This window comes from Fundulus heteroclitus, chromosome 7 (assembly GCF_011125445.2).
Source record: "Fundulus heteroclitus isolate FHET01 chromosome 7, MU-UCD_Fhet_4.1, whole genome shotgun sequence".
Classification (NCBI taxonomy): domain Eukaryota; kingdom Metazoa; phylum Chordata; class Actinopteri; order Cyprinodontiformes; family Fundulidae; genus Fundulus; species Fundulus heteroclitus.
In genome coordinates, this window is record NC_046367.1 from 30,827,422 (window position 1) to 30,951,423 (window position 124,002).

At 38.6% G+C, this 124,002-nt stretch overlaps 3 protein-coding genes across 7 annotated transcripts; all 3 read right to left on the reverse strand.

Moving 5' to 3' along the window:
- Nucleotides 1-28,292: 28,292 nt before the first annotated feature.
- Nucleotides 28,293-41,198, reverse strand: arsh (arylsulfatase H). Of its 3 annotated transcripts, none has more exons than XM_012870744.3 (11): nt 41,106-41,198; nt 40,469-40,638; nt 39,052-39,173; nt 38,806-38,928; nt 35,511-35,713; nt 34,662-34,882; nt 33,169-33,305; nt 32,833-32,970; nt 32,592-32,751; nt 32,211-32,332; nt 28,293-28,779 (listed from the first exon to the last, which is right to left on the reverse strand). In XM_012870744.3, exons 2-11 carry the CDS (start codon nt 40,615-40,617, stop codon nt 28,382-28,384), a joined length of 1,773 nt encoding a protein of 590 aa, XP_012726198.2. In that variant the 5' UTR covers nt 40,618-40,638; nt 41,106-41,198; the 3' UTR covers nt 28,293-28,381. The 3 variants fall into 3 exon arrangements, with proteins under 3 accessions (XP_012726198.2, XP_012726188.2, XP_021176360.2); XM_012870734.3 differs by lacking the exon at nt 41,106-41,198 and adding an exon at nt 40,928-41,087; XM_021320685.2 differs by lacking the exon at nt 41,106-41,198 and adding an exon at nt 40,745-40,898.
- A 6,110-nt stretch (nt 41,199-47,308) lies between these two features.
- On the reverse strand, nt 47,309-74,100 carry si:ch211-39i22.1 (protein TsetseEP). Its single transcript, XM_012870763.3, has 12 exons — nt 73,791-74,100; nt 65,998-66,077; nt 65,219-65,687; nt 63,961-64,061; nt 63,820-63,856; nt 60,899-60,931; nt 58,285-58,317; nt 55,305-55,331; nt 54,547-54,564; nt 53,284-53,400; nt 50,984-51,052; nt 47,309-50,884 (listed from the first exon to the last, which is right to left on the reverse strand). The coding sequence occupies exons 1-12, from the start codon at nt 73,852-73,854 to the stop codon at nt 50,850-50,852; spliced, it is 1,083 nt and encodes a 360-aa protein (XP_012726217.3). The 5' UTR covers nt 73,855-74,100; the 3' UTR covers nt 47,309-50,849.
- A 3,736-nt stretch (nt 74,101-77,836) lies between these two features.
- Nucleotides 77,837-90,869, reverse strand: snx4 (sorting nexin 4). 3 transcript variants are annotated; one of them, XM_036139480.1, is made up of 14 exons: nt 90,729-90,869; nt 90,029-90,153; nt 87,872-88,013; nt 87,586-87,735; nt 86,933-86,980; nt 86,730-86,785; nt 86,320-86,392; nt 85,876-85,937; nt 85,519-85,584; nt 85,273-85,362; nt 83,533-83,632; nt 83,149-83,294; nt 79,503-79,617; nt 77,837-79,335 (listed from the first exon to the last, which is right to left on the reverse strand). In XM_036139480.1, the coding sequence occupies exons 1-14, from the start codon at nt 90,867-90,869 to the stop codon at nt 79,288-79,290; spliced, it is 1,362 nt and encodes a 453-aa protein (XP_035995373.1). In that variant the 3' UTR covers nt 77,837-79,287. The 3 variants fall into 3 exon arrangements, with proteins under 3 accessions (XP_035995373.1, XP_035995374.1, XP_035995375.1); XM_036139481.1 differs by having other exon boundaries at nt 90,792-90,840; XM_036139482.1 differs by lacking the exon at nt 90,729-90,869 and adding an exon at nt 90,332-90,350.
- Between the last annotated feature and the right edge of the window lie 33,133 nt (nt 90,870-124,002).

Sequence of the window (124,002 nt, forward strand, 5' to 3'; positions counted from 1 at the left end):
GATCCTATAAAACTGAGATAGAAACTTCATCACAATTTAAACTGACAGGAATGTCATGGGTAAACTTGAGGACAGATGTATCTATAATGTGTACATTTTCAAAGGTGTACTTTTCTCTTGGACAATGTCTCTTACCCCCATGCATGGTGCTGTTACATACCTGGAGAGCCCCTTTAGCGACAGACTTCTGCATCCTAAGGCAAAATGTAGCATGATCATAGGTCCTTATATGAGACCTCATTACCATCACTGTTCCCAAAAAACAAAAATAAAATAAAAACAAAAAAATAAATCAGTTTATTTTCGTGTTGTGTATTTTTTCTGTTTTCTTACTCAACTTTTGTTTTTTATCAAATCAGCATATTTTCTTAGCATTATAGTTTTTCTTACCATAGATAATTATTATCACTGTAGGGTCTTTATTTTAATCTTAATTTATCATTATTGCTAATTTTAGGTCCATCTGCTTGCTTTCCATTTTCCTGTCACTTTGCTGTTGTTACACTAAATTTCCCAAATGTGAAGATCGTCCTACCTGCTCTTCTGCTCCTCAGGGGGATCGCGTGAAAACAATTTTCCCATATCTGGTCTTATTTCTTGCTACTCAGGCCTTCCTCTTCTTCTCTTAAACTTGTGTGCGGTTTGCATCTTAGGACTCTCAGGCATGTTCAAAGTATACGGTGAGAGCAGCGGAGCTACAATGAACGGCTAACACCAAAGCTAACCGCTGAGCTAACTGGATACATAAACACTAGAAGTGCGCATGCGGAAACTAGCAAGGAGCGAGCACGGACACTGGTGTTACATGAACGCGTCAGAATGATTGGTATGTGGGAAAACCATTAGATAAGAAGATTCCCCCAAAACCTGAGGGACAAAGGGGGGTGAGGGCAGAGCCAATCATATGACCAATCCCTGCCTTTTGCACTGAAGGGCAGGAATTGATCAGAGGTTTTACAAGCCTGCAGCTCTCACAGAGATCTAATTTTCCTAACCTCCTTTTTCTAAATACATAATGTATTGACTACTGTCAGGATGGAGGAAGCATTTCACCCAGTATAACAAAAAGAGTGTCTGAACAGGATTACCAACTAAAGCTTTAGATAAGCTCCATTCGTAAAATCTGGAACTGTCCCAGATTGTGACTCAACCACATTTACAAATATGCAAAAAACATAAAGGTCCTGGGTGTGGGCTGATGAAATACACTCTTTATTATCTATGTTCACAATTGCATGTTTTCTGATTTTGTGTGTGTATGTATGTATGTGTGTGTGTGTGTGTGTGTGTGTGTGTGTGTGTGTGTGTGTGTGTGTGTGTGTGTGTGTGTGTGTGTGTGTGTGAAGCTCAAACACAAATAGCTGAGGGTGAAAGCAGAACTCCCTGTTGGGCGAGGCAGCTTTACTGAAGAATTATTCCCCTCCTATTTTAACTCTAATGTGTTTTCTCCGATTAGTCAAACCTGTTTCCCCACAAAATTATGAATACAATGTGTAAACATGGTGTGAATCAATCAGTACTTTGCTCAATCAGACATAGCAATGCGGATCTGGCAACTCCCAGTTGTATGAAAGACCTCCACAAAATGTCTCTGCAGCAACCAACAAACTGACTGAGGTGGACAGAAAGTACTGGATTTATAGAGGGAGGGGCGCGTGGAAAAGTTGCAGAATGAATTGTTTCTGTTCTCATAATATCTCAGTGATTTACAGTTGAACACATTCAAATCTCTGTGGGGTTGATAAAATCAGAGCTGCGTTGGAACTGAGGTTGATTTAAAACAAGAAGTGTGTCACCGGGACCCCTGGAAGGCCTGCAACAAACTTTTAAAATGATTTAAAACTGGATTTTTATTGCTTTCATCGTCATGTTTTCATCAACATGCACATCGTTACTGTAGAGCAGTTGTGGGAGGACCACATTTTTTGAGATGACAAGAGGAACACGAGGCACTTTGCATCCCAGCGACCAAACAACTACTTGCAAGCTGCTCACCAGTGCTGGCACATGCTCTTCAGGTGACAGTGATAATGGGACTTTCACTCAGCTGTGCAGCAGGTGGGCTTGCCTTAGGCGATAAGGGATGAAAAGGATTAGTGGAGGATAACAGGATTGGAAAAGGGAAATCTAGGAGGCCTTGAATAAAGGGAATTAACAAAGTGGCAAATAGACAGATGACAGTGGATTATACAAAAAGTATACGTGATGGTCTCAAACAAAGACGTTGAGATAAACTGAAGTATAGGAAGGATGATGGACAGGATCAAAAAGTAACAAAGACATTGCACACCAGATGGAAAGTGCAATAAATTAATGTGGAAACAGAATGAAGACATAAAATTTCCTATAAAGCCACTAATTAACAACAACAGACACTGTGAGTGACACATAGACAACACTAATTTATCTGTGGTTGTTAATGTAAGATGTCTCTGACAAAGAGAGTCAAACAATACTTATCCGATGACTTAGTCCTCTGGAAATCATTAGGGTGGGCTTTATAATGCTGAATTGCATAAATGTAGTGTGAGACACACCAAAACGATACACAACCATGACAGAAAACAAAAGGGAGCAGAAAAAAAAGGGGTAGTGAAGGCAAATATATTACTAACAACTGGAGGAGTGGGGAGTGAAGATAAGGCACAAATACGGAGAGGCTGAGGGGCAGGAAGAGATAGAGGGAGTAAAAGGAGGGAATGGAGAAACATCTGTTTTGTGTCAGGGGCAGGTTACAGGCTGATAGCCGGTCTCAAGAAAAGAGAAAAGGAACTAGAGTGGCTGACGGAGACAATTAGAGAGAACGAAAGCGGGACAGGGTGGAAAATGTTACAGGGACAGAAGCATCTAATTGGAAGAAGCAGACATTATCATAAGCTGCAGAACACGGATGGCTCGTCCTCATCCGGCTTCTCTGTCTGGGAACATCTGTGCATCTTTCCTAGGGTGTGTCAGTGCTGTGAGCGTACAGCGTAGTGCCTTGGAAAAATATCCACACCACTTGCCATCTATTGTCAAATTACAAAGACAAACTTCAGTGTATTTTATAGGGAAAAGGACATACATGTTTTTAAAAAGAAGTACAAAAAGTTTGCTTTTCATTTGTAATTAGCCCCTCTGCACTGATTCCCCTCAAATATAATCCTATTGACTAACTGTCTTCAGAAGTTAGCTGTTTAGTGAATTTAGGAAGCAGAAAAAGCAGGCCTACAGCAGTTCTGTGAAGGCCTCAAAGATTTGTTGGAGAACAATGGTAAACAAACAGACCATGCAATAAAGCAGACAAATCAGGGACAAAGTTGTGAAAAACCTTAACGCAAGGTGGGCTAAAACAATATCCCAAGCTTTTTAACCTTTCATGGAGCAAAGTTCAATCCATCATCTGCAAATGGAAACAGGATGAAACAATGACGAACCTACCGAGACATGGGCCGTCTACCTAAACTGACGCGCCACACAAGGAGAGCGTTATTGTGAGAAGCTGCCAAGAGGCCAGGAGGTTGTGTTGCATCTGGAGGAGCTGCAGATGGGGAACTCAAAAGAGCAACTATTAGGTTTGCATTCTAAAATTTTGACCTTTATGAAAGAGCGATGAAAAGAAAGCCATTGCACAAAGAAAATGTAAGAAACCTTGTCTAAAGTTTGTCACAAGTATGGCACAAACAAATAAAGGTGCTCAGTGCTGATGAGACCAAAGCTCAACTTTCTGGTCAACACGCACAACAAGTTGTGTAGCAGAAAAATTCTGAACACACCAACGCCACAAGTGGCAGGATCATGGTGTAAGGATGATGTTCTTGATGATGTTCAGGTCAGAGTTCATAAGATGGACGAAGCTAAATATATGGCAGTCGAGGATTAAATACTTATAGAAGCGGCTAAGGACTTGAGGCTGGAGCAGACAGTTAACGTCTAAGATGAAACTACATTAAACATACGTCTAAAGCTACATTGAAATGGTTTCAAACAAAGCAGATTGATTTGATAGAAAGGAAGAGTTTAAGTTTAGACCGAACTCCAGTTGGGATCTGTTGTAAAACTTGAAAATTGGTGCTTACAGATGCTCTGGGGCCAATGTGACTGAGCTCGAGCTGTTTAGTAAATCAGAAAGGGCAAAAATATGAGGCTGTAGATGTGCAAATTTGAAAGCACATACCCTAAAAAACTCGCAGCTGTAACCGCAGTGAAAAGTTGTTCTATAAAACATTTATAGAAATGGTGAGCTATATACAAATGCATGCACACTATTTATTTCTGCTCTGGCTTGACATCTGTGCATGGTCTTTTACATAAACTACCAATAAAATGCATTGAAAATTCCAGTCACTATGCAACAACAATGTTCAAAAGTTCAAGAGGCATGAATAACTTTGCATGTCACTGAGAGTTTCTGAGAACATGGTTTGTGTGTGAGACAGACAGAAATATTATGTCTCTTTTTACACACATGGCATTTATTACACTCACAATATTTACTGTTTTTTAAGGTTTGTGTGAAGGAAGAAGTAAGCCTGGCAGAATCAAAGATAATAACAGACAAGAAAAACAGAAGCAAACAGTATGTAGAGAATACAACAAAATCTCACAAAGTGAGCTATAAAATACATCATGACGGAGGGAGAACTGGTTAGTATCAGAAAAACTATAAAAACCCAGAGTCTTAGGAGGCTGGAGGGATGCATCAAAGTGATTTTATTACCGTATTTCCCTGATGCCTTGTTGAAAACTTCCATCTCCAGAACTGATTTATTTTGCTCTTTCCATGCATCGAACAGACAAAATAAAAATAAAAACATGGGATTTGCAAAGTTGTCAAACTCCACTTTATATGTCAAGAAATATTTTAAGATTTTAAGCGTTAAAAACATGTAACAAAATGATATGATTCCTGAAAACTTAGCCAAGTGTCTTCATATCGCCATTGAATATGTCAAGATTTTTGTTCCATGATGTCATGTGAAACCTTTACTGTACCGTTTTAATTATTAAGCTCAATTTCATCTGTTCAGCTGTGAAAATTAAGTCTCTTAAAAGACAAAGAGTGCAGAAGAAGTCTGGCAGAGGCCTAGGCGCAGTAATTATGCTCTTCTCCTATGAGAAAAAGGGAAAGGAGGCCTTGCTAATGTAATCTCTTCTTCTGGGATGTGATTCAGGCTGGGAGACAGAATAAAGGGCAGCAATAAGGAAGAGAGAGTGTCAATTGGGAGAAAATGAAGAGACAGGGAGCACCAAGTCACACTCTGAATAAAGACCGGATAATATCAATCCCCAGTCATGGTTATGTCCTTTCATTCCCTGTCACAGCCTACATATACTGTATATTAAGATTCTCCCCAGCATAGTGACTTACAAAAAGAGCTTCAGCTATAACCCGTTATCCTCTGGTGTCTGTTTCAACTTAAATGCGGTGATACATCTACATCTGTGCCGCTGAATTGACCTGCAGGAAAGTAGTTACTTATGTACCTTATGACATATACAGTATCACATTAAAAGGAAGCTTGTAAACATTTCCAGATGAACCTGAAGGATTTGGCCGGTGTGTTAAATAATGCACGAGTACAGCAAGATTTGGGTAACAGGAACCTCATGTAATCGTATCCATTTATCTTTCTTTTGCGTTGACGTTATTTTGTGTGACTTGCCAAGCATGTTGTGTGCATGTGATCCTTTTTTTCTGGTTGATTGCAAAGAAATCTGATGCAAGAAAATAAATTTGATTGAAGAAAGCAAATTCCTTCTAGTTTTACAGGCTATATATACTAAGACCCACATTTGGGACTCTTAAAACGACATGCTTAAAATTAAATATTATTTATTTTCTTTCCCATATATGCCCTCACAATGGCCATTTTTGGGTGGATTATTCAGTTCATGAGAGAGTGATTCGGGCCGAATCCTCTGGCCGTGCATGTGGGTGGGACGCACTGCACGCTCTCGTTCACCTGGTTACTTTGATGAGTCTCCGTAATCGAAGCATTAGTGAGAGAACACTAACTTCAATATTTACAGCTTTCTTAAATCAGAAGACATCACGCCTCTAAACAAATGACCTATTCTGTCGCAGTGTCAGATGCTTTTCCTCTTATCTCATGCATGTGCACTGATGTCATTTCAACTTATCTCCAGAGGGTGCAAACGTCTGCAAAAATCCTGGAACTCATTATGCTATGCTCCTTTAAAAAGCCTTTTTGCCCCTTGGGTTAAATGACAGACTGGTTCACCAACACGGTTTTACAGCTAAGCTTGAGTTTTTGTCCAGAACACAAGGTTGGACCAACAAAGGAGGGATTTATGAGGATGTCAAATGAAGACACATTAAATTTCATACTCACCTATTCACGCATAGTGTCTTCATGTGTCTTTGTCCAGACATAAGGCGCACCGGATTAGAAGGCAAGTGTGTAATATCACTCCGCCCTTCTGCGTAAACAGCTCTGTCCTGATAGAGAGAACTATTCATCTGACAGAGTAGTTGGACTACACTGCCCTGTTTCTAACATAAGGCCAAAATAAACATAACTTTTATATTGAATTAACTTACTAGGTTTATTGTTGCTAGCGTGTATTCAGGGCGGGGGCTGCCTAGAGGCTTCCACATACTCGGGTGTACTGTGCACATACTCTGAGTTTGGCGGACTGTGATGCTGCGCGTCCTTGCGACCGCCTGCTTGGAGCAGCTCTTTGTATCAAGCTCATATAAAACAGTTTGATGTAAAGACTTCTTGCCTCTGAGAAGGCGTACGCAGTTGTAAAAATTGAGCTCAGCACCCTGTATGCAGGGTTACATGAATGCAATTCCAGTTTAGACATTACAGTCAGGCAGTCATGTAGACAGCTCAGGGGTCCAATCAGGTACTGACACAGTGTACCGTAATGCTCCGAATATCCAGTGGAGTGCCTTCATTGCTTACCAAAGTCATACTTACACATTTTAACAGATTTATGAGCACATTGTACTATATAAAATCAGTCAGTAATCATATATAAGGCGCACCAGATAATAAGGCGCACCATCAATTTTGAGAAAATTTAAGGATTTTGAGTGCGCCTTATAGTTTGAAAAATCCGGTAATTCAAAGACATGATGTTGTGCAGGAGCTGTACTTGCTTTCTTAGACTAGATCTATTTTTCAGTGCTCAGTGCTACAGAACTTTCTCTATCTGGACCAAGAGAAAATCAAGTTGATTTTCATCAGTTGATTTCTTTTGGTAATGTTGATGAATCATAGATACATTTTTAAAATGCTAAAATGTCACACGCTATTACTATTTAGTGAATGCCTTTTTTTTTTTTGGTTCAGGACATGTGTCCTGAACCAAAAGGTCCATTCAGGACATTTATGGTTGGAGTGTAATTATAGTTACACCCATCACTTAGCGTAATTTTACACATTTATGTATAAATTAATAATAGTATTTAGGCTTGTGATCATAGTAACTTACCAGTTCACCACCATTACATGGTTTTCAACATTGTAGATGAAAAGAAAATGTAATGTATGATTTTGAAGTAAACATTGCTGTCTTGTATGTTTTTACGTGCATGTTACCGTATTATGTGACCAGGAATGTTATTTGGGTGCCTGTGTGTATTCATGCGCAAGGTAGATGGTACAGAGAGAGCAGGCGATGCCATTGGAGATGTAAGAAGAGAAGTTTCTGAGTCATAAAAACCTGAGGGGGTCTGACTCATCTCACGACTGGTGCGTTTTGTTCAGGCATGTGTGTACAATCAGAGTGATGCATCTGAAAGAGAGCCATGTTTGTGTCTAACATGCAAAAAAAACGTGAAAGAGCACAAGCTGATGCTGATGAGTACAGAATGTGTCAATGTCGTTATTTACCTTTAAAATTCAGTCATGAACTCACGATTCCTGGGCAGTCTGTAAACGTGCTTTGATAAGTGCTTTGATAACGGTATTTTCAAGGCCTGAAATGTAGGCAGAACGAAAGTATCTTGTATTAACAGGTTTTTTTCTTATCCCTTTGTAAAAATGTTGGGTTCTTCTTTCCTTCCTCATCTCCTCATTAATCCTTCATTCCCCCCTTTGTGTTCTTCCTTCATTTGACCTTCTTCTGTCCTTTCTTTACTCCTTGTCCCCATTATTTTCCTTCATGATATTCTTTCTTTCTGTACTAATGTAATTCCTAGTGTTCTTCCTTCTTCTCTAGGGACCTTCCTTCTCTACTTCCTTCTGTCTTTTCTCATTTTATCTTATCTTATTTTTTTTTTTTTTGGGGGGGGGGTCTTGATTCTTGAATTCTTTCTTTATTCCTTTTGTTCCACCTCTCTTCCTCTCATGTGTCCTTTCTTGCTTTCTCGTGTCATTTTGTCAATAGTGTTTTTGTCCTTCCTTACCTGCTTGTATCCTTAATCCTTCATTATTCTTTCCTTGTTGCCTTCCTTCCCTGGATCAGTCCTTCCTTCCTTTCTGTCTTTTTGTGGACTCATATCTAAAGTCTATCCCCGTAAAAACTGCCATAAATATAATTTTTATTTTAAAATTAGCGTAAAGACCTGAGAAGTCTGCAATTTTGAATCTGAAAAGGTTGGAAAGTTTTATATGCACATTGTACGAAACCTATGAATTATAATCAGATATATCGTGATCCTTATGTGATTAGGGATTTTTTCCTGCATAAGAAAGATCACCTCAAGGGCCTTTTGGCGATCATCGTGAGGTCCAAAAAAGGATGCTTTTTCTCAAAGTTGACCGTCTCCAGTGAAACAACATTCACATGGTCCCGGGAGTAATTGAGGATGGATACAAAAGGCAGAAGATAGAGAAACTAAAGGATAAAAAAAGCAGACTTAAGAACAAATTGAGTAAAGAAATAGCAGAAGAGAGAAAATGAGGCTGTCAGTTAAAAAGAGAAACAGAGGTGGGCCACGCAGAAGTGAGACCCGAAATGAGAACGTAAGAGGATTGGAGTGGAGAGAAAATATCCCCTTAAGCGCTCACCTTATATTTAGACCCAAACTCAGGAGTCATCCTGTCAGCTGAACTTAGCCGGACTGACAGAGATTCACTGGCTGCTGCTGCCTTAAATATGCAGCGCACGCCCGGTGTTTCTCAGCATTCAAAGCGGAGAAATTTGAACGGTGCTGTGCTGACTCTGGAGCTGTTTTGATTGTGGCCTTGTCACGTGGATTTTAGGCAAATCCAATTTAATCTTTGACTATTGTTTCTTAAAAGCGGAAATGTTTTTCATTAAGACAGTTATGGGAGTTTGACTGCGTGCCTTAATTTGAAGCAGATTACTGCAACGCATAGATGCTGATGCAAGCCTTACCCCACACAACTTATGTCAGTGAGACGCAGGAGGAGCAGAGTGGCTCATTTCTACAATGTGTTGCACCTCTTGGTTGCAACACAAGAATAAAAAGCTCCATTGTTCAAAATATTCCCGAGGCTATTTCTGCAATCTATTGCTATGACAAAACAATATATAAAAAAATGTTATTGTACTGGTGGGTACTGTATAGGATCAGTGTTATGGGGGTAAAAATGAAAGACATACTAGCTAAAAATAAAGCCATAAGGGGATGCTTGCAGATGTTGGCACCCCTGCTAAAGATGTGTAAAAAGCTTGCAATGGCATAATCTATTTTAGACTGTTCTAGTTAAACTGTTCTACTGAAACATCATTAGCTCAACTTTGTAGTCGAGCTATTTTTAATGTTTGCTTTTAGTTTCTATTCTCCCATGTTCTATTTTGTTTCTACATTTTATTCCTACTGGCTTTTATTCTGTTTTATTTTCTTATATTTTAATCATGTAAAGCACTTTGCATTGTCTTTGTACTGAAATGTGCTATACAAATAAATTTGCCTTGCTTTGCCTAGCCTAGCATGCAGACACAGGCGACTTTCTTCAGAAGAGTCCAGCTGGCTGAGCACAACTGATCGAGGCAGGGCACAGCTCACAAGATGAGAAGACACATTCTGGCCGGGATGAGTTGGCTGAGGCAGGTGTATGTAGACAGGTGAACAGGTGAGCCGAGTTGACTGTAATCAGTAGCAACAGGTGGAGCTGATCTAGAGCATCGTGGTGGCTGGAGGGAGATTGAGTTGATTGGATGATGGCTTAGAGGTGAAGGCTGATTAAGAAAAGTCCAGAACAGTCCAAAGCAAACAAACAAAAACCTAAATCATGACAGGTACACACAATGGATTGATGGCCATGTAGTTTTGGTTTTCATTTACAACTACTCTATGTAGACCCAGTTTAAATCAAAAAATGTGAAAAGAACTTCTTGCCCAATGTTAAGTACTGTCGAAGATCTGTGATTCTGTGGGCCTCTTGTTGAAAGGCCCTGGGAACTCTTTTAGATAGCATTGCATCATAAACTATGAAATACCAAAATACAAAATAAATCTGCTTCTCTCTGCCAATAAACAGTAAATGAGATGTTATATCTTCTAACAGGATAATGACCCAAAACACATGGCAAAACAAACACAGAAATGGTTAAGCAGAAAGAAAATCAATCTTTTTCATGGCCGTCTCAGTCCCCAGACCTAAATCCTATTACCAGTGGAGATAAAAGAAATAGAGAATAAGACTGAACCCACACCTGGAAAATCTAGAGAGCTTGCTCAAAGAGGAATTGTCAAAAAACTCTCTCCTTGGATGCTTCAAACCTTTGAAATGTTAAATGTTTTGAAAACTAAGCACTGTTCATTTTGCCAATGAGTCCGTATAACGTATAAAATGCACGGATGACAAAGATTGAGTCATTTTAATAATAAAAAATAAAAAAACATGCTTTTTTTTGTTGTGGAAAATGTTCTCTACCGAATACATTTTCTCAAATTGCAGGTGGAATCTTTCCGAAAAAGTTCAGCGTGATTTTATGTGACTGCGTTTCATGCCGTCAGATTAAAATTGTTTTCAGAAGGCAGCACGGTTACTCTTCGGTGATGGCAGCTGAACACAGCAGTGACATCAGCTTTAATATGAGAAGCGGTCGCCTGAGGCTCAGCTGGAACCAGTGGAAACATGTCTGTGGAATAATCTCGGAAATTATCAATTATTTTTATTTTATTGTCAGAAAAAGCACTATTGATGAGTTATTAGTAGTTTCTCTACTTATTTTTAATGCTGCCTTTTTTCTCAAGGCATGTAGGACTCATGTCCCCAACATGGCCAAGGGGCTTCATCTTTGCAGAAGCTCAGAAAGTAGTAACCTGCCTCCATCATCCCATCACACTCTGGCTGTCATGGATTGGGCGCTGTATTTCTGTCGGATAAGTTTTTCTCAGGGTGAAGTTGTTCCAACTGTTGACAGCAAAAAAATGATGTCATCGGGCGCGTTTTCATAAATAACAGGATGTCAACAATGTCAGTCAGCAGGTGGAATGAAGTGGGAGTGGATGAATTAGAAGAGGAGAAAAAATAGATTTTTTCTTTTTTTCCCCCCGCAGGTTCTGAAACTCATCACCTCACCAAGTAGAGTCAGCAGCAAGAACTGTACACCCACTGCCATCACTGTCAAGCTCCGGTTCTAAAAAAAGAGATTTATAAATCAGCAGCCACGTGACACTTCAACAAATTATACCCAAAGCAAGGCCTTATCCCTGCTGCTGCTTTCATAACTAGCACTTTCTATTTTCCACCATTCATGCATCTCATCGTCAATGTTTTCGCTCTTTCCTCTTTGTCTTTTCTCCGTTTTACACAGCATTTTTCATATTATCCCACTCGCTGCTTCCTCCTTATAACCATTTTTTCCCCATCAGGCTGACTCAGCTGTTTCCCCGTGTCTCTTCCAGCTCACTCATCGCTTTCTCACACAGGATTCCTGCTTGCATATAAAAAGTAAACTCCCAAAATTTCACAGTTGTATTGGTTTTCTCCAAAGCTGACCAAAGTTAACAATTTAAATCTGTGCTATTTGACCTACTTAACTATATCCTTATGTCGACTGTTATTATTATTTTTTTTTTATCTTGGTAAAATCCAGACAATATAAGGTAATGAGTGAATAATAATTTTGATGTATTGGAACTGTAAAGTGCTCGAGAGACCATACATGATTTTGGGGCACATGAGAATGAGAAAACTAGGGATGATCAAATGTAGTCCAGAAACATAAATAAAGCTGCAGAATAGTCCATTTTATTGTCGAGAGCAGAAAACCGTTAGCCTGTCGTCGTCCGCTCACTATGCTAATAAATCATCTTTATCTTGTCTGTCATTCTGTCATACTTACTTCAACAAACTGCCTGAAATGCTGCCATACAAATGATTTGAAGGCAGTGAAGTCTTCTTCGATGGCTGCACCAATGAAGTCTTTAATAGTCGACTCTGTTAGAATACCGGGGCATTTGGAGCACCTTTCTTAGGGCGCAAAGGCTCATAAGTCTCAAAAATACATTCAGCTGGATGTTGAGCTCAAAGCACACTGATTTGTTCAGAGCTTATATTTGCAATTTAGGTTTATTTCACAGAAGTGAGAACCGTTGCAAACTTTGTTGCCAAATGTAGGGAGTCTTCAGGACCTCCTGGCTATTTTTTTCTTTAAAAAAAAAAGCAACAAGTGATACATCTAGCAACTTATTCTTGTGTTATAGGATACTCACGACAGTATCTATTATTCTTCCTATTCTCAGTGAATCGTGGATTCCGTCGCTGGCTCCTTCAATGTCGTAAAAAACTCGCAGGCGGTCCAGTCCCTTCCAGCTGCCATAAGACAAACCTCTGCATCTAGAATGGTTTTGTGCAAAACCGATGTTGACTGATATATTTAGAATCAGAGCAGACCCTAAATGAGGTGTGTCAAATTCATTGCAATATGAACATTAAACTACTTACATTAAAGTAGCACCCTTCGGCCCAGTTTATACAGTTTGTCTGCAAAAAAAAGTTGATGTTGGGGTGAGTTACACCTTAAGCTCATAATTCTGCATCACTTTCTCTCCTTTTGGACATTTCTGGGTTGTTTTAATGTGTTGTAGGAAAACATTATGATATGATATGCCTTTTTTGGCTCTTGAGGGCCGGATAAATTGCCTTCATGGGCCAGATACGGCCCGCGGACCTTGAGTTTGATACATGTGCCCTAAATGTAAAATATTGGTGGTTTGAAATAAATTGCTGCATTTCTATTGTCCCCTCTTGGTCCGTTTAGATCAGGGGTGTCAAACTCCAGTCCTCGAGGGCCTGTGTGCTGCACCTTTTAGATGTGCCCCTGGTCCCACCCACCTGAGTCAAATAATCAGGTCATTAGCAGGAGTCTGGAGAACTTTACCGCATACTGAAGAGCTAATTCAGTCATTTGTTTCAGATTTGTTGGACCAAGGGACACATCTAAAAGTTGCAGGACATCAGCCCTTGAGGACTGGATAACGACACCACTGATTAAGACAGCTCACGTAACTAAAATATGAAAAAATGATTATGATTTACTGTAACTTTTCCTCTCCTATGTACCAAAAAAAAACATGCTAAATCAGTAGTTTAGAATAATTTAATAAAACAAACAAATTGACAATAAAAGGTTAATTATGCAAATTAGGGGATGGTGTCATTTTGAGACTTTTAGGACTGCCAGTAGGTACTTTCCTTACTTATGTGATGGGAACACTGAGTCCCATGATGACACAAACTGCATAACAAATCACAAGAAATGATGTGCCGTTGAATAGCAGAGAGATCTCGTTAAGCCACTAAGAAATGCCTCTAAAAACAACATAATTTTCTTCAATGACCCAACTAATCCGCTATGATCTAATGTGGTGGACAGAGCTAGATATTTTGATTTCATACCTGGTTGCGCCATCATCAAAACAACACACAATAACTAATGGAGACGTAAACACACAACACGTTTTCTCCCATTCTATTCCATAAAATGTGTTTTTTTGATGCTGAAGGATAATGGAGTTGCCTTTATTTGTTCCTAAATCACAAGACCGAATCACGATTCCCCTGAAAAAAAAAAGGCTGAAGAGAATTATAGTTTATTTCTTTCATTTCCCAAAGGAATTTCAGAAAGGCAGGTTCAGATTTATGTTCAAATGGCTTCATTTTTTTTCAAAGTTTTTTCAAAATAGTGCCCATTTTAGAAATCAAGAATTGGTGAGCCGTCTGCGATGAGGACTGACTGGATTGTTAAGCTGTAAATGTTTCCCTTATCTTGTTTTATCGCAACACATTAGGCTTTAATGGCCAAATAATCACCACACTCTTGTATGCTGTCCTGAGCTGCATTTAAATGTAGTTTAAATTAGGAGAGACTTCTTCTTACAGCTGTTAAAAAAAGTTCCTCAGACATAGTTCTTATTTATTCTAAGACATTTATTCCAGTTCACATATATTTTAAAACTTTACAAATGATAGTCACTGTATATCATGTCTGTGCAGTAAATAAGTGCATTCTGTGTTGAAAGTAATTTGCACTTTCTGATAATTCACAGGTTTATATGTGTGCTAACTAGCCTCTGCTAAGATAAGATGCCTCGTCTGTTTATGGATACCATCTGCTTGTGTCTTGGACTGCAGCCTCTATATTTTTTACCTTTCTCAGATGATCCATATGCTTATTTTTAAATTGTGTGCGTATGTGCATTATTTTAATCTTTTTTCCCCCCCACAACACTTGTTTATTGGCAAACTGTAGCTGACTTGCAACACCCGCTCTGCGCTGGAAAGATCCTTTCCAGCTGCATGTCCCATTTAAGGTCTCTGTTGATTGTAGACACATTTGACTAACAATTTCTGAGTTGCACGCAGAGACACTTCTTGGCCATTCCCTTTTGACTAAAATGATTTTCCCTCAAGGTAAAATAGCAGGAGCGTGATTGTAATGGACAATACGGTGGCCAGTTTGAATCGACAGTACTTAAAAAGGCTTGGCCTCCTGGTCTAAGTTATTCCATTTTGTTTCCAGCTTATTGCCTAAACTGGCTACAACAGCATGAGATACTAAACATACTCCTTAAACCTTTTCACATTTTCTTATCCTACAGCCAAAAACATGAATCTTGTGCATTGAGATTTTGTATAACAGATCAATGCAAAGTGACTATAATTGTAAAGTGGAAAGAAAATATTAGGGTTTTCAAAATCCTTTTTTTGAAGTCTAAAAAGTGTGACATGCTCTTTGTTTTTTCGCCCTACAAAGATAATACTTTGACTGCAATTAAAGCAGCTATTCTTGGAGTATATCTCTACCAGCTACGCACATCTACAGATTAAAATGTTTGCTCATTCTTCCTTGCAAAATAGCTCAACCTCAGTCAGAATGGATAGAGGCATCACTGTTTTTATTTGACTGAACTAAACCGTATTATTATATCTATAGTTGTTTAGGATTGTTGTGCTGCTTGAAGGTCTGAAAGTCTCTAACAGGTCATCTTTCAGGTTTGCCCTTTTTTTTCAACCTCCCTCCAACTTTACAGATGACGTAAGTGTCTCTTTTTCCAAGCTTAAAATGGAATCTTTTCAAACTAACTGTGTTTGATTTTTTTTTTCCCCAGACATGTTTGGCCTCTTAGAATTCCTCATAAATAAATATTTCTCTGGGTCTGGAGCCTTTATGTGTCCGGCTTCTATCTGCAGCAACAAAGAAGTGTTTCTCTGCAGTGGACTTTACATTCTGATTGGATTCGAGCTTCACTTTGCTTGTTTTCTTTTTTTTTTTTTCAATTTTCCCCCCATTTATTTTCAAGTATCCCTCTTTCCCCTGAGATTTCCTTCTCTCCTTTCAGCGTTCATCATTCCTCAGCTTCCTCCGCCCCTTCTCCTTTCAGGGCCAGAAGCCGTCTTTCCATCCTGAGCTGTCTTTCTTCATCTCCTTTTCCCTCCTCATGTCGGTATCTCTCCCTCACCCCGTAAAGAGAGTGACCCTTCAGCCTGCTGTCACCGTCCAGCCTGCAGACTCTCTCAGCCTCCCTCTCCTGTGGGTAAACATGACCCATGCTTCGATCATCCTCTTGTCATTTTGTCATTATTATGCCCTGTGAACCCCACTCCATCTTTTTTTTTTTTTTTTGCATCTGCTCTCCTCACTCCATCTCTCTATATTTTGCTCATCCCTTGGTTCATCTCGCTGCCGTCTTGTCATCTCACGAGCGATGACAAATAGTTGTATCACTCTTCAAACATTGCTCAGGAAAGCTGCCTCTTCTTTTTGTTCTTTTAAAATCTTATGGCATGTGTATTTCTCTTTCAAAAAGAACCCCTTCTTCACGTGTAGCCATGCCCTCTGTCTGCCCTTTCATTTCTCCCAGTCAGGTACTTACACATGTGTACCGTAAAAAGTCAGCCTGGTCCCAAAAGGTTTTGCGCCTATGATATATCTGAGAAGGTTTGACAAAATTCAGAACAAGGTCCTGTGCAGTCTCATCAACAGTAACAATCTTTCTTTTGGACTCGAAACATACGAGCCTGGAAACATACAGTAAGCTTTTTAAAGTGATGGTCCAAACTTAGAAATTATGCCCTGTAATTACATTAAAAGCAGTGTCTTCCACCCTGCCAAATAAATGGCTGCTGATTCTCTTGTTGTCAAAGGAATTCAAAGTTTTATGCCATCTGAAATAAAATAACTGGATAAAAGGAGTACAACCGAAAATCGCAGCTAGGAGTGTGAAGTTGGGTTTGAACGTCTAAGGCATTAATTTCTAGACTGATATTTCAAAAGGTTAACAAAAAGGCATTACGGAGTTTCAACCTTTTTGGATTATTAGTTCTATGCATTAAAACACTATTGCTCCATCGGGTAAAACAGCCACATTGCTATTCCTGAGCGAGACACTTAAAGGGGACAAGTCATGCAAAATCCATGTTTTCGGCTCTTGAATAAATTTTTTGTGTACTTGGAAGCTCTAGGAGTGCAGAAAAGTTTAATTTAGTCTCTCCAGGAGTTGTGTAGATATCTTTAGCTGTTCAGTTTTCTCTGTTTTCTGTTACATTTTTTGAACAATTATGTCACAGTATTTGCTAAAGACCTGGAGGGGACCCGAATGACTTAAATGTGAAAAGGGAAATCAAAGAACACGATCTTCACGGCGCTTCCAGGTGTCTTGAGGTAGGCCAGAGCTCTTTCCGGGAGGGAGATGATGGCATCATCCACCCAGATGCCAGGCTGGTAGACGGACTGCAGAGCCACTGAAGACCTCACCAGGGGTGATGACGGTTGAGGATCAGCCTCTCAAGGGTCTTCATCAGATGCAAGGTCAGTGCTACTGCGGTACCACACAGGAGGTCTTCCATAAGTGAGGTATTTTCCCCAGCTTCAGGCTCATGTTGGACATGTATCCCATGATGCCACACGTCACATTCGTCTGCGCAGCAACTCAGGAGCCTGGAGCTGATGCCATCCGGACTTGTGGCCTTTCCCTGAAGCGTTAAAGGGGACAGGATGATGGTGGGGTGTGGGAGGCTGTTGAGTGGGATATTCTGAAGCAGAAGGTGTGGGTAATGGCTGAGAGCTGAGAGGTGTGAAGTTCTGGGAAATAAAGCAGGCGGTCATTGAGAATAAGTGGGGTTGAGGCAGGGGAGACTGGACTGGGGGCAGGGGTGAGTGTTATTGTCTGCACTGACATTTTTTTTTTTAAAGAAGTGCTTTTCCAAGACAACACATCATTTAACAATCTCTTCTTAGAGATGATATCACATTCCTCACAAGTTTTTTCTTCAGATTAGTGCAGTGCACGTATATTCAGAATCAAAACTATTATGATCTAAAGCTAAATTGCTAGAATTTTAACAACATTGTGACGTTGGATTCTGTCATATATGTTAAATAAATGTATCTGTCCTATCCTGTAGTGCGTGCCTACTTACCAATAAAACACAATAAACAGAAACCTCCAATTAAAGATTTTAGGGAATGAGCTCGGGGGATTTGTCATTACAAAACTGCACGCCTATAAATATTTTTTACAGATTTTAAGCTTTAAAAATGATTGAAAACTACATATAGTGTTTAAATTGTAGAGTACTAAAACCAACCACAATGATTTTTTTTAACAACATGCAAAAAGATATGCAACAGAGCTCTCCCTAATGAGTACAATGCTTGATATTTTTCTTTTTTTTTTACCATTTCCATTTCATGCCTCCTCTTTGTGCTTCTCGTTGAACACTTCTTTTTCAAAGAGCACATCCATACTTATGGAGGAATACAACACATACTTTTCATTTGTACCACATTAATTATTCCAGCTTTTTATCTTTGACCATTGAAGTGAGACCTGCAGGATTTTGTGAAGGTTTTGCAATAATCTTATTTTTCCCATGCCTACTTCAACATCTTTTTATGCAGATTTTCTTTCTGCTAATCACTGTAGTCTGTCCTTTTTCCATTGCATGTTCTATGTCTTTGTCAATCTCTGACTCATATGACAACAGCTGCTGTCATTCTTCATTTTATAGTTCTGTTTCCCTTTTCCTTCCATCTCCATTTGACTATGGTGACAAAGACAACACAGTCTGTCTCGTCTCTTTTTGGTCACACTTCTCTTAGAGCTATTTCCACATTATCTTTAAAACTGTCACACATCCCCCATCCCTCCTTCTCTGACTACCAAGTCATTTTTTCCATTATTCCTTCTCATGCCCCCAGTCACCTCTGTTATTCAGTAGCTAAAACCCTGTCATGATGAGTTATAGCAGGGATATCTGGACAGAGAGGCTATTAACATTTCAATGTCATTTTTGTTTGCATTTTGATGTTGTTTCAAAGCCTTCATATATGCATATTAAAACCTATTTGTCAGTTTGCTTCGAGATGCTATGTTATATACCATAGCTTATCCAAGCAGACTGACAAATTAGTTGATTTTATTATATTTTGATAAAAAGATCTTATCAGATTTACTCTAGGATTTTACCAGTACTGTTATATTTATTTTCCTTTATTCGATTCTGTTGCTACATTAATTTTTTACTGTTGTTTATGAATTGAGTTTGTGTACATTAGCAGGTAAATGAAATGATAATGAAACCTTCCCTGTATATGTAGTATATTTTTATTCTGGAATAACCTAGGGGTGAAGTAAGTGATTGTTGCCATTTTTACATTTTGAAATCAGCTAAATGTAAACGTCTTTGAATGCAGAAAGATCAAGTAAAGTTTGCATGTAGTTGGAATCACACATTTTCAATTAAATTTAATTCAATTCAATTCAATTTTATTTATATAGCGGCAATTCATGAAACACGTCATCTCAAGGCACTTTACAAAGTCAAATTCAATCAGATTATACAGATTGGTCAAAAAATGTCCTATATAAGTGAACATAGTTGATTGCATCAAGTCTTGACAAGCAACATTCACTCCTGAAGAAGCGTAGAGCCACAGGGAGAGTCATCTGCATTGTCCATGGCTTTGCAGGCATGCCACATTTGTTTTGTTATTTCTTTTTGTTAAAGAGGTTATGTTATTGCTTTTTAATGGTTTTACACCAATTTAAAAAATGTTTCCCAAGTGCTTGAAATTTTAAAGTAAATTTGGAATCACAGCTCTCGGGAGCAATAAAACTAATTTACTTACTTTCCTGAACAGTCAGATTATACTGACGCAGGACTCGCTCAACTCGGATCCTCTCTACTGGTTTTATCTTCGTGGGGTTGTGTTTTTTAAACCGGCCTGGAAGAGGGGAAAAATCTCCTGGGGGTGGCTTTTTGCACGCACCCCCCCCCCTCCGGCCAACGCCCTGTTTGCAACATTGACACTTTAAAGAGAAATGGTAAATGATAAAAAAAAATACATCATTATGAATAAAAGGAAAAAATACAAATAATGTTTCTACAATTGTATATGCAACATTGTCTGCATTGTCAACATTATATGCAACAGAGAAATGAGCGTTTGGCCTGCGTGCCTCTTGGGGGGATTTCAGGGGTTTCCCGGGGTCCAAGCTCCCTATAACGTCCAGAGCAGAACAGTCCTTCGCTTGGGTCTACTGTATTCAGTCAAAGTTAAAATGTACAACTTTATATGAGATCGTTTGCCTCAGCTCCCCACATGCCTCAGCCATGTCATGTTAATAGCTTAAAGGATTTTTAACTGCACTGAAATTATTTTTATAGCTTTGATGTCGCGCTGACTCCCAGGCTGTGGTCGGCTGTCAGTGAAGAGAGCGTCTGGCTTTGACCGAGTTCGAGCTGCTTTCAGAGACCACCTCTTCGAAAGCACCCTGCTGCACCCCTCCCTGCCTTCTACCGCATGAAGCGGATGGATGGACACTTCAGAGACAAAACTTAACAACTTTCAGTGGCAAATTATCTGATACAGCACGCCCGGGTATAGAAAGCTGAAGTGTCCTGTTTGTTTTTTTCCTTCAGGAGAAGTTCATGGTTTATAAATAATAAAATTATACTGTATTTCGGTTTGACTCACTCTGTTCATAGTGGTCCTAAATAGTATTGTGGCTGCTCTTCAGTTTTTCCTTAACTTCCAAAACGTTCTCATCTCTCCTCGCCCCTCAGCCAATCACTGAAAAGCAGCGTGTTCAAGTCAAAACTCCTCTCAAGTCCGCTCGGTTTGACCCTGCTCTTCAGCAGACCCGGAGGTACCCGGACTGGCCCTGATAAAGAACTGCTCCTGAAACACTCACAAGCAGGCCTGTGGAACCGGGCCAGATTTAGCCTTAATAACTTACAGCTTACTTGCACAAATTTGCAATGTACTTAAATAATTTAGAGCATACTTACCCTCGGCATCAAGTTTACTTTTAGAGAATGGAAAACACTCCTACTGTACCCTCAACTTACAGGTTACTTTTACAGAACTTGCTGTTTAGGCTTCAGTGATGAACCAGAACTTACTGGCTGTTTTTCAGAAGTAAAAACTTACTTTCCCGGACACAGACGTTACATTTACTGAACATGAGGTACTTTCCCTGAACTTACATATTGCTGACTTTGAGGACAACGGCGTATCACAGTGTGTGACTGTGAGATCCAGTCATCCAAATGTATCGTTAGTTCCAGATGTGTGTCTGTAAACTGTATGGCAGTAACTAAGCTTCGAGGAGAGTAGTCTGTATGTTTAGTGAAAGTAACCTAAAAGTTCTGGCAACGCAACCTGTTGATTAAATAGAATCCACCCGTATGTTAATTTCATGTACTGTATCAATGATTCCTACCGAAACCTTTTTTTTCTTGATCCCCTTAAAAAAAGCAGAAAAAAACTCTGTTTAACCAAAGGTTATTTAAATTTCTTAAAAAAACGGAGCTCAGTGTAGGAATTTGCAGACTCTAAAAACAGTTGCCTTAAACAAATACAGGTCAAATTGTATTATCTGCTACAGCCTTGACTGACATCTCTGTCCTATTTGCATCTCATTCTTAACAACACAGTTTCCACCTGGGTGTAATTTAGCACGAGTTTGCAGTTCGAAGTGTCTTGTGGGAGAAGGTAGCTCCCTGAAAGCCTATAATTGGCTTAAATTATACACGCCACCCTGAGATGTCCGAGAAACTGGAAGTAGTTTAGCTTTTTGCTGCAATTTTCTCTTTCTTTGCCTCAAAGTCAAAATGCGTCTGTGCAACGAGAAGCCTCAGAGCAGTTACTTCTGAGAGCTAAGCAAAAAACATATGAAAGCTTTGGAGCCAATTTTTGGCAGTTTAAGAGGCCTAAGGAGAGGAAGAGGGGTTGTGCTGTGTGTGCATCTTTAAGTGTAGTGGGCTGTTTGTGTGCAGTATTGTCCTTATCTGCTTCCCATCAAACTCCACCTTCTCCAAACCTCCATTGCAAAGGAGAGCAGAAAGATTATCCTTGACCAGGTTTGCGACAGTGACTGACTTTGCAGCTGTATGTTGCAAACAGGACTGGGTTAACCACTGAACGGGTTTGTCAGCGTAATTACAATAGTGAGATAAAACATGTGTTTGTTGGGTGTGTTTGCTTGTAAATTTCCCGCCTGGAGCCTTGAGAGGTAATTTTGACCACGCGGTGCTCAACATGAAACCACAGACATGAAATCGTTACACACAAATAAAAACCTTGCATTGTGTCAGGCAAGTTGTACACCCTCCCTCCCCCCTCCCCCGTCACGTTTTAAAGATCAGCCTTTGATCTACATTTGGACACAGGTCCAAAAAATGAAAAGATGGTTTGAGTTTTTGTACAGTGAAAGTTCCCCTACAAAGAGATCATTTGGACTCCTGGGGCTTATTTCTCACATGGTGACAATTGGGCAATACTGCTTAAAACGCACGTGTCCGCTTAGAGGGAATGTAAGACACAGACTTAAAGTATACCAATCTGCCTGGGTTGCTTTTTAAACTGCCTATTAGTAATTATCACACTCAACTAACTAAACTATGCTCTTTATTGCTGTATTGCATCATGAACCATTAGGTAACAAAATGTGTGTGGATACACAAACATAATGCACACTGCTTTCCAGTGCTGGCCTCTAAATGCCTATGTGGGGAAAAAAACAACTTTTTTTAAAAATGAAAAAATTGTAATCATAGTGTAACATTCACTTCTGGAGAGAAATTACATTTGAAGAAAAAAAGAAGGGCAGACAGCCAACTAACCACAGAAGTAAAGTTTAAATTAAGGATTAATAAACATCTCACTGAACAGCTGCACCAAAAGCTCCCTATGCACCTAATACCCTCCTCTCCTTGGCTCTTTAAGCATCAGAAGACCAGGAAAGCCTTCTCATGCCTAAACAGTGATTATCAACAAGTCTCTGGAGCTGTATGAAGTTCCCTCATGCTTCAAACAGTCCACCATCATCCCCGTCAGGCCAAGAAACAGTCAGTCACAGGATCAAATGACTAATGGTGCGTTCCGGCCGACTGCGGTGACCTAGAAATTTCCACCTGCACCGTGCGGTGTTCGCCCCTGTACATTTCTGCGAGTCATCAAATAGGAGAAGCTTCTATCCGTTTGTCTGTTCAACTCAACATGGCGGAGTGGGATTTTACCAAGTGAGTCACGGTGCTGCATTTAATGGGGAAAACCTACCTACGGCACCAGCGTCCCTGCTACCGAGCTCAGACAGAAGGACAGAGAGAGCAGCGTAAAAAGCAGAGCAAGAGGCCGACAGACAGATCACCCGAGCCGCCCCCAGAGGCGCCGGCTGGTCGGTCCAGTTCTGGAGCTACGAGAAGAGGACGAATGAGGAATGATTTGACAGTCTTCTTCTGGGCTAAATTAAAACAGCTTTTTTCAAAGCCACCCACAAACCTCTAAAGAGCATTCCTTACTTCATAATTTTTCTACCTCCTATTTTAATTGAAAAAAACCTTGTCTCTGCAGTGCACCGTGTGTCACAATCAGTCCCTGAATGATTTAAGCGAAAAGTTCAGATTTTTGAACTCCAGCGAATGTCACTGGAGCGGTGAATCCCCTACGAACCACGGCCACCGCACCGCTCATCCTCCATAGTCTGCACCTCTAGCCGTTTTACCGCTCCTGACCCCACAGTTTGCATAGGGATTATATGTAAATCCACCGTTCACACTACAGAAACTGTGGTCGGTCAGAACGCACCATAATGGCCTGTTGCCTTGAAGTCTGTGGTCATGACATTCTTTGAACGACTGCTATTAAAAGAAATCACAGGCCCAGCGCTTGCTTACCAGGAAAACAGTTTGACAGATGATGCTGCTAACTTGGAACTACACTTAATTATGCACCTCCTTGACCACCCAGGGACATACGCTGGGATCCTGTTTGTGGAATATAGCTTGGCCTTCAAAAGCATAGACCCAGACATCTTCCATCAGAAGCTTACACAGCTCACAGTGCCAGCCTTAGCGTGTCAGCAGATCACGAGCATCCAGACTGATCAGGGAGCCACCGCCGTCCACCAGAGCTGTGTTCTCTGCCCACTCCTCTTCTCTCTGTACACAAATGACTTCCCCTTAGTGGACCTGTCTATGAAACTTCTGAAGTTCACCGATGGCACCACTGGTTGGATCTAAGACAATGACAAGTCTGGACACAGGTTGAAGTTGGACCAGCTGGTCCATTGGTGTGGTGAGAACCACCTGGACCTTAAACCACTTAAGATAGTGGAGATGATGGCGGATTTCCCCAGAACATGCCCCCACACTCCCTCCCCTCACCATCTTGAACGACACTGCATCTACTGTGGACAACTTCCAGCTCCTAAGAACCACTCTTTCTCAGGACCTGAAATGCTTCTCACACATAAACCGCAGTTCCACAGACCAGCTCAGCCCTTCCCTACTCAGTTTAAGTTTGAGTTTCGAGTAACCTACAAATGCCTGGAAGACGGATACACCTCCAGGGGATGGCTCCCCACCTCCACGCCCTATTTGCGACATTGACACTTTAAAGAAATCGGTGGGAAATGGTAAACAATGAAAAATAAATAATTCTAAAGAAAAGAAAAGAAAAATACAAATAATGTTTGCATTACTGTACATGCAAGATTGTCTTGGATATTTTTAAGAAGTAATCCACCGGGATAAATTTCTGGCTCACACAACTAATAATAAAATAAGGCACAGCTTCTCTGAAACTGCTGTTTGCTTTCAAAGTGTGTGTTTGAGAGAGAGCGAGAGACAAAGAAGCGAAGAGGCGGAGACGAGCCGTTTAACCTACAAGCTGCGGGCCTCTAAGTAGAGCGAACTTTCAAGGGTTTGCACATGATAAAACGGTAAATGGCACATACTTGTATAGCGCTTTATCAAGTCCGACGACCACTTGGCCACTGATGCCAAAGCAGACCGCTGCTTCGCCCGGGTGTTTTCAGTCACGAGTTAAAATTTACAGTTATGTATGAGATCTTTTGTCTCAGCCATGGTGGGAGCGAAGAGAACACCTTAATAGCTTAAAAGATTTTTAACCGGATTTAAATTATTTTTACAGGTTAGATTTAGCGCTGCCTCCCCCGGCAGCGTGTCAGAAGACAGACAGTGCCTTTTACCACATGAAGTGGATGGATGGACACTTGAGAGACAGACATTTTCATTCAGTGTGTTTAAAATGAGAGTACACCTCGTACATCTACAGATCTGATACAGCACATCTGCATATAGAAAGCTGACCGTGTCGTTCTCCTTTCTCCTTGCCCCTTGCCCCTCGGCCAATCACTGAAAAGCAATGTGTCCATGTCAAACCTCCTCTCAAGTCAGCTCGGTTTGACCCTGCTGTTGAGCAGGGCAAGAGAAACCAGGGGTGGCCCTGGAAAAACGAAAACTGCTCCTGAAACACTAGCAAGCAGGTCGAGCTGTGCTGTGCACGGCTGATATGAACCCGTGTATCTGGGCCTATAAACACTGTTCAGTGTTTAAAAACAGGACAGGTCAAGACAGCAACGAAAAAGTAAGTCTTTAGAGAGGATTATCCAGGCTTACCTTGCCTCCATATAGGGGTACAAGAACTTATCAGTTAGGCTTCAAAGGTTAAGTTTGAATATATGTAAATGCATTTCAGAAATTCAGAAGGCTTACAAATAATTAATGACTCATAACTTTCAATGTTGATCGTGATCTTGATTGCAAATGCAATGTCTTATTCACTTGTGAGATTGTATTTTGCAACTTTGAATTTGAGGATAAGAAAAGGCTCCCTTACATTTAAAGAAAGTGTTTTAGGAGAAAAAAATTACAATCAAATATCCATTGGATGTAGCTTTTACATTACGCCAATGCAGCCCCTGATTAGTTAAGGAGCCTCTTGTGAGATCTCCTCCCCTGGAAGCATATGCCTTAAGTCGTCTTTTGTGTTTCTCTTGATTAATTAGAGAGCATATATCACTGAGTGGATCTTGCTTTAATTGGAAATAAATTTAGTTTTTTGATTCTATTAGTGATTAGCTGTCATTGATTCTTCAACCTTTAATCAAAGTGTCAATTTTATTACTAATTCTTATAAAATTATCCTGAGAAATGCGTAGAGATCTACTTGTGCTTCTTTATTGTAATTGAGATGACTCCTCGGAAAGGTAAAAATCCATCCTTCAGGCTTTGCTTTTGTATTTCTGATCGAAAATGACACTGGTCAGTTAATGAGCCCTAATTAAAAATGGCTTTATATTGCTACAAAACCTTGTGTTAAGCTACTTAACTGCCTCACATTCTCAGCTGTTTTCACACTGTTCTTTTGATCATAAGACATGAAAGTGCAATCAGTTCAAGCTGTGAGGAATAAATGATCGCTAATTAACACGTGTAGCGTTGTTTCATGAATTATTTTCTCCAATTTGTGCGGATCCCAGATGTTAAAAACACGCAGTAATGAGGCACCATGTGACTATGGCTAAATTTCACAGGAGTATACTTCACAGGTTGAAAGTTGTGATGTTCATTTGTGGAATCTCAAAATACTATATAATCTAATTGTGCATGTGGTTTAGTTGCCACAACAACATAGAGACTGTCTATGTCATTTAATTTTAATGGCAAAGGAATCCAGCTGCAATGAAGGCCTTAATTCCACAACCAAATATATAAAGCGTTTCTGGTCTATAATGGCTTCCTCTTCTCTCATTTTTTTTAAGATGCACATCACAGCCACATGCATATAAAAGGAAAACGATGCAAAACCAGCCTCACAGCCATCTTCATTTGCGGGTTAAGGAAAAAAAAATTCCTGCGTGTTTAGGCGCTCCTGCTTCACTCCTCCATATCCAAGCTGGTGTGCGTTTATGTTTGTCAAACAGTGGGTTCTAAAAATGCTTTATGGCTCCCTATGAAACACTGACCTTTACGGCAAACAACCAAACTGCTCAAAACAAAGTGATATACTGTGCACATGCTGGTTCATGAACGTGCGCTTGTTGGGGCCCCATGCACATGGTCATGCGTTGTATGTGGGTGTGCACACGGCCCTCCTCGTGTGTGACATGATGTACGGCCAGAAACATTCTACCCCACCAGCCATCATTAACTCTGATGTACAGCCAAATGTCGTTATATATGCTTGACTGCATGATTTACCGTTAGGCACATAATGGAGTGGCTACTGTAATGAACTCGCTGAGTGTTTGATGTACGGGACACTGCTGGGGGGGAGGTGGGGAAGGGGGGGGGGGCTAAATATTACGTCTGTCATGGCAGCAATTACAGTGGTGATGATGATGATGATGAAATTTGTCTCCTCACTTACAACATGAGCACTTTCTGCGGGGGGGAGGACAAACATTAAGAAGAAAGGCAGAAAGGGGTTTGAGGGAGAGAAAACAACGGAGGGATGGAAATCATTGGATGCTGCTTTTGCTAACTTTGATGTTGTGACTGCCTGCCACGGCTGGAGGGGAAAGGATGATGGTGATGAGGGTCATAATGAATGGTGATGACACCTATGATGAAGGAGTTCACACAGTATTTCATGGTGTTTTATTATTAAAGCATGTCAAAGTAGGTCAGCACACACACACACACGCGCGTGCGCCACCAACTCGCCTAGCACTGGTTTAATTCAGTAGAGCAGACTTTGTGCACTTGATCTTCATGACGGGGTGCGAGTGAAAAGAAGAGATAAAAGTATTAGCATGTCAGCTGGAAAGAAAAGGAAGATGAAGTCAGAGGTCAGAGGAGACGGTGAAGAAGGAGCATGGGGAAAACGGTGCAGAAGAAACAGGAATGAAGAACGCAGAATATAAAAGTCCAAAACGCTAAATAATATAGCATTGCACTGCAGTGGATGAATGTGAATTTTTTTCCTATAAAAAAGGTGCAAACTAATGCTTTATTATCATATTCATCTTCAGATAATATATAACCCTCACTTTTGCATTTGCTTTTTCTTCCCTGAACATGTAGAGTAGAACCATTCATCCTCTTAACCGTAGTGTGACTTTGCCCCCTAATGGTGCAAAGCCTGAACTACTTTTGTACAGAAAGGCTCAGAAGGACCCATCATGGTAGTGACTGAACCGTATTAATAACAAAACATAAACACTCTAGTAGGTGAATTAATCTCAGAAACAAAACAATTTAAGTGCTCAAGTAACTAGAAAAACATTCAGTACACCGATATGTGGAATACACTATTCAAACTTTGCATTTTTACTGAATATGCTGTATTATCTATTAATATTTGTGCAGCATTACTTTCCATTTGTGCTAAGTTATTTATCTTCTGCTTTACAGCTTAACTTGAAATTTAGCTTTTTTATTCATATAATTTCTTCTAGTGTTTAACTCTGGTGTATCCTGTCGCGTCCAAATTCCCCATTGTGGGACAATAAAGTGTTTCTATTCTATTCTATTCTATTCTATTCTATTCTATGAGGTTTCCATCATGATTTCAAAAATGGTCATACATCCCGAAATCCTCAAATTCCAAAAAAGATTCTTCTTCAAAATAATAATAATAATAAAAAAACCTGTCAAAAATGTATCTTATCCAACCTTTATTAAAGCGTCACAAGTCAAAACTGAGGACTTCTTTGAACAAAAACGCCCTTCACTAAGTGGAAACCATCTCATAAATGTTCGGCGTCCTCCCTGCACCCACAAAAAGGAAATGTCCCACAGCAGGGCTGCAGCCAGGGTCGCCACAAAATCTTCTCCCAGCTCATTTGGTTTTGAACAGTATCGGACTGCGCATAAATGTCATTAGATCGCTCCTTGCTTGGAAAGGTGCTCTTATGTCTCTCTACGGCTCTGGCAGTTTGCTCGAGGATTTCGGTGTATCGAGGCTCGCTCTCAGGGGTCAGCTGTCGGGACTCCGAGGGGTCGTGGAAAAGGTCATACAGCAGTGGCGGGTCATGGTGTGTCACATGCTGACCATGACATAGGCAAACCTTGGTGTCATAGCAACCCCCAGCACCAGGTGGAAAGAAGTTCGGAGTGAAAAAGTGCACCTTGAAGATGGAGTCGCCTGGACAGAAACAAACGACAAAAGCGAGAGAAACTTGGTGACTCCTTCACAATCAGATACACTTTCATCATGTCTTTCCAGGACTGTCAGACTTCATCAGTGCAAGCGGGCGTGCCCTGATGTTTTTTTTTTATGTCATTACTTTTATTTGGAAGTATCGATGACTGAATTATGGCACTAAATCCAGGAAGCAGGAAAAAAAAAAAAAAAAAAAACGATGACAAGTGGGAACTTGTTGGAACAGGCACTTTAGGCGCCGCCAGTGTTGGAAACATATCTGTTCTAAATATTTGGAGTAGTTCCCCAAATGAACCACAGAGGCCCGCCAACTAAACAAAACCTGGTTGGCTGTGGTGAATTTCTGTTGGACAATCACAAAGCGATGCCACACCTAAAACCTCTTTTAACTGAACCAGATTTTCTCACATTGCAACGACAGACTTCCATATCGATTGTTGCCATTATTTGAGATGGACCGACACATATTAGTGCTTAGTTATCAAGTAGAAATTTATATTTTAACAAATATTTGATACATGTGATTTTAATATAGATTCTTCACCCTTTACTTTTATATCCCTTAATAAAATAAACGGCAGCCAACTGCAAATTAGCTGAAAAGACGAACAGCGAAGCGTGTGTGCTGGCAAAACTGAACTAGCTTTCCGTGACATCAAGTCCTTGAAGCTGCGCTTCCTGAGCAGGAAGCATCCGCTGCTCGCCCATGTGTCAATTTCCCACAACGTCTCATGCTTATTATCACCTGGTGTTATGAAAGCACACCAGAAAAGCGTGTTTTACTGATGGAGCACTTCACCAGATGTCTGCAGATAGGGATGTGTCATGCGCAAAAGACGGCGCTCTGAGAGCCGATACTTTGCGGTGAATCAGATGGGCTGCGGTTGAGCCGGCTCCTAGGTTTTTTTTTTCTCCCCTTAGCTGCTTGGCTCTCTGTGCTCAGCTGCGGCTCTGCTCACAGCATTACCTTGTTTGGATTGGCCAGCATGGCAGCCAATCACGTGTGAGGAAAACATTATGTGAAAACAGAGAGTGGGGCTGACGCTCCAGTGAAACAGCACACAGAGGTGTCGTATAAATGCAAGAGAGACCCGAAAGCAAAGCCGCATCTGGCTGTAGTTTAAAGATACTGGGAATAAGATAGTGGAGTGTCTTTAATGCAAAATCAATATAACTTTAAGAGCAGGTTCCACCACAAGCCTGCATAGATATAATATCAGAGCTGCACATCTTACAGCGCAGAAAGAGAAGGGTTTTCTTCTGCTTCCTCTGTGAAATTTTTATTAATTTCTACAATAAAAACAAAAACTTACCAATTAAGTATATTATAAAGGTTGTTTTATTTGATTAACATTATGCCCTTTGATTAAAAAAAAATCTTTAAAAATCCACAATGCAATATACAAGTGCTACTTTGTGCAATGTTTCATGACCATTTCTGCTACAGAGACAACTTTTTCTAGCTGTAGATGCCTCCTTTTCTACAAATAATGAAGTTATTGCTAAAAATATGCTGTTATTTCATTTTAAGCAATAGAAATTTTGATTTTCTTTTTTTAAATAATTTAAATATGTGTTAATTATCATTTTCATGACAGTTTCTAAAAAAAACCCTCAACTGTCAATTATCTTCTTTTTTGTTTCTGTTTTCAGATAGTAAAGCCCTGTTTCAGATTCACATCTATGTTATACACTCGCAACCGGACCTTCAAAGATTCCAAATAAAGAACGCTAAATTGCACGGGCAAAAATTAAAAGTGCATGCGTTATAAGTGAGCATGTTGTGAGTGATATTTAAAGATTGCGATGGATAAGATGATAAGACAAAGGTAATAATGATAATAATTATATTAAAAAAATAATAACATTGATAATAATGATGAATGTTATTTATAGTGCATTTTAAGTAACAAAGTGCTACGAACAAAAGTTTAAACAATTTAAAAGATAAAAATACCAACAGTTTTAAAGGAATAAATGTCAATCATAAACTCTGGAAAAGCTCACTTCATCAGCTCCTCCCCAATCCCCCTCCGGCAGAGTTTATTCTGGGAAGGAGCCGTACGGTCAGATTTACAGTGAGATTAATCGCTAAACTGCTGGATTTACCTCCACTAACGCCTCACAACAGCTACTTGACTGATAACTGTGCTGGAGCCCGTAGAGTAACATTGAGGGAGGGTAAAAAAAACCTTCCTCTTACCACAAGTTATGGATCGCACAACATGGAGGAAGGCTAAAAAAACATTTTAAAGCTCTTGTTCCATTTCACATTACAGTTGCACCAGAAACATTGAAATGAGCTAAAATCTGTAATGATTGGTCAAAACTTTTCAAAGCTGGAGACAGAGGTGTGTAGAATAGCCAGCCATTGTACTTAAGTAAGGGTAGCACTACTTATTTTTACTCAAAGTAAAAAGTTGTCACCCAAGAAATTACTCAAGTAAGAATAAAAAAGTATTTAGTAAAATGGCTAGTCAAGTACTGAGTAACTAATCATAACATCTGATAATAATTATATGTTTATATAGTTAATATTTAAAAATTATGTAATCTGACAGACAAAAAGGTTATGTGCAAATTATGGTATTTTAAAGACAAGATATACTAAAGACACTAAAGAAAAAAGAAACCCTTTTCTAAATCAGTTTTTCTTCAACATAAAACTTGAAATGAATACTTATAGCAGTTAATGTATATACAGTATTTTAGAACAGTGAAAAGTACTTCCAATGACAATATCTACTGTTTACTGTGTGTTAATGTGACCTCCAAATGGCTCAATGAGCTCAGCAGAGAGAAAATATCATTAAAATAACAAAGCTTGTGTGCAAATAACATAAACTCTAGGTTTTTGTCTCTCTGGCGTATTTTTGGTAAAAGTATGTTCTTTATTCATGAAGTTACTTACAATGGGTGGAGTAGCTAGAAATTTTACTCAAGTAAGAATAGCAATACTTGAGTAATAATAAGTAAAAGTAAAAAGTACAGTGCAGTAAAGCTACTCCTAAAAGTATATTTTTCTCAAAAAGTTACTCAAGTAAATGTATCTGAGTAAATGTAACTGAGTAAATGTAACTAGTTACTACCCACCTCTGGCTGGAGATAAGTATTTAGCCACAAAACTCAGACATATTAATCTCTAGCTAGCATTTTTCATTTTTCCATATATCATTACATCATCATATGTATTGTCCTATGTGTGGGATGCTAATATAAAATGTTGAAAGGTTGCAACATTTTTGTACTGTAGTCTTTTGGTGAAAAAAAATCCTTAATATGGCCATGAGAAGTTCTACTTCATTTCAACTATCATTACTTTGTCTCGTGGAAATATTTTGCACCTCAGTCAACCTAAAAATACATCTGCCGAATAGCTGAACACATTTCTGTATCTGTAGGAGTGAACTTACTATCGGGTGGGTGCCACCGTACTGCATTCAGGTACATGCCGCAGTAGTGGAACATGAATTCATGTTCTGATCGTGCAGTCTTCCCTTCCAACACTGGCATAAGGTTGTAGCCATCTAATTGTCTGGGAAAGAGGCAGAGTAAAGGATGAGAGGACAGGGAGAAATGGGCATGCAACAACCCAGATTTGATGTATGTGAATATTCAGTAATGGAGATCTTGATGAACTCTCTGATATGATGTGTGGGGGGGTATTTTACAGTTAGATAATTAAAGTGAGATCAGTTTGCATTGAGTCGTTTTTCTTGTTTTGTTTTTTTTTTAGCTGTGAAAGGGTTTAACAATAACAAAAAATTATCGTATTTTAAAGAAATGCTGTGTACCTGTCTGGTTGGGTGTCCTTGGCCAAGTATTTTAGGGTAGGGTAGAGATCCATGAGGCTCGTAGGCTGATCCACTACTCTTCCTGCTGCAAGTCTGCCAGGCCAGCGGAAAATACCAGGCACCCTGATCCCTCCTTCCCAGCCCCCCATTGCCTTGCCACCTGGAGATGAGACAACAGAAGAAATTACACAAATATTCATGGGCGTGTCAAAGATCAAAAACAGCTTGACACATGACCGACCTTTATAAATACTATTCCATCCTCCTTTCTGGCCAATGAGAGAATCAGCATCTTCTAAATGCCCTCCATGGTCCGATGTGAAATGAATGAGGGTATTGTTGGCTAGGCCAAGAGAATCCACTGTTTCTGTTATTTGACCTAAAAGCAGAGTGGATTGGTGAGATACAAAAAAATAAATAGCAAAGAATTGTTCATTTTTTCACTATTTAAAAATGTCTATTTAATGATGTTTCGTGCTTTTAGTTTTTTTTATAGCTCTTTCAAGAAAAAATAAACTTTCCTGGGCTCTGAGGTCTAACACAGCATACGTAATTTTTTACCAGATTTTTGACTTACCAACAATCCAGTCCACTTCCTCTAGGTTGTCACCATAGCGACCATGGCGGCTCCTCCCAGCGAAGGCAGGCGTTGTGAAAAGAGGCGTGTGGATATGAGCCAAAGAGAAGAAGAGGAGGAAAGGACGATCCGCATTCCTAAAGAAGAGGTATCAGTCTGTTAGGTTCTCTCATTTATAACCGTCCTTTTCGGCATTAGTCATACTGTTGACATGTCACAAATTATATGTTTGGATAATGTGTTATGCTTTTCTAAGCAAACCGTAAACCACAGTGAACCAAAGCCAATATTATGTGATGCTTGTGCAGTTTCATTCCTGTTTTTCAGTGTTCTTTTTTTTTTTCAAAGCATTTGGTTTAATTGATGCAGCAATTAGCAACAAATGTAGAAAGAAATAACACTAAAGACAAAAGCAAATCTACAACTACCCCAAATTCTCAACAGAACAATAAATAATAAATTAATTGGGGTTATAATGTTTTTGTTTTTTTTATAATGCTTCATTCCAGCAATTTGTTTCACAAAAACACACTAAGAAAACAAAAGCTAAACAACAATGCTCAGATTCAGTTTAGAAAGAGGAAATTATCAATTATTTCTAGGCTATGATTTAAGAATTTACTACCATAACAGAAATTATATTTACATGCAAAAGTCACTGCGCCTAAACAGATCACTGCAGAGAACCATGTAGGTGTGACATCACTGAACTCAAATAGGACCCTTTAAGGTTTAACTAATTTAATAAAAATATTCATCAAATGCAAAGTCAACAATTTGGTTCCTAGAATAATTGAAAAGCTTCAAACTAAATATTGTAACACTTAAAAAAGGTAAGAAGAGTTTCAAGACATACACTTTGTTTATGTTATGTTGAGGTAGTTTTAAAGTATAGCTTTTAAAGTGTAGCTTTTGAAAAATATATATGGAATCAGACTACCTTCCACCGCTATTAACTATCCTTAGATATGTAAAGTGCTTGCAATTAATCTTTTATTGGAACAGAAATATATCTCATTCTGAAAATGTTTGAAAAATCCATAATTTAATTCAATGAGTCGGGAAAATAATTCAGCAATATAAAATAGACACCATTTTCTACTATGTCATTTAGGACATATTTTTGCTACATACTTTATGAATAAACAACTATTATGATTTTCGATTGCTGCCATATTTTCCCATTATGAATACTTGTTTATTCTCCTTTTTGAGCTCTATTCTAGATGCTTGCATCAGCATTTCTGTTTATTGTTGCTTTTTAAGTTGCTTTAAAAGCACATCTATTTTGCAGTGTCAAACTTACCAACTCACCACCGACATTAATTGATGTAGGAGGTTTACATTTAGTATAAGACTAAGCTAACTAAATATTAAATTAGGGACAGATATATATTATTTATGAGAATTTTGAGACTTTCAGTGAGAAAAACAACAATAAAAAAAAGAAAATCACCTCATTGTTATGCTTCAGCAACCTGACCTGACCTTACCTCTTTATAAAGTTTTGTGCTTCTGCCAGCAGTCTCTGGGGCAGCGTCTCCACCACCATGGGCTGCTCTACCACATCTTGGTTCCTCATAATGATGCAGTTCCAGGTCCGAAGGTGCACAAAGGGGACATACCACACTGCAGCTGCTATTATACTGAGGCAGAAGAGCAGCACCAGGAGCCAATGGCTGACTTCAAGGAGTCCACATAGACGGACACACACCTGAAAACACACACAGATGTATCGACTCTTTCAAACATAGTGTCTATGTAACAGCTTGATTTTAGGTATTTTGATATTGTTACAGTTGTGACTTTGAGTTTAATGTCATCAGATAATAGGACAAGCCAAAATATCAATTTACATGTACTGACTAAACCTATATCTTTGTTGCATTATGAACAGACAATTCTCTCCATGGCTGTCATTCTTCGAGGCTTGCTTGCTTATGTGTACTTGTTCTCCATTTCCAACGTCTGTTTCAACCACTTTTCTCTTTGCTCTACCTGTGGCACAGCTGGTTTCTATTAATCCCCCAGGCAACTTTCCTTGCCACATCTTCTCTGAGTTTCAGTTTCAACGTTAGCTTTTTCCCCAAGGCAAGTTTCTGGCTGGTGTGACTGTGGGTTTCACAACTAAAGCTTCTGTTTTCAATCTGCTTCTCAGACCCCTTGGCAATTGTCTGAGCGATTACACATTAGTTGCTATGCTTTTGAGTAAATACCACAACAACTCTTTGTTTTTTTGAACGTGTTCCTTTTTTTCTAGCAACAAAACGTGTTCTTTTGTGCTATGTGAAGAAGAAGAAAAAAAGTAAAGAAAAGAAAGTCAAGACAAAAGTTCCACCCACCATTGTAAAAAGTCCCAGTCCGAGCAACAGGGTTAGCTGCTGCAGTGCGAGTTGAAGATCCACCAGGACGTCGCTGCCCTCCCCAGGAACACAGTCATTAAAAAGGGTGAAGGGCAGGCCATAGAAGTAGCTGAAACCATGTTGGTTTGGGTGGTGACAGTGATCACCTCTGGATTCACAGTTCACACCCAGGTGCCATTTACCTGCAGATACGCACAGATTAAAAACAGAACGCTATTAAATTAGAGACAGGAAAAGAGCATCAGGTTCCCATCTTTAAATAACTCTTCACAACTATGTTGCATTGTTTTTGTCTTGTTTACTTGCAAAACCACGTAGAGCCTAGCTCTACGTGCCTTCGAATTCAAGGTTTTCTTTTATGCGTCATCACACACGAGTGGAAAACCAATTAAATGGAAGAACAGACAGAAAAACGGTTATGGGCCGATTCATGAAGCTGTTTACAGGTGTTTTTCTTAATAACCACAGCTGCTTGCTTTATGGAGATTTCAGGGGGGGGGGGTATACTGAAAGCTGGTGGTAATTTTGATGCATGAGATGAAATAATAGGTAAAAAGCAACATTCTGTCCTGTTTGGTTAAAAAAAATGGGAATGTTCCAGAACGTAGAACTGATCCTCTGTTTAAGTGAGCCTTTGAAATGAGCTCTGCTCACAGTGAATAAGTGTTTACATCCCTGCTGCTATGTTCATCAATCTTTTCATTCTTGTAGTCTGTTGGTGTTTCTTCATGCATACATTTACAAACACGATTTGCACATTTCTTAAAATCACACAGTTAGACATCTGATTATGTGCTGTTTTTAACAACTAATAACTGTAAAGTTTTTTTTAATACGTTGCAATACTTGCCCTTACTGCGCAACCTCTTATGCTTATTTCTTGTTTTATATTTTTATCTTTGTGAGCCTCCTTCTATTTGCGTTTCACTTCGCTGCTGGGACATGTAAATTTTACTCCAATGGGGGACAATGAAGGCCATTTCTGTTCGGCTCTAAAGCCTTTTTTAAATCAGTTCTATTGTACAAATTGTGCTTAACATCATGTGGTTACTTATTTAAATATAGAACTGTTATCGGAACAGTTCAGGTTTGGAACGACGAGGCATGCTCAGCCATACAGGACTGCTCTGAACACACAGACTGGGAGGTGTTTAAAGAGGGTGCTGATCTAGAGGATTATACATAATCTGTGCTGTCCTATATTCACTTTTGCACTGATGCTGTCCTACCCACAAAGACAATAAGAATGTTTCCTAACCAGAAACCATAGGTAGAAAGTACAGTGCAGTCCCTGCTGAAGGCCAGTGATAAAGCATTCAGGTCAGGAGACAGACTGGCCTACGGCAGGGTTAGAAGTGAATTGAAAACAATCATCCAAAAGGCAAAGGTATAAGCAGAGCATTGAGAAACACTTCAGCAACAACAACCCACGCGACATGTGGAGGAGCATCAGGACTATCACGGACTACAAGCACAGCGACCCGGCTCTCCCTGACACCTTAAACAGCTTCTTTGCACGCTTTGACTCTCCAAGCAGCAGGGAGCCTGAACATCTTCCTCAGCCAGAGGTGCCGCATCAGACTGCATCCTGCAGGTGCACCAAGTGACCTCCTCCTTAAAGAAGGTCAACATCAACAAGGCGGCAGGTCCAGACATGGTGTCAGGTCGGAGCTAAAATCATGTGCTGACCAATTAGCAGTGGTCATCCTGGGCATCTTCAACCTCTCCCTGCAGCTCTCCATGGTCCCTGCCTCCTTAAAGTGCCCCCGTCACTCTTAACCCCTGATTGCTCCCCGGGCGCCCCACAGTGGCAGCCCACTGCTCCCCAAGGGGATGGGTTAAATGCAGAAGTGAATTTCTCCATTGTGAGATGAATAAAGTATCTATTATTATTTTTATTATTATTAGTGTTTCCAACAACCTTTTTTGATTTTGAAATACCGCATTAGAAAAGGTTGATGGAAAGGAAAATTTGAATTAACTCCCTAAATTTCGCAAAAAAAAAGTTTTTATGCTCCCTTAAGGTGATTTTGGACTTTTTCGAAAAATGGCAATGTACTAAAGAGGAGATGGAAACACATTTGTCGAATCAGTTCTAACCTACCTCACATGACCGACCAGCTGTTTCTACTGTCGACGTCTTTCCAGATAGTCCAATAACGCTCGAAAACAGGTCTTGAAGAAACAACCGGTACGTGTGGACCGACAAAGAGACGCAAACATTTCTCATCAGTGAAAGAAAAAAAATAAAATGAAAATCGGCTCATTCCTTAAAACCACGCTCCATCACTGCTCTATGGTCCGTGCTAGTTAGCAACTGCTACTTTCTGTTTATTAAAGCCAACATCAAATATGACGACATTACGCTGTGCGTCGCCTGGTTATTTCGCTATAAACCAGTAGATGGAAACGTGTCTGATGCACATTTTCTTTTTTTGCAATATTTTAAAAGTTTGTTTAAAATCTGCAAGACAATTGCATGGAAACACAGCTACTGTGCCTCTTCCCACAAAACCAACCATCCCCCGCCTCAATGACTACTGTTCAGTTGCTCTGACCCCCGTCATGAGGAAGCGCTTCGAGAGGATCCTCCTGAAATACATGAAGGATGCCATCCCTGCAGGCCAGGACAGCCTTCAGTTCGCCTACAGGGAGAATCGTTCTACAGAGGATGCTGTCGTCAGCACTTCCCACGGCTCTGAGTCATCTCCAGCATCCCGACACCTGTGTTAGGATCCTCTTGATGGACTTCAGCTCAACCTTCAACACCCTGCTCCCAGAAATGCTGGCCTTGAAACTCCACAACCTGAGATCATCCACACCCGGATGTGCATCCTGAGCACATCCTCAACCATGTTACACATGGTGACAGTAAAGATTATTGATTCTTGATACAGACTTTAGAGGGATGGAAGACTTCAGATGGAGGTCCATAAAAATAACTCAAATAAATTCTCTAAAGAAAACCTGTAAGGTTCAGGAAATGAATGAGATGGACATTTTCTATTTTGTGGAATAGAATAAAATGTTGCCTGTGCTGAAGAAGACAACTTTGATCGTGTGCAAAGAAAGGTCCAATATGCTCTCATTTGCTAGACTAGAGGGTGTGTTTGCATCTCTTTGACTTTGCAGTCTTTGTCCAGCGGAAGAGACAAAGGTGGGAGCAAAAGAGTTGCAAAGAAGGGAGGGAATGATACAGAGGTCTCTCTGTTCAATCTTTTTGTAAAAGGTAACGATGATGTTGGAAGAGTCGGCAAACCTGATCCAAGCTTACCTACTAGGCCTGTGGTGTATCCCTGTTGCTGCAGCCTCTTAGCAAAGGTCGTCTCATTAGGCGGAAGTCCCCCAGAACCTCCAAGAAACAGCAGCACCTGGACACGGCCTGTACTGGCCATCCCTGGTCAGCACACGCAGACACAAACGCCACCAAATAAAATCAGCAAAAACTGGTGTAGATTTAAATACACATCACCATGTAAACGATTGGCCCTGAGTGAATAAGCATTAGGGCATCATTTACCTGAGCGGAGTGGGTAACGGCCTGTCATGAAAGCAGCCCGGCTGGGAGTGCAGAGCGGAGCTGCTGCAATGTACTGGGTCAGCTTCACTCCCTCTGAAGCAAGTCTGTCTATGTTTGGTGTTCTACAAGAGCAGTAAGAACAAAAAAACTAAATAAAATAGGAAAAGCAAACACAACGAAGTGACTCCGATTGCAACAGCCTGATGGAAATTACATCATACTATCAGTTTGTATACAGTCATTACAATGTGTAAAAGAAAAAAAAAAGGCTCTACTGCTTTTTGCATGTAACAGGACAAACACATTAATTGTTTTTCTGAAGTTGTCTACTCTTTCGCAGATAAATCCTCTGGTAAAAATGTGTTTTGGATTTATCATCTTGCATATTTTACCATCCTTACTGTGCGTGATGACAATATAAACCTGCCTCTTTGTCCGTCATTTGTCACAGTTGCAGTCTTTTTCACATCTTTTCATTAGTGCTATGACTGTGGATATGGGGAAGTTTAGGTAAGCAGCTATTTTCTTTAAGTCATTTTCTGATATATGAAGCGAAGCACACAGCTTTCTTAATTAAATGCTATGTTGTCCTGTCTTTCCCATATTGCGCAGAAGCTTTGTTTGTCACAGTTCCAGTTGTTTTAAACTTTTTCATTATTGCTCTGACTTACGGCTGGACAATACTGGAAAAAAGCATATCGATAAAATAGAAATCATATTGATCGAAGACAGAAACACTGAATTCAAACTAAACTCTTTATTCAACCAACTTTTTACCAAAACTGCAAGTTTTTTTAAAACAAAAAACAAAAGAATGTGTGCTCTGAACTCTCTCTGAAGGGGGCAGAGCTTGGTGAAGGAGCGTTCCTGTGTCTGAGTTTGTGATTGGTTGGGAGGATGTAATGACTGTAATATTAACCTACATAGCTAAAATCCAAAAGGAAGGAAAAATATTATTCTATTTAACTTTTTATTGACCTTTTTTCCTATCATCGATATACTTCTATCGACCGATATATATTGTTATTGAATTATCGTCCAGCCTTACTCTGACTGCAGATATTGCTAAGTTCACATGAGAAACTATCTTATAGTCTTACCATGTTCAACCCAGATTAGTTTACTTGAATGACATGTTTTCTTGTCTTTACAGTTTTGAAGAGCTGCTACATCAAAGACACTCTGATCAAGTAAAGTTTTAAGTCAAAACTGCTTCTTTCTCGCTTATTTTATAGAAACAGTTATGGATGTCACTATGTACAGCATTTTGGATTTGGTTAGAAACGTTTCTTTCTAAAAGATTTGTCCAGAGAAAAAAAAAACATGATAATATTCAGAAACAAATAACTTTATTTTAAACCTTTTCACATATCTTTAACAGGGGTGCCGAATATGTGGTGGACTATGCATTATTTACCTGATGGTATCATTGCCATAGCAGCCGATATCCCCTATCCCGAGGTCGTCCACCATGATAAGGACAAAGTTGGGATTCTTGTCCAACACCTTTGCTTTGACATCACTTCCTGCACACAGGAGCAGGGAGAGAAGAAGAGCTGCCAGCATGTCAGCCACTCTTTTCTTTACCTAAGAACATAAAAAGTTAGGCCTTATTAATTTGATTGATGTGAGCTTCAAAACAATTTTTTTTAAATATTGCATTATTCCTATTATGTTATTCAAAACACGCAACATTTAGATATAGATTAACTGCATGACCACTCTGCGAGTGATTGTTATGCATCTGACGTGCAGATTTTTACGGGCATGTTGATGTCTTAAAGGCCGCATGTTATTATGTCATCGCTCCGAAGTGAAGCTGAGCGCTTGTTATGTAAACCAGAACCTGAACCCCCACCCTGGGGTTATTAAACACCATTTCAAGTGTGAACTCGATCTTGCAGAGAGCCAATGAGCCAAGTCCGCGCGGAGCAAAGCTGCCACGTGGACGCAGCTCGTGTTGTGAGTGAAGTGAACGTCCTCTGATAACCGGTAGCGTTAAAATGGGTCAACACTCGCTGCTTTCATGGAAAAATCCGGCAACGTCAACTCACCTCAATACATCTACACCACGGCCAAGACTTTTCCTGCTTCGCTCAGGTTCCGCCCCCAGGACTTTACTGTAATAACTTGTTTCGCGTTTATGGACGCAACTCTTTAGACTACCTTAAAACATGTATTAAAGACGCAACAAACAGTGAACATAAAGTCATTACGGCACGATGTCGTGAATTTTAAGCGTTTAATTTGAACCTGATTTTCATGGCTGTGTTACTTAAAGGCTATAAGAACACTTTAATCATCAGCTTAAAGTATCCTGGTTCGGTTTATGTGTAGCCTGTTGAAATGTGGAAAAGAAAAGACAAAAATCTATAAATGTTCATTTAGACAGCAGTTTTCATATATAACAAACGTAACATGAAGTGATTTACATGAATAAATAAATAAGTAAAAACAATACAGAATGACAAGGCTGTGTCAAACAAGTTAAGTACATAAATGAGCCGTTTCAGAGGTAAGGTCGATGAAGAGACACTTGAAGTAGACATAAAAATAATAATAAAAAAATACGTGTAGCATATTTTCTAAAAATACCGGCAGGTCTTTCAAAATCACAAATGATTAAAGGAGAAAAGATAATAAAAAGAAAAAGTACAGAGGGAAAATAAAATTCACATTAATTTGAGCATAGTAGTGCAGGACAAATATTGATTTATGACCAGGTTAAATGACAAACAAATAATCTTGATTTCTAACATGTAGGTACAAACCCAAAGCAAATGTCTTAAATTTGCTTTTAAAAGACCCAACGTATTTGAATGACAATAAAGGAAATCAGATAAATATCTGGGGAATGCACTACTTAAAGCCATTAATAGCACCTCATGTAGCAAATAAAGAAGCTACATCCCTTCAAAAAGGACCAGTTAGAAGAGGATTTCAGTAATCTATTCTGCACTTTATAAAAGCTTGTATTGGAGTATGTGCAAAGTATGTGCATTGACTTAAGAGAGAAACAGTTGAGCTCTGGCAAAGTTGTTGAGCTCAACAAATGCTTTCTTGGTAGACTTTTTGTATGTAAGGTAAAATAATTACAACATATAACTGTGACATTTTGAATTTTGTCCCGAAAAGTTTGGAGCTTTACTTTAAGTTTCTTTCCCTGAAGGTAATTTCTCATGGTTAAAACTTCAGTGTAGTGCATTCTAACTCAGATCCAGTCTATAAATAAAAGATAAGTAAAAAGGAAGGTTCCGAAATCAGATTCAAGAAGAAACATGATAAATACAAGATAAATAAATACATTTTACATCCTAGTTTGAAGAACACCGTGATTAGAAAAAAAGGGCATAAATGCAAGCAACGGTGTGTTATGCTTGTGGTCATGGGGAGAAGTTGCACAGTATTTTCAGTCAACAAAGAGGTTTATAGAAAACAAAAAGTTGCTAAGAATGGAGTCAGACATGTTTAAAAAATAATAAAGCAACATACAAGCACTATAGATATTGAAAAATTTTAGTTGATCTGTTTTTATTGAGATTTTATCAAATTAAAATGCAAAATTGAAAATTTTATTCCCCTCTCAATAACGATTTGTAAAATCTTATTTTTATTTAACAATAATCAGGGTCTTGTTATTATTGGTTTTGCATGTATCTACTGGTATTCTGACAATTTGTCTTAGGTAATGACTTCAAAGTTTATTATTTTTTTAAACTATAAAGGCCTACTTCCCATCACCCTAATCTTTAGCTCCATTCAAAGATTCTCTATGAGATTCAGGTTAGGTCTCTGTTTGGATCACTCTCAAAACATTTAAATTACATTCAGTCAGAAAAAAACAACATATCAGTTAAAAGATTATTTAAACCTAAGCCTATGAATAATTTTGGCCTTATCTTTAGATTTTATCCAACCTTCACCGTGTGAGCATCTGTGATTGGCCTTCACTTTGCTCAGAAGGTGTAGAAGATGCTTAACTTTGGACCATTATCGGAGGGTCTAGCCTCACGCACAACAATCCTACACAACAATTGTTTCCCCACAATTCTTAGGAATTGTGGGGAAACAATGAATGACCTCAGCCACCTCAGAAAACAGAGGTTGCTCTAATCCTCCTCAGTTTTACAGTATTTTTTAGTTAAACCCAGCTTTTTTATATATATATAGTCATCATCTTAATCCATAGGCTCCATGGATAGAAAAAAAGTCACCCTAGAAGTTCTGTTTGTTGCCACATTGCGCCGCTGATGGTTCTGAATGCAGGATATGACAAAGCGGTCCAATAAAGCCATGTAGCTCTCCTCACCACTGCCTCTCTTTGCAGTGGATAATCATGTTGTGGGATAAAAGTGTTTGGGATTTGGATTTAAATGAGGGATAGTGACATACAGGTGCGTGCCAATAATTGGAATATTATTAAAACATTTGTCGCAAGCATTTTCTTAAACATAGTGATTTTTATTTTTTAGCATTTGTTTCTTTTCATTTTGATCGTCATGACTCATAGCTAATATTAGCCCAGAATTCAGTTTCTCTGCAAACTAGGAAATAATAGAAGATCGATAAAAACTGATTTTTAATACAGAAATGTTATGTTCTGGCCTACATGATCAGCAGTGACAGATACCTGATTCTTATTGCTATGACCTCTGACTGTTCACAGAGTACCGTAACCAAGCGTATCAAGAGAAGGTGGAGTGGGAGGAAAGAGGGTGGTCCAAAAGGGAGCACAGGTAGCAGTGGTAACAGCTGGCTTGAAGAGCTTGTGAAGCAAGAGCAAGCATTTTAGATTGAAACAAGTCGCGTACCCACACTGTCAAAAGTAGCTATGCCGGGTTTAATGACCAAAGTCTGTGGTCCTGCCAAGAGGAATATGTGAGACAATGCAGATGAAGGCCACTGTTAAAGCTACCGGATCTTTCTTAACAACTCAGCAGACTCCCCGTTTGATCACTTCCATGTCAAGCTGCTAAACAATTTCAACAGCCTGATCCGCAACCTCTTTGTTTGTTCTCTGAAGATAGATAAGACTTAGTCATGGTCTAGAAAGTCAGAAATGTCTCAACTGCATCAAAGTCATTGGATCCATCTGAAGTCGCCAAGATCAACACAGAAATTCTGATGAAGCAAGATTGCTTTTATTTGACCATTGCAAAAAGAGATTTATCGGTATTTCTATGAGTCAGTTTATTCTAGGCCAACACAGCTGAACCCCTTTTGTTCCCCGTCATATGCGTCATAAGTGTAAGCTCATTCTGCCCAATTAACTTATAATCAAGGCGGATCCATTAGTCATCGGCAGGTTTGTTCTGGCACCCTCAGTGCTTGGATTCAATGGAAGGTTTTGTGTGGGTTTAATTGCTGCAGGTTATGAAATAAATATGTGCACATGTAAAGGCATTGGCCGTGTCTGTGTTTTGCAAGTCGAGCCTCACGCAGGTTCCCACACTTTGTTTCTAAGGCTCTAATCAGGTGTATCTTTATAGGCCTGTCACCATAAATCATTCACAGAGCCTGCACTCGTTATATGCGAGTTCCCAAAAAAATACCTGAAATACCAAGTCTTTAATGCAGGTCTTTTTGTGCTTGACATTTTCTTTTTCCTAACATCTTGTAGGCACCATAAAAGCCTATATAACAAGATGAAGCACACATATTCAAGTGCAAACTTTACCACGATACATTTTGTTTCTTCAAAAGCACGTGTGTTGCAGAGTTACGTATATTGGCATTGTAAAGGCTAGGCCATAAACTGCTTGAATGCGGCAACATTATGACAGGATTCCAAGAACTGTGTAAGCCTATTGTGTAGTCATACGAAGGTCCAAATTGTCAGGCTATAATTTTCGAATAAACATTAAGCAAAGGTGCTGCTGAGAGCTTTGTGAATGACAAAACTATAAAAAGAGAGAACATCCTACAACTGACACACAGTTCAAGGGTTTGTCCTTATCAGGACATGATAAAATTAGCTGGTCCTTAAAATTAATTGACTTAAACCTTAAGTGGAAAGAAATACACAAAGGGTTCTAGAATGCTATCATTGATTAAATAAAAATCAAACTAAAATGAAAAAAAAAAAAGATCTGTAAAAGTCAATGTGCTCTGAAAAAAGTGAACCAAGGCAGTTTTCCACTCAATGTTAACGTTTCATTTCCGGTTTACACATAAAAAAGGTGTTTGTTGGGTTAAATTGATTTTTTTTTAAGTAAACAGTACATAATTGTTTGTCTTTAACCTAACAAACACCTTTTTTATGTGTTAGAAAGAAATGAAACGTTAACATTAGGTGGACAACTGCCCTGCTTCACATTTTTGAGTGTACCTCCCAAGATTTATTAGCTTGTTTAACCACATTTAGCAGCAAGACCTTGAAGAAGAAATTTAAGATTCCACAAATACTTTCCTATGAGCGCGAGGACTCTAGTCTGGGCCATTGTAACACATTGATTCTTCTCTTTTTAGGATATTTTTCCTTTATAACTTTGTCACTGTTTTGGGGGTCAATGTCGTGGAGCAGACTCATTTTCAGCCGAGTTTCAGCTGTCGGATGGATAGCCTCACATTTGAGTCTAAAATGCTTTGGTATACGAAGGAGTTCAGGGACAACTCAGTAAATACATTACAAAGTGCTCAGGTTAAATGGCTACAAAAAAAGAAAAGCATCACCCTTCCGCCACTGTGTCTGACAGCTGGTTTGAGGTGTTTGTGCTGAGCTGCTGTTTAGTTTCCTTCAAACACGCCACTGGTCATTCATGCCAAACCTGTTAATTTTGCTCTCATGATGTGGCTAAAGGAGATTATTCTAGATGTCTTTACGTCCCTCGGATGCCCCTTTTTCAAAGCTGTGCTGTCATTTTCTTTTTAGATAGATGATACAACACTTACAAAGAAGCAATGGTTGGCCATTGTCTTTCTAATTTTATTCAGATTAATGTTTAACATTTAACATGTTAACTGAGCCCTGTTGATTCTGAAATGGAGCCTTTTTATTTCCTGTGCAATTTCTCTGAGCAATGGATACTCTGAGATTCTGTTGAAGTTTGTGCAAAATCATTTGAGGATTAGTGATTTAGAATGATGGGCTTTCAATTGTTTCTAAATAGTCTTACAATCCTTCTCAGATGGGCAATGACTGCTTGAAAGGATCTCCATTGACGTGTTTCCTTCCTGGCATCCTGTTACCACAAACCTCTAATATCAGCAATATCCAGCATTCAAGCTGTTACAGAGAGAGTCAATTAATCATGTTCTTTCCATCTAAAATCTTCCTGAACCAGTAAGGGTGGACTCAGTTTTTCCATTTTGGCTTAATCTTTGTAATAAATGATGACAGTGTGGATTTGGTAATGTTTTTGTACATCTGTGGTTAGATTTAAATAGGTTTTGAAATTGGTAAAGACCATTTATATAATTATCAGGTTTGTACAGTTCTGTGAGCTACAAGCTGGGGTTTTGCAGCAATATTACATGCAAATTAAAACAGAAAAAAACAAAACAATATACATTCTCCCTGATTTCTTGCCTGACATTGCTTTTTTGTCACTTTTTGTTAAACTTAAACGTCTCATATCATCGAAACCTTTTTTTTTTTTATATCAGACAATGATAATCCCAGTGGAGACAACTTTTAGTCTTTAAATGCTGAATTCATTCCTTAAGGAACAGTTATCCAGATTAACCTGGCAAAAAGAGAAGAAACCTGTGAGGGGACAAATTTAATTTACTGGCGCTATAAAATCTTAGAAATGAAAGAGGGTGTACTATTGTTTTTACTAACTCCAGTTATCTCCAGTTAAATCTATTTGAGGTAGTTTTATTATAAATATGGGGGGCAAATGAAAAATTATTTACAACTTTTAACTCCTTAACCCATAACCTTCAGTTTCAGGGACAAATTTTAAATGGAGAGGTCGTCTCAAATAGCATTTTATGGACAGGTACGAATTGCTCTTTTATTATGTCTTTATCAGTGCAACAGGTCAAAAGCCTGGGGGTGAGGCCAATGGCCTCATTCCCATCCTGTAACTGTTGCTTGTGAAACTATGATGTGCAGCGAAGGGAGTTCATTCAAAAGAAACGGACCATCATTGAAATTCTCACAGCGCTAAGATAAAGATCTAAGATTACTTGCCTGTTTTTTTTTTTTTTGTTTTTTTCAAATTTGGTTCTTATCCTTTATCTGTACTGGCAGTCTCCACGGGGGGGGGGGAAACAAACATGGAAAAAAAAAAACATACAAACCAGCCAGAACTTCCCACGGAAAGTGTTTAATCTACTTCTCAAACATTATTTACACAACTCCAGTAGAGCACAAGTGCCGCATGACATTGAAGAAGACGGTTCCTACACGACATATCAACATGGAATATTAAATTAACAGGAAAAGCTTTACACTTATCAATGTGTATACAGGATAGGAAAGTGCTTCTCCAATTGAGAATGTTCTTACAAAACAGGAAAAAAAAAAATCTCTGCTCATCTCTCTGTTGACCTTGACACTGTACTTTGTTTCCCCTCCTCAGGAATATTCAAGATAATATAAATGATAAGGCAGCACTGGCTAGCGTCATGTTTGATGCCCTCTTGCATGATCTGGAAAGTGCACTTCAGGACCCAAAGGTTTACATTCTGGTTTGGATGCTGTAATCCGATATTCTGTGTTTCTTGGGACTTCTTAGGGGAGAAAAGTAAAGTAGATTAGCACGGACGAATTCTCTCTTGTATTAAAGGAGTCTGAATTTGCACTGCAGGACATCAGAGTGCTTTTGCTGAATATTAAAGCACCCAGTGGGATGTGCACAGAAGGAGGGGGGAGTGCTGCACTTAAAGGAAGATTTCTCTTTTTTTTTTTGAAGGCATCAATGGCTATCGCAGAAAGCTTGTAGTGTTATACAACGGGTAATTTGTGCATTTTCACTCTGTGCCAGACATATTATCTGCTTGCTTTAACATTTCGAGATAAATCTGTCTATTGTCTATCACAGGTTACAGGATACAATGGCAGTTAGCAGAGCTTTGACCTCGCGTTCAGCCCACAGTTCATAAAAACAATTCATATGACATCACAGACTATTTCTCAGCTCAAGGCTAGGCTGTTAGCAACAGTCTCTGTCCTGTATTGCAACTATATAGTGTTTTACAGCTAACACACCTCAGGAACTCCGGGACTATACGACCAGTATAACCACATTACTTCGTTTCAAAGAAGTACAGAAAGTACAAAAACTTCAGGCAAAAGAAAGACATTCAGAAGTTAATTTGTGCTACAGTAGCAAAAGACAGAGGAAAAAAAAAAGGCAGTAGAGAGGCTTCTTCTGAGGCATTTCACAATAATCACAAAATACCACAGAAAACTAGTTGACTCAAACAAAATAGTGTCGGCTCAGAGGCACTACTGCTAAAATGGTAGAAATCCATAAAAAGGTCACAGGTGAGTGGTGTCTATATGTGAATCATACAAGAACACTGGCAACAACTGGCTTGTCCGAATGAAAAGACACACACCGAGGAGAGCTTTGCACAGGATATCAGATCAGGCTGGTGAAATTGTTGGTGGAAAAAAAAAAAAAATCAAACATGGTATTCAGCTGCTGCTATGACCACCTCTGTACAGTACTTTAAATGTGAATTTGTTTTGTTGAAAGTTTGAGCAGCATACAAGCGCGTCCCTTTTTTTGTTGTTGTTTCATCTGATTTGCTTGTTTTTTTTTAAATTAAAGTTCCATATGTCTCCTCTGTGTGCCTTTAAATTGACCAAGCCAGGCCTTGACAGTGAAAGGCACTACAACAAAGAAATCACTGCATCAAAACTACACATTCTACAAAACAACAACAAAAAAATTATAAAAATAAAATAAAAAACAATGCAAATTAGTTACATAACATCTTTTTTTTCCTTTCTTTGTCTATTGGATTAAACCTGGAAAATGAAACTTTGGAAAAAAAAAAGTGTCTAGGTAATGAATGCGCATGTCTTCAGTATTTCTGGAACTGGTAATGAGCCTTGAACCATTTCACATTTTGTCACAGTACAACCAACGTTTTATTGGAATTTTATGTAATAGATAAACACCAAGTAAGAAAAAATTATGCATGTTTTTAAACGTGTCATTGAAAAAAAAAAGTTATAAGCTGCACGTTTTGCATGTGTGAAGTCCAGCTGTGTGTAACTTAATGTAGCAGAGAGGTCCGCAATAAACTTGTGGAGAAGCTTGAAGCAAGGTTAGGGTAAAAAAACAACAACATCCAAAACTTTAAAAAAGTACTATGTTCAATCCATCATCCAAAAAAAAAAAAAGTACTGACTCAGGCATTTTTCTTGCTTAAATGTAACGGTTTGCCAAATGTTATATAGAGGAGAGAAGAGATGGCGCTCTGGTCAAATGAGACCACGGGCGACCATTTTGGCCTAAAGGTAAATTTCTATATATGATATTAAAACCACCGCCCTGAACATACCATCCCGAGCTTGAATCATGATGGTGACAACACCGTTCTGTGACATGTTCCTCCCTGGGCAGAGGCATGGAGGCGGGTCAGACTTGATGGGAAGACAGCTTTCGCTGAATTCAGGGCAATGCTGGAGGAAAACCCATTAGATGCTGCGAAAGACTTGAGACTTGAATGGAGGCTCACCTTCTGGCAGGACAACGACCATAAACATCCAACCGGAATTAGAATTGAGTAGCTTAGATCAAAGCGTAATCATGCTATGGGATGGCCCAGATCCAAATCTAATAGAGACTCTAAAATTGATGTTCTCTATCCAACCTCAGGGCTTGCCCTATATTGGAAAAATGCACTTTCACTTCACAATTATGCTACACTTTGTGTGAGTCTATCAAATAAAATCTCAACAAAACACGTTGAAATTTGTGGTTGTTTTGTGACAAAAAAAAAATGTCAAAGGGCCCTTGGCAACCGAGGGGCCTGTATCTGATTGTTTTATCTCAAAGGTCAACAAGAAATTTCCTTGACACATGATTTATCCAGCTGACTGGGGAAGGCTCCACTTAACAGGATTTACGTCTGAGTCCCTTCGCCAGGGTGACACAAAGCAAAACAAAACACAGTAATACAGTGATGTCTTTGTTATTCAAAGCACATAATGATCTAAGTCAGGGCATCCCCTGAAAACTAGGATTAAAATCTTCTAACACTTCTCCTATGTCAAAATCCACAAAGTACCGTGCTAGTTATTCATGCCATTTCTTGTCCTCCTACTCTACACTTGTACAACAGATAACTTATGTTATTAAAAATATTTTTTTTTCTTTGTTTAGGACATTTGTTTACTTTCATATTCATACGTTTGGCTCATTAAATGCAAAAAAAAAAAAAGTACTAGTTCAACACTTACAATATCGCTTCTCCTTTACTGGTTTTGATTTATACTCAATTACTACAACAAGATAGTAGCCAACTCAAATAAAAGAATAACGTTACAGAGTCGGGCCATTTTATCATTACAATTGAAACGAGATTCAATCTGTTTGACTGCAACTTGGCAACAATAAAAAAAAAAAAAAAAAAATTGGATTTTGATTGATCATTTTAATAAATTCCCATGTTGAAACGATCAGAAACCACTAGATCTTTATCTAACTCCTTTGCTCCGCACAAGAACAAAGAAACACGCACACATACGAGCTCAAAAAGACCAACACACACTTACACAGTCAGAAACACACAGGCCTGCTCTGGGGCCTCACAGTAATTTAGCTCTTCGGGGGCTGAGCCTAACAGTGAGATTGCCTCTGCTTGACTGAAGTTGGTCCAGACTAGTCAGATGATCATGGCTGGGAGGAGTTCAGTAGGGTGTTGGATTCTGCACAAAGAGAAACAGTTGAACGTTTAAGGCCTATGAGTATCTGAGTCTTTTCATTTAGTTGTATTTGGTGAGTGTTATTCGCAGTGTTTGCCGTACCCTGGGGATCGGACTTAGCCTCTGCTGCGTCTACTTTCTCTACTTTGACTCCAGCCTCTGGGTCTGCTTCTAATTGAAAAAAAAGAGAGAAAGTCAGTTTAGAGAAAACACAAAGCAACAAGTTTAAAGACAACACCGGCGCATATAATTTCATGTGGCTTATGAATCATTTTCCTGCTTATTGACAAAGATTGTGGTATGTTATAAATGGACTAGATTTATATTTTGCCCTTCTAAAGACATTTCAATGGCTCAAAATGCTTTACATTAGAGTCACAATCACACTCACAACCATGCGCACATTCATGCACCGATACGCAGATTGGTAGACAACTTGCGGTTAAGTGCCTTGCCCAGGGGCACATTGTGGGAGGGGAAAACCGGAATCAATCCCACAAACTTTAAGATTGCAAAACGACTATGGTATTATATTTGTGCCAACAACCCACAGAGGACTACTCTATGCACTGTTCCCTGGTTGCCACAGGACAATAAGACGAGGGAAATAGTGTTTTTATTGTGTAAAAATTAAATCCTAAAACTTAACTGTCTTTGATTTAAACATCTTAAGGCAATCTCTAGAAAGATTTAGTTGAATAATGCAGGATTTCTTAACTGCCAAAAATAAAAAATGTTCTCTATTCATATCTTTAAGAATTAAAAATCAATTGAACAAAGTGTAATAAAGATATGTTTTGTTCTTTCGTACAGACTTAACTTCTTTGGACTTCACTTGTTTTTAAATGTGATTCCTTTACAAAGCACTAAAACATACCAACCCAGCGATTAAACTAAGCATTCAACGGAGACTAAACTTATACTGGGTCTGCCTCTTGGCTCGCGTTGCTAAAGCTGAGCAGTTCTTGTTGACTGTAAATTCAGACTTTGCTGAAGTTGCAGTACCGGGATGCAGGATGTATACGAGCTGGTTCCCAACTGCCAACACTCACTGAGACGTGACGCTGAGTCGGCTGAGTTTGCTGACTACTGACCTTCAAAAGGTCTTCAAAAGACTTTTTTTTGTTTTGTATAAAAGACAAACTCAGATGCACCGCTCTCCACTCGAGCAGAAAAGAGCTTGAAGGAGGTCAATTCAAGACGGTCAGTCAGTTCTGATCTGACTCAAAAATGGACAGGTGTGAGTGGCACGCTGTCACCAACCGGCAGTAAACGCACAATGCCTCGCAAAGAGTCTTTTTCTAACTCGTGAACCTTTTCACACTTTTGTCACATGGCAGCCCCTAACTTCAATGCATTATTTTGCTGGGATTTTAAGATGACTGACAAACACAACATGCTCAAAATTTGTGAAGAGGGAGAAAACATTTTTTGCAATAAAAACCTACAAGGTGCATATGTATATGTATTAATAGTTTGAAAACCACCTTTCTCTGCATTTACAGCTGGGACTTGTTTCCATTCTCTTTAAGCATTTAGAGACAGGTTGCCTTGCCCTTTCTTTGTTAAGAAATACCTCAAACACATTCAAATTTAGACCAGAGCCAAAATTAGCATCAACTTTCAAGTCTTGCCACAGATTGTCATTTGTCCTTTGGTCTGAGATGTTTAAGATGTGTCTCTACTCCAGCAAAGCTGGTTCAAAAGATTTGACTCCTAAGCATGCCTTCAAGTGCTGAAGGCATGCTTTATGTGTGGCAGAAGGGAAACACCTTGAACATACAAGGCAGTGGGTCCTGAGGACCAGGTTTGAGAGCCACTGATCTAATTCATTATATCATAGCTCTGGTTGTATAATTAGGGTCAAAGTCCAGCTGGAAACTGACCCTCCTCCCCAGTCTGCAGCCTGAAAAAAGTTTTTTTCTCTGGAAATTGCTCTGCTCTGAGGTTGTTCTATGTCTCCATCAAGAATGGACAGCGAAGCTGCCCATTCTTGATGAAAACCAGCACATTCACTATTTAGACGGTGTGTTTGAGGTGATGTGCTTTGCTGGTTTTCCACCACGGATAGGGTAGAAAACCAGCCTAGGTATGTAAGCCGAAAAGCTCAATTTTTGGTCTGATTTGACGGGAGCAGCTTCTCCCAGTCAAGCACAATAAAGTCCGTGGTTACAATATGACAAACGGTGGAAGTGTTCAAGGAGTGGATGCTTTTTTCAAGGCTCTATAAGTACAACACAGAACTGAACATCAAAGCAAAACATCTGGGCTGTAGTTCATCCAATATTTGTAGATGTCAGTTTTTTAGGACAATTCTGCCACTTTATTTAGAAACACAGGGCATTATCTGCAGCAATTTCTGTACCTATTATATTAGAAAAAAACATAGCGGTTATTCCTACCTTGAGCTTTTTTGAAGCACAATTTCTTCTTCTGATAGGCGAAGTACCCAGTGACTGCTCCCACCGCAGACACAATGATAGCAGACAGGATCCCTGCTAGGGGTTTAGAGCCTCCCTCTGTACAGAAACAACAGCGAACAAGTTAGCAGAGAAATTGTGATGCCGGATTTAGAAAGCCCTTTAAAGTGGCAGTGACCATGTTTGGATTCTTGCTTGTCGTGTGACTTAACAGCCTTTAGATAATCTTATCACACCAGTGTCTGACTGACATAAACAAAACCAGCCTGGGTAGTTTTTTTGTCCTTAGGAGTGAAACACAATTCCAAATACTATATATTGCTCCAGTGTCTAAACATGATTGTCTGCTGAGTATCACCATACCCAATGATTTACTCAACAACAACCGTGTCTAAATTACCTGTTATCAGTCAGTTATTAACATAACTTACTTTATGTAACAACAATTTGCCACATCGTATGTATGGAATGTACCCGCATTGCTGCTTGGCACAGAACACAGCGTCTCACGCGGATGTAATTCAAATATAAAAACAAGGCCCTTTTTTGTACTGGGGCTAGCTTTTCAGTCAGCACAGAGTAATAACGGCGAAACTCTCCGAGGTGACGTGACACGCGAGACGCGGGCTGAAGGGGGAGGTGATGGATGGCATAGAAAAGTGGAGTCAAGAACGCGTGCACACCTGAACAAACTGCGGCCGCAGGAAAAGGTGAGAAAAAAAAACATGAGGGAGGGGAGCGAGATAAACTTGGAGGAAAAGAGAATGAGTCAACATAATTAAGGGGGGAATGAAACAGGAGACTGTAGTGAGTCAGTAAAAAGGGAGTACATGTCAGACAGGAACGGACTTGCATGTCATCAAGAGCAGAACAACTATGGTAAAGAAAAAAAAAACGGGAAATGATTTTGAAAATAGGAGAGCAGCGAACACTTAAAGTATAAGCCACTGCTAATCTTCCTAATAACAAGAAGAAAGGACGAAAGCACTCCTTGATCATTTTTCCCCCCCACCTTCTGTGACCGTTGCCTCCAGTCATTCTTGCAATCATGCAAAGACACGTAAACTTCAAAGCAGAGTTTAAAGAGAGGGTTTTGAAAATGTCATGCGGGAAGTAGAAACCAGCTAAGGTTAACACACAACACAAAAGAGCAGGGCGCATCCTCTGCTGGAGGTACGTTTGGGGTAAGGCATGGCAGGGTGGGGGAATGTAGCGTGGCCGAGAGACAGGAGAGGGATAACTCACTTTTGTTCTGGCCTTCTTCTGTAGTTGGAAACAGAGAACAAGAAATTAGGACATAATATATCAAATTTTGCACTATTAATATGTGATTTGCAACATGTTGGATGTATATTTGCGCTACAGTCATCATAACGTGACGCAGTGTACAAAGATCCTTTTCATGTCTGTTTATCTTATCTTGCCGCTCTCGCTATTTATTTGCATTACCATGACCAAAAAAAAAATTCTAAAAAAAAAAAAAAGAAAAGAAGGAAGAGGCAACCCAAGGCGTGGATATGTTACGCTTGGAAAGCTAAACTTGGGCATCAGAGCACAAGAGAATGGCCACCCAACACAAAAGTAGTGACGGCAAAATCTCTGGATTAAGTATGAGTTCACAAAGTGCAGATTTATAATATAATGTTTTAAAAAGCCTCCTTATGATTTGAGTTTTGTGTTACATTTTCAGCATTTGTAGATTTAAGTCTTTAAAGTTTGACAGTATTCGTTTTTTTTAACCTTTCATAGAGCTGAGCTATTGTATCCCTGAACAAAGGTTATTTCTAAATGATGCAGCGTAAGACGCAAACTACAGATTTTTCACACTGATTCTTCTCTACCGCTTGTCTTGTCAAAGGTATGCCAGTAATATCCTGTGTTTCACCAAGTCTGTTCGAACTACATAAGCCCTACTTCTTTTTCTACAGATTTCAAAAAAATATGAGCAGGGCATGGTTCAGTCGTGCATATTTTGATGATAAACACACAAAAACAAGACTTACGCTCTCCTGTGGCGCCAACCTCAGGGGCTAAAAAGAAAAAGACAGAAAGGCATATAATTTATACAAGCAGGGAGGAAAAAAAATCCATTAATTACCTTGACAGTACATGTATGAGAGGGAAGAAAAAAATGAGAAGAGGAATTAGATTTTATCTCTTTGTGGAGGATTGCACTTTAAAATAATTGAGCACTTTCTCTTTTCTTCCCTAAATGTTTAGGGAACACACTATCGTTACAGTTGTAAGGCAATTGTTTTGACATTCACTGGCGAGGTAGGGGTAATAGCCGCCGACTCAGACGTTAATCATCAAACATAAACACGGCTCTGGCCCTAAAACTGTAAAAAAAAAAAAATCATACAAACTGAGCAACAGGTATGCTTGAGATGCTCAGAAAGTGTTGCTTGTGAACACTTACAGAGGAGTTAACATTATGGAGATGAAATATCGGAGACAGACTCCCTGTGGCAATCGCTGATCTAAGAACTCGTCCGTATACCAACAAGTCCATCACCACCATCTGCTCTGCTTGTCCGAATATGTCTGGAGACATCATGGCTGCTGCCAGCCTGCTGCAACTTGACAAAGCGGCTGAGGAAGTGCTCTTTCACAACTAAATCAATCATTACACTGATCGGGTAGAGTCAGCTTTCATGTGGCCCAATGGCAAAGTGTTAAAAGTCGTTCAACTTATTCAAATTAGGTCAACTTAAGAGTCGTGTCATGGAGAGCAGAGCAACACTACTGCTGTAAAAAGATGGCAAAACAATTTCTGACTTTAAGAACAGATTTAAGGCTTGGTGCCTTGCGAAGGCATACACACAGTGGTTATTGGTGAGGTGAAAGGTGAAGAACATATTGTTTTCAAAATTTTTACTTATAAAAATATGATGGGGGCGATATGCATTTGTTTCAGCTAATCCGAGTCTATACTTTGTGGCACAGCTTTTGAGCGCAAATAAGGCTGCTCGTCTTTTGGGGGTATGTCTCTTGCAGCTTTGCACATTCAAAGATGAAAACCTGTTGTCCATTTTTCTTTTCAATCTAGCTCAAGCTTAAATTTGATGGTCAGCGTCTGTGGACATCATTTTCATATCTTGCTACAAATGATCAGTTTATTTTTGATGTGGACATGGACTGGGCCATTGTAAAACATTAATATGCTTTGATTCAAAATCATACCGTTGGAGCTTGGCAGTACATTTAGGTTTGTTATCCTGCTGAACGTCTAAATGGCTTTCTTCAAGCATCGACTTGCAGCACCTGTAGCGGTAGCTGCACCTGTAGCTCCCTAAATCTTCCAATGGACTCTGATCATCTTCCATGTTTTGCTAGAGAAAGCATGCCATAGCATGAGACTGCCGCCATCATGTTTCATGTCGGTGTTCATACACTCACAGCATTTGCATGCAAAAAAGATTAGGTTTTTGGTCTCCTCTAAGTAGAATACTACCTTTGGCATAGTACCACATTTGTACTGAGCGTAAATTACACACAGATTGGCCATTTTGAAAAAAATTACTTGGCATTGTAACATAACAAAATATGAAAACCTTCAATGGAGATGACTTCTTTCTCAAACAAAATATGAAAACCTTCAATGGAGATGACCTCTTTCTCAAGGCCTGATGGAAGTCCACAATCATCAAAGTAGAACACATAACATATTTGACTACATTATATTAAACGTTGATTATATTGGAGTGTTCAATGGGATTTAAATCTGACAACATGAATAAATTGCAATGGGGTGATATGGATCTACTGAATGGATTTTGGACTGAATTGTTATTTTATGATATAATATCTCACCTCAGAAATGAGTGGTATATCAATACTGCTAATTGAGTGGAATAAACACAGCTGATTCCACAGTGTTCAAAGAGCGTTTAACCGCAGTTACAGGTTTTATCTTTCAGGTCTTCTGACAAATTAATTAAAGATAAATGATTTCATTTGGACTAGGCTACAACTTAAACATCTCTTGAAGAGCAGGGGGGAAAAAATCCAGTAAAGAGTACAATTTCCCACCATTACATCATACATGATTATAGGTTAGGGGAATAAAACAGTATTAGTGTCGAAGCATCAAGTTAAATCAGAAAACTTCTGTAAGTCTGAGGCAGCAGTGGAAATAGTTTTAATGTATTAATCTTTGTTTTCATGTGGAAAGAACTTAATTCCTGTTAACTCTTCTTCAGCCACGCTTGCTGTGGTAATAAAAATCCTGTGAGTGTAATTCAATGCTGCACATAATCACTCTGTGATGTTGTAGCCAGATATCACTTGCAACAAGTAGCTACATTTTGGCATTAATTTACCATTTCTTTCTATTTTAGTTGAATAAAAAGATTTAAATGCATCTTTAGGGATAGAGCTTCAGTAAATTACACTGGTAAACCGATCAAAATTATGCTCCTTCTGTCAGAAACTGAAGAGGGAAGGAGTGCAAGCTAAATTAAGTATTGCAATGCCATCTCTTCATAAAAAATGTGCAGGAGGCAGAAAGTCACACAACAGAAAGCAACAGCAACACTAACTGGATATTTGGGAGCACATCTAGTACATTTAAATAAAAGAGGAGAAGGACTTTGCAGCTTTACACCCGACAATAAAAGTAAGGTTTTGGCAGTCTTCTATAATAGGAATTAGAGTAAGTGGTGATGAGTAACATAATGATGCAAAAAACAGACCACTTGATATTATAAAGCCTTTGAGATTTATTAAGGTCATGGAAATATAACCCCTTTTTGTGCTGCAGATGCGCCTTAAGATATTTAATTTAGTTGTGGAGGCAGTATTCTGGTAAATTCAATAGAAGCATAAAAACAATTCCTCTTTTTGGGGTTTAAGCATCTCTTGAAAACAAAAGGATGATAACACTTTGACGGTACTTTGCGTACTGTTTACCTCTACCAGTTTATTTCAAAGAAAATTCAGAAAATAAAATAATGTAAATTGAGAGATAAAGTAGAAGTCAACCTGTATTGTCGTTTGGTGCAACGGCCTCCTTAACTGTGGAAAAAGACAAAGAACAGAATTATAAGACTGGTATATAAAACATGTATACACAGCTAGGCATAGCAACAAAAGCAGCTCGAAACCGACACACACAACATAAATATATTAATCAGGACTCTTAATTGGCCTGTGAATGAAATAATGAGCCTAGAAGACAGCTTCTTCTTATGCTGTAACTTTTCCCACACTGATTGCTAAACTCAGATGCAATAAAACAACATACATAAATATGTATTTGGGTTCAGTCAACTCTTTTAGCAATAATCATGTGCTGGCGAAAGAGAAAGCATTTGCCGTCTCTTGTTTTTCTCTGCTCAGACCTAATGAGGCCGATATAATGGAAGGGCAAGCAGAACACCTGTAGAGCTGATCATTTCCCACTCTCAATAAATCATTAGAGGAAAGTATATATTTTAGACAATGTAAAAATAAGGTATGCAAAAACGACATTTACCATTCATCTAGGAAAAACAATACATTTATAACTTGGCCCCCATCATTGTTGATTCAATAGTTTGATCCATCGTACCAACAGACAGCAGTAACATCTGAGGGAGCAGAGGAGCTGTGTCTATACAGCACAAATAATTAACCTCCAATAAGTAGCTACTTAAAACTAAAGAGGTGTCACGCCTTTGTTTCACTTCTACTTTTCCGTGGAATAAAATACGTTAACATTTGGAATCAGACCGAGAGGAGAGAAAGGAGAAACCTCTCAGATTATTGTCATGAAGCAATACCTAGGCGCAGTAAGGCAAACGAGAACCAGGCTTATTATTATGAGCCTGGAAAGGAAGTTGAGCGCTTTAAGTGTGCAGCCCAGTAGGATTAGTGACTGTGCCCCGATTGTCACACCTCTCTAACTGAAATTAAAAATGTCCTTGTCTGAATGAACAAACACAGATAATAAAACTGCATGTCAGATCATGAGCAGAAGAAGAATGACAACGATGCCGCTTAATTTTATGAAATGCAGTGAGCATAGATCTGCTGCTTTCCCAGGGTGGATGATTCATATCTCAAGAAAAAAAAAAACAAGGATACTAGAAACTGCACTGATATTCTTCTGAGAATTCCTTTAATCTATATTTTAACCAGTTTCCTTCTCCTCCTTTCAGTAGACATTACAGTATGACTATGGGAGCTTGCTTGTCCATAAAAACCAAGCGGCGAGCATTCACAGATTCTAGTGCATTCTAGTGCATACAAGAATAATAATCCTTGTGCCTCAACAACATGGAGACCAATAAAAAAATATTGTGCTTATAAGAGTCTATGTAAATAAAAACCAAATTACATACTAAAACCGTCACGGTCACTTTATTCACCTTTGGGCTCACAAAGGTGTTTTTGCCGTGATACAAATCTCACATAAATGGTTTTCCGAACATATAGAACACATATCCAACACATTTTAATTTCCCGTGTTTCCTTGTTAAATCATGCAAAGATAACATCAGTCGGAGCCGCTCCTAAGTTCAGCGGCTTCGAGTCAGAAACTTCACCAGAAAAGGGCGTTAACGGGGATCCTGTCAGCAGGTGTTGATTCTTATTAAAAGATATTATTTGTCATGAACAATGTCTTTTGCAACTCTATGCTAGGGGAAAACCCATGGGTGTTCTTAAACACATGTGTCACCTGGCTGTGACTCAGCCAACATAACAGGTCAGGATGAGCAGGATGAGCTTTGATTGGAGGATCAACCCGCTGTTCATAAAGCCTCTTTATCTCTTAACGTTTTTTGTTTTTTTTCACGACTGATACATGTGACAAGGTGTTTTGACAATTGACATGGATTAGACCACCAAGAATGATCATAAATATCACTAATCCTCATGTGTGTAGTAAATTACCATTCACATGTGAAAGAAAACAGAGAACACCACCATACTGAAATGTTAAGAAAATAGTGTTCCCTCGGCTGTGAAGTCAGTATAAATCATTTGGGAGGTGTCATCGCTGGAACTGCAACAACCAAATTTAGGAGGTAAAAGTGTATGAGCCAGATTCACATCTTATATGTTTTCCCAGAGAGTTGTAGCTTTTAGAGAAATGGCACATCTGTTCCTCATAATTTTTTAGAAAATGGTGAACTGCAATGACTCTGCCCACAATAATTTCTGCAAAGACATGAACTCTTTTAAAACAACATATAAACGAGAACACGGCAAAGATCAAATATATTTTTATCAATATTTATAAGTGATGAACTCAAAAGGGCCTTTTTATTAAACACAAAGTGTGTCCAGATTTGGTACTCCAATTTATTTTAGTTTAGGATCTAAACCTCTTAAACATAAACTAGTTACGCTGTCACAACAAAACACAATCAGTCAAAAACCTATCCTGTTTACTGAGAATATTTAGTTATTTTGCATTCTGATTTCTGCAGCCTGGTGAGACTTTAAAGTGCCAACCTGCACAAATCTGTTTTTAAACAACAACAAGACCAAAGAACCTTTACACTGATTTACCATCAGTTACTGATATTAAATAGACTAATATTTGGTTAGAAGTAGAAAATCAAATAAAACAGGAGTAGAATCCAATAAGCAAAAAAAAAAAAACATTTACCTCTATCAACAATAGTTTCGATGATCCTTCCAGCTGTGGAAAAACAAACATAAGTATGCTTTGCCAAACGAATCATTCAGGTAAATGCAAAATCATAAAAACAAAAAAAAGAATCTTTACAATAAATTTATGAATGACATTACATAAAACCAACATGGCACAACATATTTCAAAGTGGTAAATAAATCAAGCTAAGTCTATGAGGTTAATGCAGTGAGTGAAACCTAACATATCATGGTAGCTAAAACATGTCAACTGAAAATATATTTTAATGATTGGAGGAAATATGTTTAACGGTAAAATAATATTTATTTATATATAAATACTGGATTTTTCTTGTTTTCAATTTTATTCCCAAATTTCACTGACGACAATAATGTAACCACCAATCATATTTCTTTTTCATTTATTCAGATGTCTTATTTGATTCCTGCATCTCTCTCCCTTTTAGATCCCTGTACCATCAAGAAGTATACAGACAGTAATTCGAGAGAAAACTGAACCTCAAAAACCACCACACACTGGAACTTAACCGACTTGTTATGTTTTCTACAGAATCTGTCATTTGGGCATTATGTTTACCAGAGAACTCCTTTGTACAAAGCTTCCCGCCCATTCACAAGAAGAGCTGCCAAAGATCTAACAGCAGGGAACTGGAAAGGTGAGTGTCTTGTAGGACACGGAAAAAACAGTAGGCAGTGGAAAATGCAATATTTTGCCAGAAGGAAGTTGGTTTGGGAAAACAAGCTCGGCAGAACTACCTATGATAATGACTGGTTTTCCACTTAGATACGCTGTAGTTAAATTAGTGATGTATGTGTTAAAGAGGTAAGAATGTGAAAAGCTATATGCTAACCAGCAGGAAATGGCTCAAACAGACATCATCAAGACATTAATCTATAGAGATCAGTTTTGTATGTTGTTTTCCTACGCTTCTACTTTGGTTTTAATGAGGTTTTTACGCTGTTTTTTGCTTTATGTAATAGTTTTTTTCTTTTTCCATAAAAAGAAAAGCCAAAATGTTTTTTTTTTATAACAATAAAAATCTATTTCCACATATAATAATACATGAATATCAGCTTGGGAATGGGTATTGCTCGATTTTGCTGTGTACCTTGGCAAGAAGCGCCAAGAGAAGGGGTTTGTTGTTTGTAGGTTGCTGTGATTAAATGGCACATTTACTGAATAGCTTCTTTTCCAGTTAACTAAAAGGAGGGATGACTGTATTATAAACAAGTCTGGACTGTTTCACGGTGTGAAGAGAACACATACAAAACAGAGTCATTTTGCAAATGTGTTCAGCTCTTTCTACAGCATGTCCTTTAGAAACAGATGCTTTTTGAGTGAGATTTTTTAGATCAATCTCATACAAGAATCAATATGGCCAGGTTGATTAGCCCATTTGTGATGCAAACATTTGGGTTTGGACTCCATTAGCACTCTATGGTGTGCACTCAATAATGGAAGCTACTTTTCACAACATGTTAATTTGTTTCCCCCCCTAGTGACTATATGGTTTAATATATGAAACATGCCAGTGTTTTTGAAGGATTTTGAATTAAATCACCTATGTCTCTTTGTATCTTTCCAAATGAGTGATAAGAAAATGGTAAGACATCTGGCCCATCTGCTCAGGCACTATACTGGTCGCCAAAATATACTGTACCTGCATTATACACTAAGCTTGTTACATAGACTATCATATCCCATTTCCACATTTTTTTTATAATACATGTGTTGTACATTAAGGTTTGTAGTTGTACAACCGTAAACCTTAAAGTGTTTATTTGCATTTTATATGGCAGACCAACGCAAAGAGGCACATAAGTGTCAGCAGGCAGGAAAAAAGATACACTGTTGTCTTTTTCCTTTTATAGTTGGGCATGCATATTCATTTCCCCACTTTTAATTCTAATATTCCCAAATAAATTCCACTATTAGAATCTTTAATGTGGGTTAGGCTATAAAATGATGTGTCAAGCTTTCATTTGCTCAATCCTTTATTTGATCATGAAACGAGTATTGCACAACTGCAAACCATGCCAATGCATGGCATCCCCCTAATCTCACAAGCAGTCAAGATGGTAGTACTGGAGATGTAGAAACCATCTGTGGACAGGACAACTATTATTAGTGGTCTCCACAACCTGCCTTTTATAGAAGTGTAGCTTCAAGAAATGCATTGTTAAAAGACATCCATAAAGTATCTCATTTGTAGGTTGACACACAGGGATTTGGAAAACTGGGCTTTGGTTTGATTATACCAGAATTAATAATTTTTTTCTCACTACCCTGAACACAACATGCCCATGATAAGACATGGTGGTAGAAGCATCATGCTGTGGGGATGCTTTTCTTCTGGAGGGACAGGGAAACCGATCATAGCAAATGAATCAGAGAGATGGTGTATGATGCAGGGCAAGTTCTGGAAGGAACTGCTCCTTTTATGTTATAAAAAAAGACAGTAAAAGTCTTGACCTAAATCAAATTTTGAAATTTGAAATATGATATTAACAGACACTCCCAAGCCAACCTGACTAAGCTCGAGGGATTTCACAAAAAAGCGTGAGCAAAAGTTTTTCTTCCTCCTGTTATTTCACTCTGGTGTAGACCTACTACGGAAGCCTGTAAGCAGCTGTAAATGCAGTGCTGATGCACTAAATACAAATCTACACCAAACATTTCAGATTTTTAACCTATTTTTTTTTTTTTAAACTTTGCATCCTTTTTCATTCACTTAACAATTGTGCAATAATTGGTGTTAGTCTATCACACAAAATCTCCATAAATACATTGGACATTTGTGCACAGAATGGGGTATGAATACTTCTGCAAGAGGTAAAGTGAGCAGCATTTCAGTCTTGTAGTATTTAATATTTTCCCCCTAAATCTGTGCATGGTCAAAGGCTACAAATTCTTACCTTTCCCGAACATCTCTTCTTTCTTCTCTTCTACAGTCTATGAGAAAAAAAACATTCCACACATAAAAGAGCAGGAAAGATATGTGAAAAATCTAATTATAACTAAATGTTTCTTGGAGACTTCCATTAACAAGCACTGACCGTAGTTGCAACAGCTGGGGGTACGGTGCTTGGTTCATTTCCCTCAGGTGCAGCTGTTTTTGTCTGCTCAGGCTCTTTAACATCAGCATCTGGGTCATTAACTGTCAATAAACAAAAGAGCAAGACATGGAAAGGCTTTTATAAGGCTATGTTATCATAATGTTCACAAAAATATTGTCACTACAGACTCCACAAAAGTTCATAATCACTGAGGCTCTGCTTTTAGAAATTAATTAATTTTTTTTTACATTTTACACTAGCAATATGTGAAAAGGGTTAGTTTAAAAACAAGAATGCCACATACACTAGTTTATTGGGCACCCCTCTTCAATTGCTTGTTAAAATAAATAGTGACTCAGTCATTCAAATGGTAGGAGCTCGATGCATTTTGACGTCTAGACAAGGTGAGGCTGGTCATGAAGACTCTGCTGATCTACTGGAATGTTGATGCACAACTATCTCTGTTTTGCTGAGAATGTATGTATCCGTTATTTAACCAAGGAAAAAAAAACTAATTGAAATTAAAATGGCCGAAAAAGAAAAAAAAAAAATCTAGCAAACGTCAGTAGTATGAACAAAAATGCCTTGTTGAAATTAAAGGTCAGACGAGTAGACCGGTCTGAAAGTGAAATGACATCAGCAGCTCAACTAAACTTCTGTTAAAAAGAAAGCGGGCAGAATTCACTTCAAATTTAATTAAAAAAATACTTTAATAATCCCAAAGGGAAAGGGAAATATTTAGATAATAAAGAAGATCCTCTCTGATAGTTGAACCCTAAAGAAGCCACTCCTGACATTTAAGGACAGGATTCATCCTGTCTTGTGTTTACAGTTCAGGTTGGTGGTGGTGGTGAATGGGAACTATTTTCTTCCCCACGGTAGGCCCCTAGGTACCAGCTGAGCATTCTTTGAACACCTCAGCCTGCCTGAGTATTTTTTATGGTTTCCTGAAGATGATATGGAGTTTCCTCTACTCTTCTACTGTGAATCTTAACCCAATAGAGCATTGTGGATGCCCAATCGGTAAATGCGCAGCATCTGATGCTATCATCTCAATGTTGTCTGAAATCTTTCAGACAACTTACTGAATCTTCCCCATAATGAATTGAGGCTGTTGTAAGAAAAAAATGGGTTCCACCCCCGCTACAATCACAGCACGCCTAATAAAGTGGCCTCTGAGAACAGCCGTAAATTTTGAATTTACAGAGTGCATTCAGCTAAAAATAAACACATTCAACATTTTATTTTTGTCTTTTACCTTGTGGTGTGGTCGGTGCCTCTGTTTCTGGCACGGCGGTAGTTACAGGATTCGGATCGACAGCAGGAGCTGGAGTTTCATCAGCAGCAGAAGGAACTGCTCCTGAGTTTTCTTCGGTAGCTACCTCTGGTGTGGGTTCTGCAGTAGTTACCCCGGCTGCGTCTTCCTCCACTGCGTCAGCGGGGAGTTCTGCAGGTGCTGCAGTCGTGACCGCTTCTTCAGGTTCCACTGCTGGGTCGGCGGCGTCCTCTGGCTCAGGTGTAGCCTCTGGCTCAGGCTGAGGGTCAGTCGGTGGCACAGGGTCTGCGGCGGGTTCAGGTTTTGTTGTTGGCACAGGGTCTTCTGCTGGTTGAGGCTCGGCTGTCGGCACAGGGTCGGCCTCCGCCTCAGGTTCTGGTGCTAGGTCAGGTTCAGCCGTAGGTTGAGGGTCATCGGCTGTCTCAGGTTCACTTTCTGTTTCAGGCGCTTCCTATGTTTAAACACACACAAAAAAAAAAAATGTAATTGCAGTTGAAGTTTGAAAAAAAAGATTTGTTGTAATGCAGCTTACATTGCAGAATAAGGATGTGCTACAGTGTGCGGTGAGACACAAAAACGAACGAAAAATCCTTTACCACATCATTAACATAAAACGTAATTAAAATCAGCTTCAACTTATGCCTCCACCACTCACTCTCAACTTTCAAATCTCAAACCCTTTTTCCACGATTTTGCAGGTGACATCTTCTACACATTGGAAACACGCAGAGACTTAAAGAAAGCAGATTTATTCTCCTTACTGTGACTGTTGCGTCATCAGCTTGTGCTTCAACCGGCTCGTCTGTCTCTTGAGCATCTGTCTCCTCTTTTTTTGGATCATCTGGACAGTTATGTGGGGAGAAAAAAGGCAACAGAATAATATTAGAGTGATTAATTATATACTGAAACAGGCTTGACTGAGAGGCTTGGTGCTATGGGAAAAAAAAATAGATAAAAGTAGACCGACCTGGTCACGCAAAATCAGTTTTCAGTTACTTAAAGCTCTATTTGTTCTAAAGTTGTTCAGTGGCCCAGAAAAATAGCTGGTACTATTCAGTATATTGTATTGTTCTAAAATAAGAAAACCTAGTTTCAATCTAAAGCAGAAGTAATGAAAGTTCACGGTGATCAGTGTTGAAACTAGTCGTATTTCTCAAGGTCTGTGAGAAAGCACACAGATCCAGAGCCACACCCAGTCCTGATTGAACCACGATGTTAACACTCAGCCCAGAAGTGGATGACGGGCACTTCCATCACATAATTGTGTGTGTGTTCGAGTCAGAGCTGTGACATTCCCCTGTTTCAGTGGTGAATAAAATGGCGAGTATCTAAAACAGCGCTCTGTCCTTATTGTTCTTCGCTCAGCTGATTCCACTTGTCTTGTTGCTGAATCTTTCAGGCGGTGGTTTTCTTTTTCCGACAAAACATTGTAAATAAATACTGACAAGATTTCACGTTACAATTCCATGCTATTTCTAGTCAAAGTGAACAGTTAGCAGTTGCTGTTAACATGTGATTGCGTCTAGTAAAAAAAAAAAAATCCTTTTTGACAAATATCAGGTTTAGTGTGGATCTGTGGACAGAGCCAAAGACAAACGTTCAATATATGGACAGATTAAACCTGGACATGATTAGTAAACACTGAGTAAAGCTTATCAAAATCCTTAGTTGGTGATTTTTAAAACATTTAGTCCATCTAACCATCCATTTTATAACACGTCTATCCCTTGTGGGGTCGCGACAGGTGCTGGTGCCTATCTCCAGCTGTCAATGGGCGAGAGCTGGGGTACATCCTGGACAGGTCGCCTGTCTATCTCAGGGCAACACGGAGACAAACAGGACAAACAACCATTCTCTCCTAAGGAGAATTTAGAGAGGCCAATTAACCTAACAGTCATGTTTTTGGACTGTGGGAGGAAGCCGGAGTACCCGCAGAGAACCCACGCATGCACAGGGAGAACATGTAAACTCCATGCAGAAAAACCCAGAGCAGGGGCAAGACTTGAACCCAGGACAACCTTTAGTCTATTTGCGAAAACAAAAAAAAGGAATTTTAAGGGGAAAGCACATCGGGATTGCCACATTCCGACATATCAGTTGACGGATGTCCATTGCTGCCTTTAATGCTAATTGGAGACAGATTTGTGGAAGTCAGTTGTGGATAATTGGTAAAAAAAAAATATTTAAGATTTCAAGGAATTCACAAGTTTACGTTGTAAAAGTGCAAAGAATAATCTTTATTGTTTGACGGTCTTTAACATAGTCGCGATCCGATGCTAAGCGTTCATCATTGTTTAAGCTAGGCCCCCTCTCCCAGACTCCACCAATCCATATTGAAGCGCTGTTAGGAAGAGGTGCCTTAAATGAAATTTTCTTTAAGGCTCCATACAATTTGTGCCAGCCTTGGTTTGGCACCTTTAACACACATTGGACATGTCATGCCTGAGTGCATCCAGACAGGACAGACAATTGGACTTCAGCCGTGGATATAGTTTTATCAAAAGCGTCAACACTTCAGAATAGGTCGGAGACAGATTGCTGAGCCCCAGAGCGTTAGCCACCGACCAAACACCGCTGGTGAGGTTGGTTTGATTGAAAATAATTGGACTGCATTTTTTTATGCACATTGTTTAATTTTAAAATAATAATAATAAGAATAATGTTAAAATCTCGTCTCGTCATGATCACAATATCATGTGTTGTCTTGTCTAGTGCGCTGGATGTAGCAATACTCCCTGACGAACGACTGACACTCATTGCACAGCCATGTAATAACGTTGTTCTCCAAGCTAAACTGTACACGAGGAAGTGCACGCGCAGACAAAATATAAAAAGGTACAGCCAAAATCCTGGGAAACAGGAGCTCTATACCCTGAGTCCTTTCTTTAGGCTGACATACAAATCTTCTCTTCAATTATTTACTGTGTTTATTGCTAGGTAAAATTTCAAAAGAGTCCTACGCCTGCCAAGTCAGATTGCATCAGAGTCAGTGAAGCCTTGAGGGAGACCAGCATGAACGAAATCTAAAGTATTTCTATCACACCGTAAAACCTCTGAGGGCGAGATGCAGGAATGACACACTGGTTCTCGTCGTTCTAGCATGAATTTAGTGGGAAAACACTAAACATTTATAGAAATGCAGTTTATTTAAACAAGTGCATAAGAGCCGCAAAAAAGCCTGGGTACATTTGTGTTTTTTTTAAACAAAGCTTTTTCTTTCTGTCGCTTCTTTTTTTTCCTTTGTGGTCTGGATGACACTCCACCACCTGTGCATCCAAGCTAAACATTAATCAGAGCTCCTCATGACTCCCTTTGTATGGACATGTGTGTATGGGTGTGGCGCTGTCGCTGCTTCGGTTTTCTCATTACTTCGTTGGAAATCGCTATCTTAATCAAAGGTGTACTGTGGCACGTATTGATGAAGCCGATGAGACTCCGTGTTCCCGAGATTTCAGATGAAAACAGTGGAATAAAGTCAACCTATGAATCATGCAAAAAAGAATTTCCCAAGCTGCATTTATCAGAGCAGGACTTCTGCTCGACTTGGTCCAGCAGTGACGATGCATGTTTCCAATTTCTCTAACAGCACATGTGGAAGTGAGTCCGGACGCTTTCTCCCAGGCTAGAGCTTGCATGGACATGTGTGGGAGGTTGTACTTGGATTTCACGTAACGTCTCGATCTCTTTGGTGTGTGCGTGTGTGTGTGTGCGTGTGTGTGAGTCTGTACATGAAAAGGGAGGGAAACTACTCCTGCATGTAAACTTTTTCTGTTGCTCCACTGAACATTCTGTTCTCGTTTACCAGTTTGCCACTACCTCATTCGGCCACCCTTACCACCATAACATGCGGAAACACAAGTCATGCATGAAGATTAATTGGTCAGGCTTCTTCTTGTCTGTTCCCCTCCGTGATACAACAAACAATCCTGTTTGCACACAATGGAAGTTCATGTTCACATCCACGCTCACTTCTAACAAGGGATGTCCTGTTTTGTATTAGCCCAGCAGTTAAACCTCCTCTCCCTCCTTTTTTTTCTGTCCATATTAAGAGACTCTCACTCTGCTTTCTTCATCCTCTTTCTTACTCACAAAGTCCCAACTCCTTCTTTTCGTTTGCCACAACTTCCCCCTGGGGCTAGTGAGTCATCTCAGTCTCCAACATGACTGCATGCTATTGTATGTAACTTCTAATGGCAAAAAGGTCCCTGAGGGAATAGCTGCTAACTGGAACCATGTGATCCCTACACGCCGATAGTGTGTTTGACCATGTGATCCTCGCACATGGTCAAACACACTGTGTGTTTTTCATGACCGGCGACTGCTTTGTTCAGATAAGCACATAACCGTCTTTCTTGTACAGTCAGTGAAACGTCTGACAGAGACGACTGCAGCCAGGAAGCTGTAATTGGAAACAACGCGTGGATTTTTTTAGACAGTATGTCCTCTTGCTAAATAACACGTGTGATCTGTTTGGATTTTTTGGTACGAAAAGACAAAAAGAAGACGTTGGGTTAGAATTTGTGTTTTTGGCTTCCTGTGTCTAGACATGCAGGACTTACGGGAAATTAGGGTGAAATTAGGGTAAAAATAAAGTCCAGTTGGTCTGCTGTGGCAACATTTAGTGGGAAGGTTTTATGGAAACTATGAGGAAGGGAAAAATGAAAGACCTGCTCTTGAGCCAGCCAGTGCTTATTTTGTGACACAAATCCTCCCCCCCCCCCAAAAAAAACTTCCTTTCAAATTCTTGTTTGTATTATGAAAACCTCAGATCTTAAACTGACTCGCATAAACAGCAAAACTTTACATTTTGTTTTTTGAGGCAATGTCATCAGGCGCTTTAAAATTAACCTAAAATTAATTATGTGTTTTCTGTGTCTGCCTAAACCTTGCAAGGTTGTGGAGGGACTGGTGTGAATTCTGGGGTGCACCTTGGACATGTCGCCAGCTCAACACAGAGACACACAGGGCAGAAAACTATGCCCTAATTAACCTAATGTAACCAATTAGGAAAATCCTAAACATGCACAGGAGGAACATCCAGCTGGAATTCAAAGCCAGAACCTTTTGGCCACAAGCAAGCTTCTCTGACGACTGCTTAACCATTCAACTTACTGCAAAAAAAAAAAAAAAAATATTTCAACAGCAAGCTCTTTTTCTCTTGTCAGGGTTGCAGATAACCTGACTCTGGCCAGATGGATGTAGTGGTGGAAGTACATCAATCTGGCGAGAGTCAGGTTAGGTTGCAGATGGATTGGCAACTATTGCAAAAATGAGCAGGGGGACGCAATATGTAACCACAGAAAGGTTGCCAATATGTTACAGGTAATCACAAATTGACCTAAAATCGCTGTTTTTGGACTCTGGATGGAAACTAAAGCATCCAGAAAAAACCCTGATATGCCCTGGGAGAATATGTAGAAAGTTACCGACATAAAGCCGGTACCACGATGCTTCAGAGCAGAGGCTTTCTTGCTGTCAGATCACAATGAGACTGTGCTAAACAAGAAAACTAATGTGCTGCTCCTTGACAGTCATTTCAAAGGGAGAATAGTTCTACATACTTAAAATGATTTTTCTTATGATTATTTGTCAAAGCCTGAACAGCACATAGAGATTTATATTGGTGATAGTGCTTGTCAACACCATGACAGAACTGGATTAGCCTATATTATCACATTAAGCCTGTTAGAAGAGAAGAGGACTCAAGCAATATTTCTAGTATTGAGAAGACAACTATACTAACAGACAAAAGACTTTCAGTTTGTGATCTTCATCAAAGTCATACCCTTAATACTGATTTTCTTGTAGACTAAGAGGGTTGCTGTAATCTGCTAACAGCTCAGATTTTCTATATGCAGCTTGGAAGTAGGGGAAGTCATGCCAGAAACGTCTGGACATTAGGGATGTTTGCAGAAAAAATGACCTTGCATGAAATAGTTAATGAAAACCTTAGACACAGCTGATAGCCTCATGGTGTTATTGTAGCAGTTTGTGGGGATGTTTTAAAGATTTCAGACATTTTACGTTTTAGAGTACTGGACTGCTAAAAGCGAGTGTTGTTTGTTCTGTTATCAATCAATTTGTTTCCAGCAGACTTCAATAGGAAGGTGAAGTAAGTTTGGGATTTTTATTTAGGTTGTTGCTCGAGTTGCTTACAAAAGCTTAGACCCATCCAAATTTTAAGAGGTTTTAAACCATTCACTAAATTAGTTTGTATAATGCTATGTATTTAAACAATTTTATGAGAGACAAATGAACAGGATTCCTAGTAATGTGCAGTTATTACAAATTTACATATGCAAAGCAGTCACGTTGTATTTTGATTTCAGAGTTGGTGAGAAACCTCTGGTTCCATCCAAAAATTATAGCACCTAGCTCCTGTTCCTTGAGCTTTCACTTGGTCAACAGTATGAGCTTCGGACCGCGGTTTCGATTTCGAACAGCCTTTAACTCCGATGTCATTACGCAACCGAAACACAAATGGATGAATCTAGTCAAATCTGGGCTTACAGCCCTCCTGAAAATGTACTACAAAGTGTGCGCACTCTTCTCTCCGGACATTTTGGCTAATTTCCGTGAGGTGAGCAGGTCCATGTCCCGTTGTTTGCTTGTTTTGAAGCTAACATAACAAGCTGAAACAGTCCAAGTCCTTGGTGACACTGTTTTGAAACTTCTGTGAAGATGGCGGTATTCTGAAAACCCTTGTATTCACTAAAGTGCTTGATGTAAAGTTTGGATAGCCCAAGCACTTGTACCTTTATCTAGGATATGCACTTACTGCATATCCTAGATAAAGGATCACCTCCTGAGCAGAGGCAGATGATCTCACGCGTTGTGTCGTAACAGCACAACTCTTGATATCAGAGCATCCCCAGATCGCTGTTCTCCCAGGTAAGAGCTTCTATTGTGTGTTTTGTGAGAAACAGCGTTCTGTTTACTCCAATCATGACACTTTAATGCACCCATATGGAAGAGAATGTGTGAGACCACTTAACCAGCGAAGGGATGATTTACGCACTGGCAGTTGAAGGTGTAAACACAGACAAGTTGGCGCACTCACAATACACACACACCTGGCACATCCCACACCCTTTTCATTTGCCTTCTGACACACGTGTTTAATGGCAGGCTTATGCACACACACACACACACACACACAAAGTCATGGAGCTCTCCCATACTCCCACATGCTCTGTACATAAAAGTTGCAGCCCACCCCACCCTCTCGCACACTGTCTTAGTTACACACACAGACGTAGAAACACTGAGGGCCCTGGGGGAATGGAAGGCGCTGAAACTAGTTGTGTGTGTGTGTGTGTGTTGGGTGTTGGATACAGCTGGAGCTGGATCTGGTTACCGAACACTCCCTATTCCTCACTTTTATAACTTAACACGAACCGTAAATGGTGTGCACATGCTCAACTGACCCCGTACCTCATCTTGTGAGCTGATTAACAGATTTTGCGTGCGCAGATGCCTGTCAGCAGAACACGCCCGGCGAGGCTTTCAGGGTCCCAGTTCGCCAAATTCCAACCAAGTTCACACCGTATCAGTGTGGTTTACAGAGATAAAGAGAAATGTATTTGTGTGCATGTGTCAGATCGTGCATGTGAAGGTGCTTCCTCTCTGGCGGTTTGTGAAGTGGCAAAAAAAAAAAAAAAAAATGAACCAGTGGAGTGAGATTACCGGCTCACCTCCAAATACCCAACGTTCAACTGAACATGTTTGCATAATGATAGTGCGGGCCTTGCTTTTCCAACATTGTCCCTCTCTCTGTTTTCCCTCTCAATCAGCTCCAGCATGTAGCCTTCATCTTCTTCCAACACCTCTCCTTGCTTTTCCCCTCAGTTTATGTGTTTTCCCCCAACCGTTCCCCTTCTCTCCATGTGAGTTTTATTGCGCATTTGAGCAATCTGTAATCATTGCATGCACTGCAGGCAAAAAAAAAAGGGGGCCAAAAAAAAAACAAAAAAAAAAAACGGCTTGCAACCCAAAAAAAGAGGAAGTAAGAGGAGAGACAGCACCAAAGACAAATAAAAGACACCTGGAACAAAACGACAAAAAAAAAAAAAAAAAAAAAAAAACATACAGGATATGAGGATGAAGTAGTCAGATAAGCTCAGAGAAATGAGGAGTAGGAAACAGGAAAAGGGGGAGACAGTTACTTGGGTCCACCACACCCCTCAGGTTCCAGACCTCTTGAAAAAAAAAAAGATCCGTCCACATTTAGAGAAGGTGACACATTTATTTTCTTCACTAATGATTGCCAGGATGAACAAGGAGACATCAATTAGATGTCAATTAAAGCAAGCACAATGAAGGAAGTCAATTGAGATTGAACAATATACTAGTAAGGCTTACATATAGACAGATAGATAGATAGATAGATAGATAGATAGATAGATAGATAGATAGATAGATAGATAGATAGATAGATAGATAGATAGATAGATAGATAGATAGATAGATAGATAGATAGATAGATAGATAGATAAGCCACATCCGCATAAAATTAGAGCCTGTGTAGATTTACTAATTGGACATGAATCATTACCTTGCGCTGCGGTGTGTGAGGCCAGCAGGCTCCCTAATAGCAGAATCCACAGGTATGACATCATGGGAACGCGCGGTTGTGCCTTTATTCGGGTAAATCGGGGTTCACTCTCCCTTTCTGCGTCCTTCACCAAGGTCAATTAGCCGGCCCGGAGGTTTTCAGGTGGATCTGGAGGGCGTGCTCGCTCGTCCCGTCGGCGTGTCTGCTGTGCGTTGCTGCGTTTCGGACAAGTCCCGCCGTGCTCCAGATGCTCAGGCTCAGTGCGCGCCGCCGCGGATCTGCAGCCGTCTTTTGTCTGGATTGGAGGAGAGCGAGTCCGGTCTCCCTTCAGGTAGGCGGGTCTCCCAAATATGGGCAAACCGGCGGGCAGGGCTGGTGCTGCGATAACTTGCTGTTGCTGTGGTAACATGAATTGATTCGTAATCAGCAGTGTTTTTTTGTTTTTTTTTTTCATTACTATTTTGTTTCGGCACAGGCACGCCAATGACCGATGAGCAATCATTTCATTAAACCCATCTGAAACCTGTTTCGTGACTCACCTTCTCTCATTTTGACATAACCATGGGAACTAAACTACACAGGCACGTGCAGAGACAATTTTGGGTGCAGGTACTCAAATCTCAAAAAAAAAAAAATAGAAAAAAAAAGAAAAAAAAAGGACACCCATCGCACAAAATTGTTGCTAAAACAAATATAAAACACAGTAGGATATATTTAACGAGTGTAATTATTTTCCTGACACCAACAAGGTGCGTCTGGCACGTCTAATCAAACTGGATGACTCAGTTATGAATTTGAATAAATACATGGATAACAGGCAGCAATGGCAACAAAAGAGGCAAAACAAGGCAAGTTTATTAATATAGCACTTTTCAGTAACAAGAGAATTCAAAGAGGAAAAAAAAATCAAACATTATGTTAGAGAATCATCAACAAATACTGTAACTTAAAACTTACCAAAACTCAGCTCTGAATAAATGAAATACAAATAAAGCATCTCTATATACTTAATAAAATACATCTATTTACAAAGGAGGTGAGGCTCGCCACTCAAGAGAGTAGAGATCCTGTTCTGTTGAGAGCAGTATTGTTCAGGGAGCACTATGCACAATAATATAACATCACCAATATCAACATACCTCACCAGACTGTCAGGGAGCTCAACTTAAAAAACTATTTTTCATTTTGAATCAGAAACCCTCTTTGGATAATTCATGTTAATAATGAGCCTATAATTACACCAACAACATCAAATAGACAGCTAAAAACCATGTTCCTATATAGTCTTCATTGTTGTATGCTTTTCTGTATCATTGAACATTGGTCTTCAGTTAATGCCAGTGCTGCTCAAAGCAGCACTGGCATTTGCCATTCAAATGTGCCATTATCAAACTTTAAACATGCTTTAATTATATCTGACTCAGAACAACAACAGAAAAACAACAAAATTATAGCTTGTATTTTAAAGAAAAAATATATAAAATCTTTAAAAATTTTAAGATCAATTCCGTGAACTGAAAATCTGTGCAATAAGTAAATATATGTATTTTTAATGCCGAGAAAATAGCATAATTCATACTCTGTGCTATTCTCAATAGCTTTAAAACGTTTAAAAAAATGTCAGAAGAGAGTCCAAATGTTTATACAAGAAAACAGATTTGCAAATATGTCCTGGTGGGCTCCCATCACTGAGCTTTAAGCATTTGTCAAACTTCACTCGTGAAGTTCCCATGCAGTTTATTGCTGCCTTTGCATCACCTTTTCAGTAGAAAAAAAAAATACAGAATAGAAAAGGTTTTAGTGCCTTCACATGAAAAACTGTCACATCTGGACCCGTATTTGCAGACTGCTGGATGTATCTCATGTCCCATTGTTATGAAAAGGTAAGCTTTTTAAGCAGGTGAGGCTTACAGTTGCTTAGCTTAACGTGGCTTATTATCTATTCATCTCTCTTCAGATGTGCTTCTTAACTATCCAAGACCTGCATCTTGAAAGCCCAGGCCACTTGCAGACACCTCTATCTCAGACTCCAGCGATGTTGTAACACCTGGTCCTATTCAGGCTTGAGTGATCAGTATGACTGGAAGAGCGCTACATAAGTTCAGACCATTTATTCTTTCCAAAAGGTACCCAAAGAAGAGCTGTTGGAGCAAACCCTGAGCACTGCTCTGCCCCGTGAAGGGACAGCAAGACATTGATGGCAGGGAACCTGCTTAAGAAATGGAAAAAAAAATAAAAAATCCACATTTGCCAAACATGTTATATATGGTGCAACTCTTGATCCTCTTACACTGAAAGCTCACAAAAAATTACCACAATATGTGGGTAACTCTACCAGTTACAGTTGTCGCTGCTGAAAGGACCTTCTTAAAGCTCAGATGAACTAAAACCATGGATTTTCCGTTATGAATCATGTATTTTCCACAACAGCTGTCTCGTGATGTTATGGATGACATTGCTACAAAAAGGCAAGACTTGAGGTTGCCTACCAGGTCAAGTTGAGAGCTTAAAACCTCTCAAAATTTGGACAATGTCCATCCATGTCCATGAATGGCCTCCATCGACAACCATGGACATAATTCTGCCTCCAGTTTATTTTGTTTATAGGGCCCAATGTTTAATGTAATGCATATTATTGCAGTTCTTTTCACTATAGCTATTTATATGTTGTTATATTTACACTTATTTTGAATTCATTTTATTTTGTGTGATAAGTATATCATTTATATTAGGGTTTTGTGTACATTTAGCATGTGTTTTAATTGTGTTGTATATAATATTTATTACGGTGGCCGACTGGGTCACCTGTGCGGCATAAATACTGCACGATGTACAACATAGAGTTTTCCTTAAAATAGTTAGTGGGGGGCAGCATACCATAATTTTGCCTTAGATGCAAAAATGGCTACGGTCGACTCTGGTCAGAGAAGTTAGAGCTGCATGCCGAGTAAGGAGGGTTGCAGCTGTGAAGCCTTTAGATCAAGTCTTGGCAGAACTCTCACAAAAACCCAGATAAATGCCCGACAGTTATCCAAATTCTTTTTGGAGGAACAGATGCCAGAGAGGGCAATTAAAAAAAAAAAAAAGCAGTGAATGGAAATTTTTGGCTGCAGCAGGAAGTGCGCTGTTCTCATGCAGGGTCAAAGGGCAGCTTATTGAGAGCACAATTGAGGGTCTATCGGTGCATATGTCTGAAAGAACATCATGTTTAAACCTACTCATTTCAGGGTTTTCTGGATTCTAAAAAAGACACACCAATACAGCAGATGTAGTTGTATACTTTTATCATATGTAATATCCAATATGCTGAAAGCCGTCAAATGACAATCTGGTTTGGTTTAAATTATTAAGCTCCAGACTCAACTTGTTAAAAGTAGACCTTTAAAGGATAAGATAAGTATCACAACTCATTCTGCTAACATCGCACATTTGAGCCGCTTCCTGGTCTGCCTGATGGAAAGCTTTGTCCATTTTGAGACGGAAGGTGGCGCCATTTAGCCGTTTTCTATTGTTTTCTAACCTGGTAAAAAAATAATAATCCTCTCCAAGGTATTAAAACTCTTATTAAAAACCTACTAGTGCAGAAAACCTATTATAGTTCAGCATATAAAATTAAAACAACCGTTTTATTGAAATCTGATACCAAAATTTGTATTAAAAAAAGATTTCTGTGTTAATGTGGACCAAACTTTGTCAAAGTCAATAAGCCTTCTGTTAGAAACGCCATTTTCTTTTGTAAGCGCCTCAGACGGAAAGTGGAAAAACACCATCATCGCGCCATTCAGACATCCTGGATGAAAACAGACACACCCATCTGATTTCCCTGTGGAGGCAAGCGGCCAACATCAGGTGAAGCCCGTTTGTGGTAATAACCGAATCACATTCAAAAGCCAGGCCATTCTACTTTGTCAAGGCAAAGCAAAATTACAAACACAATAACCTGGAAAAACACAGTCATGCAAAACTAATATTTGTTTTAGATGTTATGCAAAACGAGAATATAACGCAAATGCGGATTCTTGGGGGGGAAAATGGATGAAACAAAATGAATCAAAAGGATGCTTTTAATTAGAGTTTTAGTACAATAATTACATTTGAGTCATTTACCATAAAAAAAAAAAAAAAAATGTCTCAGCGTGAGAACATTTCAGTAAACAGTACATCTTGGAAAAAAAAAAAAGAAAAAAAAAAAACGAGATTTGCTACGGTTCTCAGCACAACATTCAGATGTCAGATCCATTTGGCACCAAATCCCTCTCCCTCTCAACTGTTACAATGAAATGGTTGCTTGGTTAATAAGACATCCAACAGTGAAGATTTGATTTATGAGTTGCTGTGTTTTGGTCACATCAGAAGAAAAAAAAACTAAAAAAAGAAACAGTGGTGAGGCACATAGACGTTTGGTATAAAAAGGCCAACAGGTTTTTCTTGGACATTGTTGCCGAACACCACTTGTTTTGTTTAGGCGGTAAAGGTCGACAGTAAAGAAAAGGCGGCGCTATGAATTCACACACGTGCTGCTTTTCACACAGGTTAAAGCACACAAGGCAGGTAAACACGCCAATGGCGATAAGGGTTGTACCTTTGGCTGATCATATTCTTTGCTTCTTTCTCTTAGAAAAAAAAAACAGTAAGAAGTGAATATCAGTTTTATACTCTCCGCCTGTCGGCTGTACCTTAAAGGCACTTGGTCATCGCAATACTGGTCAGCTCTTAATTAACAGTACCAGAAGTACTACGTTCAGCATGACGTGAAAGTCAACGCTAAAGGAGATCTGGTGATGTAGTGGTTTTCTGAGTCTATTGTTGAGGCAGATTGCTTTAAAAAGAAAAAAAAAAAAAAAAAAAAAAAGATCTTTGGCCAGTCACCAAACTCTTGGATATTATTCAAAACTGTTCTTAACATTTAAAAAAGGAGTTCAGAAACAGCTTTATGTATTTTTTTTTGCAGGTTTTACCTAAACCAAAAAAGCCACATAGTAGTGATGCAAGTGCAAGTACAGGCAGTTTTGTCAACTAATAATTAGGAGCTCCACAGGTGACACGAATTTGAGTTGCATACATGAAGAACCTTCTCATGTGAAATCCTTTCATCCTTTCAGATGAGAAAAAAAAAAAAAAAAAAAAAAAAAAAAAAAAAGAGGAATTTTGCACAGTTTGTGCCAAACTTTCCACTTGGTCATGCTGGTAAATGTGCTACTAAGAATGAGAGCGGAACGTCTGGATCGCCTGCAGTCTGAAGGTTACGTCAGCAGAGGAACGCTTTAGACACCAGCATTCAAAACGGTGATTCGATTAAATACGCATCTTCATCTCAACTGGATGTTTTCAATAATAAAAAACAAAACAATCATCACACAGGAGGATGCGGATAAGTTGACAGAATTATTATCAGTAACATTGAAAGCAAAAAAAAAAAAGAGGCAGTGAAAAAATCCCAGTCTGTATTATTTGAAAGATGCTTTTTCTTTTTGGTGAAATCGGCACATAAGGTGGCTCACATTTTATTGAAGCACTCTTTGGCGTTGGACCACACTTGTATTCCCTGAAACAGCAAAAAAAGAAAAAAGGTGGCAGAAATAAATAAAAAAATGACACGGCTTGAATTATAAGAGCATCATGAAAATTGTTCTGGAGTGAAAATGCTAAAGTAGCCAAACAAGCAGGTACATGAAGAGAATTATTGGGAAAAAGAAGAACTTAAACCTGTACCTTCTTACACATGCTGATCTGCATGATGGCATAGCTGATCAGTGCTTCGCGCAAGTCCTTGTCCTTCTGCTCCTTGAACCGCTCAATGTCCGTCCACGCTTTTTCCACAAACTCTCTGATGACACAAACAAAATCTACTGTCAGTCTGTCTGTGTGAAAGGAAAGTAGAAGAAAAAAAAAGAGGAATAAGCTAGAGGAAGACAAAACAATGGATTATTTTCTTTGTGTCCATTTATTCACATGCTCCTTCCTGTTGTTTGTACTGAGGCAGGTGGCTTTTGTGTATGAAACCACTGACTAGACAGGCAGCTGTGCAACATCATCACAGAGACGCATTATCCACTACGAGCTGCACTCGGCTGACTTTGTTTGGCCGAGAAAAGCTTCTAAGGAGACACGGCACGGCAGGTAGCTGTGTCAAAAATAAAAAGCTATGAGTCGTGGATCCTCAGTCCTGCTAAAGATTTAGTCCAGAGGTGCCCAAAGTGCGGCCCAGGGGCCATTTGTGGCCCCTGTACAGATTCTGGGTGGCCCCTCAACTACATTTCAAGAAGGATTTGGTCCATTGTGGCTGATGCAGATGGAAGCTTTTAGTGTTTTTATTACAGGAAAGTTAAAATCCTACAATTAAAAATGTTAAGTACAACAAAAAGTATTCATCTTTTAATAAACATACTTTTGACATTCGCTTTAATTTCATATCTGTCCAATTATATCTGTCATATCCGTCCAATTATATCTGTCCAATTATATTTCGTTACTCAAATGCAGATTTTGGTGCAATAAAATCTGCTTTGAATTAGTAAAACTGGCTAATAACAGCAAGTGTTTTCAAGGAACAACCGACCTAAATACTATTCTTATGTTGTTAGACCAAAAAGAGTTTATTATTGTTAGAGTCAAATTTAATTGTTCAAAATAATTTACAAAATGGATGACCATCTTTTAAATACGACAAATGAGCAAAACCGTTTTTTTTTGGATTGTGGATCGACAATAATTTACACATTCATTTCCTACAGAAAATCTGACTAATTTATTTATTTATTTAAAATGATCATATTTTGTAGAGCAGGTAAAACATAAGTTTTTTTTGGTTAAAAAAAAAATTGTGTTAATTTTTTGGCCCTTGAGTTCCTTTGGCCCATGAACTGAAAAGTTTGGACACCCCTGATTTAGAAGAATAGGAGTCTGAAAAGGCAGTAAAGTCCTTTACTCAAGCTGTCTCAAGTTGACCCCTTGTCGTTAAAACATAAATACATATCATCAGGGATTTCCTATTCAACACCTGCCACTTCACTGACATGACTGAAAAGTACAACAAAAAAAAAAAACTCTTAATAAGCACCAAAACACAAATTTAAGGCTGCACGGCATCTGGGTAACCTGCAGAAGCCTACAGGTGTTAAATGTCATGATGCCAATTTGCCCTGCGATAAACTTGGGTATGGGATGTTAGTCTTTCTGCTTTGGATTCACAGCAAACCACGAACCTGGATAGCGTGTTTTCTATGCAGATACGGAAACAAATTAAGCAGATTAATGCGATTCAAATAAGATGGCTTCATTGAAAACCCCGAATGTGCTACATATGTGGCATACAGAACATGAATGCATGTCACTTATAGAGCTAACCAATACACACGGCCACCCAAGCAGGTGATGCCAATCTGATCTTGTGCATTTCTACCATGACTGAAAGCAGTAGAGTGGGATTTTCATCTTATTTTATAATTTAGTCATGTAATCAAAACTGTTAGAGCTAAAAGTCTAATCAGAGCACTACTGAAAGTGGGAATAAAACACTTGGCTTGTGTCATGTTGAAAACCTTTTTTTTTTTTATACAAAACTTGTCAAACTAGAGTTACAAGCTACTTAAATAGTGAATGACAGAGTAAAATGCCAAAATAAAGTAAAAAAAACTCTCTCTCTCTTTCTTGTGTAAAAACTGAAATTGTGTCTTGTATTACCAATATTTAATTACTGACATAATAGTAAAGATAATTACAGTCTAGTGAAGGTCAGATGTGATTTTATCTTTCAGATGCATATTCATTCAGTAAAAAAAAAACAAAAAACAATGTAATGTTATTTATGTCTTTTCAAACAGCATCTAATTTTAACTTTGAATAGCCATTTTATTGACTTCAGGTCCCAAATATATCTAGTGCCATGATATAGTATTTTCTCCCTATCAGATTTAGTCCCCATACTGGAATCCTAACCTTTTGTTTTATTGCTTTTATTTTGAAATAACAACTTCTCAGACTGTATTAACTGGATCACTTTTTACCCGGGTCTGCCCCATTCCTATTCTCGCTCCTATTTTGGAATGAAAATGCTCCTATTTTCATTTTCCGAGGCAAATGGAATGCAACGTCTGTCCAGAGTTTGACCAGGGAACTCCAAAACCTTCATTTCGGGTTTTTTTGGCCAGTCTGAGGTGGGCTTGCTAGAATGCTTTGGATAATTTCCCCGCTGCATGACCCTAGTGTGCTTTTACTTTACGTTGTAAACAGATGGCTGGATATTCTCCCTCTGGACTCTGTGCTAAAGCGCAGAAGTCGAAGTTTAATTAATGACATCAGGTCGGCCAGATCCGACTGTCTGTATGGGTTTTTTTTTTATTTATTTATTTATTTATTTTAAAATGGTGTTAGTAGTACAGAGTCTCCAGAAAAATTTATGTTTGTTTCACTAGACAACAGAATATTTTTAGAAATGTGTTGGGAATGATCAAGATAGTTCTTGGCAAAGGTGAGACGGGCTTTTGTGTTCTTTTTGCTCAGCATGGCTTCCAGTTTTGGCACTCTTATTGTTGCCTTTACTGTCTAGTTTCACATTATTGAATCATAAACACTGACCTTTACTTAACCAAGTGAGTGCTTTAAAAGAAGCAGTAAGGGACTTTTCACCACTAGGTAGGGCTGGACAATTAATTGCATTTGCAAAATAATCACAATTAAAAAAGTAAAGAAAAAAACAAACAAAAAAACCCCGCAATTTCCAAATCGCTAAGGTCATAATCTAAAAAGGCAATAAAACTCCCCTAATTCAACCTCTTCAAAAGTGTTGAGACAGAATTTTAAGATGCAAATTAAAAAAAAAAATTTTTTTGTTCAAGGATTGCATTTATTCATTTTTATTTAAAAATATAGTTTTACATATTTCTTATGTTCCATGTTCAAGATAAAGTCTCCAAAAGAGTTTTAAGTTGCTGTTTTTTTTAACAAGTTTATTTGTTTAAGGATTGCATTAAGTGCTGCATTTATTTATTTTTATTTAAAAATAATCCCGCTATTTTAAATAGGTATTTATTGTGTCCTTGTTTAAGATACTGTTTAAAAATAAACTGTTCAACAAAACATCTTTTTTTCCTTTTCTTTTGTAATTTAGACATTTTGAAATAAAATTTTGTGTTGTAATCATAATACCGTGATATTTTTTTATACGGTTATCATACCGTCACAATTTCACTCCGACACATGCCTATACACACACAATACTGCATTACTATCCTAAGTACAACTCAATTACTCACCATAATTAACTTGAAAGAACAATTCTTCCATATTGTGCATCGAAGCTTTAGAAAAATTAACTGGGAGGGAAGGAAATCTAAAGGACACTCAGAAAAAGCCTTACTGGCTCTCGGCGTTCTTCTCTTTGAGAGCATCTTCTCCCTCCTGGATACTTTGCTCCAGGGCTGCCACCTTGCTCTCCCTCTGCTCCTGAGTCTCTTGGCCAAATAATTTACTAGTCATTCCTTTCAGAGAAAAGATTCGCACCGTCTGCACACACACACAGAGAAAGAAAGAATTGTATAAATTGAAAACAGGTGCTATAAAACACTAATTGCATAACTGTTCCAAAACACGTTTACAACTAAAAAAAAAAAGTACCATTAAATGCCTTTAAGCAGTGCACCTGACAAAAGCTTTAATGCGGTACCCGTATTATGAGTCGGACTCTTGTTTTTATTTGGTACAAAAGTGAATGAGCAAGTGAGAGATAAAAATGTGTCGTTACGCCAGTTGCCAGCTCTTCTTTCTGTTGCTTCTTGTAGGTTAGGTCCTGTGCTGCCATCTCCAGCTCGTACTGGACCAACTCGTGTTTTTTGCAGACTGACCTATAACATAGCAGAAATGATAGAAAATGTTAAATTAATCAAACTCTTTAATAGATGATCCTAAAAAAAGTACCCAAGTGGAACTTTATATGAAAATAAAGATCATAATGAGCATAATGTATTATCAATACAACAACAGTTTCTTTATATTTTATTTGGATCTTCATTAGCAGCAGTTGTGTGCAGCTACTATTTCTGGGGCCCCACATAAACAACACAAAGGCACAACTAACACAAATAGAGAAAAAAAACAAAAAACAAATCAACAGCAAAATAAAATGTGCCGTTATGAAGGCATGTTTTTCTTAATGAAAAAAAAACACAAACGTTAAGATTATGCCTGCTTTATAGATTAAATACACGTATATACCATAATAATAACATTTATATATACACATTTATGCAATACATATACAATATATTGTATATAAAAAAAGAAAGATTGAATAAATCACATTATAGGATGGTTAAAAAAAGTTAGTTCTTCAAAAACCGATTGAAATTCCTTATTCTGATACATCTATTTAGATAAGATGTTCCATGTGAACATGGCTCTATAAGAGGCCCACCTCCTCAAAGAACCTGTATGAACTATTGGTAAAGTAATATACCTTGGATTTACCCTCCACTCCCCCCCCCCCCATCATTTAGTCAAATTTATAACTATATTATTTGTCAGAAATCTCAAACACCTTTTTCTCACTGCCAAGCTTCTGTCCATTTCTTTTACAGATGGATGGTCTGACAAAATCACAGAGTTGCAATCAGGGACACGGTAAAGAGAGGCTCTTAGAGCTCATCCATTATTGCTCATGATGTGTAGCTGGCGGCTTGGCCACTGTACAAGAGCACCAGCTGCTCAACTGTGCCATAAGCTGCTACTCACATCTTCTCAACTCATCCTTAAAAGCAAACGAACGCAAACCAAAATCTGCCGAAGACAAGATGGGACAGAACTTAAGATTTAGATAAAACAAAGAGTGAACTGGTAGATGAAGATCAACCTTCAGGACAGCTAAAAAGCAGGAATGTTCATCTGTTTTGGGGTTTTCATGGGAGTATGGTTTGAGCTTTGCGAGTGTTTACAGAAATGTGATTTTCAACGATGTCTCACATGATCACTACAACTTTGATGCATACCTGATGTGCTTGATTTGTCCAAGCGTAACTGCAGCATTCTGGACTAATGCTTCATTTTTAAAGGCTAGTTTGAGGCTTGTGGCTTCACAAAAATGTTGAATATCAGTAATTTTAGAGACTGAACTGTTTGTTTATTCGATTAAATACATTTTCGGAATAGGAAGCAGATACTAAAAACCAAAAAGTGACAATTTTGTTTAACATTAACAATTGGAACTGAAACTATCCAAGGAAAATGGCAATTTATATTTAATCTGATGTTTTAATCAGTCATTGTTTCCTGCAATATTCTATGGTTTGCAGATTACATGTAGTTTTGGGTGAAAAAAAAACAACAAATATTTAAAGAGAAAGCAAAGCTACTTATTAACGTGGATTTGTGAGGCAATAAATACTTTTCATAAGACCAAACAGGGTTGGAGACTCTGGCAACATGGAAGGTCCCGCCAACATTATATGGCCGTCATTTATAGGATTTTGTATCTTTTACACCAATTTACCTGACAGCGTCAGTGTAGAAGAGGTACTCCTTCAGTTGGTCTGCATAGTGCTCCTCCTCTTCAAGAATGTCGTCTATTGATGCAGCATACCTGGACACAAAGACACCAAGCTCTTCATTTGGAGATGAGCCAAACACGAAACATGTAGTTTCAGTGCGTGTGAACACAGTGCTTATCAGTAACTAAGATAAAACGATCAAGTGTTAGCAGAAGGGTGAAAGATAGGAGGCCCAGCCTGCTACTTACGTGTCCATGTGGTGGCCAGCACTCTGCAATCCATCCCCCATTTCTTTTTCTATTGCACTCCACTCACTGGAAAACACAATTTGGCCACGTTTACTCCAGTATTTGGCTTCAAACAACCAGAGGAGTTTTAAATAATTCAGAGTACTCTTTTTTTCCTTCTTCATTATACATTTATTTGGATACATTCTTCTACAGCTAAATGTTTTAATCAGACGTCGCCTTCAAAATGATTAAAATGGCCCTTTAAGCATAACATTTCAGACTAAAAGTCTTCTTTCAATAAGGATGGGAAAGATTTCATTGTTAAATCATCAAAACCGTATCAATGTAGAAAAATTATCCTAAACAATGGTTTACCTGAAAACTCTGCCGTAGTTGGCATGGACTTTATAAACTCCATACAGTCTGTCCGCCACTCGCTGAAACAAAAAAAACAGCAACATTTGGATTTGTTTTATTTTACTTTAAGCGCTCTACTTGTTTAAGGTTTTCAGATTACATTCCAATTACTGTCAGAAGCTTCACTAAAATGTTAACGTATGCTTAATTAAATGTGAATATTGCTTGTGACCATGAAAAAAATAAAAAATAAAACATAAAAAATAGAGTGACTGATGACAGAAGCATCCAAAATCTAGGAGCAGATTATCCACAGAAGTTGAAACAATGAAAGTCAGTTTTTTAAGAAAAATTTATATCACATCATGAAGCTGCAAACATAAACCAAGAAAATATAAATAACTACATAAATGATTTAATTGAAAGCTAAATGTGTGCTGGATCCATTATGTCCGAACTCACCGCTCTGATCCTGAGTAACTGAGAGATGACCGTGCTCAAATCATCACTGTAGTGTTTCAGAGCCGTGAATCTCCTGAAAAACAGAACATTTTTCTCTTTCAGTTTATACTGAACTTCAGCTTTAGCCATTTTTAAACACTCTTTGTCTCACAGCCAACGTAATTGCAGTTCTCATGGATATTTAATGAAGTCTGCTAATTAACAGTTTATATAAAAAATTTAAAAAGGTGCTTCACTTTCAGAAAACTCAAGTGTCTTCAGACCGATGGGTATAATTTACTTTCTTTATTTGTTCTTAGATTACTTTTGATAGGGGTATGACGTGTTCCTTTAAGAGCTCTTTTAGCTCTCACAGTTGTAATACAGGTTCTATTTAAGGTAATTTAAAAAAGAAATTGTCTTTCACCTACTTGTCAGGATTCTTGACTCTGAACATGGCACTTAATGACTTTAATCTGGAGTCCACCTTTTGGAAAAGAAGATTTTTTTTTTATTTACATATGAAGTGCGGAAAATCTCAAATGTGATCCAATGCAATATCACACGGCAATACCAAGATTAGCAGGACTAAAACTATATATAAATACATTCAGCAACAGAAACTTGATCCAACCTTGTCTTGGAAACCTGTCTCGAGAACTGCTTCCCTCCATCCCTTTTCCTGAGGGCACAGGCCAGACAGGGATACAACAATATGTAAAATAAGTAAAGATAGAGTCAAAGGTCAACAGTATCAAATACAAAACTAAAAAACTAATTCCAAAACAGTATTGAGCCATGGATTTGCAGTTTTTGGTCTCAAATTGCAATATTGTTTAACTCAAAAAAATTTAACCCTAAACTGTATCATTATTATTATTATTATTACAGTGAGGTCAATATGACCATTTAACCCACCATTTGGCTTGGTATCCTAACCTGCCTGCAAGGACATTGGTTCAGTCCAGCTACAACTGAACCGGTACAGACTGAAAATTTAGACTGAGTATGCTGGCTGCTGTATGAGTGCATCAATTATCCTTTTAAAATTGCACAGCAAAAAAGTAGCAGAAGAGCTAAATGCAAACTGCTCACTGGAACCCTTATAATGAGACAAAACCCAAAAACAATGTATTTTTTTGTACCATTTATCTGAGTCGCAAAGCCATGTTTGCAACAGCTTTGAAGCTCGGGGTTTAGATCAAAGCTATACTGGAAACATTCAAGTTGTCAAATAGCAGTGGACAACAAAAAGGGCCATTAGGAAATCTATATCTGGTTACAAACCTCTGTGAGGAAGAGGAAGAAAATGTTGTCATTAGACAGAACAGGATGCGATGCAACACGCAGCAGGAAGTTTTCCAGACCAACTCTCCGCCGCTCTACAAAATCTGGGTCGAGGTTATCCGCTGAAAGCTTGTGCCACACAAACTCTGCCTGCAGGAAATGCAATCAGGTCAACGAACCGAAGCTGGTAACGGCAAAAAACACAGGCCTCTGAAGCGATCCATGCGACTGGTCCCCAGGTTTAATAACTGGTCCACAGTCGTACCGCAGCTTAAGTTTCACTCACCCTTTTCTCTGGCAGCGGAGGGATGATGACGTAGGGGTACGTGACCAGGAGGTACGTTCTGAGAAGCTCAAACTCACTGTAGCGTCTCCACAAAGTGTCCGGTGCAGGTGGCACCCCTCCTTCTGAGACCGTTTCAGCCGGCCTTCGGGCAGAGAGAGAGATGGGATGAAACGGCATTTTATCATTAAAGATACTAGGAAAAGTGAGATTCTGTTCTTACTTGATACCAGATGGAGCCGAGGGAAGAAGACACAAAAAACAATTTCACTCTTATGTTTGTGGTGCATTTTTTTTTTTTTTTTTTTACATTTGTCTTACAAAAGAATAAATCATTTTGTAATAAAATATTGCCAAGCACCCCTGCTGTTGAAGTACCTGAACTGCAACTTCCAGTTCAGTAGGGAAGGGTTACTTTACTCCTTAAGCAATTTGGGTACAAAGCATTTGTAATGATATGTTGGCATCTGACTCAGCCTAGATGAAGACGAGTCATCCTTACAGCTGCTCTCACTGATTGTAATAATGCTTTGTGAGTTTCTAAGCTGCTCAATCCATTGGGGATCCTTATTAAAGGTTACTCAGCAAGGCTCTCTGTTTGGTTCAGTTCAATTTTATTGCCCATCAACTGACATTTATCCTGTCCTGACCCGACACATTAAAAAATGCTGTCATGACATACTGTATGAATCACATTTAAAATTCACACAGAGCAACAGACATAGCAGAAGAGCAACTGAAACGGATTAAAAAGCAATTAAAGATAATGAAAGAGTGCGCACACTAAAAAAATACATAATTACCTGGACAGTCATTTTTTTTTGGTAAGTGTTTGCACGGCTGGCAGAATGAAAGATTTATTGTATAAATGCAAACTCACAGCCAGATGGAAGCAATTGAGATGGAGTTACGGGGCTGAAAGGCATCTGTTGACAGTAGCATTAAAAATTCATATATCATGAGAAGTTTTCGGGACTTGCTTGTTCGCATTCCAGGCTAGTCCAACACATTTAGAGGATATGTTTGGGTCTCTTTCGCACAGGTGACCCTAGCAGGGATTTCTATGTAACTATAATATGCTTTCAGCCAGAAGATAAATGCACTTATGAGATGTGGAAGGCCACATGCATGACAAAGGATACCAGAACAGATGAGTAACAATGTCATCCATTATTCTCAAAAGGGTTTCAAAGTAATTTTCTGACACCTTTGAACTCCAGCAAACGGTGAGAGTCATTATCCATGAAATATGGACCAGTGCTGTACCTTCCTTAACAGTGGCTGAACCGCCAAAATTACTCCAAGAGCACATTTCGCTCTCAACCAGGAGGCCATAAAGGAAGCCAGAACATCATCTAAAGAACTGCAGATCTCATTTACATCACTGAACAGCTGGAAAGAGACTGGGCATAAAAAAGGCATCTGTAGCGTAATTAAAGGGGAAAAAAAAGTCTGACTTCTTTGGATGTTTATGTCCTGTTTAATCTGGACAATTGGGGAAATGAACTGAATGAGTGTTCTCTACCAAAAAGTCCTGAATGTGTCCATCCATCAGTTTGTGACCTTCAGCTCTGGGACACTTGTTTTTTGCGGCAGGACAATGATCCAAACCACACAGACGAGTTGACCTCTGACTAAATTGTTTTTCAAAAAGGTTTTGGAGTGGCCTAGTCAAAGCCTACACTTAAAATCTGACAGAGATGCTGTGGTGTGATGATGAACAGGACACCAACGCTGGAAAAAAAACACCAATGTGGCTGAATGAAAACTATTCTGGAAAGCCGATTGGGCCAAAAATCCTCCACACCAATATAAGACTGACAGAAAATCTGATGACAACAATCAATTATTAAGCCTTTTCTTCTTCCCCCACAAATACATGAGACCATTGTTTGAAAAACACGGTTTATTCAGGTCATCCGTGTCCAATATCAAAATTTAATTAGGATGATCTGAATTATTGAAGTGACAAAACTGCAAAAAACAGAAGAAATCTGTAGCTAGTTCACTGTAAGTTTATTGTGCATGAATGTGGCTTTAAAGAAAAAAGTTCCCCTTTTTGGAACCATTTTTTTGCACCAGGTGCTCCTGTTTTATTAGCTAGAAGGCATACAGGCAACAAGCAAACGTGACCAGCCTGTGAATGAGAGCACAGCCTACCGTGTCTCTATGAGGTAGACGGTGTAGGTTTCTTGCATATTGACCGTGTTCTTCCCCGTCCTCTTATCCGCCTCTGCCACGCTTATCTCCATTTTCTTCAGCAGAGCCGTGCCTCTCTCCACCATCTGAGAACCAGAGAGGTGAGGTGGGGAATAATGAGCAAAGGAGAGCAGCACAGGTACAAGGCAGCTTTAAGGCGAGCATTTTAGGTCTGCGCAAATCGCAATACAGACACACAGCAGTCAGCTGGGCTGGAAAAGCTACGGAACTTGTCATTTATTGGTGCAGGACATGCAAACTAGCCTGCACACAGACGATGAATAGGGCTCATTCAGAGTGAACAAAACTTTCCGCTCCGACTGGCTAACTGGCAAGCTAACAGCGAAAACAGCGTTTAGATAAAGTTTCCAAATCACGCGAGAACACCCATTTAAAGCTCGCCTCCCAACGTTTAAACAACCAAAAAGCAAGGGTTGAAATAGCCGCTCAAGTTAAGAAACCTTCCACAAAACCGCAACTTGCTTCTTTTGAAAACCCCTGTAGAAAAAAAAAAAAAAAAAAAAAACACACCCACTGCCAAGCGTCACCATAACTCGGCTAACTTTAGGCCACACCGGCAGCGTTTTATCTCGGGATACTTTGACGTAGATTGTTTTACAAACATCAGTCGTGTTGGCTTTAAAAGATATCAAAGTACAACCGTGTTTATTATGTTGTTCTCCGACTCCGTTGACGTGATGTCGGTGTTGCAAATCACAGCTACCTCTTCGCTACTTCCAGAGTCTGCCATGATCATCTGACTCCTGCTGCTGCTGCTGTCAGCTGAGCTGGCACGGCGCATGCGCACTTCACTAACAGCCCTGGTAGTTTTAAATTGTGTTAAAAACAATTAACATAAATATCAGGATATATATAATATATGACAACATAAATTATTTACAGTTTGGAATGATACAAAAGTGGTTCACTTGTCATGCATTCATTTACAAGCTCAATATATTTCTTCTTTAATCAAAACAAAATAGCTAATTATGTAAATCTTAGTAATCATTACGACCACATATACCACGACGATATAAAAAATAATAAGGAAAACAAATAAGAAAAATCATTTTATATCTTATTTTCAGATGACAGTTAAACACCAGAAAACGGTGAATAACCACATATGAATGTCTGTACCTCTATAGCAAGAATTGTTACCAGTATAATAAAACCATTCTAAAATGTTATTATAATGATTTTAACAAAAGTTTACGTGATCGTCTTAATGGATTTATTGCTCCACATGTGCTGTTTTCATCCTGAAGACTTTCCTTGGGCAAGACTGACATCTTCTGGTGTTACAGTAATTAAAGCCGTAATTCTTTCTGCCCTTGGTCCAGAGATTTTTTTTCTTTTTCTTTTTGTCCAATTTGCAAAACAGAGACTTTTTAAAATGTGAAACATGCAAACAGTAGAAGAAGCACAAGATTGCCCATTTAACTTTTTTTTATCATTTTGTCAAGTCAAAACCACACACTTGGATGCATTTTCTTTGAAGATTTATGAGACCTCTGAATTGAAGTGGAATTAAATTGATACACAATTTCCAGGCTTTTCTTCTTTTTATTTTTTTTTTTTACTAATAAAAAAACCGTGGCACACATTCAGCCTCCTAAGTCTATAATGAATTTCATTGCAATTAAACTGCAAGACCTTTGAAGGCCGCTTTGGTGTATGTCTCTACCAGCTTTACATATCTAGACAAATTTACTCAAACTTTTTCCATTCTTTGGCAATAAAGAACATGCTCAATCTGATCAGATGGGGTATGTCTTCAATCAAATCTCTTTAATCTTCACAGGTTTCCACCTTGCATTAGTGGAAATTAGTGACTGGGCCATTCTAACACATGAATAAGTCTTGTCTAAGCCACCCCATTGTATATCTGGTTGTATGTTTAGATTTGTTACCATGCTGGAAGATAATATATAATAGAGTTTCTTTCTCAATAACCCTACACTCTTCACATCTGACCAACTCCCGGATCCCTTGCTTAAGAAAAGCCTCCCCTCAGCATTATGCTTCCACTGCCACGTTTCACTATGTGGACTTGCTTTAAGCTTTAGAATGACTTACCCTCCTAACTTGTTTTGTGTGTTCTTTGGTCTTGCTGATGCTGCTCGCTTCACTAATTAACAAACTAATAATAACTAATCAAACAAACAGAGGTCTTCATACAACATCTGTATTTATACTGAGATTAAACTATTTACCAACTATTTACCGACTTCTATAGGCAATTGTACTGATTTTATATGGGGACTGATTTATTCATATACGAAATATAGTTTGTCTATTTGTTTTTATAGAGTTTGCCTTTGATTTTAGATTGTTAAAAGAAAAACTCCATATAACTTCCCTTTGGCTCAAGAAAAAAAGGTGATTAAGGCGCATAAAAGGTACATAAAGCACCTTGGCTTGGGTTTAGTTACCTTTAGTGCAACATCTTATGGTCCTCGGCGATATAAAATATATATATATATATATATATATAAAAAAAACACATTTTCAGTTTTTTTTGTGATTTTTTTTATAGACCCACATCTTTTTTAGTGGAATATGGGCTAACTCAGACTAGCAAACAGAAACGGGATACGACACTTGAGTTCCTGTGGTCACAAAGTTGTGCAGTGTTTAATGTTTAAAGAGAAGGGTGGGGCAGCATTTAGTGAGGAAACATTTTGTATAATTCCACTGAAAGAAGCTGAGAGTTGGCATGACACGGATGAAAAGAAGGACGGGGCGAAGTTAAACTTCACAAGAAGGGGAGAAACAGTACCACACTGAAATACTGTAAAAGGATCAGTAGTGCACACTCACCAGGTATGGAGGGGTTGAGGGGGTAATGGTGGGATGTGGTTTGGGGCTGCAGCGTGTCCGGAAACCCAGAGCTTGTGCTGTGACCAGCCGTTGTCTCAGCAGCAGCATAGTTCCCATTCTTTCCTACCACTGACCTCAAACCAGTCACCACAACTTCCTGTCCGGACACATGGGCATTCACACATATTGACACAGACACATCAAGTTCAATTTGACTTACTATAACTGGCTACTTGACAACATTTTACAACTGTCTGACCAAAAGTGGCTATAATAGCAATTTATATAATGTGTGTGTGTGTGTGTGTGTGTGTGTGTGTGCGTGTGTGAGAGTGAGAGTGTGAGTGTGAGTGTGAGTGAGAGAGAGAGAGAGAGAGAGAGAGAGAGAGAGAGAGAGAGAGAGTGAGTGAGTTCACATGCACATAATATTTTGTGTTTTTCCTTGTTTTTCCAGTATATACTTAAAAGCAGGCTGCTCTTTCACTGTAATTGAAACATGTGCCACAACACTGAAGTATAGTAGGTACTATAAAAACATAGTTTCAGGAAATTGAATATTATTTTGATTAATTAATCAGATAAAAACTATTAATCGCTTAATGTTAACTTACCTTTATGTATATTTGTAACTGTTTTTGTATCTTTAAACTTTTTTTTTTTACAGCTTGATTGTCAAATATGCATAAAAAATTAACACATGATATCTGCGTGACTATCTGTCAGTTGGTTCGACCAGTTCAACAGCAGAGGGAAGCAAAAACCACATGAAGCCACCTGTTGCACACCAGAGTAAAGCGTGAGGGTAGAGTAAAATTAGTAAGAATGACCTGGTCTCATTTATTGATTCTCCATATATGCCTATTCAGTTTGGACGGGCTAGCTTTATTAATTAATTCAGTTCAATTGTATTTATATAGTGCCAATTCACAACACATGTCATCTCAAGGCTCTTTACAAAGTAAAATTCGATCAAATCATACAGATTGGTCAAAAAGTTTCCTTGCAACCCCCCAAAATACTTGCACTCTTACAACACAACAACAACAAATTGAAAAAGAAAAAGGTGAGGATAAGTCAGTGTTTAGTCTTCTGGTCTCTGTTATGCTGCATAGGCTCCTTTTAAGATATTTATGTGTTGAAAAGCAAAAAATAAAAATACAGCACATGTGTTGTTTTATGTGTTTTTAGTTCAAACATTTATAACAGTAGAAATCGCGTTGAGTCTCAGAGATAGTAACTGAGGAGAGAATTCAAGCGTCAGCAGTATAGCTGATAGTGTCTATGTGCGTTCTTTTTATTCCCTGATACAACACCAAGACAAGACAAAAAAATGCACCAAATGTTTAATTGCAACACTCGGGATCAGAAACGATCAGTATGCAAGGGATTATTTTCATTAGAATATCTGGATCTGTCCAAAACTTAAAAAGCTTTGATCATAGCATCTCTGAAGCCATTGATGTCACAGCTTCCGTCTATCATTTTCCTTATCTTCATCCTTCTGTACCTGCCTTTACTGCTGGTATGTAATTTATGTCATGTCCAGTGAGCCCATTGTTGTGTGGGACTTACAAAGTAAGAAATCTTACGACGCAAATTGCATAAAATGTGTCATATAGAACTGGTCTTTGGGATTTGTTATATTATTTCCTTTGTATAACCTTGATGAATTGATATATTTTTTTGCCCTTGATATTTTAATGTTAAACAAATCAATTATATTCTATTTACATTGACAACAGTATAAATTAATAAATCATTGAGTATATTTTGCACTTTAGAAAATTAGGATTTGAACATTAAAAGTTAGCTATTTCACATCAAATCATGAGTGGGTAGATTATTTTAAGATTTTATACTTTTTTTTAAACTGCTTATACAGCTTGCAGCCAATCAGCACTGTTGGGAAAAATGAGTTAAAATAAATATTTCACTTCAGGTTTAAAATTACCATTGATCATCAGCTTGTTGACAAGCCCATAAGTGCAACTTTCATTGAATCTTTCCTTGACATAGTCAAGCTTACATACGCATATGTGCACACATTTACTGTAAATAGGCATACACACAGAGGCCCACATTTGCAAGCGCACATGCAGAGTGTGAGCAATGCAGTATAATAAGTAGCATGGCAGAAATGTGGTCAGCTTTGCCCCATGTCCAATCATTGAGAAGCCACATGAAGGCCTCATGGTATTAAAGGACAAGCCTTGGTTGACTGGGAGGGAATCTGTCATGCAACAAGGAAACTGCTTTTTTCACCGTTTTCTCCTCTTTCATGTCCTCGCAGCCCTGCTTTTTTACTCCTTCAAGTTCTGTCGCTTTTCCAGTTTGTATCCTTTCCTCTGCCTATTTTTTTTAGCTGCTTCTCATTATTTCATTCATTTTATGGCACATTAGCCTTCGTTGTAATATTCTCCAGCTTAAAATGCCAAGACCGCTGGAATGTTTTGTCAAAAAGGTGGGCGGACCTGGGGGGGCGGGACAGACCAACATGACCAATTAAGGAGGAGATTGAGGTAAGATGGACAACTTCTAAATGGTGTAATAACTACCTACTAAAATGTAATTACAATGCAATAGCAATAGACACTTCTAATGACAGGATGTGTATGCCAACGTGATTTCCTAAGTATGGCCTTGGCATAATGGGTGACTGTTAACATGGCGTGGAGATTATAGAGAGGTGTCTGAATGCAACAATCCAACCACACAGACTTGTAACAGTGTTGAAGGGCTTCATGGTCCCTTAAAACATCTGGCATTGATCAGAACTCAGACAAGCCAACTGATAATGTTCGCTTGATTAAGATGCGTCATAGCAGAGTTCATATTTCTTGTCAAGTATTTCAATTTCACATTTTTATTTTAGCAAGGCTAATTGCTTGCAATGTAAAATTTGCATTGTACACATCACTTAACCATCTGTTATAGATTATGCATATGTATCATCCGTCCGTCCATCCATCCAACCATCCATCCATCCATCCATCCATCCATCCATCCATCCATCCATCCATCCATCCATCCATCCATCCATCCATCCCTAACAAGAGCAGTGGATGGTGGCGTCCATTATTACAGAGCATCCCAGAATAGAGCCTCGTTTTATTACAAGTCCCTCTGGTCGACGTGGCTACCCAAATTACAGGCCAGCCTTCTCACACATAAAAAAGGTTGCGCTGCCGAAAACCAGCCACCTCAATAAAGGATGGATTAGAAAATCCTTTGCTTTTTTCCCTTCCTTCTCTTTTTGAAAGGTTTTCAGAACATTTTTTTCTTCTTCTGGTGTTTTGTTTTATGTTGGGGTGCAGCGGTCTTCTTCAGCGGTTCTGCTCCCCGACCCTGCGGCGGGAAAATACGCTCACTTGTGGGTTTCTGGGAAGGCAGTGGTGAAGGAAACATCTGCTGGGAGCAAAAGATATATGTACATGTGTTTTATTGTGCGTGTGTATGTCTGTATGTGTGAGCATGTGCATGTGGAACCCCTGCTGTGGGATTTTGTTTGAGATTTCAAAGCCTTTTTGAGTAATAGCAGCGTAGCAAAAGATAGCAGGAAGACATCCTGCACCATTTGCTTTATGTTACAAAACACACCGTTTAAGGTTAAATCTTTTAAATATGATCAAACACCTATTTGAATGTATATTTTTATGTTGTGTTTTCACATTCAGATCATTAAGCTAACTGACAAGAGTGGAAGAAATATAAGAGGTCAAAAGCGAGCAAATTTTGTCCTAACGAACCAAAAGGCAATGCCACTATCATTGTCTTCATTGCTTAGCCAGTCTTTCAGAAAATGTATTATTTGGGGAATAGTCTCTTATATAGTACCTGCCCAGTAGAAAATTCCTATGTTTTTTTTAATCATTATTTTTTTAATGAGAGTAAATCCCATATTGAGACTTTTGGTAACTGGGAATATGAAATTGTCTTTTAGAAAGAAACACATATGAGTCAAAGAGTCGGAGTTTGATAAACATCATATACATCCAGAAAACTTAAACAAAGAAAACTTAAAATTATTTGATTAGTTTGGTTTAAAACCTTATCTAAAACAACCAAGTATTTTAACTTTTTGATACACTAATGTCCATCTATCCTGTGTCTTTTTATCTGAATAGATATTTCTCTATTAAGAAACTTTCCCATCTTGATGTGTAGTTTTTTGTTTTTGTTTTGGAAAAGTCAATAATTTCATTGTACTTTAAAATACAAAAATAAGCCTGTTTATCCAGTTAGATAAAAAAAAAAAGAAAAAAGGTAACCAAAAAGCATTTTCCAGTTCAGGAGAACGTCATCTCCTGACCCTAGAAGCTGGTGTTCTCCTCATGTTCTTGTGGTCGCCTACCAGAACCTAACATCAGTTTGTGCCACGTCTTACTCTTAGCTGTGAAATGTTTAAGCTTATCTTGCAGCCAGCCCTTGGCGGATTTACCTGTATGCTTTGGATCAATGTCATGTAACAGGGACCAGTTCTGCTTCAGCTTTAATTTTAAATGTTTTTGTGGTTTTTGAATGTCTCACAGCATCCTCAAGTGCCCTTTGATTTATGGTTTATTCAAATCATGCTGGAATTTATAATGGCGTGCAGGGCAGTCCCTGCTGCAGTGAAGCATTCCCAAACCAACACACTATCACATCCATGCTTCCAATTTGTATTTGGTTCATGCTAAACATCCCCCTGTTCTGTTGTCCCAATGGATCTGTTGCTGACCCACTTGTCTGAAGAACTTTATTCATGAATTGCTAATCTATGTCTATGTTCACTCTGATAGTGATGCACCTCGTTTTCACCAGAAAGGTAAACTTGCACCTACAATATATTATTTGCACAGACATTCACTAAAACCAACTCTATAGAAAAAGCCTATTTAATTCCAGTGATGATTTTTTTTTTGAGGGTTTTGGGGACTTATTGTAGCATCTTGTAGTCGGCTCATACGGTGATCATGCTTGGTTGGCCAGGCACAGAAATTGTGATAGTTAACAAAAAATGCATTCTGCTAATAGATTTTTTTTCCCCAGACAGTGGAATGGCCGACTTGAAATTACTTGTCATTCAGTTTAGTTTTTTATGCGTTTTCTTTTCTTATGTTTTCATCCACTGAAACACTTTGAATTGTCTTCTTGCTGAAATGTGCTGTACAAATAAACTTTCCTTTCCTTCCCCTTTTAGAACTCTACATTTAAACCAGGTTCAGCTCTACGGATCATATCATGATATTTCCTCTTACTTCACCAATCAGTAATACACCATGCTAAATGCCTTGAGGTTTAAAAATGGTAAACCTACGTCTGAATACTTGGTAAACTCTGTATCTTTGATTTGATAAGTATTGGTATATTTGAAATTAAATAGTGATGTGTTCAAATCTGAGAGGAAAAACATACATTTTGATAGGGTGTCTTATTTATTTGTATATTCTGTATATTCAGTCTAAAAGTAAAGAGTTCTGACCATGTCTTTAGGACAAAGGATCAAAGATTCAAAGATCTACCAGACTCAACTTTTTGATGTATTGAAAAAAGAACATCTCTTACTAAACAAAACAGCGAGTATTGGCTGGTTTAATTCATATCTACTGCTTTTGAAACTGAAGTGGAAATATAGCACATGATGCAAGCGCAATAAACAATATGTGGAGTCTTTGTCATGTGGTGACCCACCGGAAGCAGGGCTGAGAACCATCTTGGGGTCCGACCCATCGTTAAGAAGCCAGCGTTTTACTGGAAGTGTGAATGTGGTGTGTGATGAAAGGACGGCATGAGGTGTGTGCTTTGGTCTGCTGGCGTGTGCATCTGCAGTGTATGCTGTTATTATGTTGCTGCGGTTGTAATGATGTAAGATGCTCACAAGGGAGTAAACAAGAGCAGCACGCTATCTAGAAAAATGGAAACATTATGTTTTTCTTAATTTAGAAAGGTCGGAAAACTGCCAGTATATACACACTGTAGATTTTTTGGTATCCGTTCTTTCTGATAGGATAAGAGCAAGTTCACTCTTGTTCAGAGATACATTAATGGCATTGGTCTTCAGTAAATCTATTTCAAATTCTAACCATTCAAAGGAAACATTATTTTACTTTGGTAAAAGTGTGATGATTGCTGGAGACAGGACTTTTTCATTCTCTAGCAAATCAGTAGCATACTGATACTGCAAGTGAGATACTACTGTGCCTTATTGCCTTTTTGGTTGTAATACAGGTATTTTAAAATACTCTAAAACATTCCAACAAATGAGTCTTTTGCACACTTTTGTTGCTTTGTTTTACTTCACTTTGAAATGTTCAACAATTGTTAATTGACTTAATTTATAGAGTGGGTTACTTTTTTAAGATATTATGACTTTGGTGCTCAAATTTAAAGGCAGTTCTCATTATTCCTATTCTGCTGGACAGGTCACATCCACACCAATATCAAGATTAAAATGTTTTCCAGGACAATGTGTGTTTTGGACATAAGCGGTCTGCACCTATTTAGCTGCATAAAGAGCAAACTCAGATGTACAATATCATCTGACACCTCTTCATCACCAGGATTGACATTTTTTGTTTGTTCTGTTGAGCTCTCCTGTGGGCTTAAACTAAATAAGCATGTAACGATTTCAAGATCATTAAACCAACTTGATTATGTTGAGATAAGCTTAGCTCAATCTCCCAGTGGTCACCATGGACTTTTTTCAGTGTTTGATGGAGATGTATGAGATGATTAGGGGTATCCAAATCAGATGATGCTAATAATAATCATAACAATACTACTACTACTACTAATAATAATAATAATAAGTTTTATTTAAAAACACTTTTGAGGACACTCAAGGACAGTGTACAGATCCAACAGGGTAACAACAATAAGTCATGATAAAACCACACATTAAAAGGTTACAATGAACAGCCAATTACAGCAAGTAGGCATTCTGAAAAGATAGGTTTTGAGTTTAGAGTTGAAGTGGGAAAAAGTGTCCTCATTGTGGATGTTCAGAGGTAGAGAGCTCCAATTTGGGAGCGGACTGGGAGAAAGCTTTGCCCCCCATGGTGCTGAGGCAGGCAGGTGGAAGAGTGAAGTGAATAAGAGGATCTAAGGGTGCGGGAAGGAGTAGCGCTGATCAGAGATCAGAACGGTATGAGCAATTGTGTTAATTGCCTTGAATGTGTACCGAAACATTTTGAATTGAATTTGAAATATAACAGGGAGCCAGTGACTGGGGTACTGTGGCGAAATGAGGGTGTTTAGAAAATAATGTGATCAGCAGAGTCCTGAACCGCTTGAAGCTTCTGGTGTGATTTTTGCAGAAGGCCAAAGAGAAGAGAGTTACAGTGGTCAGTGTGGGAGCTGACAAGGGTATGCACAAGAATTGATGCAGACTGAGGGGGAAGGGAGGGACGAAGGTGATTAATAGTCCATAAATGAAAATGGATTGACTGATGTTATTGATGTGAGAGGTGAAGGATAGCGTGCTATCGAGAATGACACCCAGACTCTTGACCAGAGATGAAGGAGAGACTGTGAAGCCTTCACCAGAGAGAGCAAAGCTGTCAAACTTTGGATACAGTACAGATTTGGGTCCTACAAGGAGGGTCTCAGTTTTATCACTGTTTAATTTTAAGAAGTTATAGGTGAACCAAGATTTTATTTCGGAGGTCAGGGAGGAGGATGTAGAATAATAGGGTGTAGTAGTATAGAATTTGGCTTACTTGATAAATAGAGCTGGTTATCATCCGCGTGGCAGGCAAAAGGGATGTTAAATTTTCCAAAGATATTATCAAGGGGAAGAAGGTAAATAAAAAGTAGGGGTCCCAGGACAGAGCCTTGGGGCACGCCGGTTGTGACAGGGGATGGATGGGAACCAAATGACTTTAGTTGAATGAACTGATCTGAGGGATTGGCTTGGAGTCCTAATTACAACAGTTTTTTTTATGATCAGTATCAGGGGTTCCTGGGTTTGTCAGTCAAACCCTTAGCAAGAGTGTGTTATTTTGTCCCTGCAAAACATAAAAATTTCAAACAAATATTGTACTTTTTGAATTCACTTTAATGAAGTTAAATTTCAGTTCCCAAATAAAAATACCTACTGTATTTATCTGCGTTGTAACATATCAGGTCATTTCAGCTTATCACCATTTCAAACCGTTGCAGTCAGGGTTTTGAGACATTTTGTGTTTTGTGAGCAGCTGCTTTGCAGTCGTTAGGATTTGGGTTTGATTCTGGCTTACCTTGTCAATGTGTCCATGGGCAAGGTATTAAATGCCAATTTGCCTACTGATGTGTGACGGTGTGTGAATATGTGGGCATTAGTAACTGCGATTGGGTCAATGTGATTATACTATAAAGAGCATTGAGTTTGACTAGAAAAGAGGCAAATAAATTCTATCCGTTTACCGTTTCAGTTCATTTAATATCCAATTAAATCTAATTATATGTGCAATTTTTTGCAATTTTCATGTACCACTCTACTAATGTTTAAGTACATTGTAATGAAATTGTTTACTTATATAAAATGGAAGCTGGGAGCTATAAAATGGCAGTGAGTAGAAAAGAACATATATACAAATCGGTAAAGGGGGGAAATGACCTGGAACCTCACAAATTGGAGCAGAAATATTAAACAATAAGGAAATTGGGTAAGATTGACACTATACATTTGTCAGTGCAGCAGTTGAAAACCGTGCAGTCTGAAAACTGGCTGGAAAGATTTTATACTTATCCCTCAGACAAGTCCGCCTGCCTGCGGCTACGAAAAAGAGAGATGTAGCAGGTGCAGCTGCCTCTAAAGTTTGTTTGATTCTCTACATCTGTAGAACTCCATTGATATTCTACAGCCAAGAGAAATACTATTTCGTTTGATTTTATAATTTTAATATATATAAAATGAGTACTTACGGCCAAACTACTCCGCAAAAGCCTGTTCACGTCTGATCAGAACTACATTTCCGAAATTTCCCCATTGTGGAAAAATAAAGGAGTTTCTTATCTTATGTTATTTTTTATGACCAATGTATTTTTTTTTACTTTATAACATTCCTGTTAAAAAAATCTGTTTTAGCACAATCTACTTTGGACAGAATTGTCAGGAACCACTTGTAAGAGAGGACAAACTGCTTTCTGACATATTAATATTACAGTTTTGATCTTGTTCCAATTAGCTGTCACAGTGAACAAAATTCTTCTCACTTGTTGTCTTAAGCTTCTCTTCCATCCTTCTCTTGCCTTGTCAATCAGTTGAGGCAGGAAAGTCATTAAATCTCTCTGTTGGCCATATATGTAATTACAGTCTGCCTGTATGTTGCTAAATATGCCCTGACGCTAGTCTGGTCTCGCTGGTCATGTTTTTTCCTCCCACCGGTTGTGTTTGAAGGCCTTATAATTGGCAGAGGGAGCGTGTCAGGATTAAAGGCTGCTGGATTCAAACACTGACACCCCCTTTTTTCCTCTCATATGTCCCCAACCCTTGTCTCCAATCCCACCAAACCTATGCTGCATAAGGACCACCACAACCTTATACCTGAAAGCCATCTGGATAGACCTTGAATTGTGACAAATAACCCATCTATTTGATGGGTTATTTGTCAAATTTTCCAACTAATTTATTTCTTGCACTGTACTTCAACCTTTTTTACCTGCTATTAACTATTGAAACAGAAATTCTCAACATTCTGACTTCACTATAAACTATATAAACAAAAAAGCAATCAACATCCAGCCAACCACACACTGGCAGCGTCTGGTTGGCGGCTAACACTCCCAAGTTGAAGCACTCGCCGATGACTTTCAAACTTGCTCTATTCAGAAGAATCAAGCTTCTGAAAATACCAGCCAAGGCTGGAGACCAGTAATCTGTCCTGTCTTGGCACACTTCAGCGCAACATATCTAATGTGCAAACTGATGGGTGTTAATTTATGAGATGCACCACAACTCTCTCAAGGTCCTTTCCGCTTAAAGCTTGGAGGCGCCAGCAAACCACAGTGAGAAATCATTATCCACAAATATATAAAAACATCAGATGAACATTTTTTAGTAGTGGCAAAAAAATAAATTACTCCAAAAGCAAACTGACAGCTCATCCAGGATGTCACAAAGGAGATTACCCAAAAACATCTTCATAAACCTCAGGACTGTTAGAAATATTTGCTGGGAACTGATGAGACAAAGGTGGAACAGTTTTGAAGTTGTGAATCCAGTTACATCTTGTGTAACATTGAGGAAAAAAAAACATCATACCAACAGTCAATCATGGTGACAATATTATGATGACCTGGGGCTTCTTTGCTTCTTTGCAACCCAAAGAAAATTCGGAAGGAAATGACCGGGTATTTGTTTGTGACATCAGACTCAAGCTGTGGTTAGGCAAAAGGATAAAAATCTGAAATGGAGATTAAGGAAACCTCTGAAAGTGGTGAAACAGTGGTGCAGGAGCCAGGAGTTCTTCCTGTAACCAGTGGCTTGCCGGTTCAAATCCCTGCTCCATCCATCTCAGCTGTTGTGTCCTAAGACACAATGACTGAGATGGATGCTGCCGGTGGTCAGAGGGCCCGATGTACGGCAGCCATGCTTCAGTCAGTCAGCCCTAGGGCAACTGTTGCTATACAGTAACTCACCACCGTCAGCGGGTGAATGAATGACTGAATGTAGTGTAAAGCACTTTGGACTCCTCACACTTGATAAAACGCTTTACAACAACAGGTCATTTCTTAACAAGAACAAATATTAAAAGGTTTTAGAAGGGCCTAGTTAAAGTCCAGCTATGGGATGCACTTATACAGTTCATACATGCTGGTAAACAGCTCTCTCTACTGTCTCTAATAAAATAATTATACAAAAAAAGGAAAAATTGTTCTCAAGTGATGTAAAATACCTAATATAAATTACTGTAAATATCGGTGGGGGAAAAAATGTCCTTCCACCCCCTTGAAAAGCAGTTGTCTGTCTCTACAGTGTACTTTCATCACTTTCTAATTTGTCAATGTTATTCAATACCAATTTATAAGATAAATAGAACAACGCATTTATAAATCCTTAAATGCACGCTTAAATTTATGAAAATCTACCCAGTATAAACCCTTTGGCCTTGTTAAAGGTATCGTAAAAGTGTTAATTAAGTCTGTGTGTAGTATTTGACTGGTGCCAGCAGGACGCCTGTGGTCAGCTGTCAACCTCTCTCATCTCACTGTACAGTCCTCTTATTTAGAACATCCCTCTCCAAAAAGGAAACCAATAAAAAATCTGTTTGGGGTCCCAACTTCCAAACTCTGACTGTGTAAACTTGACAAAAAAATTTCACATGATTAATGATTAATGGTAAATCACTTGATGCATAAACCAATGGCGATTTAACATTTAAGACCTTGCTGTGTTTTTCTTTTTCCTTTTTTCTTTTTCATGACGCTACAGAGCTACCCGTGTCTCGGTGGTGGTGGTGAAAAACTCTTGTGGGTCTAAACAAATGAAGGCTGTTTGGGTCATCAAAGCTTTTAAAGTTGAAATGATGGAGCTGAAGGTCAGTGATGTCAGCGAAGATGTTGACTTTGCCTGAGTCAGAGCCCTCTCTGGTCAGTGGAGCCCCTCATTTTTAAGTCTGTCAGCCACTTTCTCCCAGTTTGCGTGTCTCTGTTAACCTCTCAGGTTTCCACATCATCTTGTGTTTTTCTTTCTCACACAGATATAGAAACTGCTGCCCTCTCATCTTGGTGAACGTGCTGGTACAAGTGAGGAGCTATTTGCAAATGCATGAAATGAAGTCCAGTATGATAGCAAAACTAGTGCAAAAGCATGAATTTATTTCATTTACTTGCTTCAAAAGAAAACTGCTTTCTTTTTTTAGTACTGCCCAAGAATTTAAAATATTACAAACAGGGCTTCTTTGTTGAATTACATTCATCAAGTAAAAATGTCAGGAGTTGATCCTTTCATACAATTAAAGGTTTTTTTAATAACCTTAACAGTATGTTGTATAAGTATTAGATAGGATTTTTTTTTTTTTTTTTACCAATCTGCATAATATAACCCAATCTGTATAATCTGACCCAATCTGTATAATCTGATTGAATTTTGACTTTCGAAAAGTGCCTTGAGATGACATGTTTCCTGAATTGGTGCTAAATAAATTAAATTAAATTCAATTTAATTAAAAAATGTAACATTATAACACTAAATCTCATGTTGTATTACTTTAGATTCTGATCCTTTAAAATACATCGTTAAACAGAAGATCTTTAATCAATAAACGCTAACGCTATAGAAATACAATATGTATACTGACCAACCAATGACAATAAATCTTACAGATCTTATTTATTTTTTTATATTATTGTTCCTAGAATTGGTTCTATACTAATGATATATTCCAAGCAAAATATTGTTGTCTGGGCTTGTTGAAAAGAACAGATAACAATTAAAAACAGAAGGTAGACATTAGTTTCATCCTCACCTACAGTACAACAAGGTTCATGGGAAGCGTTTTTTAGCATTTGTGAGCCATTTAGCAAGGCATTCAATAAAGTTACATTCAACAAAATCATTTAAGGCAGATACCTTTGTTCTGTTCGTCAGTAACTTTGAATGTCGATGTCATTGGTGGGCAAAACTAATTTGAGAATGAAAATTAATCTGAATAAACTGTTGTGATCTCTAAAGCTGCCGTCACACAGTTTGTTATTTAGCATTGTTTTGTGGAGTATCTAGGAGCCAGTGGTGAGATGCGGTAAAACATATCTATTTAATTAGAAACGGTTAATTAATCACAATAAATCACCTTTTTTTATCCAGTTGCAATATTTGACACAACATGCAAAAACATTTCAATTGTAATAACAACTGATGAGTAAATCAGTAGTTTCTATCATAATCATACACAGCAACCTGGAGAAGAGCAGCTCAATGCAACCCAACTGCATTCAATTGGAGCCATTCAGTGGGACCATAAAGGGAGCTGTCTGCTCATCGGCCGACACCTGAGTGTCATCCTGTGTGGTACCGAAACCCTGATGTGTTTACCTCTGTTTGTTCTTTGGGCTTCTAAGCTCTCGCAGTGGGTAGCACTGTTGCCTTGCAGCAAGAAGGTCCTGGGTTCAATTCCTACCCTTGCCCTGGGTCTTTCTGCATGGAGTTTACATGTTCTCCCTGTGCATGCGTGGGTTCTCTCCGGGTACTCCTGCTTCCTCCCACAGTCCAAAACCATGACTGTTAGTTTAATTGGCCTTTCTAAATTCTCCTTAGGAGAGAATGGTTGTTTGTCCTGTTTGTCTTTGAGCTGCCTGCAATAGTCTGGTGACCTGTCCAGGGTGTACCCCGCCTCTCACCCATTGACAGCTGGAGATAGGCACCAGCACCCCTCGTGACCCCAATAGGGATAAGCGTATTAGAAAAAGGATGGATGTTTTTGACAAGCCTAAAAAAAAACAAAAAACTAAGTCAGCTTAGAATTTGTCCAATTACGGGTAGAATCAAATGAATAAAAGGCACTGCTAAAACCAGAAGCCTAAAGGCAAAAATACATATTTACCTAAAAACTGTGCATCTTGAGATGGCATTGAATTACAAGACAAACCAATAATAGGATAATGGGCATTGTACTCACTGATAATGGAGTATTAAGAAGAATGAAGGTTCACCAGGATATGTTACCCCCTATTGTTGTTGCTTGATGAAAACTTTGTTTTTACACATATAAAAATAAGAGAGTAGTGCCTAAAACAAACTTTCCTTCATTCCTAATTAAAAGAAAATCATAAAAAAGTTCTGGAAAAACACCACAGGAAGAACAAACAAACTCTACACTAAAAGATCCCCACTGGGAAACTAGTTGTATACCTCAATGTTGCCAGACAACCACGCAAATAACTTGTTTTCAACCATACTTACTTCATTTCTAAATAATGGCTGGATTACGTTAAACACGTGTATAAAGAAACACTTTTTTATGTTCTCTGTCTTATGAACTATTGTTATGATAAATTTAAAGTTGAAACACTATGTTGACAGATCAGATAAAAAAATATATGATAGGAGCCATAACAAGCTTAGTCAAACTAACAGGTAACCTCCAGCATTCATATGTAATTTTAAACTCTCTTTGGTTTGATTTGGGCAGTTTTGATCCAAACTGCCTTGATAAAAAAAATAATTTCCAGTTGTAAATTTGATAATGTCTCTGTGGCCTTTTCACCCTCTTTGGCATGGTCCAGATGGCACGTAGTCATAGGCCACTGTTTTGAATGGACTTTCTAAAAACTATTGTAATCATAGGAACAATAGTGAAGTATCCAAATGGGCCTTTGAATGGGAATGTCTTCATTCTGTAAACAGCTGAACAATAGGACACCGTGTAATTTCCCCAGTTTCTTTTTGTTCTCTGAATAAATATTTCTACGTTTCTGCAGAAGTGAGGCCAAATGTGGGTGGTGCTGGGTGGAAGGCTATTTCATTTATTTTATGTTTGTTGGGCTTATTTTGCACTGTTTGTACATGCATCAATAGTGATTACTGCTTTTGTTTTATTTCTGCGGATTCTTTGAGTGATTCTTATTTTCTAAGTGCTGCCTTTTTTCTGTTCATGTCGTTTTTTTTTTCTTCCAACCTCATATTTGTCATTGAGTTAACTGGATTTCCTCCTCCTCATCTTAAACATCTCAGATGAAAAAAAAAACCTTCCTCCAGTCTTCCTTCACACTTGTTTTCTGTTCCTCTGCCTTACAGACCCCCTAACTCCGAAGCCCACACCCCAGACGTCTGTCTCACCGCAGCTTCACACAGCTTCAGAGTAACACAGTGACTACACACAGAAACACACAAACACATGCACCCACATTCTATAAATACCTTTGCTGTGCAAAACACGCTGCTGCAGTATAAATATTTCAGTATAAATGTATAATGAATTTATTGATATGTTACTCATGCCAGCAGGCACTGTTTTGAACCACAGAGTGGTAAACCAGTGTGGTGGAATTGAAGTGGTGCTGAGGGATTGTGGGAACGCATGTTCCAAGTTAGGCAGCTGACCAATCAGTGGGCTGGAATCTGGAAGCCGCATCACAAAAAGAGCTACTGATCAGTACCAGTCCTTGTAGTCATCCATCTTTCGTTTATGCTTTTCTACTTGCTTTTCGACTTGCTTTTTGCAATAGCATTTACTTTTTTCTGCATGTTTCATAAGTAAACAATTAACATTTATCTTCTTCATCTATATTTTCAGTTGTTTCTTATACCTTTTTACTTAAATTGTGTTAATCTCTTGCCCAGAGATGTTCTTACATTTTATTTTTGGGAGCTCCAGCCCTTTAAGCTAAAAATAGCTGTTTCTGTTGTGCAGTATTCTTTTATTTCATTCAGCTTTTTGAACATTCATTCATGTTCCTCTTTCTTTAAAATCCAGCCACATCATTTCAGCTGGGTTCAGGTCTGGATCTTGTTTGGGCTATTACGACACCTTGATCCCTTTTTTTTTTCTTTTCAGCCATTGTGTTGCAGATTTTCTGCTGTGTTTGGGACAATTGTCCAATTGATGTCTGAGCTACAGCCGTAGGGCAAATATGGCCTCACTTTAGAATACTTTAAAGATGTATACAGAGAAATGTATGATCAACTCAGTGACTGTATGATATCCAAGTCCTGTGGTTACAAAACCATCTAGAATTATCATCTCTCCACCACCAACATTTTGACAGTTACCATGAGGCGTTTGTGCTGATGTGCTGTGTTTTGTTTTCGGTAAACATGGTGATACGCATCATGGCCAGACATGCCTATTTTGATTGCCTCGGTCCAAAGGAAATTCTAGAAGTCTCGATGTTCATTCAGATTCATTCAGATTGAACATTCAGATTCAGCATAATGTGAGAAATATTAGGTAATTTGATGGGTGAATTAAATTAGATGAGTGAAGGCTTTGGCATTCAAATTAAGGATTTTTTTACATACCCCAAAATAAATAAATAAATAAATAAATCAGTGGCATCCTGGTTGGTTTGATGATCAAACTGAGTACAAACTGAGCACATTGAGTGCAATGTACCGTGAACATTGACGCTGGTGTTCTTGGTTAGTGTGTTGTGGTTCCTAAGTGTTGGTGTCTACGGCAGTAAACGACCAATTCTGATCCTCAAGGTCCGGTGTCCTGGAATTTTTAGATGTGTCCTTGATCCGACATAGCTGAATCAAATGGCTGAATTACCCCCTCAGTATGCACTTCAGTTCTCCAGAGTCCTGCTCATGACTTGATTATTTGACTCATGTGTGTTGAAGCAACAAATAAAGGTTGCAGGACACCAGCCACTCCAGGACAAGATTTAAGGGCCACTGATCGTCCATGCCCTGGTACAAAACAGTGTGACAGGGATGTTGATCTTTTTAGCAACATACATGCTAACCTTTCCAACGAGTCATACTTATGCTGGTCCTTTCCTGTATCTAGCGTCACACATTCTAACGTCTAAAATACCAAGCAAATCTTAGAAAGCCTGATATGTAGTTATTTTTTCCATAAATAAAACAAATCCTTTTTTATTTTCTCTGAGAATTTCTCTGAGAATTTTAAACTCTGAAATTTGTTGGGTCATCCCCAGTTGGGAACCTGCCTTATAGGCTTTCTACTTGTGGAGTATTCTATTGACGGATGGACTTTAAAATGTTTGGAGATGACCTTATCACTCTTTCCAGATTGACAGCTAACAAGATTTGCTTCTTCAAGGCCCTTACTTCATTCTTTCCTTATTGACATTATGTCCACACACACCTGTATGCTTCAGATCGAAGCTGCCAAAAATGATGGCTTTATAGACATGGTCATACTCAGCAGAACCTGGCTACTACTTTCCTTTTATAATCCCATGGAAGCAGCAAGGAATTACTCAGTTTTCCCCAGGGCCCTAATAGCCCTGAAAACATATGTCTTCATGTAATTGGAAATGTTTTCTGTATCATCCATTTTGGTACAGATTTTGTAAGTTACATGTTTTCTCATTTGCTTTGATTCCCTTCTTTCTTGACATTCTCTTAGAACAGCAGGATCTATGCAATTTGATGAGGCAGTGTTGCTGTGCACATGTGGAATTTGACAGAAGTGGGGACTCGAGTCACATTACTTTGACTCAAGTCATTGATTTTATGACTTTAAACTTGACTTGAAAAAGTATTCAGAGACTTGTGACTTGACTTGGACTTTAACACCAGCAACTCGAGACTTGAATTGAATTTGAACCTGTTTGCTTGAAAAAACTTGATATTTTACCCAAAATTTAAAGCTTAAGTCATATAATTTAAAAAGTACACACCATTAATTCATTCCACTCCGTCAGTATCTACAAACGCAGGCCGTGTCTCTCTTTCCCCACTCTGTACATATGTCTGCATGCACAACCAAGCACAACCAATCAAATTAACCCGATTTTAAAAAAAAGGAAAAGAATAAAAGCTAAGGACAAAAATGCTCCCAAGAGTAATTTCATTTGGGTCTGAATATGAAGTCCTGCTGTTGCATTTTTCACTGAATATTCCGGAAAAATAAAGTTCAAAGGAGGACTATTCTTGAAGCTAAGTTTAATTTTACTGTTTTGTAAGGTCAGTTGCACTGGTTACATCACATTTTGAGATACATACTGATTTAAAAAGAACACAGGCTTTATTATTTATATTTAACATGTATTTGTGGATAAAGACTTGAGCCTTACTTGGGACTTGCAAAACAGTGACTTGGTCCAACCCGTGGAATTTGGTAGTGTATAAAGAAGGAACAAAGCTGCTCTAAACTTTGCAGTTGGCACTACTACATACCTGTGTGTTCAAAACTAATATTTTCATTTAAAGGAACAATAAGTAAGAAATAAGTTTGTGTACGTGTTGTGTATGTGTTGTTCTGAATTGCAACACTAGGCGTCAGTATTATTTATTGGTCCTTTAAGACAAAATTATCTAAACTTTTCCTTTTGTTGTTTGAGGAAATTTGTCAATGCAGGTATTAAATACTTACAGTAATATGGCCTAAAAACCTGCTGCTAATAAACAGGTGACACTTGAAATAGAATTAAATTTACCTGAATGTGTTTGTTTTTTTTTAAAACGAGGGAGATTTCTTCTCACCAAATGCAAAATATGTGGCTACAGTGGTAGGACAAGCAAATGACTGACCTGCTCTTTCTGAGAATGGTGTGAGCACATTTACAGACTTAGAACTAAAAGACTTAGTTTATCCTGGCCTTCTTACATACAATTTACAGAGACCTAACACCACAACATGAGATGGTTAAGACCGACCAGATTTACCAAATGATGTCATTGTGGGGGATAATATGTGCCTTCAGTGAACCAGCATTGTTAGAAAAAAAAGTTTGCTATGAACAGAAAGACAACAAATCCTTCAGCTATACTTACCAATGGTAAATGGTCTGCATTTTATCCTGACCTGGTACAAACATAGTCAAAATTATACATGCTCAAATACTACCATTCCCATACTAAAATTGTTTTATTAATAGTTTCTTATCAAGATGCACCTTGACCACAAGCTTTTTTGGTTCATCAACAAGCTCCTGGCATAATTCTGACAACTCTTCTTGACAGAACCAGAGATCATTTGAGATACATGGTTTTCTGATAAAGACACAGTTTGTAGCTTTTAGCAAAATTCTTCAATTGCGTTAAGGTTAGATAAGCTCATTGGGAACGCCAGGTCTTACCAATGAGCATAGTTCCAGGATTTTTGCAGACGTCTGCCCATTCTGGCGCCAAGTTGAAATGTCACCAGTGTTGTGCACGTACATGGGAGAAGAGGGAAGTGTAATGTCTTTCGAGGTCAGAAAGCTATAAATATTGAAGTTAGCACGTGTTTTCTTGCTAATGCATCGATTAAGGCGGAGACTCAACAAAGTAGCAGGGTGAACGGGAGCAAGCTGCGCGTCACACCCATGCACACACCCAGGGGATTTTGCCCGAATCACTCTCTCATAAACTGACTAATCCAGCATACAGAGGCAACTGCGGTAAACAGAGGATAACAAATTTTCCACATTGTGCAATTGTTAGTGCATGTATGGGAAATAAAATAAATAATATTTAACTTCAAAACCTATACTTTGCACCTTTAAACTAGAATAAAATCTACAAATTGCCATTTTAGTCCTTCTCTGAGTCCTTTAAACCTTCTTTATATGCTGACAAATAGAAATTCAAACTATTTTTTGTATATTCAACAATTCTCACGAGAAGTTAATAGACCCTGACCTAAGGGATGTTACAAGTCATTTTAAATCCTTGAGTAAAACTCAAGGATTACATATTACATATTTAGGTTGAATGTTAGGAATTTTAAAATGTTTATAGCTACACAATATATCAAAATTGAATGTAATTGTAATATGAGTGTTTATAATCTTGTAGTTGCAAAGGGCTGTTTGGATGCAGTTTTTGGTTGGCTACCACATTTCAAGCACAATGCATTCACACTCTGTATGGCAATAATGTGTTTTGCCAGTTGGATAGTCTCTACCCGCATTTAATAAAAAAAACATGTTTATCATTTGTGGCCAAAATGCTATTTTGTTTTGCTCTTTGCACAAATGGATAAAGAGTGGTTCAAAATGAAAAAAAAAAAGAAAACTGGCTGTTACTGTATGACAAATATAATTTTAATTTATCTTAAGTGGACTCCTGCTATAGTTAATCTTGATACATTGAACATTTTTAGCATAAAGAAATATTTCATACAGGTTGGTCTATTTTTAAAAACACTCAAAAAATAAATAAAAATTTAAAGGAGATAGCAACAACTTTAACTTCTTAAAGCCAGTAAGTGGCACACTCGCTTGTCCGCTGTTGTTCCAAGCTTCAGCTGCACTGTAATCCATCTGGCTGCCAGGTCTGGTAGCATTAGCATACATTTAATTTACCTGTTCAGAAGGAAAGCGACAACCTCCGTGTGGCTTCTGAGCCCCTTTGTTTTCTTAAAGGAGCAATAAAGCAAATGTTACCATTAGGTACGCTGTTGAGCACTGTCTGTAGACCAAAACAAGATGTGTGGCAGGCAACACATTTCTCTACCTCCAATCTAACACCATACCAGTTATCGGTTGTAATTTTACATTTTTTATCAAAAACAGACTGCCCTGAATGTACGGAAGGATGCGGCTCACACGGCCGCCGGGTTGCATTAAACAATGCTAACTATGTTAGCTCGGCTAACGATGGCTACTCGCCTTTCATAACAGTAACTCCTGGCCCATTGCTGGTCAAACTCCAACAATTAACTCACAGGTCACAATTGTAGCATTACATTGAATGAAATCAACAGAGCAACACAAGTCTAACAAGACTGTAACAACAACAAAAACAAACATTTGACCTCTTGCTATTACTTACATGTCTGGAGCAGATAAGCTAGCTCTGAGTTAAACTGGAGCTGCTTCTGCTCCCAAAAATGCTCTCTAGCTTGGAAACGTGAGGCCAGTGTTAATCCTCATTTTGTCTCTTTCCTAATCTGACAATTTTTTTGTGGTAATAATGGGTACGATCAGTCTGCGGTTGAATGTAGCCGTGGCATTTTATGAGGAGGGAGGGGCTTAACCCTGAGTGGCATCTATTCACATGTACGTCAATGTTGGCATCATAAACAGCAGTAAATATGTATACATTCGGGACCCGTCAAAATTTATAAAACAATTATTTATATTCTATGTATTTAAATATAACAGGTTGGATCTGGATGAACAGCGTGTATTATAGAATTGATTTGTGCTTTCTTTCAAATATCTTTATTAAAAATACAGCCATTAAGATTTGCGCTGGATTGTGCAAGTGACCAATATAGTGTTTGAAACCCTGGGCAGCAAGAGCTAAAAACAAAATTCAGATCAAGACCTCAAAACTTTAATTTGACTTCAAAGAAAACCACGGCAAATGTGCTTTCTGTCCAGAATAACATGTTGATGCTGATCCCAACAGATGCTGAAAACTTTGGTGCCAGGGCTTTCGCACAACTGCAATCCATTAGATAGTCTGCTGCTGTGATATTTAATTCGAAAATAAATTCTGTAAAAATATAATCTTAAAATTCTTTACAAAATTTTAAAAGCAAGTCATGCAGTTGTAGAATAATTGCAATGCACATGCTTTGACCATACCATGTTGGAAATGTGGTTGTAAATTGTTTAATAAACTTTGATGCAACTAAGGAATTTGTCCAAAAAGAGATCATTAAACTATTCATAATCACACTGTGCAGCTATAGATAGGAACTGGGTTCCAGGTTACCCCCTCTCCAAATGTTTTTAAAGTTAAAGTTTAAAGTTACAAGACTTTTTATCTGCACCAAAGAAAAAATGTATTTCATATCTTTAGCAATGAGTTCCAGTGGAGATGTTTTACACAATACATCCGGAAGTTTACCATGAAGTTATTTATGTTATTGCTGATAATCACATTAGTTTACTGAGCAGCTCAAGTTCACTTGCCCTCTCCATACCCGTTTTAGATGTGAAGAAAATGTGTTTAACATTAGGCAAAGACAAGTTTTTTTTTTTTTTTTTTTTAGTAGGACAATTTGTACAGAAGACGTGTCCCACATCATGATGCATCATAAATGCTTTGGTAGACGATTGTTCGGGTTTAAATCTTTTCTTATTTTCTTATACCTACCAGATCGCCAAAGGATACAAGCATCATCAGAACACATATGCTCAGGTGGCTGATAGGATAACTAGTGATCATGCTCTACACAAATCCGGGCTTTATGTAGATCTATGTCGAGAAGATGTTCACTGCTCAAACAAAGCCAAAAGGAATTCCTGTTTGCAGTTTGCTTCAAGCCAAGCAGGGGACACCTACTTTTCTCGTCTACCGGCAAAGCACAATATGTGGCAGAAAACTAACTGCAAATCACCCTGAAAACATCATGCCTAATCTGGAACATGGTGGGGTAGCATCCTGTTGCATAAACTACTCAATAGAAACATTTTAGTGATGCAGTCCTGTAAATAGTAGATTTTAGTATTGCATTGTCATATTTTCATTAAGCACTGGCTTAACAGTGGTTTACTTAAACACCGCCTCATCTGTGGAGCTTCATCTCAGACTGTTGGCTTGCTTTTCTGTTTTATGGATGACACTGATGCGTGACTCACAACAATGCAGTCAGCATTCGGTTTAGATTATACTGTATATGTCCACTCTGCTTTAATACCCACTTGAACAATGGTTTCTTTTAATAGCTCATATTTTCAATTGTCTTTCAAATGTTTCTGTTAACTCATTTGTTTTTTTATGTCCATATTTTTCATCGCATGCTAAAATTCCATCTCATAGTCAAGGCAGATCTCCTTTTCTGTGTTGTGTTAAAGCCATGCCATCCTGGCTTCCTTCCAACCTAAATGATCAAAAGACGTGTTTGTCCATGGGCCCGGCTCAAGGTCTTATGGGGCCTGAGGCGGAACATGACTTTGGGCCCCTCTTCCTGTTCAGAACATCACGTCCACTAACCACTGGGGTTGAATCTGGGAGAGGGGGCAGAGTTTAATTGGCTCAGCTTAAAAGCAGTCACAGATAATTGGTTATTATTTGCTGAGATTTATTTGTGAAGAAACCGAAGCTCGAACTTGTCAACTCCTTTAAACAATTTGAAATCATTCAATCAAATTTTATGATATTCTCTATGAGCAATAATAAACATTTCAGATCTGTGGTCTGTGTTAAAATTCAAGCATTTATGGGAGGCCCCTGATGGTCTTGGGGCCCTAAGCAGCAGCTTAGTTCACTCGTGCCTTGGTCCAGCTCTAGCCCACAATTTTACATAGTGTTCCACTTTATTCTAACTGAATAAAGATGTCATTTAAATCCTGTTTTGTCTTTTGATTCACCCATTAGTGTTATGTTACTGTTGCTGCGATTTTAAAATGCACACTTTCTCATTTTCGCTTCCGCCTTTTAAAAAACAAATCTGTTTTCCTTTTTTTCTGTCCAAACCTTTTTATCTATGCCATCTTCTTACATGTTGTTTGCTTTTACCCATTTTCTCCTATTTTCCATTGCTCCCTCTCTTTCTCACTTGCCCTCCTCCCCTGTTTTTTTCTTTTTTCTGCCCAAACTTCTGCAGCCCAGCTGGCATGGTTTTCTAGTGGTGTAGTAAAATATAAATATAATAAGGACGTTTTTGAGCTGGTGAATCCATTCTGAGCAGAGAAACATCACCACAGAGCCCACAGATGTGGCACATACTCAGGAGGGAAAGAGGGAGAGAGGGATGCAGAGGGGGAGGAGTGAAGAAACCCTATGACATATGTAACAGGAGGAGCACTGGAGTGCATTTTTGTTCACAGCGAAAGGCTATGGGACTTGTTATTGAACAAAAGAATTTGACTGAATGCTAATATAAATCTTTGGCATAAAAGGTCTGATTTAATTAGAACCTCATTTCATTTTGGATCAATTGCGCCAACAAAATAACATTATGAAGATTAGAAGAATTTTAACAACTGTAATTAAGGGAAATTAATAGGTGTTTCTCTTACAATTCAAACAATATTTCTTGTTTTTTCATTTCTTGGTGTGTCTTAATAAATAAAAACAAACAACCTTTTAGACATAAACAACTAACAATTACCCTATACACTTTAACTATTGGTCATGATCCAACCATAAACTAAGATTATTTATTAAGATTAAAATTTTCAAATACAGCATTTTCACAAATAAATGTATTAAAGCGTGATGTGTGTTTTTATGTGCCCCTGTTACGCCGTAATAAAACCAAGTGCAACCAATGGCCTTCAGAAGCCTACTGATTAGTAAATATTCTACCGGTGAGTAATTTATTCTTATTACAAGTAGGCCTACTGCTCCTCTACGAAAGCCTCAGAGCTTTATTAGAGGCCATTAGTGAACAAACAGCATCATGAAGACCAACAATCAGAGCAGACCGATCAGAAATAAAGTTGTGGAGAAGTTTCGGGCAGGTTTACGTTGGAAAATTTTTTTAATCTATCTTCTGAAAATGAAAAGCACAAGGCACAGTTGAAAAGGAAAGATCAGCACTAATCAGAGAAGTACCCTAAAGGAGCATGGTAATGCTGAAGGAGGTGCAGCCATCCACAGCCCAGGTATGATAATCATACGGCAGGAAAAAAAAAATAGTCCTTTCTGCACAAGTAACGGCAAGAGGAAGGCCACTTTTAAAGTAAAGTAATGAATCATCCATCAAATCATGAATTTGCTCAGATTAAAGCGGTATTGGAAGGCTGTTTTACTAGGCACACCCAGGCCTCAAAACTACCAGACCCTTGAAATCAAGGAATCCCTTGAATAGAACCTGTGTGGGTTCCACAGTAGGGGATGCATTTGCACACTGCAACATGGTGTGATGAGAGTCTATTAAATTCACCTTAGGTTATAGAACAGTAAAAAAAAAAATGTCTGACAAATTAGGTTGGCTAAAGAACTCAAAAAGCAACTCATCATGTCCTTGACATCTATCATTCTGAATTAGGTTGCAGAACTATTTTTAAGGCTTTGGAACTCAAGCAAAGTAAGAGCCCATCCATCCATCCATCCATTTTCTATAATAAAGAGGGCGTGAAAAGATGCTGAACCTTTTCAAGAGTGGCCGGACTGACAACAATAGAGTGCATCAATACCAAAGAACAACATACAAAGTATTATAGGCCTCACTTTCCTTAGTTTAGGTCTTTTTTTGTCTGTTTAGGTCTGTTTTCATGATTCAGAAAGAGACTGTTAGAAAGTGGTATCCATAGGAGATTTACAAGGCCAAAGCCACGGTTGACCAAAAAGGATGCACTTTTTTTTTTTGCAGCTCTAGTGGCTTGCTTTTATTCACCGTAGAGTGACAGGAAGGCGGTGGAAGAAGGGGAGAGACATGCAGCAAAGAACCGTGGGTCGGATTCGAACCCGGGTCGACCGCGTCAAGGACTAAAGGCCTTCAAACATGGGTCGCGCTACACGCTACGCCACGAGCATGTCCCTAGGATGCACTTTTTTAGACAGTCTCGGTTTGTTTAAAAAAAAACTCTGGTGTGAATACAAAACTGCCTCAATCCAACCCAACTACAGAAAACCTATGTCTCGGACTTACAATCCGCTGTAGCAGGGAACGTTGCACCTTTTGCTTAGCAAAGCTGCTCCCAGCGCCCTTTGGGACTCCTTCTGTTTGTCGGAATGCTTTCTCGACGGAGTTCCACAATTAGAAAGAAAAGGTCTCGAAACCTGTGCTAAATGAGCTGCTCTTCACACTCACAATGATTTACCAACTGTAATAACAGCACAAATATGCAAAACAGAGGTTCCTCACACAGGATTTCCATAACAGTTATCCTCCATTTCCTGGTGTGTACTATGAGTCGCCCTTGTCATTGCTGTCCAATGGGAGCAATGATTGTCACATGCATGGCTTTGTTACAAGTTATACTTCACTTGGAAAACATATGTAAAATAGTACCACACCAAATGAAATAAATAAATAAAGTTATTCTGGTCCAGACCAAACAAGTGGACCAAAGGTATGAATACGGCCTGAGTTGCAACAAAAATTAGAATATCTGTAACACTTTTTGTGCAGTAGTGTACACTGTGAAGTTTGTGGTTTTAATGTGACAAAACACAAAGAAATTCAAGGCATAAACAAATTTGCAAGGGACCTAAATGATTATGTTATGGGGTACAAATATAACTGTTTTTCAGACTTCTAGCTCACTCTCTTTCTTTGGCAGAAGACATTTTTGTAATTGTTTCTACCTGTATGTTTATCCAGCCATTCCTTTCAAAATATCATAGGTAACATGTTTATTTATTGCAGTGTTTATACTAGAGTTGTCTGTTTATATTAAAATGTTATCTTCTTTAATCTTCAGCTTCTTATGTACATGTCCCTCAAGAAGCCCTGCCTCTTACCAGGTCCAAATGCAAATGAGAAATTGTTTTTTTTCTAATCTGCCCTGCCTGGTCAGATAAAAATAAATACCCTTCATTGTATGAAAAAGAATTGAAATGGGAAGTATCCTTGCTATTTCAGCAAACATACTTTTAATAATATATTTTATGCCATCATGAGCTCGTAGTGAATACCCAATAATCAGTTGCATGCTTTGGGTTACTTGTATCTTTGCTTGTATGTGGATTCACGTGCATCTCCAACTCTTTCATGCATATGTATTTAATGTCAGAGCACAGTCTGCTGCAGTCCCCTGGGAAGGTTTTTGTTTGCTTTAGCCATGTGGTGGCTAGCCGTACCCGCTAACTCCAGGACCCATTTAGCCTGTGCTCCTTTTTTTATACCATCCTGCTCCTATTTTCCTTCTGTCTGCTCTGACCAAGCACTCTACACTAAACTGCCCTTTAGAGAGACTAGTACTGGTGCCACCCTGAACCATTGACAGACACTTTTGGTCATTGTGGTTTTCACTGACTGCCATGTTAGCTACACTTTAGCTTCTAAACCAGTGATGCTGACCAAATGGCCCTCATTACAAAAGTATGAGGCAAAACGTGTGAAGGATTTATATTAGTTTAGCACACCCAGGACATGCTATCACGTAGTCAGAGACAGCAAAAGGTAATGAGATTTATGATAAAACCTCTTTGATTCCCATGGCCCTTGCACATAAAGATAGCGGTAGGTGTTTATTGTGGTCTGAGGTTGGAAGCTGTAGTCGTAGTGTGTGCAGGGACAGAATGGGGGAAAAATGGAGGAGGAAGAGGAATGGTGGTTTTAGCCACCAGCTGTTGTTACCTTGAGTTACCTTTAACCCTAATTACAGAACACCACAACAAACCACAAATATGCAAGCTTACTGTGAAAAACAACTCAAATTCCCTTGTTTACAAAATAATGTGCCTTGTGGAATTCCCTTCCCCATAATGCTTTCACACCCCTTCTTAGTTGTTTTTACAAAGGTGATTACTCACCTCCTGTTTCCTCACGAGAGAAGCCACTGTGTTCTCAAATGTTTGTCAAAATTGACAAATTAGCTGTCTTTCTACACAAAATTAGCTGTACAATATTCCTTGCCCTACACACCTAAACCACCTAACTCTGCTAAGCTAACATTTAAGCTAGGCATGTTAACGAGAAGCATCTGAATGTTGCAGGAAACTGGCCCTCAAGGACTGGAGTTTGAGACCACCAACCTAAAAATCCCTTTTTGTAGAAGCAAAACAAAGCTCTGTTTGCTGTACCCATTCCATGTGTTTAGACATTTTTTTCAATCAATATAAGGAAATAAAGAAGATACTCTGAAGGAAGGTGTCAAAAATTGCAATATTATTCGGTCTGGGTCATGCCCAGCTTCATGGGATATATACCACGATGTGGGACATTGGGTAGTTTACTACACAGATCAAATCTTTCTGTGTCTGTAATCTTCTGCCAAATATTTATTTGTTGCTCCACACTGAGGTGATCTAACATAGTCCAATATTTTCCATATTTTATACCATTTAGAGTGAATTTTCACAAAACGCGTCTGGGACTAGGACCCCCTTTCTCTATCTCCCTGTTTATTTTTTTGTTTTTTTGTTTTTTTAAAGAATGACGGGAGGGCTGAAGTCAGCCCGCTTCTATTATGGCCCAGATTCATCAAGTGAAGTAGTCACAGCTCCATATCTGCTGACTTATATAAGGACAAGGGTACTGCAGGATGCAAGATTTAGAAATCATTTCTGACCAGAAGCGTAAGAGGATGAAATACAGAACCATTCCATAAATTACACTATCATTGAAAAGGCCATATATTTTTAAAACGTTAATTCACTAAGTGAAAAAGACAATATAAATGAACTACACAGAGACTGATGTCTCCAAGCCTTTATTTCTGTCTTCAGCTAATGAAAACAACTTTAAGATATAATATTACATCAGACTAGTAAAAACATTTTTAATACAGCAATGTGGGCTTGATGATAAGCATGATTAATATCTTCTGAAAGGTTATTTTCAAAAGATACTTTTAGTCTGGCAAATGAGCCTAATCATGATCATGTCCTATTTTATTGAATAGGAATTTAAATGTAATATAATATCAAACAGCTATCCAAAAATATACATTTATAGCAATTTCTCGGCCAACAACATAATTGCTAAACTGAGTTTGTGTGCCATTATTTTAAAGAATGGTTTGTGGACACTTCTGATAATGATGTGTAGTGCTGACATCAACGCTGCACCACACAAACCGTAACTCCAGTCGTTCTATGCTGCCAACTTTACTTCTGAATGTTGACAGCTGTCCCGTCTCGCCTTCCGATTTATGAATGTCCAGACGCAGATGAAAAATGTTCCATCATCACAAACAAACAAAGCACAATGATTTCTCAGTTAGCCACACTTTGTTTAGTTGGGGAGAAGATTGGATATGGTTGGAGGACAGATATTGATCTTGATCCAAGATAGGTAGTTTATGCACTTATAGTCTGATGTTAGGTTCTATCTTACAGGATAAGCTTGATAACTTCCAACTTTGTCATGCAAAAAGAAATCACCTTAATTATACTTCAACCCTGCACTTAATTTTGCACTTTGACTCTGCAAAATTAATTGAGGAAGAAAATCATGTAGGTTTTTATGAACCTTGAATCTTTTGCATTTTGTAATGATGCCAGTGCAAACTTTAAAGGAGCAATAAGGGAAATTTCATTATTTTAGGTAGAAAGAACTAAAAAATAGTTTTGTGAAGAACTAAAGGTATCTTTTTCGGTGGAATATGGCATGATGTCACACGTCTCCCTGTGTTGTTCTCCAATCCCCTGTTTGAAAGCAGGGCCGAACACACGTGCATGTATGTGCATGTGAATAGCTGCCACTCAGGGTTGGTGCCTTCCTGCCCAAAAAATGCAACCATCATAGCAGTGTAGGAGCAAAATGGTGGAGACAACATTCAGCGGATCCAAAACTTTACTTTGTAACACCATTGTGAAGTTATGAGGTAGTTACCTCTTCACTAGACATATTCCTCTGAAAGGTGATGCTGTTTTGCTGTGGATTTATCCTTGCCAATATGTGCATACGAGGTGATGGGGGACAAGGTGGGTGGATGCAGAGAGTTGTAGCTTGTCTCATATCTTGTTTTGGTCTAAAGACAATGCTCAACAGCCAACCTAGTGCTGAAATTTGACTGAAATATAAATGATTTTCGACCCACCGCTCCCTAAATGCAGGGGGCATATTTCAATGGAATGTACGAAAAGTTGCAATGACAAATAAAGATGATTATTACTTATGCCTGTTCTTCTTTGTAAAATAATTCATTCAGACTGGATGGGAGAGCATCTGTGAACTCCAATTTTTAAACCTAACACTGATTGAATTTAGGTCTAGACTTAGAATTTTAACACAGGAATATGCTATGATCTAAACAGCTGCAGTGTAGCTCTGACTCTATGTGCACAGTTGCTGGAACCTTCATCCCAGTCAGTATGGTTTCTTTTGCAGTATCAAACTGTTTTTATATCATTATTGTCCTTTATTTAACTCTATTCATAATCCCAAAAGCTCCCACTGACTTCCCTGACCCTGCTAAAGAAAAGCGCTCCCACAGCATGGTGCTGCCACCATGGTGACATTGTTTTCAGGGTGTTATGCTGATCATGCTTGTTTCCCACCATCTGACCAGAGCATCTTCTTTTCAATTTTGAACAGCTCACATTAGTGTAAGCAAACATCTTGTCTTGTTGTTAATATTACCACATCTGCCACCTCTCTGCAAATGCTGGATGGTGTTTATCATGGAGCATTATGGCTCATAATAGGACACAAATCTTCCCTTCATCACTGTCATCTATATATTCAGGTCAATAGGCCATCATTATCAGTTCGTAGACTCATGCATTGTTACTTATAAAGCTATCTTTAGACTGTTTTCATCTTATTCATCCTCCAAATGTGACTTAGACTGTCCAGCCACAGACTTCAGTCTCAAGACTTCATCTCCTTCAGTGCTGCATTAGATCAGAAATTTAGCATTGTCTTACTGTGCCCAGTCAGGCTAAAAAACTCTACCGCAGGATCTGAATTATTAGTTTCAGATACTGCTGTAGAGCTTTTTAAAGCAGAGTAAGAAAATGATAAATATCCAAGTTCTGATCTAACGATTGATTGAGTCCACTGGGATGATTTAGATTTAGATTTATTTTACGGAATATGGAAAAGTCATCCTATGAAACTCGTTTTTTCAGGAAATATTCTATTAGCTTATTTAATTAAATTGAAGGTTTTAATTATGTACTTTGTTACTGTGTTTGTAACTTTTTTTATCAAAACATGTCTAAATGAGACAAATTGTAGAAATAAAGTTTAAATACAAGAAGAATGTTTTTTATTTCATAAAATAGTTAGAAGGATATGCATATTTAGACACTATCAGTGAAAAATCTGACTTCTCAGCTCTATTCAACATTCATTATCAAGGCAAGGTGAAACGTATTTTGAAATGGGTTTAGACTCGATGGAGAGAAGCAACAGCTAACTTGAAAAATGCAAAATGAGGGTAGTAATGTCAAAATTCGTACAGTATACATGTTTTGACCTCTATGTTAACTTATTAGTCAACGTAAAAAAGATTTTTTGATTTGCACATTGTAATGTATTAAATAATCTATGCTTTGCCCAATAAATGCATAAACTATTTCTGCCAATTGTTTTATATTAAATGAATTGATGGTATGTCTATGTTAATACATAGAAATCTGCTAATGTTAGTTCTCACGGAAATGTATGCTTTCCTCATAATAGTCTCCTCATTATCTTGAACATTGTGTGTGATCATGTTTATGCCATTTCCATCTTTCTCCTTTTCATCTTCTGAGTATTTTCTTTCATCTTCCTCCTTATGCACAACTTGGAACCTTTGTTGGTTAGGGCCCTGGGTATGCGTGGGTAACCCCGATGCCCATGTGAAGGCTGTGGACTTTTAGAGCCTCAGTGTCAGTAGATGAAAGCCGAGGGAGATTCTGGGGCTGGCACCCATCTCCCTCTGTCCTGCCACCGTGGCCTCTTATTTCACAGAGAAAATTAATAACTTTGACAAACATCAATGAGCGAGGGCCTGATGCTTGGTTGGCTTGTCAGCTGGCCTGGTGAGCGTGTGCACATGCCTGCATATGTGTGTCTTTCTTTTCATGC

Coding starts and splice junctions, on each gene's coding strand:
- si:ch211-39i22.1 (XM_012870763.3), bottom strand. CDS start 73,854: ATGATGTCATACCTGTGGATTCTGCTATTAGGGAGCCTGCTGGCCTCA. Junction 64,062..65,218: donor GGCACCGACCACACCACAAG/GTAAAAGACAAA, acceptor GTTTATTGACAG/TTAATGACCCAGATGCTGAT. Junction 50,885..50,983: donor GGCTAAGTCCGATCCCCAGG/GTACGGCAAACA, acceptor CTCTTTGTGCAG/AATCCAACACCCTACTGAAC.
- arsh (XM_021320685.2), bottom strand. CDS start 40,795: ATGCATAACAATCACTCGCAGAGTGGTCATGCAGTTAATCTATATCTA. Junction 40,639..40,744: donor CAGTTAATCTATATCTAAAT/GTTGCGTGTTTT, acceptor TTATGTTCTTAG/GTAAAGAAAAGAGTGGCTGA. Junction 32,333..32,591: donor AAGGACACCCAACCAGACAG/GTACACAGCATT, acceptor CCTCTTTCCCAG/ACAATTAGATGGCTACAACC.
- snx4 (XM_036139480.1), bottom strand. CDS start 90,869: ATGCGCCGTGCCAGCTCAGCTGACAGCAGCAGCAGCAGGAGTCAGATG. Junction 85,938..86,319: donor AGTTACTCAGGATCAGAGCG/GTGAGTTCGGAC, acceptor TTTTTGTTTCAG/CGAGTGGCGGACAGACTGTA. Junction 85,585..85,875: donor AACTACGGCAGAGTTTTCAG/GTAAACCATTGT, acceptor TGTGTTTTCCAG/TGAGTGGAGTGCAATAGAAA.